The sequence below is a fragment of the Liolophura sinensis genome, chromosome 1, assembly GCF_032854445.1.
Source record: "Liolophura sinensis isolate JHLJ2023 chromosome 1, CUHK_Ljap_v2, whole genome shotgun sequence".
Classification (NCBI taxonomy): Eukaryota; Metazoa; Mollusca; class Polyplacophora; order Chitonida; family Chitonidae; genus Liolophura; species Liolophura sinensis.
Window position 1 is genome coordinate 51554195 of NC_088295.1, and position 121824 is coordinate 51676018.

At 39.5% G+C, this 121824-nt stretch overlaps 5 protein-coding genes across 6 annotated transcripts; 2 read left to right on the top strand and 3 right to left on the bottom strand.

The window, feature by feature from the left end:
• Positions 1-10804: 10804 nt before the first annotated feature.
• Positions 10805-40133, bottom strand: LOC135461964 (RNA-binding protein 33-like). The gene is made up of 16 exons (XM_064739273.1): positions 40032-40133; positions 35503-35618; positions 31460-31517; positions 30330-30508; positions 29698-29791; positions 28924-29016; positions 27485-27632; positions 26568-26657; positions 22252-22495; positions 21376-21577; positions 20823-21053; positions 16742-16892; positions 15495-16318; positions 14750-14875; positions 14190-14278; positions 10805-13335 (listed from the first exon to the last, which is right to left on the bottom strand). The coding sequence occupies exons 2-16, from the start codon at positions 35538-35540 to the stop codon at positions 13287-13289; spliced, it is 2616 nt and encodes an 871-aa protein (XP_064595343.1). The 5' UTR covers positions 35541-35618; positions 40032-40133; the 3' UTR covers positions 10805-13286.
• Positions 22893-26513, bottom strand: LOC135468446 (uncharacterized). The gene is made up of 3 exons (XM_064746714.1): positions 26152-26513; positions 25473-25644; positions 22893-22979 (listed from the first exon to the last, which is right to left on the bottom strand). The coding sequence occupies exons 1-3, from the start codon at positions 26482-26484 to the stop codon at positions 22930-22932; spliced, it is 555 nt and encodes a 184-aa protein (XP_064602784.1). The 5' UTR covers positions 26485-26513; the 3' UTR covers positions 22893-22929.
• A 323-nt stretch (positions 40134-40456) lies between the features above and the next one.
• Positions 40457-64543, top strand: LOC135472709 (USP6 N-terminal-like protein). 2 transcript variants are annotated; one of them, XM_064752349.1, is made up of 14 exons: positions 40457-40475; positions 41396-41440; positions 42243-42316; positions 46482-46567; positions 48396-48435; positions 53630-53710; positions 54457-54564; positions 54841-54950; positions 58108-58222; positions 59783-59837; positions 60005-60099; positions 60263-60328; positions 61714-61813; positions 62832-64543. In XM_064752349.1, the coding sequence occupies exons 2-14, from the start codon at positions 41437-41439 to the stop codon at positions 63839-63841; spliced, it is 1944 nt and encodes a 647-aa protein (XP_064608419.1). In that variant the 5' UTR covers positions 40457-40475; positions 41396-41436; the 3' UTR covers positions 63842-64543. The 2 variants fall into 2 exon arrangements, with proteins under 2 accessions (XP_064608419.1, XP_064608427.1); XM_064752357.1 differs by having other exon boundaries at positions 40460-40504.
• An 8876-nt stretch (positions 64544-73419) lies between these two features.
• On the bottom strand, positions 73420-91470 carry LOC135481751 (peroxisomal targeting signal 2 receptor-like). Its single transcript, XM_064761429.1, has 10 exons — positions 91212-91470; positions 88832-89007; positions 87426-87461; positions 85681-85758; positions 79192-79300; positions 78890-78999; positions 77728-77841; positions 76681-76736; positions 74670-74766; positions 73420-73661 (listed from the first exon to the last, which is right to left on the bottom strand). The coding sequence occupies exons 1-10, from the start codon at positions 91315-91317 to the stop codon at positions 73587-73589; spliced, it is 957 nt and encodes a 318-aa protein (XP_064617499.1). The 5' UTR covers positions 91318-91470; the 3' UTR covers positions 73420-73586.
• Positions 91471-91899: 429 nt separating this feature from the next.
• LOC135482344 (protein NPAT-like) lies at positions 91900-113505 on the top strand. The gene is made up of 8 exons (XM_064762275.1): positions 91900-92035; positions 95564-95734; positions 102555-103544; positions 106241-106364; positions 107028-107205; positions 107833-108042; positions 110785-110878; positions 111975-113505. Exons 1-8 carry the CDS (start codon positions 91987-91989, stop codon positions 113492-113494), a joined length of 3336 nt encoding a protein of 1111 aa, XP_064618345.1. The 5' UTR covers positions 91900-91986; the 3' UTR covers positions 113495-113505.
• Positions 113506-121824: the final 8319 nt, after the last annotated feature.

Here is a 121824-nt window from a genome sequence, read left to right on the forward strand (position 1 = left end):
GAGACCGGGAAACAGCTATGGAACTGTATGAAAATGGTGATGGCAGAGACAGGGAAACAGCTATGGAACTGTATGAAAATGGTGATGGCAGAGACAGGGAAACAACTATGGAACTGTATGAGAATGGTGATGGCAGAGACCGGGAAACAGCTATGGAACTGCATGAAAATGGTGATGGCAGAGACCAGGAAACAACTATAGAACTGTATGAGAACGGTGATGACTTTTTCTTTAGCCAAAGGGTCACACAGTTCACAATCTATCACATTTTACACTCTTTTGATACAGAAAAACATTAATTGCATGAGAACAAAATCGTCACAGTGAAAACCATGCTTGATACTTGATTGCTGTGTAATGAGAGGAGGAGGACCAGGTATCTGACACAGCTTCTGAATGCTGAACGAACGAGCGCCAGGTTAGAAGAGGCAACCTTATATGTAAGCGTTTGGATGTACATTGGTCTGTGCATTTGCAAAGGTCCAGGAATGAAAATTCACGTTTCTATTACTCTGAGTAAAGAGAGGTCAAAAACAAAGAGCTTCATGGCCAAAATATTTGTTTTAATAAACAGTAAATATCTTTTCAACACGTATCAACAAAACAATGCACACTCTCGTATTTTGGCATCAATTTTCATACAAACTACATTGTTTTCTTTTTCAATAAACCTATATCACAGATCAGATTTAACAATATACAGTAAAGATACAAGCTGTGATACATGTATACATCTCAACACTCCATATGGCAAACAAAGGTCCTTCCCTTCACTGGATACATATTCAGGAACCGAACACCACCACACATAGCACAACAGTTCCCTGCTCCACGGTACATAAAACAGGATGGTCAATGGCAATGCAACCTACAGGTGAACCCTTCATGGCATTATAAGACAACTCGGGGGACGTTTTCCTGAAAAAAAGACTAGAAAACCATACGCACGCCGAAGTCTCAATCTCAAAGTAATAACATTCAATAACATACTGAAGTTCACAAAGGACCTGTTACAGGTGTTATCACCAACTCAACGTAAATCCCTTTTCTGCTCAGATTCTGGCTTCAAACATCTTATTCATTTCCCAGATTCAACACAAAAACCATATTAATACGCTTGTAACTTGCTGGCAACCCATCATAACATTCGTGACCAATTCGGTGGCCCTATGAACTGTTTGCTCGCAGCACATAGCCTTGCTTCCACTGCCAAAACCACCATGGTTGCCACACAGTTCCTTTGCTACAAGAGAAATACACTGGTAGCAGGTACATGTACTTTCTATTCACACTGATGATACAAATACTTACTACTGTCATATCCCACACAAGCATTCCTTTGCAGCTTCATGCTTCAGCTTCAAACATGACATGAGCACCCAGAGCACCAACATTCTATTCACTTTGGCAGCCATAAATGTAGTGCCCACATGTACCTGTTCACATACTCTGACCATAATTACAAAAGTCTACATTCTTACGATCAACTAGAATACCAAGTACATTTACAACCCACACATACTTGCCAACGTGATGACTCCAATTGCTCACATCTATTCTCTTCCTGCATGTATTTTACTCATTCTTAGTTGACTTCGTCTTCACGCATTCTGGTGCCTGGTACATTTGCTCCTTCTGCTCACACCCAAGCAAGTAGAAAGCTATACATAATGAGGTCCTTGTTCACATCAGACACATTATTCTGTTCACACCGCCCACATCCAAGGAAAACACCCAGTTGTTTCCTTGTTGATCACACATGCTCAAATCTGACACATTCTGTTCCCACAGCTCACACCAACACACCCATGAACCTATACACAGTTGTGTCCTTATTGATAACACATGCTCACATCAGACACATTCTGTTCCCACGGCTCACACTCGTGAAACTATACACAGTTGTGTCCTTGTTGATCGCACATGCTTACATCAGGCAAAATTCTGTTCCCACTGACCACCCACACCCATGAACCTATGAACGATTGTGTCTTTGTTGACCACATATCCTCACATCAGACACATTCTGTTCCCACAGCTCACACCAACACACCCATGAATCTATACACAGTTGTGTCCTCACTGATAACACATGCTCACATCAGACACATTCTGTTCCCATGGCTCACACTCGTGAAACTATACACAGTTGTTTCCTTGTTGATCACACATGCTCAAATCTGACACATTCTGTTCCCACAGCTCACACCAACACACCCATGAACCTATACACAGTTGTGTCCTTATTGATAACACATGCTCACATCAGACACATTCTGTTCCCACGGCTCACACTCGTGAAACTATACACAGTTGTGTCCTTGTTGATCACACATGCTTACATCAGACAAAATTCTGTTCCCACTGACCACCCACACCCATGAACCTATGAACAATTGTGTCTTTGTTGACCACATATCCTCACATCAGACACATTCTGTTCCCACAGCTCACACCAACACACCCATGAATCTATACACAGTTGTGTCCTCACTGATAACACATGCTCACATCAGACACATTCTGTTCCCACGGCTCACATTCATGAAACTATACACAGTTGTGTCCTTGTTGATCACACATGCTTACATCAGGCACATTCTGTTCCCACGGCTCACACTCGTGAAACTATACACAGTTGTGTCCTTGTTGATCACATATCCTCACATCAGACAAAATTCTGTTCCCACTGACCACCCACACCCATGAACCTATACACAGCTGTGTCCTTGTTGATCAGATATGCTCACATCAGACACATTCTGTTCCCACAGCTCACACCAACACACCAATGAACTTATACACAGTTCTGCCCTTGTTGATCACATATACTTACATCAGACACATTCTGTTCCCACGGCTCACACTCGTGAAACTATACACAGTTGTGTCCTTGTTGATCACATATGCTCACATCAGACACATTCTGTTCCCACACCTTGCATCCACAAACTCATGAACCTATACACAGTTGTGTCCTTGTTGATCACATAAGCGCACATCAGACACATTCAGTTCCCACAGCTCACACCAACACATCCACAAACCTATACACAGTTGTGTCCTTGCTGATCACATATGCTCTCACACCAGACACATTCTGTTCCCACAGCTCACATCCAAGAACCTATACTTCAGCCCCCCTGACTAGTGACACACTCTACTTGCTCGATATGCACCATTGTATTTGTAAATCATCAGGTCTAGCTCTTAACACATTTTCCCACCAAATAAAACCAGAGATATGGTCATACTAATGACATATATGTTTCAGTATGCAGCACCAAAAGCACATCAACTTACAAAACATATTTAGCATACACGAGATTTGAACAGTCACCCTACTTCATCTTAACACAGCATAACAGAATCCCACTCCCTATGACATGTACGAATGGGACAATAACAAATACTTATGTCAAAAACCACCTGCTTGCAATAGTATGACATCTTGACCTCTGACTGATTACCAGTTCTATATACAGAGTCATTATATATACCATTTTCAATACTCCATACATAAAAGCACTTTTTGGGGGCAAAAACATTTCTTTTCCCGATCGGAAATTCCAGTTTTGAGTGAGTGAGTGAGTACTTGGGGTTTAACGTCACACTGAACAATTTTTCAGTCATATGACGACGAGTGAGACAGCTTTGTGTACATAACATGGCAGTAAATAAATAAGCAACTGGGTCCTTTGTGAACATCCAGATAAAACACAGGGCTCGACTTTAGCATGTGTCTCCTGGCCCCCCAAACTACAGGTGACTGACCCAGCTCTAAAGGATTGAAAATCAGCCCTCACTAACACTGTATTTGTAGAAGAACTGGGGGTGAGATGGCACTGTTCTTTTAAAAAATTCCTAAATATTCTGTACAATTAAGTTATCAAAAAATATTCACCACAATATGTTTGTCCCCTTCAACAAATTCAGCAGTTGATTGGTTGAGTTTTGAATGCGAATTACAGCTGTAAGCTTTAGTAGTTCTTTTCCTGCCTTGTCACCTAACCCAAAGCCACTGAAACTCGAGCCCTGTGCGTTACACTTATGAACAACACAAAACACACATAAAGAATCAGGGCACCCTTTCACACCAGAACTGTGGTGTGCTCCTTCACTTTCTTGGTAAATCTTTTCCCCATTGTATGCCGACAAAAACAACTTTAAGGCAAAAAGTGGATTTACTTTACAGTTCTGTGCTAAGGGTTCCCTGATATAAGGTATTAAAATGTAATTGTGGCATATGACTGGGGCAAGACTTACCTCTAAATAACAAACCAGTCAACTCAATCATTAACATCAACCAATCAATAAAGAACACAATAAAAATATTAGTTTCTTATCAAAACATGGCTGAATTGAATTTCTTACACTAAGCTTAAACTCAGCAAAATACTGCCTACCATATCAGGCACACATTATGGGATAGACGCACGTGAGTCACACATCTTCAAGACCACAGCGTCACTGGGGTAGATATTCCTATCTATACCTATTAATGCAATGGACTTTCTCACAACATGTTAACTTTAGCTTGCTATTAGTGGGGCTTGACAAAGTAAGGCTTTCCTACAACAAACACACCGACGCTAAAATGCCTTACACAATGTGCAGTTCACAGATGGTCCAGTAAGATGGAAACCAATAGCAGACACACATAATTATAAAATTTTGAATGCTGTCTTGTATTACAATCATTATCTTTGATGGCTTCTTGGTAACAGCTAATAGTAAATAACAAAGGCAACCGTCAGAACAAATCAAAAATGATCACCTGATGATCATTCTTCTAAATACTCATCTCTTTTCTCTTATGTGCAAAGCCACCTGCTTCCAATAGTATGACGTCCTGACCTCTGACTGATTACCAGTTCTATATACAGAGTCATTATATATACCATTTTCAATACTCCATACATAAAAGCACTTTTTGGGGGCAAAAACATTTCTTTTCACGATGGGAAATTCCAGTACTGAGTGAATGACCAGAACAAATCAAAAATGATCACCTGATGATCAATGTTCTAAATACTCATTTTCTTATCTCTTTTCTTAATCACACCAATGATAAATTCTGGGCATAATTTTTTACATTGAAAAGCTGAAAAAGGGTGTACATCGTTAATGCGTTTTCTGATTTGAAGAACATACATCTTAGTATACAGATATACAGACTATGCCCAAACAAAAATATTGCCTTACAAAGCGTATAAAGCTATAGGAGTTCTTACAGTTTGCAAATGATCTTTTATTCATATGGCCACACAATTTGCATTGCATGATCCAGGTAATACCAACAAGGCTTGATAACCTGTGCGCATTTTAAACTCAATACTGACCTGTGAAACTGAACTGCACACTAAAAATCCCTTTGCATCCATCAGAAGAACATAAGTACTCACCTTCTCACCTTTACAACACCTTTACAATTCCAACACATCCTAATGTTTAGTAAACACAAAACCAGCCCACATACTGGATACCTGAACACCGTTTGACCCACCTTGTCAAGTATCATTCACCACCACAATGTACTGTGTTCATATGAAGACTGCATCAGACCCATTGGCAAAAGTGCTTTAGTGGGTGAAAGGCTGAAGATTTACAGAATGGGAGGCCAAAATCGTATATACATATGTGACGATACTGGCATAAATAAAGATAAGATATTAGTTATCAGATCTATCGAGAGCAAGGTTAATATCATTTACACTCTTTCTATTTTATTTATTTATATGATTGGTATTTACAACATAATCAGGAATTTTCACTGACATGATAGCAGTCTGTTTCATAGGTGCAGGAAAGCAGAGCAAATTACTGACGAACTGATACGCACACCATCTTGTCTTCAACAACACACACCAATAACCATGGCGACATGATGCAACAGATGTTAAAAGTGTCTACCGTCTTCACAGGGCAACTGCCTGAACATACATGTAAAACAGAGAGCACTAAGTGCTACATAGCCACTCTACAACAGTACAGAATTCAGGGCCATCCTTTCCTATTGTATTGACTGCTGGACACATAGTAGTCTCCACTATCCCCCCCACCTTGCTGATCCCTCATGCTCACCTGGATGCTTCCTATCCATTCCTATTGTATTGACTGATGGACATGGTAGTCTCTTTTTGTGAAGATATGTTAAAGGTTTTGCACACAATCCAATATAGCCACAAAACTACATGACCTGCATGTATATGTAGAGGAATAACTTTAAAACCCTTACAGATAGTATATGGCAGAATTTTGCGCCTAATTTCAAGCAGCTGTGATTTGCAGTTTTGTAGAAAAATAACCAAAAAAAAAAAAAAAAAAAGAAAAAAAAAAGCATAATTTTAACACAGCAAGCAAGATCCACAGGCTTCCAGGTTTAAGCTTGGAAGCGTGATTACCTCTGTCATTGCGCTCATTCTGTTGAATCCGTAAAAAATATAAAGCATTTTTATAGGCAATTCTGTATGTTATGTACTTACCTTAGTCAGGTCTAACACTTCAAAACAGAGGAGTATGCAGTATTACCAGTATAAAGAACAGACACAGATCACAATCTCTCTTCTCAGCTCCGACATATCAAAGTTCAGCCAGAGCTCCTGTCTGTTCATGACCTTGTTACTCCAAGTAAAATATGTTAAGCTCCTGTGCTAGTTTAACTGGCATGGTCTCTTCTTTATGGTCTCTTCTTTGTAAAACCCTGAATGATCTGATCACTTCCATGAGGAAAATGGTTCTCACCTTTACAACGCCAACACATCCTAATGTTTAGTACACAGACCCCAGTTAGCCATCAGACTGCAGCAAAACCAGCATCAAATACACTAACATACTCCACACAGCGAAACTTTTGAAGTGAGAAGTCAAACACAGGTCCACCAAGCTTTTTTCAAACTTTTGCAGGGCAATGCTCAAAGCAAGAGAAACACTTACATGAACAAACAGCAAATCCTTGGACACTTTTTAATAAATAATGCGCTAACCTTACAATAAAGGACCTGGTACATGTAACTGTGTTATGTTGAGTCAGTGCCATACTTGGTAATGGGCAGAAAGTTTGCAAGTCATGGACCGACATTTACTGTGCTAACCTTACAATACAAGACCTGGTACATGTAACTGTGTTATGTTGAGTCAGTGCCATACTTGGTAATGGGCAGCAAGTATGCAAGTCATGGACCAACATTTACTGTGCTAACCTTACAATAAAGGACCTGGTACATGTAACTGTGTTATGTTGAGTCAGTGCCATTCTTGGTAATGGGCAGAAAGTATGCAAGTCATGAACCGACATTTACTGTGCTAACCTTACAATAAAGGACCTGGTACATGTAACTGTGTTATGTTGAGTCAGTGCCATACTTGGTAATGGGCAGAAAGTTTGCAAGTCATGGACCGACATTTACTGTGCTAACCTTACAATAAAGGACCTGGTACATGTAACTGTGTTATGTTGAGTCAGTGCCATTCTTGGTAATGGGCAGAAAGTATGCAAGTCATGGACCAACATTTACTGTGCTAACCTTACAATACAAGACCTGGTACATGTAACTGTGTTATGTTGAGTCAGTGCCATTCTTGGTAATGGGCAGAAAGTATGCAAGTCATGAACCGACATTTACTGTGCTAACCTTACAATACAAGACCTGGTACATGTAACTGTGTTATGTTGAGTCAGTGCCATTCTTGGTAATGGGCAGAAAGTATGCAAGTCATGGACCGACATTTACTGTGCTAACCTAACAATAAAGGACCTGGTACATGTAACTGTGTTATGTTGAGTCAGTGCCATTCTTGGTAATGGGCAGAAAGTATGCAAGTCATGGACCGACATTTACTGTGCTAACCTTACAATAAAGGACCTGGTACATGTAACTGTGTTATGTTGAGTCAGTGCCATTCTTGGTAATGGGCAGAAAGTATGCAAGTCATGGACCGACATTTACTGTGCTAACCTTACAATACAAGACCTGGTACATGTAACTGTGTTATGTTGAGTCAGTGCCATTCTTGGTAATGGGCAGAAAGTATGCAAGTCATGGACCGACACTTACTGTGCTAACCTAACAATAAAGGACCTGGTACATGTAACTGTGTTATGTTGAGTCAGTGCCATTCTTGGTAATGGGCAAAAAGTACGCAAGTCATGGACTGACATTTACTGTGCCATGTTACAACAGTGTGCACCTGTGAAGAATGATACCTCTGTTAAGTTGTGTAAACTTACTGATGAAAAAAAAATATGCAAAGCCTTGACATTAACTGTGCAATGCTACAGCACTGTACAGTTTTAATGCACGCACTACAGATCTGATATCGGCTGTATGTCGTGTCAGCGCTGTTCAGAAAGACTGGCAAGATGATGGCATCCAAAGCTGTCCAATGTCCAATTATTTTGTGACTAGCATACATCAGACTGTGTCAGAATGCACGCAACAACTTTAGGCCAACACTTTTCTAAACTTAGTCAGATAACAGTACTCAACTTAATTACTCATACACAACAGTCAACAACAATCAGTCCCTTCAAGGGCACTTCAGGAAAGGATATGCATATTTCTCTACCCTGAAAGGAAACATTTCTTCAAACCAATGAGAAACACATTTTTAGAACCAATATTTCTTCACACCAATGACCCAAACTTTCACCCAAAAAGTGCACTTTCAGAACAAATAAATGTCACAAATAGTACCTTTGAGGCTGAACATACATTTACATTCTGCTAGGATATTAACCTAGGCTACCTTCCAAACAAATCTCAAAACACCTTCCTAAGATCAAAAGAACTGTCAGAAAGTGCAACTTCAATAGTCTCGAGTTAAATTTTACGCAGTTCTTTACCCCAATAAAAAAAACTTTTCTTCCGCATGATAGGACACATATTCTATCACCCACTGGCAATCAGTGTATTCTGGAAATATTCAGGATAATCCAGCTATTGTACACTTTGTAACATTTTCTTCACACATGTAATTAAAATACCAAACAATTCATAAATAAATGTGAGCAATGAGCATCAATAAACCTGTCCAACACATAAAAGTTTATCAACAAGACATCAACAATACTACAAAATAAGTACAGATATTAAGCCCCTAGGCATATGCCACAATTCACAATAAACATAAATAGTAATGTTTAGCACCTTTGATGTTAACACCAAATGGAATCATGATAATATGGTGGTATTATACACCTTACAATAAACATCAAATGTGAAACGTGCTAGCTATATAATACTGCATGTAAAAGCTGACAAGTAGAAGCCAGTCTGCATTGCCTCAATAGAGGAAACTTTGTAAATCTCATAAAAACATAGAAAAAAACTTTATAAAACTGTAGATGAATGTAAATAACAAATATAAATAGAATTGTATATATTTAAAGAATAAATACACCTTTGTCTCTGTAGGATCAATAAGTACAAAAACCAGTATATTTCATAATAATGATAATCTTTAATAAAACATTCTGTGGTACAATAACAAAACCTAATCTTATGATGCTTTTTCAACACCAAAGAAATGAAATGTCCTTCTTTACCAAAAAGGAATTTGTTAACCTAAATACTTAAAAAGAGAAGCACCAGTATTCAAGAAAATAGCTGTTTTCATGAAGACCATTTGAATGTCAAACAAATGCTTCTAGTATAAAATGAATTAAAATGTTTTACTTGGTTAATTTCTTGTTCACTTCACATCAGAGGAATTCTTTAAGGCTAACCCTTAAGGCCAACACAGGAGGGTTATAAAATACATTGCAAACTGGCATGATATAGCTCACTTGGCTAAACTTGACTTTCCCGAATCAGTGACGGTACATTTGTATTAAAAACACACAATATACAAATTTTTCCAAGCGAATCTTTTCCCTTGACATGAACACAAATAACAATGCAGAAATCATTCCCAAAGCCCCCCCACCCACTTCCCTCCCCTCCCCCCCAAATTTACGATGTGCATATTTCACACTGTGAGATATGATCTTTTTTCAGTGAACACCACTAATGAGGCTGCTTGAAGGATTATCCCCACCCCCCCTCCAAAACATTCAACACAGAGATAGCATCATGGATAAAGATTACACCTTGACCCTAACAATATTTTGCAACTGTAAATCATGCTGTAACTGTCAATGGCAACGCTGATATGAGCTTTAAGATGATTTACTAAATATACATAGTATATACATAGTGTGATGTTTTAACCCACCCCTAATAGCACTCAATGCTTCTCCTACCTATGTTTTCAATGCACTGAACAGCTTCACTGTTATATAATGATTTTTGAAGGAGTGGATGAATAAATGCAGTTTAACTTCACATTAAATAATACAACATTTCAGTCTTATAATTTCATAGTTTATGTGCAAATCAAAGTGAAGCGACGATTGTGAAAATTGTACTTTTATTTAAATTTCCCTTGGCTTGGATTTGGCTTGGATTTGGCTTGCAGATTTTAAGCACACGATACAACAGAATGTTAATAACAAATGTGGCCTTAGATTTGCCCTGTCATTATATACAAGTAGTTTTGAGACAAGCTGGTCAGTTGAATTTCAAAATGTTGGAATGATACCTGGTAAATGACAAGTGCACTGATGTTGTTACAGAGTTTAAACTGCCGAACAGAAAGTACATGTAAGCATTTTACAGTCACAATGTTACAACATTAGCTGATGTTTGTTTATGGTATAATGGTCGTCCTCTTACAGTAGGTCCAATCTGCCACATTTAGCATATCTTAGTAAATAAATAACTGCAAGTCCATGTGTCCCAAAACATTTACATTAATCTGTTTTACAGTGGCACTGGATGGCACAATGATCAGAAATCTGAAAAGTCTGGCTGCAGTTCATCTTAAATAGATTAAGCGCAATACAAAATGACAAGTAAGAAAGAAGCCCTACCATGCCATAAAACGTCCACATCACGGCACAAACATCACTGTGATGTTGTAATATTGCAACTTAAAGAAAATCTTACTGGTGATTGTCCCTAAGACTATATAAAAGGCCAACGGACAGCCTTTTTCAAAACAAACTACTTGTTTTTGTTGTTGCAGCAAGTATGTCTCTGGGATGATGGTGTCACTCTGGTTGTGGATGGTATTCTTTTCCTTTTTCTTGTGACCTATGTTTTTCACATGTTACAGCTCAATCAAATACGCAGTGATCTGTCCTGTGATAAAACACTTACTTCCTAAATAGAATTGAAATGCAGGGAGTTGCTCTGCACAAGGGACACTTCTTGTTTTTAGCAACACCTATTCTATCCCTTGAACATTTAAAAGAAAACCCGAGAAATTTTCATAAGCTTTTCCTATCAGGTTCTCACTGCAAAAGTGGAATTAAAATGTGCGTGTTGAGGGACAGAAATTTTAATTGCTGTATTTCACCCGAAATTTAGCTTTTTCAGGTGACACATTTTGCTCGATTCTGATTGGTTCACACACATCAGATAGCCAGTTAGCTTTTTCAGGTGACACATTTTGCTCGATTCTGATTGGTTCACACACATCAGATAGCCAGATAGTTTTTTTGTTAATTCTGATTAATTTCTGATCACAAAAGCATTAGTGTTGGCATCAAAAGTATCGCTGTAGGCCTTTATGTACTTCTGAAGGCACATTATTACAGTTATCTTCAGGTGAAATACAATATAAGTTCTTAACACTTTATAAATTTTGTTTTCCCATTCATTTCTGCAATCAGCAATGAGAATTATCAGCTGATTTTAAGAGAAATATTTTCAAAATATCAAATGTTTGGCCAATATGGCGAAAACTAATTGTTTTACTAATAGGGGTCAGCTAGTTTTTGATGGAAAAGATTCTCTTCCCTGAGTTATAATGACACGTGGTGTAAGTTGAAAAAATTTCTCATAGCCTGAAGGTAATTTTTTTCACCTATTTCTTTCAGAATTCATTAGTCGCAAGAATTCTTATTTGAAATTCTGTGTAACATAAAGCAGCAGTAACAAAATCAGTGTGTCCCATCAATATACCCCATGGCAATGTCAAACAAAACTGGGTTTGTTGAAATCTATGAAAACCTGGGTCATCTTTTAGCTAAGAAGATTTAAAAATGGAGAAATAACTTTATTAGTTCTGAGCATAGCTCCGCCTGACTCCAAAAAAATATCTTACATCCATTACTAAGCAAATACCTCAAGCATCTCAACACTGAATTTGCCACAGAAAACATTTTTAAAAGTGTTTATCAGGACAACATCAAGCCCAGTGTTCAAAATCATGACAAAAATAAATTGATATGGAAAAGTTGATTTTTTGGTGAATAAATGAAACTTGACAACTATGAGAATATTCCTATGAGTAAAATGTGGAAAAAAATGCTGAAAGTTTTCGCTTCCCAGCCCCCCTCCCGTACCCCATCATCAATACCGTGAGTGCTTCGGTGTAACTCAAACAAAACACCAATACTGGTATGTGAGCATGATCCTAACTTCTACACACAAATGTTTTCACGTAGGTGACAGCGCATGGCAGGTTTACATCATACTCCCAGTCCTGCATACATGTCTACACAGTCCTGTATACATGTCTACACAGTCCTGTATACATGTCTACACACTCCTGGCTTGTCATCCTGAAACTGGCACTGTAGTACAGCATGTGCGTATGGCTGTGAAGGGGGACAACCAATAACTGACACATGAGCATAATGTGTAGACACCTTAATCTACTGGTACAGTTGTTCTCCATAAACACAACCTGCTACACACGAGCCATTCAAGTCAATTATGTCCTCAAGGCTGCACCTAGATTTCCATGGGTAATCCTGTAGCTTTAAGCTGTCTCTAGCAGTGATCCAATAGTTCTGCAATGTTTCCAGTTGTTCTGTGCAGTCACTGGTAGTTCTGTCCCTGAAACACTGTTGTTACTCAACAAACTGTGCCTGGATTTGCTTGTAACATGTCATCTAGCAGATGATGATGGTCTACAACTCCACCCTAGTCATGGACATGTCAATCATACAGATACAACTATGATACAATGTTGTACAACTATGATACAATGTTGCACAACTATGATACAATGTTGTACAGTAATGCTACTGGAACTACATGAAGCCCAGAACCTTGTAAGTGACATTCTTGGGAATGTCACCTAACAAAAGCCACTATGACTTTACAGCTTGGAAATGCCATACACTGCATACCAAAACAGAAGAATACCACCTGTATTGGAGAGGTGTTATACGACCCCTTTCACCAGTTGATCTCAGAAAACCCCTTTAGAGCCCCCCAGGCACAAATCAGGGCTCAGGACGGCAGTGTGGAGATTCTAATGGAGGACAAGTCCAACAGGTGCCTGTAAAAACAACGTAATAGTGCAATATGCTTGTTGTTGTTGTTCAGTTGTTAAGAAACAGCACAACAATGAAAATTTCACAAAGTTTAGCCTCTGAAAATGCACTTTAAGAAGAAAAATGAAGGCCTTAAAATTATACTTTTGATGCCAAGACTTAGAAACAAGAAAGTAATCAAACTTCACAGAAAAACTCTTAAAGCACTTAAAAGTGCCCTTATCAGCTAGATGAATCAATCAGAATCAAACAAAGGCTATCACTTGAAAAAAGTGAAACTTCAGGTGAAATACATTATTTTGACTAACTTACTATGTAAACTAAATTCGCCTTAATTTGAGCAGATATTCAAGAAAGTGATATAAATTCAACCAAAACTATGGCATGCGGGGCCCGATTCTGTCCTCCTTATTTTACTGCATAGACTATATGGGTTTGCTCCAGCTGGCACAGAGGGAGGACATTACCCATAATGCAGTGCTCAATCAAAATCCCAAACTTGTTATCTACATTTAGGCTTTATCAGAAAAATAATCTACATATATGTCAATAAAGATTTATGAGCAATAAATGAATGAAAACAAATTATCCATAAAATTTAAAATGGTAGGTGTAAAAGTGACAAATGGCCATATGCAAATTACGAGAATGAATCATTGACTACAGCAGGGGTCAAGATCTGAATATTGTAAAATTTACAATGCTGATTAACACATGGATTACCCAAATGCTGATTAACACATGGATTACCCAAATGCTGATTAACACATGGATTACCCAAATGCTGATTAACACATGGATTACCCAAATGCTGATTAACACATGGATTACCCAAGTGATATATCAGCAAACTGCTTACCTGTCATACTTCTGGGCAAACTTATGACCATGGCCAGGGTTTTGAAACTTAACTATAGCCTTGTTCTGGGACTGCAACAACTGGACATTCTAAAACAAAATAAAGACGTGATCAAAAGATTTAGAAGGTGTCCAGATTTCCTCAGACGATCAAGGTTGTTCAGTCAGTGTAACATGCATATATGTAATACTCATTTAAGTTCTCACAGGTTTCATATTAATAATACTATTAAGTAGTACATGCGGTCACTGTGAGTTCAAGTCCAGCTTATGCTAGCTTCCTCTTTGGGAATTTTTGCCAGTGATGCATGGATGGTTGAATGGTTTAACAACGGTTTCTCCATATCCCTGTCTGTAAACTGCTTGGCAGGTACTAAGCTGAATCCGCATTCTCCACACACAGTACACCTTCTAACACACTTCTACCTGTGATCTCAGTCAAAAACAGAAAGTACCACAAATATATCTACATTTCTGATTTCGATATTTTCTTAACATAACACACTTATTCAATCTTAAGCTTTATGGCTATTAAAAACATATTAAAACTATCAAACATACCTCCACAGGGCCGACTGTTCTGCAAAGCTGATAGAGTTTCTGCTGTGTGGTTGACTTGGACAAATTATCAATGGAGATAAACTGACTAGAGCCTCCTTTATTCACATTTGGCCCAACTACAACTCTCTGGAAATATGACAAAAAAAATGGGCAATGGACATAAACATCTCAGTTTTAAGTCAAAATGATACAAGGAAAAGGACAAACAGATGGGGAAACACAAAGTGTAACAGTGATGACAGTTTGTTGAGCTTTGCATAAACTGTTCAGGAGACACCATGTTAAAAAGCAAGAATGTTAAATCGTCTTAAGAACAGAGGGATGGGCCAAACACCGATATTACAATACACAGCCCAGAGGAAACCCACGACCATCCGCAGGATGCTGACAGACCTTCCCACGTACGACCAGAGAGGAAGCCAGCATGAGCTGGACTTGAGCTCACAGCAACCGCATTGGTGAGAGGCTCCTGGCTCATTACGCTGCGCTAGCGCGCTAACCAACTCAGATGTTTGCATTAAAGGCTGAATACAAGAACTTACACATGAAAGCTAATGCTGAAACCCATGGGACCAATCTCCTCTGCTTGATCTTACGAGTGAAACGCATAACCTCTGCTGTAAATGTACACGTACCAAGGTTCAACTTATTTGTTTCTGATGTCCTAATCATAAAAAATCATAATATCATGTTGCAAGAGTCACAGTTTGGATGTAGTCAGGAATGTCTAGAGTAACAAGCTTACCCGGTTTGCAGCTGTATCGGCTTGTGTGGTCTGACTCTCTCCCAGCACAATGTTGTTACCGCTCATACTTCTGGCCATTACTGTCCTCTCTCCTTGTCCACCGGATGTCTGCTGCTGGACACCATGTCCAGGTCCTCGCTGTACAGAATGACCCTGTCCTCGTGACACTGTCTGACCACGTCCCCTCAATGGCAGGTGACCTCCACGACTTTTTCCAAACTGACCTCTATTCATTTGACCTCGACCTCTTACAGGACCTTGCCCTTTCACAACATGACCTCGACTTGCTCTACCGTGGTCTTGTTCAGTTAAAGAGACAACATTCCGGTTTGCTTGGTTTTCAAACACTTGAGAACTTTGCTCCAATTTTACTTGACGAGCCTGAAGCTGACTTGGGGTGAGTTGTGTCTGGCCAACATTTCCTCCGCTCATTTGTCTGGTCACTGCACCTCTTCTCATTCCTCTCTGACCCCGCACAAAGCCACCCTGGCCCCTACTGTTCTGTCTAGAGAACCTGCCTTGGGTGCCAGGCTGATGCCCTGAGCGGTTTGGCTGAGTTCCCATCTGTCCTTGACCCTGTTGAAGAGGTTGTGACATCTGCCTGGGAACTTTAGACGGTGGCTCCTTTTGAAATGTCTGCACTGTGCCCATGCTGCCACCCTGACGCTTTGTGGCTATCATCTGGCCTGTTTTACTGGCAGCCATCTTCGTGGGGACAAATACCTTCTGTGGAGCTGGCTGCTGCAGGGCATCTGGTTCAGCATGGGCCTGTTTTTGTGGCGAGGAGTTATCACTACTTGCGTCCACGTCACTCAGAGTCATTCCTGGCCAAGAAGCCACAAAACGTAAAATCAGCCAAAAGGAATGACCAGCATCATATTTATACATATCTTTATACATATATAAACACATTGATCATAAACTTTGCTTCGCCCATCCATCACTCACAATCAGGGGAAAACATTAAGATATGCTAAAAACAAGCAAATCCATAGATCTTATACCCAATGCTAAATATGCAAACCATATGCAAGGATGCATACCTGAGAAGCCGCAAAATTAATCTGGAAACAAAATTTTATCAACATTTGAAGCAGTTATTGCATACCAACCAATGCGTGACAGACAGACAGACATACCCAAATTAATATCCTTCCATTTTATGAAGGCTTCAGACAATTAAGAAAGTTTAACACTTATCAGACTAAAACTTAAGTAAGGGCAAATTAGCAGGCAGTGTTAAGTACCCTGTTCTGCTAGTTTTTTCTGAAGCTCAAGGCGCCGTTGTTTAGCTTGCTGCAAGCGGCGGGCCTCTTTCCGTTTGATGATCTCTGCCCTCAGCCTCTTCTGTTCCTCTATCTTCTCATTAAGAAGTCTTGTCTCTTCATCCAGCGCTTCCTGAAAGCAAAATATCACTCTCTGATTAATGACATGAAATACACCTGTTTGAGCAGGCAACTAAAATCCAGTATACTACACAGCGAAGGTTGAACAACAAAAATCCAGTATACTGCACAGTGAAGGTTGAACAACTAAAATCCAGTACACTGCACAGTGAAGGCTGAACAACAAAAATGTTTTTCAAGCGAGAGGTGGAAATGAGAGGTGGTGAAGGCCAGAACATCAAGTAGGTTATCACTCCCAACTTTTATGAGAACAATATTTAAGGTACTGAACCTTTATTGTGCAAAATTCTATGTATTATTTATGTTTTGACGTTGTAATTTTGTGTATCTTAAGCTAAGCAACATATACAGTGTGAGGTTGTACGTGTACATGATGTGTTGTATGATGTTGTGTCTTAATCTTGTGTGATATCGGAATGTAACAGTTTACTAAACTTATACAGTGATGTCATCTCTCTGAGGCCAGATTGGAATGTCATGACAAAAAAAAAATTCCTTTCTCACATCACTGGCTGCATATAGATCCATATTAGTGTGTATCGCAGTTCACTGTACTGTCAGCTAATATAATATGAATGTGTAAGCGCAAAAAGACTACAAACGGCACTTCATTTCATTATCCTTTTTTTTTAGCAACCTGTTCCATCCCCTGACAAATCAACAGTGCAAAACTAGTTCACAAACAGTGATCTCATTCGAAACCTCATCCTCACTTGTGATCAATGAATTGAACATGCTCAAGGGAAAAGATACCAAAATCTAATCACAAAAGTAATATCTTAACCATGTGAAATATCACTTTTATGAGTGAAGTAAATCATAATTATACAAATAATAGTAACTTATACAGAAGGTCTAATACTTCCTCATCCCAACTGTCAGCTGTACACTACCACCATAGTAACATATACAGAAGGTCTAATACTGCCTCATCCCTATTGTCAGCTGTACACTACCACCATAGTAACTTATACAGAAGAACTAATACTTCCTCATCCCAACTGTCAGCTGTACACTACCACCATGGTAACTTATACAGAAGGTTTAATACTTCCTCATCCTAACTGTCAGCTGTACACTACCACCATAGTAACATATACAAAAGATCTAATACTTCCTCATCCCAATTATCAGCTGTACACTATCACCATGGTAACTTGTACAGGAGGTCTAATACTTCCTCATCCCAATTGTCAGCTGTACACTACCACCATAGTAACATATACAGAAGATCTAATACTTCCTCATCCCAATTGTCAGTTCTACACTACCACCATAGTATCTTATACAGAAGGTTTAATACTTCCTCATCCCAATCGTCAGCTATACACTACCACCATTGTAACATATACAGAAGGTCTAATACTTCCTCATCCCAACTGTCAGCTGTACACTACCACCATAGTAACATATACAGAAGGTTTAATACTTCCTCATCCCAATTGTCAGCTGTACACTACCACCACAGTAACTTATACAGAAGGTCTAATACTTCCTCATCCCAATTGTCAGCTGTACACTACCACCACAGTAACTTATACAGAAGATCTAATACTTCCCCATCCCAATTGTCAGCTGTACACTACCACCATTGTAACATATACAGAAGGTCTAATACTGCCTCATCCCAACTGTCAGCTGTACACTACCACCATAGTAACATATACAGAAGGTTTAATACTTCCTCATCCCAACTGTCAGCTGTACACTACCACCATAGTAACTTACACATAAGGTCTAATACTTCCTCATCCCAATTGTCAGCTGTACACTACCACCATAGTAACTTATACAGAAGGTCTAATACTTCCTCATCCCAATTGTCAGCTGTACACTACCACCATTGTAACATATACAGAAGGTCTAATACTGCCTCATCCCAATTGTCAGCTGTACACTACCACCACAGTAACTTATACATAAGGTCTAATACTTCCTCATCCCAACTGTCAGCTGTACACTACCACCATAGTAACATATACAGAAGGTTTAATACTTCCTCCTGTATATGTATAAGTTACCATGGTGGCAGTATTAGACCTTCTGCAGTATTAGACCTTATGTATAAGTTACTATGGTGGTAGTGTACAGCTGACAGTTGGGATGAGGAAGTATTAGACCTTCTGTATAAGTTACTATGGTGGTAGTGTACAGCTGACAATTGGGATGAGGAAGTATTAGACCTTATGTGTAAGTTACTATGGTGGTAGTGTACAGCTGACAATTGGGATAAGGTTTAATACTTCCTCATCCCAATTGTCAGCTGTACACTACCACCATAGTAACTTACACATAAGGTCTAATACTTCCTCATCCCAATTGTCAGCTGTACACTACCACCATAGTAACTTACACATAAGGTCTAATACTTCCTCATCCCAATTATCAGCTGTACACTACCACCATAGTAACTTATACATAAGGTCTAATACTTCCTCATCCCAATTGTCAGCTGTACACTACCACCATTGTAACATATACAGAAGGTTTAATACTTCCTCATCCCAATTGTCAGCTGTACACTACCACCACAGTAACTTATACATAAGGTCTAATACTTCCTCATCCCAATTATCAGCTGTACACTACCACCATGGTAACTTATACAGAAGGTTTAATACTTCCTCATCCCAACTGTCAGCTGTACACTACCACCATAGTAACTTATACATAAGGTCTAATACTTCCTCATCCCAATTATCAGCTGTACACTACCACCATGGTAACTTGTACAGAAGGTCTAATACTTACTCATCCCAATTGTCAGCTGTACACTACCATCATAGTAACTTATACAGAAGATCTAATCCTTCCTCTAAAAACCCAACCGATTACCAGAAATGACAGAATGTTTGTGAACATTTTTTTAACAACTTGATAACTTACAGACACACACTGGCCGATTTGTTTTGCTTTACATTTAGATACCAGTATACTTTAGACCGGTAAAGCAAAAAGATACAATACGTGAACAGAGAGCAACTGCCAGTCAAAATACTGCATCGGCGAATAAGAAAACTTTATATTTCTTGACGTCGCCATTTCGTCCGTCCATTTAAGTTACAGTGTTAGCACGTTTGGTACACGTGGGTAATAGTATGTGTCAATATCAATTGACAAGAACCATGTTCAGAAAGGATTTGACTACTTCCTGCATACATGTTTGTTTTATTATTAGTTTTACATGTATTATTGAATGTTTCATTACATTTGTAAAAAAACATGACAGGGTCGAGACATTTTTCGTGCTGAAATGAATGCATTTACTTTTAAATATAATTATAATTTTATTAGAAACTTTACGACATGATTTCCAGATGTTTCAAGCAATGAACACTGAATTAAATTACTCGTACAAGGAAGGAATTACAGAAAAGGTAGTATACTCGAGGAAATACGAAGAATTATCTGGGACAGTGCGAACCTCAGGGAGAATGTTTCTGCTATACACTGCCATGTCTGTAATCCACCTAGTCATGAAGTACTGGTACGTCTACCATAGGTAACAAAGGCATGGATTATTGGTTAAAAGTACCTGTTTTTACAAAGCAACTAATGGGAAGCTAGTGTTTCTAGCTGAAAATAATATCGCGGTACACATATATAAAGAAGCACAGGTATATGTGAACATGCTCGCGGCCCATTCTGACAGGGAGGCTGAATCTCCTGATATATCGAGTGTATGTGCAGCATTTTAATAGGATAGGATTATATTATTACTGGAAAAATGTACATTCTGTCACCAAAGGGATTATTTCATTCTAAAATTGCGCTTTAATGGGTAATTTTTAGAGCAAATACATTATCATACTTCCTCATGCTCATAAAGACCCCAAAAATTAACTACACAAATAAGACAACCATAAAAAATTAAATTATCACTGTTCGCAATACAGGTCATAAGTTGGCTCGCTCAGCTCACCTCTGGCTCTTTGGGCTGTATGACCGGGGCAGGATGCTCAGATGGTGGTGGTTGTTGTTGTTGTATTTGAATGTCAGTCTGTTTTTGCTTACTGGGAAGCTGAAGACGATCTTTCACATTCTTGCGTTCTGTTTTCCGTGACACTTTTGGAGGAGAGGAACCAGTGATCACCTCCCCCAGACAGGCGTTTCTGGAGGAGCGGCATTTACCAAGGTAATATTGTTGTTGTTGTTATTGGTTTGACCTTGAGGCACAACTCCAGGTCGACTTCTTCTCTGCAAAGGCTGTACCATTTGACCTCTGGGAAACCTACACAAATAAGTATTTGTATCTTTTGAACAGTTATGGATAGAAGGTAAGGCAACAACAGTAAAGGGATCAATCAGTTCATAGGGGCTCCAACAGTCTAAAAGAAGTTACAGCGATAAGACGACTGCAAACAAATCATAAAATTACCTCATTTCAACACTCCATCCTGTGGCGATAAAAACACACAGATAAGTTGAGGATTACATGTCAGATGCAATGCTTGAAGTGGACAATGAGAACATACCCTTTGCCTCTGTTCTGCATTTGGGCCTGCTGGAACTGGCTGACCATGCTGACTGTGGCTGCCGCTGTTGGTTGTTGTTGTTGTGAGAATGGGCGTGGGGCCTGTAAACTGAGCTGAATGCCCCTGTGAGGAGCCAGGAGAACTGGAGAATGTCTGACGGGGTGGTGGTAGTAGCCCAAACTGGATGGGCTGGATCACGCTGCTGCAAGAAACATTACATGGTCAATTTACAATCACAAAGTAAAGCTGAATAAATTCATTTATTGGATTGGTGTTAATAATGTACCCAAGAATATTTCACTTATATGGCAATGGCCAGCATTATGGTGGAAGGAAACGAACAGAGCTCTGGTGAAACCCACTACCATCTACACATTGCTAGCAGATCTTCCCAAGTATGACCAGTGAGGAAGCCAGCATGCACTGAACTTGAACTCACTCAAGTCACTTTGCTGCACTAGCATGAAGAAACTGTTATTTAAACCGAAAAAGATTAAAGCTCTGTACAATTACTGTGGGCATTATGATAACATGACAAGCACACCTCCACTAGGTGAACATTAAGCATATAGAGTTAAATGAAATCAAAGTACAGTTTTTGCCAGGATGCTTTGACAAGAACTGATTACAGACAGAAAGAGAGACAACTCATTCGTTGTATCCCAAGACAGATACATGTGCGTCATGGAGCCAAAAAACAAAACAAAATACAAGTTGTGTAGTAGCTAATAGGTACCGTATTAGCCTGATGTTGTTGCTGCTGCTGCTGCTGTCGCTGTGGGGAATGAAAACGGTTGTTGTTGGCTTGGTAGGGCAGTCCCTGTGAATGGCTGCCAGAAAGGCCAGGCTGGTTGGGTTAAGCCTGAGGCTACTTGCCCCTGGCGATATGCCTGGCTTGCAGGAGGAGCCAAAGAATGGCTGATTATCAGAGGGCCGGCTGGCTTGGGTGGTGAGTCATAAACTCCTGTCTTGGAGCCATTCAGGTGGCTTTGGTCAGGACGAAGCTGATGGTGAGGTCTGCCCAGGGGGAGACTACTCATACCCCGTTGAGGGGAGTTACTCAGCAACGGCTGCATTGGGCCTGGTGCCAGCCCACGTGATGGCAGGGCATGGGCCTGATCTGTCAACGGGAGGGGAGGGGGAAAAAACCATCTAACTATACAATATATGTTTCAGTTCATTTATAGAGATACAAATGTCAGCTCCTGCATTTCACTAAAGTCAGTAAACATACATTTTCAGAAGCACATTGTGCCTTAAAATGCCATTTTTCAAACCAACACAGGTCTTTCTGATAATAAATTCATAAAACAAACCTCTTTAATGGTCCTATAAAGTAGATGAATTATGTACGTTTTATGTGAAATACAGTATTTGATCCTCTTCTATTTAGTTATGAACAGGACAATTTTATTGCTTTCATCTGAAAACTTATTTTTATTGTGATCTTTCATCTTAACTTATTGCACAAACAAGTCTTACCATATTGTTGGGCTATAGGGGCGGTGTTGAGGTAGAGCCTGGCTGGGAGAGGCCAATGTGGGGCCTCTGGAGTTATACCCATGGGTAAAGACCCTGTTGCTCATGGTATGAATGTGGAGGTCCTGAAAATATAAAACCTTCTGACTTCTTATGTCAACCCAGTTAGTACAAAACCTTCCCATACCCTTCCTATGAATGCTTCAATAATGACTTAATGATAAATATCAACTCACCCGTTCTTTCACTTAACGTTGTGCATCTATCTGCTGATAATTTATATTCTAGCAGATCTTAAAATGTGAGGGGATTTATCAGTCTCATTGGCTACAAATCACCATTATACTGGCCTTTAAATGTGAGGGGATTTACCAATCTCATTGGCTACAAATCACATTATACTGGCCTTAAAATGTGAGGGGATTTACCAATCTCATTGGCTACAAATCACATTATACTGGCCTTAAAATGTGAGGGGATTTACCAATCTCATTGGCTACAAATCACATTATACTGGCCTTAAAATGTGAGGGGATTTACCAATCTCATTGGCTACAAATCACATTATACTGGCCTTAAAATGTGAGGGGATTTATCAGTCTCATTGGCTACAAATCACATTATACTGGCCTTAAAATGTGAGGGGATTTATCAATCTCATTGGCTACAAATCACATTATACTGGCCTGAAAATGTGAGGGGATTTATCAATCTCATTGGCTACAACTCATATTATACTGGCTTTAAAATGTGAATGGATTTACCAATCTCATTGGCTACAAATCACATTATACTTGCCTGAAAATGTGACGGGATTTATCAATCTCACTGGCTACAAATCACATTATCCAGGCCTTAAAATGTGAGGGGATTTATCAATCTCACTGGCTACAAATCACATTATACTGGCCTTAAAATGTGAGGGGATTTATCAATCTCATTGGCTACAAATCACATTATACTGGCCTTAAAATGTGAGGGGATTTACCAATCTCATTGGCTACAAATCACATTATACTGGCCTTAAAATGTGAGGGGATTTATCAGTCTCATTGGCTACAAATCACATTATACTGGCCTTAAAATGTGAGGGGATTTATCAATCTCATTGGCTACAAATCACATTATACTGGCCTGAAAATGTGAGGGGATTTATCAATCTCATTGGCTACAACTCATATTATACTGGCTTTAAAATGTGAATGGATTTACCAATCTCATTGGCTACAAATCACATTATACTTGCCTGAAAATGTGACGGGATTTATCAATCTCACTGGCTACAAATCACATTATCCAGGCCTTAAAATGTGAGGGGATTTATCAATCTCACTGGCTACAAATCACATTATCCAGGCCTTAAAATGTGAGGGGATTTATCAATCTCACTGGCTACAAATCACATTATCCAGGCCTTAAAATGTGAGGGGATTTATCAATCTCACTGGCTACAAATCACATTATCCAGGCCTTAAAATGTGAGGGGATTTATCAATCTCACTGGCTACAAATCATATTATTATGGCCTGAAAATGTGAGGGAATTTATCAATCTCACTGGCTACAACTCACATTATACTGGCCTTAAAATATGAGGGGATTTATCAATCTCACTGGCTACAAATCACATTATCCAGGCCTTAAAATGTGAGGGGATTTATCAATCTCATTGGCTATAAATCACATTATACTGGCCTTGAAATGTGAGGGAATTTATCAATATCATTGGCTACAAATCACATTATACTTGCCTGAAAATGTGACGGGATTTATCAGTCTCATTGGCTACAAATCACATTATCCAGGCCTTAAAATGTGAGGGGATTTATCAATCTCACTGGCTACAAATCACATTATCCAGGCCTTAAAATGTGAGGGGATTTATCAATCTCACTGGCTACAAATCACATTATACTGGCCTTAAAATGTGAGGGGATTTACCAATCTCACTGGCTACAAATCACATTATCCAGGCCTTAAAATGTGAGGGGATTTACCAATCTCACTGGCTACAAATCATATTATTCTGGCCTGAAAATGTGAGGGAATTTATCAATCTCACTGGCTACAAATCACATTATCCAGGCCTTAAAATGTGAGGGGATTTATCAATCTCACTGGCTACAAATCACATTATCCAGGCCTTAAAATGTGAGGGGATTTATCAATCTCACTGGCTACAAATCATATTATTCTGGCCTGAAAATGTGAGGGAATTTATCAATCTCACTGGCTACAACTCACATTATACTGGCCTTAAAATGTGAGGGGATTTACCAATCTCACTGGCTACAAATCACATTATACTGGCCTTAAAATATGAGGGGATTTATCAATATCATTGGCTACAAATCACATTATTTTAGTGTTGGAAATTATATCTACTTGACGTATTTGCTGACGATGACTGCAATTTAATTTGAAACACTGAGTCATCTCTTATACTATATTGTACTACAAATATAGTAAACTACATATATAGTTTAAGTGTACTATAAGTGTCTTTGTGAAAAATTATTTCACTGCACATAACTACATGTAGTCTCTAACAAGCAAGACATTCCCATTAGGCTTCAAACAAGTGAAAGTGTAGGGTAGATACATGTATATGGTTCTGACCTGAACTAAAGGCCTGCTGCTGTGGCATGCCCCGGGGATGGCTAGGTGCTGAATGAGAGCCCATAGCAAACAGAGGGACATGACCTCTGTGGGGATCATGCCCCATATGATGTTCATGACCTCTAATGGTTTCAGGTCCACGGTGTGGTTCAGGAAAGGCTAACAGAGCAGGCTGAAAAAAGCACACATATCAGAAAAAGTTAAGTACATTAATACTGAGGGCCAAATCATACTTTCAAAGAAACCTAATGATACATACAAAAGCTCGGTGTAAAATATTATCATTTAAACAAATATGAATCCTTATATTCTTCTTCACAACAACTCTTGCCCCTAAATAAGCACGTATAAGATGGTTCCACCATATCCAGGCTTGGCACTGAATTTCATGCCCTTTATGTGAAGTTACAGTTCCATCCCTCACTCATGTCCATAACTGTAATTATTTAACCCATATTCTATGCATATTAAATTTATTTATTTATTTGAATGGTGTTTTACGTCGTACTCAAGAATATTTCACTTATACGACGGCGGCCAGCATTATGGTGGGAGGAAACTGGGCAGACCCCGGGGGAAACCCACAACCATCCGCAGGTTGCTGCCAGACTGCTATGCATATTAAAAGCCATTTCACGGTTGATGTTTTGTCAAAAGAGAAATGCGGCTGATGTCTTACCTGTGGCTGTCCGTTGTAGGTAGGCTGTTCCCTGACTGGGTATTGTGCCTGGTGGACAGGAGCAGGAAAACTGGGTGGGTTAGGCACCTGGGGCAGCTGAGGAGCTGAGTGTCTCTGCCGGGATGGGTGGTGACTCCAGGTTACTGTGGTGTCAGGAGCAGCCGTGGAGGCGGACGGACCCCGGAAATGTGGGTTGATGAGAATCTTCCGTGGCCGAGCCTGTGAAGACAAGCTGTCCACAAAGGGGGGGTTTTGCGGGCCACTCATTAAGAGTGGCTTCTGCTTAGTTGGATGGTGAGGGGAAAACTCCGCCCTATGGCTAGCCTGCATCATATGAGGGTTTGGATATCGTGATGGCTGGTGACTGTACCCCGCTGGGCCAACTCATTGGACGTCTCTGCTGAGCTGACTCCTACCTCCACGTTGAAAGCCTCCTCGCTGCTTTTTCTTACGCCCATCTTTTGTCAAAAACTCATCAATAGTAGCTTGCTGTTCCTCACTTATCTCTGTAAAAAATATTAATACCATAAAACAACTTGTTGATATCTGAAATTACACGAATTACGACAATGTTTCTTAATATAATTCTGGCTGAAAGTGAAAACAAAAATGCTATGAGGGGCAGTGATCATTTTTCCTACCAATCATGAGATCCAGCGTATGCTTGCTGTTCTGAATGTAATCACATGCACAGAAATGTGGTGAATTCTGATGAAATATGGAAAAAAAAAAAAAATTCAAAAGCGGATAGCAGAATTCAAAAAGAAACTGTTCTAAGACAAGACTCATCCTAAAGTGGAAAACAAAAAAAAGATACCTGACCTGCACAATAATGTAAATGAATTAAAGCAGCCATATACAGGTACATCAGCACCAAAGATTATTGATGAGAATGGTACGCAACATGAAAATATTGGGAAATTTTCTGTCTTTAAGAGAGCCTGAGGTTTAGTTGCACGTAATCAAACTTTGTGGGTAACTCTAGTAAAGTGACTCTCTCAGTCTCTCTTGTCTGCTGTAGCTGAGGTCATGCAACACAAATCCAGGCTGTCTGCTGCTACTAGTTTTGTCTCTTTTGCCTGTTGTAGCTGAGGTCATGCAAGACAAATCCAGGCTGCCTGCTGCTACCAGTTTTGTTCCCCTCAGTCAGCTTTCCTTCAAACATCCTACCTACTGCACATACTAACACACTGGGGGTACTCTTTCAGCCTCGCAAGGCATTTGAAACACAAACATAACAAGGACCAAACCCAACAGAACCGTAACACATTATTTATAATAAGGTAAAAACAGTAGTTTTAATGTAACACTAGAATAATGAGATTTACAGCACCTAAAGTATCAGGGATATCCGTCCTGGACTTGGACTGACTTAAGGAGACAATAGCTGCTCTCTCAGACTTGAAGCGTGCTCTACCTCCCTCCCCGTCACTCTCGCTCTCACTGCTGGAGCCCTCACCCTCATCCGCACCCACATCACCCTGTCAAAATACATACAACTCAGTGCAGAAACAAACAAACAAACAGCATAAAGAATAATTGTAAGAAGTAATCAAGATTACTGTATATCCTGTAAATTTTAGTATGTAAAATTGCACTTTCACAGTACACAAAGGATACTTTTGATGCCAATACAAACATTCTCTGATGAAAAAAAAAAAAAAAAAACAATCAACCTTCATGAAAACTGATGAATCAATCAGATTCGAGCATAATGTTTCATTTGAAAAAAGCTAGGTCAAATACAATCATTTATTTATTTGATTGATGTTTTACACGCTACGCACTTATACTGTGGTGAGGAAAGAGGCCGGAGGAAACCCATCACCAAGGTGAAATACAGTAATTTTATCAAATTGACAGCTCATTTTCCAGTTGTCACAGTTATCATGAACTGTAGATACTTGACAGTGACATTTTAATCTCATTTTAAAGGCACGTAGAAGTTCACGGTTTATGTTTCTGGAACTACCATGATTTATACCATGACCTTGATGGAAATGTGGAAAATTGCAAAAATTAAAAATTAGTTAAAATCAGATTTTAGTATGCATAAAACAATTAGTGTAAACAAAGTAACCACCGAGTATATTATGCTGTACTTTCTACATATTTCACTTCATAAGAGGGAAACAACTTCAGCCTCAAATTTTGACTGTCAAATATATTAATATAAATCTTAATGAGGTACATTTTACATGGTAACCCAGTAATATGCCATATCAAACACATCAAAAACTCAGCTATAAAAAGGTAGAAGAAATCCAGAGCTTTATATATCAGCTCTCACAGGGCTTCACATGTTTCTCAAACAACCACCCGATCTCATTTATTTGATTGATGCTTCATGCCGCTCTCAAGAACCATCTGCAGGCTGCTGGCAGACTGTCCCACGTACGATCATAGAGGAAGCCTGCTTGAACCGAGCTTGAACTCAAAGCGATCTCAAATAACATGTGAGTATAAATACACGTAATATAAAAAGTTTGAATGTAGAGCCGTGGCTCAGTCGGTTAGCGCGCTAGCGCAGCGTAATGACCCAGGAGCCTCTCACCAATGCGGTCGCTGTGAGTTCAAGTCCAACTCATGCTGGCTTCCTCTCCGGACGTAAGTGGGAAGGTCTGCCAGCAACCTGCAGATGGTCGTGGGTTTCACCCGGGCTGTGCCTGGTTTCCACCCACCATAATGGTGGCCGCCGTCGTATAAGTGAAATATTCTTGAGTACGGTGTAAAACACCAATCAAATAAATAAATAAATTGAATGTAGCGTACATCTGTGGTATCCAGGCCGGGTTGTGTGTCAGCTGTAGAATCTAGCTCAGATCCCCCATCAAATTCCCCTTCCCTGTAATCAACGTCTTCTTCCTACAAAAACACAATAAAAAAAAACTGTTAGCTGCAACATGTGTCACCTGTAACGGCATGAAACTCCTAACGTAACATGTATACTTTTACCTGCAGAATACTGACTGGCACAGAAACAAATGTTTTCATAGCAGTACTGTGATGACTGAGAAAACATAGGACCTACATGTACTAAAATCTGGTTTTATGCTTCACTCAAGATTACTGAAATGAACAGCCTTGAGGGACGCAAAACTGCAGTCGGCAATAAAATTCACAATGTAGTGCAGGCAATGTCAGCTGGATTTGAACCTATAACTTGAGGGACATGTATAATACTCACTTAAGCTTTTTTTAAATCATAAACTTTTTGTTCTAACATGCTGTATAAGTATTGCAATTCATGTTATTTTTAGGGGTCCACCCTAGTCTCCTAGCAGGACAGCTATTGAAATTGTTTGAATTATTCTTGTCATTACTTTTCTTTGTCAAGTGGTTCAATTACAATATCTCCAAAAACTGGTAAAGGTAGAACAACCAAACTTAAAGAGTTTTAATAAAGAACATCTAATTTAGTCGCATGGACCCCAGCAACGTTGTTGGTTACAGCTTTAAGATTAGTTGAGCTTCATCATTTCATAAGTAAAAAAAATAAAGCCATAATCTTGGCCTAAACATCTGAATATTTCTGAAGCTACCCACCAGTTGGTCACCTTCCTCCTGGGTGTCATTCAGGAGACTGGAGTCTACTTCAGGCTCTATGACCAGTACATCCTCACCAAGCTCCTGGGAGACACTAAACATCAGAATACAGCTATATCATCATACAAGTACAAACAGTGTAGTCTCACCAAACTTCTTCCTCCGAGCAAACTGTGCTAGAATTATGAAAGACTACAGGCAACATTGCTACAGTGGACACATGATTCTACTAATATTTATTTATTTATTTGAATGGTGTTTTACGCCGTACTCAAGGATTTTTCACTTATACAAGGCGGCCATTACGGTGGGAGGAAACCGGGCTCCACTAATGTGTTCACATCCATCTTAAATTTAGGTTTTTTCTTATCCTAGTTCATGCTAATGTGAATTAACCAAGAACAAGCATGGGTTGTTCCAGCTGATATCATACACTGGCCACTGGTCATTAACAGTGGATGAAAATACCAAAGCTCAGACATCTTAAGAGTATTTTTCACGAATTTAAAACTGAACAATCACAGGTTTTTCTCTTCTTCTGCATTGTGATATGATATTTTTGTTAAGTTTAATAGTAAACAAGCGTTGCAATTTTTTTTTCTACATAATAGGTATTTTTACTTCAAACTTACTCAGCAAATTCATAATCAACCGTCTCTGGAACTCCAAATGTTGTGTTTCCTGCATCACTTGTGGACATATCAGCATTGGCAGAGTCACACATGTCACTGGTGTTAACCTGTTTATCAGTGGCCTCATCATCACTTCCTAACAAAGCATCCTCGTCTAATTCTTCCTCAGTCTCCTCCTTCTGACAACATCAGGTGTTCAAATTTGTCAAACAATTGCAGCAAAACAATTCATTCAAAACTTCAATACTTTTATCGACCTATTTTCAAGGTTTTAGACTGACACATATTTGAGAAAACAGATTCCCCCAAAATGGAGATGGCCTGCATGTAACTCGTTGGGATAAGTATATTCATGACACTGGAGCTCTAGCCTCACTTGTACATGTATATATACCACACATCCATAGAAGTTCATGAGATGTTTGCGAATTTAATTGACTTGCATCACATAGTAGGTCAGACAGACGGACAAACAAGGCTACACTGAATTATCTCCCTTGAGGTCACTAATTTAAATGGTGCATTTTTAAGAATAGGCTGTGGTCAGGTGGGACCTCTGATAATGGCTAATGGTGAGTGAGTGCTTGATGTTTAACGTTGTACTTATCAATTTTTCAGTCATATGACGAAGAATGGTGAGTTTCAAAATTAAAGCAACCTAAGCTAGTTGAAGACCTAGCTCCAAGACAGATTTTAATTTTGTAAACTGACCTGGAAAGTCCAGGCTAAATATTATAAAAACATAAACATTATTTATTTTTTAAAAATTTTAAGCCATTCAGAGATTTGGAATCCCTGACGATGGGCATTATCAGACTCAACTACTGATAACAACACGTAACCATAGGAATTTTTGGACATTTCATGAAATTCTGTACTTAAATGGTTAACTGTGCAGTTTTTAAGTTCAGCCCTATCACACACTGCCTTGGCACCAGCAAATCCAGCATTGTCTATACCCATGTCACCTGTCAGATTTTCAGATTAAGATTTTCCGTTTCTGAAAGAAAATTGGCTATAAATACCCTTGCAGCCGCAACAACAATGCAAATCAGTCATTTAGCACGCCAGAAATCATCATCAAGAAAACTGTTATATTCTCACGGTAATCAACAAGCCAATCGTCTTACCTTTGAGTGAGGGAATGCATTAATTCCAGATAAATCATCTTGTAAGAGGTCATCATCACTGTAAATTTAAGAACTGTTGATAAAGTATACATGACTCACATGGCGTCAATGTGGTTATTACTTGAATATACATATAAATCTGAGATGTGTCGTTCTTCCCGCCTTAGGTTCCAATACACAAAACTATCTGTACTGTTCCATTCACTGACCTGGAACTTAGACTTCTTAACATGTGCAAACCATTGCCAACATGCTACAGCTGCATTCAACAAAACAAGGCTTTCTTTAAACATGGTGATTGACTGATTGATGCAAACATCTCCAAATTATCTTTAGCCTATCAGGGACACCTCAAAATAGCTGACAAGACAACAAAGTGGACCTGGACCTGTCAAAAAAACCCCTGTAAACGCAGCGCTCGCATGTGGAGAACTTAATGAAAGTAAAACGCTGCTGTCATAGAACGCTATATAGCCACAGCGTTAAAAATGCATAAAGCAGGGCACTTTGTAAATAATGATCGAATTGTCAGGGAAATTACGTAAGCTCAAGTTTAGGTCATAATAAAGATAGGTGTATGGATTTCATGGAAATTTGTGCAAAGGAGTCGTGTGGACAAAATCACCTCAGTAGACCTCTAGATATCACCAGTGAGTCACTTTGCAATACTGGTGTAAACAGCACGAGGATTATGCCCGTACTGACAAGGTGTTCCGCGTGCCAGCACAGTGCAATGACATAGGAGGCTCTTACCAATGCAGTCACTGGCAGTTCAATTCTATGCTAGCTTCCTCTCCAGCTGTAAGCGGGAAGGTCTGCAGCAACCTGCGGATGGTCATGGGTTCCCTCTGGGTTCTGCCCGGTTTCCTGCCACCATAATTCTGGTCATCTTATAAGTGAAATATCCTTGAGTACAGCGTAAAACACCAATCAAATAAACAACAAAAAAATAAATTACAGTAGGCCAGATCCAATACTGACTTATTTGCATTGCTGCCTAACTGGAATGTCATGCTGAAGACACCAGAAACGACGCCCCACTTAGTTACATTACACTGCCAGCGGGCCGAAGGCTACTTGGTCAATCCATCAGATACCATGGAATGTTGAAGTCTTGGGTAGGAATCGATTCAAGTATAAACCCCATATACTGTTTATGAGGCAGATGCTTTATCTAAATCGCCACTACAAGCAGTTGCTAACTAAGTTGCAAAGGGCATAATGACGCTACATGCGGCGTAAGAACTCACTGGAAAAAAATAAAATACAATAAAAAAAACAAACAAAGAGAAAAAAAAACCAAACAAACAGGAAATATTTTTGCTCGTTACAATGAGAGTCTCGAAAATCTGCTTACGCCAATGTATTTGCCAGCAAGCTGTGCAGCCATGATTCTCACAGTCAAAATGGCAAAAGCATGCCTAATTTTGCTGACACGGCTTGAGTAAATGGACTCAAGCCGTGTTGCTCCCCTCACCTTCAGTGTCCTAAGACGGACTGCCATCACAGATGTCAGTCACTGTCCCGATTTGTACCCAAGCATCTTTTCAACACATAATGCTAATCAGTAAACATCTGCGTTCAGCAAACTTTATGGTCAGTCTAGCAGAATTAGGTAAATCTGGCTGCCTCATTAAATCCAAGTATTGACCTTCATAACCTTGTTTTAAGCACAGAGCCTTGTCCATTAAACACATGCAATGCAATGTTGTTGTATTTAAGACTTACTGATTCTTTGCTATAAAACAAAACACAGTATACAGTGCAAAGTTCTTTGTATGACTATAAAAAGCTGGCACATGTATCGGTTTTATATAGGGAGCAGGCAGCTGTTCAAAATCAATAACTGAATCTACTAGCCTGCGTCAATTTATTCACGTGTGTATCTCCGTCAGCCAAGCAATCATGATGAATCATTTAGCTCTCAAACTTTGTAGTAACAGCCTCTAAACAGACATTTTTTATTTTAAATCTACATGATCACAAAACCCCTAAGAGTTCCCAGTTTTATGGTGGCATCATCCATTATGTTCTTCCCAGTTGGAGGCTCCCACTTGAGCCCCTTGTTTTGGAGCCAGAAATGTACTGTTTGGGAAATCTCATATTAAGCAAGCAACCTGCGGGTGGTTGTGGGTTTAAGTGAAATATTCTTGAGTACGGCATAAAACACCAATCAAATAAATAAATTATATCAAGCAAACAGGGTGGTCAGGTGTTGGGACAATTTTTCTCTCACCAAAAGTTTGTCAGGGATCATGTAATTGGCATGATTTGATGAGCTGTGAGTGACAGACGCCAACCCAATAATGCCAAGGGAACTTCGGCCAAAGAAATTTTACACTGGGAGGGGAAGGGGGGGGGGGGGGGGGGGGGGGGGGGTATGATTATGGTGTATATGCACTCCCTGGTATTTCATTTGCACTTGCTGACTGCCAAATAATGGTAGTGTGTTTTACTTGTTTTGTAGATTAGCTATAGAAGTACTGTTTGTATTGCATGCCTCGTGGTGAAAAAGAGAGTGAGCGAGTGCTTGGGGTTTAACGTTGTACTTAACAATTTTTCAGTCATATGACGACGAAGGAATCCTTGGAGTGCATGTACTGTGCCTCCTTGTTGCAAGAGGGATTTCCACTGCTCTTTTATTAGTGCTGCTTCACTGAGATGCCTTACTGAAGGCAAGTAAGGTTCCCTGCCCAAGCCATTATACTGGTACGGGTCAACCAGTCGTTGCACTATCCATTTCATACTGAATGCCATGTGAGGAAGTTACAACTTCCTCTTTCAAGGTCTTAGGTGTGAATCAATGCAGGGTTGACCCTGGATCTACCGCTCCCGAAATGGGTGCTCTACCAACTGTGCTATCAAGGCTGATGTAAAAAAGAGAAGATGTGTGCCAAAACATTAAAACTTGTACATACTGTATTAGCTAAATGTTTCAAGTCGTTTTGGTAAAGGTACTGTCACAATTGAGCAGTCTTAATATGTGTCAAAGTCAGATAAATGTATGAAAGTACTGCATACAACACGTCCTGGATCTGTGACTGTACATCAGTGCTTGTATCACACAAAACTTGTCAAAGTACCCTTCCACAAAACTTGTCAAAGTGCCCCTCCACAAAGGTTTATTCCACTAAAGCCTATGACCCCCGATATGCTTCAATTATCGCCGCATGCGGTTACTGAGTAGGGGGAGTACGTCTACAATGGGCGGAGATTGATAGACATAACTACTGTGCCATATTTGTCTACAACGTGCAAAACTTAAACAAATTTCAGTGTGTCATTCATTAATATTTTTTCGTGCATATGGAATAAAGGATACCTCTGTCATTGCTGATGCCACGTTGAATCTGTTAGGAGCGTAACTGTTAGAAAACCTAATTATATATTCTGGTCAAGTCTCGGAATAAGAAAAGTGTTCAATCAATTTACTGACAGAATTTCGATCACCACCTACCTCAGCAGGGTTAAATGGATTATCCCTATTTCCCTTGTTTTTGCTAAGCTGTTACAGTTACTAATACCCAGATTAACGGAAGGTGTGAAACCGTAGGCGTTAGTGGAATACGCCTCCACAAAACTTGTCAAAGTACCCTCCACGCAATTTGTCAAAGTGCCCCTCCACACAATTTGTCAAAGTACCCTCCACACAATTTGTCAAAAGTGCCCCTCCACACAATTTGTCAAAGTACCCGCCACGCAATTTGTCAAAGTGCCCCTCCACACAATTTGTCAAAGTGCCCCTCCACACAATTTGTCAAAGTGTCCTTCCACAAAACTTGCTTAGTGGTACAATGCCTATTCCAAAACCCACTTTTGTCTTATTTCAGGAAGATATATACTTGTAAAAAAGTGTCTTCTATGATTTTTGCACTTAGCTACAGTTTTCGGAGAAGTAAATAAGGCTAGCATGTTTTGGAACCAGATAAGCGGGTTGCTATCTGTAGATTGCAAATATTTCCCGATTCTCAAGACTCTTATGTAATAGCTATGATCAAATGGAATGTGGAAGACTGAATAAAAATTTAGATTCAAGTACTCACCTATCCCAGGAAACCTCCGTGGGGCGTTTTCTTGACATACTGGAGGAGATTATCTGAGATTGCTTAAGAAAGTCGTCCTATAAATCAGCTTTCAGCTTGCTGCTTAACCACATCTTCTGGAAAACAAAGAAGATTAACAATTCATAGAGACAACAATATATGATCTAAATACATAAGACTTATAGTACAACAACCGGGTAAACAAATAAACACAAACAAAAACTGCAAGGGGGAGCTACATTGTGGAATATGATGTCTGGTGAATTTGGATTTACATTCATTATTGTCAATTTTGCTTGTATTATTGAGCAGAAATACATCTGGAGATAAAAATACGAAAACTAGAAATGCTCAGGAGCACATGTGTATATCTAAGTTTAACCATTAGTGCTTCCTGGAATTACTATATTTTATACAACATACGCAAAGCTTGTTTTGTGTCAAAGCCAGGGTAATTAAGTTGAATATTTAACACGCTTTGCATGTTCTAGTCCATGCAACTGTCTTACAAGATAATTAAAAAAAAAAACTAGTGTGTCGTCCTGATTTATTCTGTGTATTCCATATGTTCTGAAATTATTACAAATATGCTGTGTAAAATAGACAGAACATAATCCAGTACAGATTTATGCATTTTCTAACAAATGTCACATCAAGATGGAGTGCTTAATCCAATTTAGTGTCACTTCATCCATAATTATCAACTCAAATTTGTGAAATATTAAAGAAAATGAACATGCTTAAAATCAGTATTCTTTCCTCTTTGTAATGCCCAAAATTCGCTGAATGAACCATTCTGCTAAAGTTACCACTCGCTCGATGATGCATTTCTGCCCATGTATAAGGTAGGCTACATGTATAAAGGTAATACTATCAATTTCACGTTTTCTCAGGACAAATAGCAACATCTTTGCAACTTTCTCTTTAGGTTCAGAAAAGCACACTATATCCATGTACCTGCTATAGAAATTTCTCATTGATTTACGTGTAATCTCATAGTCTAGTGTGATATGAGAGTAAACCAGTCATTTTCCCAGTTCCAGGTCAGGCATCTTCATCCTATCAGAATCACCCTGACAACTTTGCACTGCTGAGCCGTGCTGACTTTTCTTTCTCATTAACTATGCATTTTGAGATGTCATAAGATATACGTATGACATACATGTATGGTAGTGGCTGCAACTGCTCCGAATATTACTGAACTAATGAATGTATGATCATCGCAAATGATACCCGATTCAAAGCTAGAAGTTTGTCCCAGCACCTTTTAATTTGGTTTAGCCTTGACTTTTACAGCACTCCATGTGATGCAGAAACACTAGGGATGCCCACTGCCTAATTTTTACCCCACATTACTGCTTTAACTCACTAAGACAAACAATATTTCACACTGGCTAGCCTGAAAAATACACTGGCCACAGCCCCATATTATCACTAGCACCAGTCAACTTCCGTTTAGAATACTGTGTGCACCAAAGACAAAAGACACAAGCTACAGTAGTAAATATGACATGGAATTTCAACTGTGAAGGTGACAACACGGTGGCCTATTCAGGTGAGCGAGTGGTGATATTTTGTAACCTAGCTAGTGACAGCAGTGCTGTGGAGAAAATATAATTGGTTGGTTGGTTCATTAACCCTTGGAGCATTTGCGGCTAGTAGGCTAAATATGTAAATACATGTAAAGAGTTAATCTTTTTCTGCCAAGATAGTTTACCTCTTTAAGCTACTGCTTGATTCGGAACTAGCTGTTTGGTTTGAAACTTTGAAATATGAGAACTTAGCTCATTTAATTTAATGGAGCAAATTCTGATTAAACCTGAAGGATGTCATCAAGTTTATTACAATATCTGCTGTAAGTACTAGCCCGCAAATTCAGACTACTGAGAGACCAGATTATCTACAGTACAGGTAGACAACAGCTTCTCTGGCACGCTGCACTGGTGTTTGTCGGCAAAGTAGGCTAGCAGTGCAGGTTACATGGAACTGGGTGATAAATGAACGTGAACAAATCAGTTATCGATATCAAAATCATTGACAAAGGACAAAGCAATGGTGTGCCCTAGCTCTGAAAAGCTCTACATTTGCTCATACTCCAGCTGAGCGATGAATCTGTATATTAACTTTTCTTGGGGCAGGGACAGAGTTCTGCCGCCTCGAACCTTTAGCACTTAGATTTGTGTCTCCTGCAAAAGTACAGACCTGCAGACATGTGCGCGCTACATTTTCGACGGTCTCATCTTTATTTCTTAGCAGCCTTGAAGTTCGCCCAATGTTACAATTAAACCAACTAATTAAACCTAATGGTGACCAAGTACGTTATGCAGCTTCGTACTTACACACATAGCATTTGCAAAGGGCTTCATAACCAGCATAATTGAAGGGAAGGATAGTTTCATATGCGCCGTGTATATGGTAGCCATTTCATAACTGAGAAGTCAGCAGAGAGGGAGACTTTAATAAATATGGATGGATATTTACCTTTGGGATGATCAACATCTGGGGATTTTAACAGTCAAGTGTCCTATGACCCTAGGCATTGTAAAGGAGTGGCTAAGTCAAGTGTCTTAGGTCCCTAAGCATTGTAAAGGAGTGGCTGGACAGGCAGTGTAGGTAAGTAATCTACTGCTTTCCAAAATTGTTCAATTTGTCATACCAGGCTGAAGGGGACTGATCCATGACTAAGCAAGGCCCTAAGAGCCTTGCCATCCAGGGCTAGGCATGACGAGAGGCAACACTGTTTACAATCACCATGGCCATCATGGTGGATAGGTTCCATTTTAACATGGGTTGATGATTTTTGAGATGAGATGGCTGCTAAAGGATAACATAAATGAATGATTACGGCTTAATATCACCTCAGCTAAAGGATAAAGGTGAGGCCGCCCAAACTGTAATGCACATATTTTGCAGGCGTGTACTTTCGCAAGAGACATAAGATAAGGGTGTAAGGTTCGAGGTAGTAGAACTCTGCCACTACTTCCAGGGGTTCATAGGCGTCGACCTTGACTACTGATAAACGGTAGTTAAGAGGTTAAATGGCAGTTAAGAGATTCAAAATACTGATTACAGAGTTTAAAACACTCAAAAGTATGCTATAAGCTAGAGAAAAACTGAACATGTATAATATAAATAATTATTATATAAATAAATGACTGCATTGCATCAAGTGCAACATCCTGTGCATTTCAACCACCTGCTTCAGCCCGCTTCGGGGACCGGTAGATCCAGGATCAATCCTTGATCGAGTCACACCTAAGACTTTAAAAGAGGAAGTTGCAACTTCCTCGCTTGGCGTTCAGCATGAAGGGGATAGTGCAACGACTGGTTGACCCGTATCAGTATAATGGCTCTGGCGGGGCGGCTTACTTGCCTTCGGTAAGTCGTCTCAGTGAAGCAGCACTAAATAAAAGAGCGGTGGAAATCCGTCCTGCAACAAGGAGGCACATTACACATACATGCACCCTAATGATTCCTTCGTCGTCATATGACTGAAAAATTGTTGAGTACGACGTTAAACCCCAAGCACTCACTTACTCACTCACCTGCTTCAGCCTGTACATGGCAGACAGATGCATCGCACATATTTTGCATTGCAATTTAGTTATATAACTGGCTCTATCAGTGCTCAAGATGATAAACTTATCCTAGAATGTCCATGTGTAAAAGGTTTTTTTTATGAACTGTTTCCTCTGTTGTCAAGTTCACTTTTCATACCATGTGTGTGCACAAACTCCACAGAGGTGTGGACATGTGCCTTTATCTGGGATTATGAAACAAGACATTTCATTTGTCATATACTTTTCAATGAGCCAATCACAGGTCACATTAAATAGTAGTCTATGCTCCCCGAAGCAAGCATTCTTTTTCATGTCAGTTACTGACATCGATGGTGAGTCATTTTTTTGTCTAAACTGGCATAAACGTCAGACAAATTTTCTTGTAATTAAAATGAATACAGCTCCCAACTGAAAGCATACTGTACTTGCCAACATGTAAAATTATCGTTCTCCTGGATGATCGAGAATTTATGAATATGGTGATCGGGAATATGATCAAGATTATGATGATCAAGAATATGATGATTGAGAACTTATGTTTACATGGTTTGAGATTGACAGGCGATCGACTGGTTAGAATTGATGTATGGAATATTTTCAGTTTGATATTTCAGAATCTGAAAAACATAGAAATTAATATTACTTTGTCTTATTAATTCTACAGGGTAGTTAGAAATTACACTATTACAGTATGACACTATTACAGGGCAGCTAGATCTGAAAAAAAAACTCAAAACGACCTTGAAAAAAACTCAGTATTTCTGATAGGGTAGTTAACATTTCGACGTCTATGAACCCCTGTTCTCCAACAACGAAACAAGGTAGAAATTCAGAGCTAGGATATCCAGTACATTCCACAAGTTCATATGTTGTTGTTGCAATTTGCGCCTTTCGTCAGGCGAGATCGCCACATATTCTCTCACTTTAAACGAAAAGGATATGACTTACAGTCATTCCGTCTGACTTTACCTTTATTTTAAACATCTGTTTTCTCATCCTACGCCAGCATTACCTTCATACATGAAAATAGTAATAGGTTATTGTGGTGGACCATACTTTACATGTCTCCTCTAGCTCCTTGGGGTATACCAAATCCAGGATTGTCGAGGGTGGGTTTGGAAGGTGGGGGGGGGGTCGAAAACGGACTTCATTTTATTATGCACCTGCAGCCTCCCGACTTCCTAGCAATAATCACCATTACATGTAGGTTTCTTACTCTAATCTTGAAAAACAATGAAATAATGCTTTGTGAGGCACAATGTGGAAGTACACAGCGATTACATGTAGTGCGACCTTCCCTTTGCAAAGTACCAACTTCCATTATCCAAAAAATACGAAACGGTGGCTTAGTCACTGCCTTTCAGCGTAAGTCACGTGACTATCCGAGATGTCCATCGAAAAATTTAAGTGAAGGTATGTGACCGCTGTCATTCCAACTTTTAGTAAGCTGTTTATCTTTTCATTGTTTCAGATACCGAATTATAAAGTTAAATAGCTGAGTAATGGTATCTATGAATGAAACATATCGATGTTGCTATGTTTGGGTGCCGAAAACAGGGTTGGAAAACTGGTGCGATCGTCTGTCAGTGTTACTGTTAGTGTTACTGTCAGTGATAACTGACTTCCGGAACAACATTTTAGGCTCTGTCACCTGAGATCCAGTGTTTGTGTGAGCCTGACAATCAGTTAGCTCCAGTAGTTAACAAACCATTGAATTTCGATGATGTAATAGTGCACTTAATGCTGTGGTCAAAGACATAGTTTAAAACAAATACGCTTGTATGAAAAGGCTTAAAGTAGACAATGACGCAAAGTTTCACTGACTTACCCCACCCGTCTTTTTTTACTTTTGCACCCATTTATTTTTCCCAAAAGATAATCTGAATTATAGATTATATCCAGATGATTATTAGCACCAACACTTTGTGCTCATTATCATTGAATAGTTTATAAAACAATATGAACAAGTTATTACTTAATCGCATAGGGTATCCACTTACCAGTATTCTCTGTTGTACATGTAGGCCTATATATATATAAATATATATCAAACTACACTCAGATATGAGGGACTCAAGAGGTCCAGTAAATGAATTACCAGTCATGCATGAAGAAAGCATGTTTTTAATAATTGTATTGTTTGCTTTTTTCCTAGTTATTATATATTTTGCTATGCATGAAAAGAAGAGTTGAATAATAAAATATTCCTCATCTTATTATATTATAAACAATTTAACTACTAATTAGCATGTGGTAGTACTTTCTTTCCACTTGCTTAGTTAATCAGTCCGTGCAACTGCTCTCTCGGTACAGATTGTCATTCTGTATTTCAGAGGAATGGAATGGATACCAAGTGTTCAGTCTTCAAATCATCATGAGTAAGTGTTCTTTGCTTATTTATTTGTTTATTCTATATTGATGCCAATAATCAAAACTTTTCACCAATATGATTGCTGTCAGTTTAATGACTGGACCAGGAGGAAACTGTTGTGCCGGAAACAAACCACCAATCGTATTGAAAAGTTACTGATGCTATATATGACCCGTACGGGTTTGCAGAGAAGTGATTTTAACAATTGTAAGGTTGCACAAATGCACAGTCGTAGTTTCATGCAGTTTGGTATTAAGTAAAACCTAGTGATTTATATATATGCATATATATATATATAGAGAGAGAGTAACATTAGGATAGTATTAGCCAGTAAGACTTCCGTAGTCTATTTTTTAAATGGCTCAAGGCGTAAATGTACCCCATAAGCAAATAGCTGTGTGAAATGCTCATGCATAGGAATTTTTCATAGATAAACAAAACCATGTGGCTAACCTAGAAAGCAACTTGGTATAGCCCTCTGTAGTCACACACAGTGCAGCAAATACAGTGCATTTTGTGCGAATCATTTATGACACGTAAAACATTACGGAAACTTGAGTATGGTTTCGAGTTGGAAACAGAGAAAAGTATATATAAAAAAACTAGAAGTAAGCTGTCCCCAGGCTGTTGCCAAAATCTGTAATGTCATAGCATTGACAAATGTCCATATACATGCCTTTATTTGTCATCTTGTAATGGTCCTTGGAGTGATTCACACCTAAGTTCACCTAACTTTTGAAATGCAAAGGTAAATGTGTATATATGTATATATATACGAAGCCGAGTTTTGTTTGTTTGTCCCTCTGTAGAAGAACTGGAAGAGCGCCATGAAATTGCCCGGATCAACAAAGAACGAGAGGAGATTGTGTCAAAATATGACAAAGTAAGTGATGCCTACTGTGAACTGTCTAGACCACTTTTGAATGAAACATAGAATATCATAATTCTTTGCAGAATTAGGCAGCGGTGAGGTGACACCACAGATATACAGTCAGACTGGTATAGATGTCATTTAGAAAGTGGATTTAAGTAACAGTATTATTCATTATTAGGGATTACACTTTCTGAATATAGCATAGATTCTGGAGATGAAAATTTGCTGAGACCACTGATTGTTTTGAACCAGCAACCTCAGAGTCAGGCACCAAAACTGATGCAATACATGTCAACCATCTAGACCACTCTACCAGTCTATAAGTCAACTACCTCCTATTTTCGGGAGACCTGTTAGCCAAGTGGTCTAGACAGTTCACATGTGTTGCTAGCAGTTTGGTGCCCGATTCTGAGGTCAGTTTTCAGCACTATAATCTGTGCTACATTTAGAAAGTGTAATCCCAAATAACAATAAGAACAATAACGTCATACTTTCAACCTCTGGGTAAAATGAACAGTCCTAATTTGAATGATTTAATACACAATAGATACTGTACTTATTATGTGCCCGCAGTCATGTGTGGATGAGGAAAACCTTTAAGTAGGAAGTAGTTGTATTTTACATATGGATAGTTCACTAAAATCATTTGGTTCCACAGAGAGTGGATGCTTAGGGCAGTTAGTCTCTGAATAAAAATGCCTCGTAAATACAGGTTTGACTGTATATACGGTAGTTTGCTGAGGGAGATTCAGATCTTAAATCATGCAGATTGGGAGATGTGTTCATTTTTTTGTTTTTTTATTTAATTTTATTTTTTTTTTACTCTAGTTTATGGAATGACCAGTTTGAGTCATTTTAATGTTGAAAGATATCTCAAAAGTTTGGTTCAGTACATGCAGTTTAGGGTGTGTGGTAAACTGTCCATCCAAAAATTGGCCTGCTGTTGTGACTTCTTCATCGTCAAGACAATTCTGTTGGAGGAAAGGCCAACTTGGAGGATGCTGAACTGGTCCTGCTATTGCACTAATAAAGTTTATCGATGATATCATTTCCGAAAAAGGATTCATGTCAAAACAAAGATGTTAAAAATTGTACTTGTTACTACATTGCTTTGAGCTTATCATTGAGAGATTAGAGCAAGGAAACAGGACTGGTTGGCCAAGTGTCATTACACTGTGACTGGATGTGGTATTCTGTGTGGTGTCTTTGACATCATGCTTCAGTGACAGCAACAAAATCGCTATTATCTGCAAAAACTCTTTGAAAATAGAAAAAGAAATGCAGATTTATTTTTGGAGCTTTTTTTTTGAAAATTTACTTATCAATTTCATGCGTATCCAATTATAAAAGTTATGAAAAAATTTATGAGTGAGTTTAATTATGTTCTAGATTTAAATGCCATCAGTTTTATCCCAAAAGTGTGTGTAGCCTTTATAGGCAGTTTAGTCTTTGAGGTGTAGCAGAAACTTTGTCCAGAAACTTTGCAGCAGAGGAAAGCTATATAAAACGAATCTGTGCAAATCTTGTGATTTGTACCCATTCCTGGTTATGTGAACGTGTCATGGTACGTGTAAGTTGAATAACGAATAAAACTGAAAGCTCATCCTTATAATTATTACATCTAAACTTAGTTTAATGCTATACATAGTTGCATGTATAGTAACTATGTTAAGTTTTTTTTAACATAACATTTTTTACATAGTAGGGTTATAAAGTGAAAGAAAGTTAAAATACAAAGTAAGGATCATCATAAGGACAACTGAAAACTAGGCGTAAAAAATACTTTCATTTATTTTTTCAGGGTTTTTTTGAGAGTGTTGAAAGGCATTCAAATATTTGAAAACTGTGGTGTGCTTTTGTGAATTATACTGACGGTAGTGAGAAACTCTGACGTTGCATCACCTTTTCTCCTGATGTTCACTGAAAAGAAGGAATTTTTGGGAACTTTATTTCAGTAATCTTTCACTCATGGGTACAAAGAATTACTAAGTGTTGTGATAAGAGTGGGATAATTTTCCTGTAATGTCAGAGTTCATAACCTCTGAAAGTATGGTCCATTAAGCCCACCTTAGAATTCAAATGTTTGAGCGCCTTTAACTCTGTTCACAAAAATCTAAAAAAAAATTATGAAAGTATACATAGTTTGAAGTGGTCTATGTATTGATACCTTCTTTAATTTGTAGAGGTCTTTTCATGTAAAGAATTGTAGTTAAGAGTTTTGCAGAGATGCATTATTCGGTATGTAATACCGAACATGTAGTAAGTATGTAGTAAAAACTACATGTGGATGAACTCAGTGAAAAGTTAAGGAATGGAGGAAAAGCATGTCTGACTCAATAATACACAACAAAATTGTGCTCAATACAAATAGTCCTAGAAATAAATATACTGTTCAAAACTGAGATGAAATGACAACATAGTCTATATGTCTATATTGTATGATGTGCACAGTACACACTTGTTTAATAGTATCAACAAAAACATCCATTCTACACACATAAAAGAAAGGTTTTTCAAAATCTAGTCAGCATTGCATTGCACATCAAGAGTGTTTGTTAGTCATGTATATGGTGATGCATTAAAGCTTTTCAAATTTCCCATTCCTGCTGTACACTTTGGCAAAAACATGTATGATATTTTCTTAATAATGTTGTTGCTGTATGTTTTCTTGCAGTATTGGAATGCAGGGCAAAAATGAGGGAGAGACATTATATGGTAGTTCTTTCAACCAAGAACAGTGATGCATTCTGTGTGAAGCTTAGTAAAGGTTTATATCATGTGGGCATAGCTAACTAGTGCATCACTCTCTAGTCTTGATAGGTCCCTTGTGACAGCAGAAAAGTGTTCTTAGTTTTAGCTGTGTGTTGCAATGGCAGGGAAGTGTTTTTCTTTGAATTGTGTATTGTGGTGGCAGGCAAGTGTCCTCTGTTTGAGCTGTGTATATTTTGTAGTAGGGAAGTGTCCTGACTTTGAGCTATGCATTGCAGTGACAGGGAAGTGTCCTGACTTTGAGCTATGCATTGCAGTGACAGGGAAGTGTCCTGACTTTGAGCTGTGCATTGCAGTGATAGGGAAGTGTTCTTAGTTTGAGCTGTGCATTGCATTGACAGGGAAGTGTTCTTAGTTTGAGCTGCTCATTGCTGTGACACGGAAATGTTCATAGTTTGAGCTGTGTATTTCTTTGGCAGGGAAGTGTTCTTAGTTTGAGCTGGGTATTATGATTCAATTTGGGCAGTTCTGTTGTAATGGTAGGGATTGTTCTTAGTTTGAGCTGTGTATTGTGATAGCAGGGAATTGTCCTGAGTTTTAGCTGTGTATTGTGATAGCAGGGAATTGTCCTGAATTTAGCTGTGTATTGTGATAGCAGGGAATTGTCCTGAGTTTTAGCTGTGTATTGTGATAGCAGGGAACTGTCCTGAGTTTTAGCTGTGTATTGTGATAGCAGGGAACTGTCCTGAGTTTTAGCTGTGTATTGTGATAGCAGGGAACTGTCCTGTGTTTTAGCTGTGTATTGTGATAGCAGGGAATTGTCCTGAGTTTTAGCTGTGTATTGTGATAGCAGGGAACTGTCCTGAGTTTCAGCTGTGTATTGTGATAGCCAGGAAGTGTCCTGAGTTTTAGCTGTGTATTGCCATGACAGGGAAGTGTTTTTAGTTTGAGCTGTGTATTTCTGTGGCAGGGAAGTGTTCTTAGTTTGAGGTTTGCCTTGTTTTGGTAGGCATATGTTCTTGGTTTGAGTCGTGTATTATGATGGTAGAGAAGTGTTCTTTTACATGTAGTTGCAGTCTTGTATTGGGAAAGTCCTGAATTTGACCAGTAAAATATTACATTTTGACCAAGATTGAAATCTATTACTCCTTCTATTGAAGGGGCATGAATGAACATTGAAATTATTAAATAACCTGTCCAAATCAGATTAAATTTGTGTAACACTACAAATGTCGTGTCTGATGTCAAATTTGCTTTTAGGTACGTTCTTAGTTTGGGTCATGTAATGTGATGGCAGGGAGTCTTGATTGAAACCAGGGTACCATGTAGTATATCAGATAAAGTTTGTTTGTTGTACATGTGTATTTGTGGATGGGGCAGTAATAAATTTGCACTTGTATATGTACTGGCATGGCACATACATGTACATGTACTACAGATACATATACATGTGTTTCCTCTGCAGGGTCGTGAGGAAGGCGCTCAGATTGACCCCTGGGAGGACCCTGAGTTTGAGGTCTACCATGTGACTGACAGATATGGCTTCATCCAGTAAGTATCTCAGACAATTTGACCACCTTCTTATGAGGGAAAACTTACTTGTGCAGATATCAAATGAATAGGTAAATTTAAGGTGAGCCATGGATATTACAAGAGCAGAGTGGTGTCCCTTTGTGATAGTTTCAACTATAATTTTTTTTTTCACACCATTTTCAGAAGGTTATTATTTATAATACCATCAGGTTTGCTATTGTAATTATTGCATGTTTATCCGACAACCACGTGCAAGTATTTATTTATTTGTTTATTTGATTGGTGTTTTACGCCATACTCAAGAATATTTCACTTATACGTTGGCGGCAACCATTATGGTGGAAGGAAACCAAGCAGAGCATGAGGGAAACCCACAACCATCCACAGGTTGGTGGAAGGCCTTCCCACTTTTGACCGGAGAGGAAATCAACATGAGCTGAACTTGAACTCACAACCACATTGGTGAGAGGCTCCTGAGTCATTGCGCTGTGCTGGCATGCTAACTTTCTCGACCACAGAGGCCCCCCCCCCCCCCCATGTAGATGTATGTTGTTGTATCTAGTTCACTTCGTAGAAGCTCAGATATATTATCTTCAGTTTCAAATGATAGTTTAGTCAGCCTATGATGTTGTAAAGTGAGGAAGTCCCATCACTAAGGAAGTCAGTCGTGGCAACACAGTAATTATCACACCGACCAATAGTTTAAATGATAACACTGGCTTAAAAGATTAAAAAACATGAAAAAATGTAAGGCTATCTGTTGATTGTATTTGTGGTTTTTACATTTATTATTATATTTTTGTGAGCGAGTACATGTAACTGTTAACTATTAAACACAGGTACATTTGGAATATATATACTGTCATATATGACTCATGCTGGCTTATATGTGTACATGGGAAGGTCTGCCTACAACTTGCGGATGGTCATGGCTTTCACCTGAGTTTCCCCTGGTTTCCTTCCACCATAATGCGTACTCCCATCATATAAGCGTAATATTCTTGAGTACAGCGTAAAACATGAATCAGATAAAAAATGTCATATATGTTGCGCAGCTGTATGGTGACATTTGGTTGGATCTTGAGCTTTTCAGTACCTGAAGATATTAAACATGCATTGTAGATGTATAGCCCTCAGTAGTTTACCGTTTTCATCTAACTCTTCATGTCAAATGCCGCATGTCAGCTAACAGCCCCATGTAAGTTGCGTACATGCATGTACAACCAAACTAATGATGTATTTACGTGTAGCACTCTGTAATAACTGTAATAACTCTGCCTTATTACTGTATCTTTTTCTGTAAGACCACAGATCTGATTTTATGCTCACTGTACGGTGACTAAGAAAGAAGTACATGCACGGCTTTTCTTAGTTCTCCGTTTTTAGATCCTTGTAATTTCATTACAGAAAAAAATTAAAACTTGTTACTATAGGGACTATAAGTCATGGGCACGGTTGTCTTTTCATTTAAGGTAGCATGAACTTTAGTCTTTATTGCTGGCCAATATTCATAATGTTAGGTTTGACATTAAGCACTACTTTTCATCTTTGTTTTGACAGTTTAAAGTTGAAAAAAAACGCCAGTGGTCACTCACAAACTTACTTGAGTAAAGAGTTGCTAAGCTTATATGAGTCTCCTGATCTTGGACCAGAGCAGTAGTACATGACCTAAAGTTTCGCGCATGACTGGCTTTTTATTTTTGCATGATTCTGAGAATTCTTTTGTTCTTAAAAAGGTATCTTTCAGAGATTGTTTGGATGGTAGGATGATATCCTGTATGGATACCTGTATGGATACCGGCAAAAGTTATATTTGTCTCACATGTAACTGTTCATTTATTCACAGTGACAAACTTCCAAGGAGAAATCCAGCCGCAGAGCAAAAGGTACATGTACATCATTGTGTATCATATTTATCAGATTTAAGAGTTATTTAAACTGTCGTATTGCTTTTGTAACAATAATAATTAATCTTGACTCGTATTTGAAGTGTGGAATATTTTTGGTTTCTGTATTTTGTATTGTATCGACCAGTTTGGTTAGTCAAGGAAATAAATTTTGACAGATGTATACAACAAAGGCTTTTATAGTACATGTGTGGCATCTACTTATAAGTTTTTGTTCCGCATGATAAGTGTTAGGAAAACTCATGAATAGCTTTTGTCCAGTTTGTTTATACCAGGGTTGGAATGATCATATTTACTTGCCATTCTCTGACATCAGCAGTGTTTACATACACATCACTACCCAGAATTGTCAGAAATCATTTTATTGTCTTAATGTTACGGTTCGTGTGGCTTTAATAATTGACTGTTGCACTGAATTTCAAACCACAAAGTTTGTCATGAACATGAAGGTTATTACTGGTGCACATGTACTTATCTCACTTCCGGCAAGATGTACATCTCATGCTAGTTTTGGACGGCAGTTGTCTCCAGGGGAACATTTATATTCCCGTATCTTGTAGCCTTCTACCATATTCATCTGTTGACTGGGTTACCTCCCTTTGTTCAGCTGTGAAAATAGTGACGACGTGGAAGCATTTCGCCTGTATGTCACTTGTCTTGGTTGAATTAATAATGATTCTTTTGCAGGATAAATTAGTTACACATTTCACAGGGTATGGACATATGGTGTCAGTATCCCAAATATGAGGGTTCCTGATACCACGTATTTTTTCCCCCATATCCTACCAGTGTACTGTTTAAATAATAATAATAATAATGCATCTCTCTACACATGCAGAATCACACCTGTCACCTGCATACCTCTGCACCCATCCAAGTGTAACCCTATCTATCTATTTTTAGTTTGTTTGTATGAAGTAAGGAAAGGTATTGTGAAAGGTGGAAGAAGTGTCGGTGTTGGTGTCTGGTTAAGCGTTTTTCTTTTTTAGCTCCTGTACAATGGGGTCTCATACATGGCTTGAGGATAATTTTTTTAACTCAGTAGTATAGGGTATGGTGAGTAAATGTGCATACCTGGATGGAAGGTATGATCTTTGTTTTTAGTTTGTGTATAATGAGCACTCGTACAAAGATTGAAGGTTAAGGTTTGTTTTAGTTCTTGTATAATGAGCACTCATACAAAGATTGAAGGTTAAGCTTTTTTTTTTTAGCTCTCTAGTGTGAGGAATGGTGTATAAATGTGCATACTCAAATGGAAGATTAAGTTGTTTTTTTTTTAGCTCCTGTATATTCGGCTCTCATACATGGATTGAAGGTCAAGCTTTTTTTTTAGCTCCTGTATAATGGGCTCTCATACGTGGATTGAAGATCAAGCTTTTTTTAGCTCCTTTATAATGGGCTCTCATACATGGATTAAAGGTCAAGCATTTTTTTAGCTCCTGTATATTGGGCTCTCATACATGGATGGAAGGTCAAGCTTTTTTTTTGCCCCTGTATAATGGGCCCTCATACATGGATTGAAGGTCAAACTTTTTTTTAGCTCCTGTATATTGGGCTCTCATACATGGATTGAAGATCAAGCTTTTTTTTAGCTTCAATATACAGTGAATAGAAAATAATGTTTTTGTTTTTATTATGCCAGTTCAAGGAAGTTGGGAGGGAGAGGGTGGGGGGAAGGGTGGTTATACTGGAATCACCCTGACTTTCTGTAGACATGATTTTTGTCCATGCATCTCCTTCCAAACTGCTGGGCTGATTTTGATGAAACTTACCATAACATCTTGCCTATCAGGTTAACTTGTGCCTGCTTAAGTTTAATGCCAATTGGGTTATTATTTTCATAGCTCCATTTAGGACTTTACGTTAAGGTGCTTTTGATGTATTCAGATTTTGTCCATGCAACTCTTCTTAAAGTACTAAACCTATTTACATGAAACTTACACCATACATCTTCCCTGTCAATAAAACTTTTGTGTGCCTAAATTTAATTACAGTTGGGGAATTATTTCATATTTACTCCCACTCAGGAACAAATAATGGATTTTCATACTCCCCCCAACCATTCACAGGGTTGTAATTGCCACCCATTGTTCATGGATTGCCAAACGCAGTTTGCTATTTGCATATCAAAGACCACTGCCAACAATGATGCCTTTTACCACTTTACTGTCTTTACTGTGCAATCTTTATGCATACAATAAACAGTCATATCTGTGACAGTATAATAAGTTTGGCTTTTCTTGTTGATTTAATGGCAACATCTTAGCACTGTCTAATTAGAGCATAATATCTGTGTATGACAGTGTCATTCTACTTTTATTTGGTTTAGAACTCAGTATTTGAATGCGTAACCCTATTCGGTTTTACTGACTGCTCAATCGGGCAAGCAACATGTACCCCTGTTCTCTGAATGGCTTGTTTAACATTAATTTGATGGTGTCACACATTTAAACATTTATAGTTATAACCCTTAACCCTTTTGATATTACTTTAACAGATGGCAATCAGAGATGCTATATCTCATGTCAGACTCATTTTTTGTATATGAAAAAAATGCTCATCCGATCACATAGGTAAATGGAACGGATGAGTCGAAACAGGATGTTTACTGACAAAAATCAGTGGATCAGTGTTGGTAGTGGCAAAGTTGACTTAAAGTTTGCACTGCTTGACATAGTGTTGTGTAGATAGGATGATATATGATATGAGGTGATATGAGATCCCAGTAACAGAATAACATTTACAGTGGGTGGCAATGTATGTTAAGGGACTTTATAATGCACTATCTCTATGCCTCTTTATTTTGTGAGACACATTAGTTTATTATTATCACATATAATGAATTACCTAGTGGCTGACAAATTTTTTTTTTGTTTTTCCTGGAATGGGTGACGGAAGTGGGAAAAATAGAAAGGAAATGCTTGCATTTATGATTGTATATAAAGTTTTTGTGTATAAAGTTGGAAGTGTATAATTCCAAATGAACATAGCATGTGAATCATTCCAGTATTGTGTTCAGAAGTTCTGGGAGTTCTGCCACTTGTGACAGCAGATTTCAGTAGGACTTGAGTTTTGCAATCAATTTATTTATTTATTTGATTGGTGTTTTATGCCGTACTCAAGAATATTTCACTTATATGATGGCGGCCAGCATTATGGTGGGTGAAAACCGGGCACAGCCCTGGGGGAAACCCACGACCATCCGCAGGTTGCTGGAAGGCCTTCCCACGTACAGCAGAGAGGAAGCCAGCATGAGTTGGACTTGAACTCACAGCGACCGCATTGGTGAGAGACTCCTGGGTCATTAAGCTACGATAGCGCGCTAACCAACTGAGCCACAATAAAACAGGAAATAGTTGACTTGAGCTGGAGTATGTAAAATTACTTGGAATTAAGAATGGTTGTCTGAATTTGGAAGCCATTGTTTTGTTAGCTAATTTCAATTCTAAGATGTTCTTATATAACTACTCCTGACTTGTAGGTGGCATAAGGTCATTTTTTGTTGTTCTGCAATGTTGTGCTTTATTTTCATACCCAAAGATTTTGTTATTTATGTTATTTTAAATATTTTTTTGTTTTATTTTTGTATTTGTTTATTTCCGCAATAATCTGCCAGTTTACACCCAGTGTATGTATAAGGAAATTATTCTGATGCTCTCATTTATGTGTGGTGTAGAGCTGGTTCCAATGTCTTTAATCCTTCCCCAGTGTATTTTTCTCCTCATCCATGGATCTATGGGCAGTGAGATTTATTTTGGTCAATAAATATCACCTGTACAATATAAAAATAATACAACAGAACAAATATATGGATTAGAATGTGTATTTATTCAGTGTATGACGTTTCACTATAAGTACTAATATCGTTATGAAGCATAATGATCAATCGATGACAGCAATAGGTACTTGAAGAGAGGGCAAAGTTGTTTAATCAACATATGAACAATAGAAGAAACATACAACAGATTGATAAGATGGACAAGAGAGTGTTACCTTTTTTTTAATAAGCAAGTGAACAATAGATGAAACATGCAACAGACGAAACATACATCAGATAAGCAATAGACATGGACAACAGTGCAAAGTCATGAGTCAGGATAGCTGATAGTCCGGGGCCTGTCTGCTGGGACCAGGTCACTGTAGGTAATAACATTATGGCCTTGAAATAAGCAAGCTATTCTTCAGTATTTTCATAACTCAGAGCATTAATCATGCTGGGATTTAGCCAATCTTGGGTACATTACCTGGTTGTGTGAATTGACCCCCAGACTTCAGAGACAGTGTAGTGCATTCATTCACAAAGAATTGAGGATGTTATGTGGTCTGCCATGTTATAAGATATGAAAGTGTAGAAGAGTCCTGTAAGTAAAGACAATCAGATCCAACAGAAGGTATCATGCTACTCCATAATGTGAGCTACATGTACATATGTATATTGTTCATGCAATTCAGAGCACTTTATCTCTGCATATTAAAATCTGGAGGTAAAGTGTAATGAATTCGTAGTTACCATGAATGTCAGTGTACTCTCTGAAATTGCAAATCAGGCGCACCTATGTAATATTCATGCCTTGATATGATGATCAGGTAGGACAAGGCCAAACATATTTGAGATTTGTTGATGGCTCCCCCTCCCCCCCCCCCCACCCTGGAGAACAAAATGATACTGCTGATTTCTTACTTTTTTTTCTATGCACATGTATATTAGGTTATGATATTGGCATTATTTTATGTTTTTTTTTTTAATGGCTTTTGTTGAGGTAGGTATTCACACTGGCATGCCAGCATTTATAATTACGTAGGTGTATTTTTATGTGTTATGAATATTGAAATTCCCATGTCTCAATCAGACCCCGATTTTTTTTTCTTTTGTCTTTGTTTGGCCTGATAGCGTGCTGTATAAGTGCTTAATACTGACCATGCAGGCATGACTTGTGATCACGTCTGGCACAGCTGGAAGGCTAGGCTGGTAACACTAATCCTCAGATAGTTCATCTGTTGCCTCTGCCCTCACTTAAAGTCAGATTATAGTCATGTATACATTACCAGTACACTTGGAATGGGCGTGTGTATATACATGTAGAAAACAAACACTTTCTCTTAGTGCCGTGTAGATTTTATGTAAACCTTGCTGAGAATGAGGACTAAACAAACTTATTTCTTGGTTGATAAGACCAAACAGGTGGAGGCAGAGCGTACACAGAAATGGCTGAAGATGATCAAAACTTGGGACAAGTATTACGGTGGAGAGAAGGTAAGAGTCTCCTCTGTACATCCTCTATTCTTAAACAGTCTGTCGATGTGAGAAAACAAAGCTGTACACAATCAAATTTCTGTGATCAACTGTTAGCAATGCTGGTATTGCTGAATGGTCATAGTTATGATGACTTCATATAACATATGATGCAATCAGTTAATAATTAAATATAAGATACAAGCAGATAAATGAGTTAGGACTTTACTGTAGTTGTAACATTATTCATGGAAAACATTTATACTTGCCATGTTATGTTTAGTGTGATTTTTTATTATTCTTAATTATGTGTTAATATATGTTTATTTGAGCAATTGAGTTTTTTTTTTTAATTTGAACTTCCTTGTACCTTATCCTCGATTCACACCTCCATATGGCACCCCTTTATGACACCCCTTAGGTCATTTGAACTCTGACAACTGCAATATCTATGCTGTAGTTAAGGTTTAACAAAGTGTTGATTTACTGTAATGACACTGTCACAGCTAGTTGTTTTGGGCACACGATGCATTTAGGGACCAGTTTAGCCATGGGGTGTGGTCGTGGAGGTGTGTAAGCATGATTTGCTGAATCTGTTAAAATTAGAAGTTAAGAAATGCAGAGTGTACTCTGGGGATGTTTGTGGATGGGGTGTACAGCTCATTATTCTCAAAGTGTATGATGTATGTACACATTTAGGATGAGACGCGTCACGAGTTGTATTATTGTTCATTTTATTGTACTATTTGTGTAAATATTGGTTGCAGTTACAACGGCGTGTGTACAAAGGCATCCCAGACCGACTCCGAGGGGACGTCTGGTGTCGTTTGCTCAATGTGTACAAGATAAAGGCGGAACAACCCAGGGTGTATCAGGTACAAATGCATGCATACCCAGGAACTATCTCTTGGTGTGTTCTTCACTTTGATCGTTTGATTGATTGCCAAGCTCAGAGTAATACTCACATTTACAGTATCTGAAAAAATGTGAGGGTATTTTTTTCGCTGTTTACAGGGCTCAAATAACTATAGTTTTAAATAAACATTTGGAACTGTACATGAAAGATTGTTATGATAGTGATGATATGTATAATAGATTCCACTTGTGGGTTTGAAAATAACCTCTTTGATTTTGATTCAATTTCCTTGCAGCAAATGAAAGACAGGGCACGGAATAAGTCACCTGATATTAGACAAATAGACCTTGATGTCAACAGAACATATCGTAACCACATTATGTTCCGGGACAGATACGGTGTCAAGTAAGTCCATTGCATCTTGCTAAAATACGTGCGTTTTTCTTTCTCATTACCATGTAATTTCATTTGTTAGTGCCTACCAATGCCTGCAGGGTTAAATTTGCACTTTTCAGAGCTGTTTTTTTTTTGTTTTTTTAAAGAACTACTTATTCTGTGAAACTAGGACATGGCTTCATTTTGACACATATTCATATTTGTAAAGTCAAGGTTTTGAGTTTGGGAGCAGTATGCTTCCATCAAGTTTTATTTATTTATTTATTTGATTGCTGTTTTACGCAGCACTCGAATATTTCACTTATACAACGGCGGCCAGCATTATGGTGGGTGGAAACCGGGCATAGCCCGGGGGAAACCCACGACCATCCGCAGGTTGCTGACAGACCTTCCCACTTACGGCCGGAGAGGAAGCCAGCATGAGCTGGACTTGAACTCACAGTGACCGCATTGGTGAGAGACTCCTGGGTCATTACGCTGCGCTAGCGCGCTAACCAACTGAGCCACGGAGGCCCCCCATCAAGTTTTAATTTCATCTGCTAAAAACTCAAACTGGTTAGGGGTATGTACATGTATTGCAAAAGCAATACCTTTAACATGCTTGTTAAAGTAGTTTTTCAAGAGTTTTAATGTGTTCTTAGATTTCACCTGATTCTGAGATTTATATTCACCTTAGAAAGGTGTTTTTAGGTTTGTTTGAAAGGAAGGATTATACTCTACCTGCACCTTTGGGGATGAAATTTTGGGTCACTTACATGTACCTTGTGTCCTCTTAATGCACAGAAATCATGGCCGTAAGAGCTTACTTATTTTTCATGAAAAAGCACAGGGCATCAGGGCCATGTTTTAGAAGTTTGTATGAAAAGTTAAAGGAAAAGACCTCCAAAAATCCAAATAGATCTGAAATAAATCACTTTAAATAATAAATCACAAAGTAGATCACTTTAAACTATACATAAATGTGCTTTCATTTATTTTTTTTAGATTTTTGTGAAAAGAGATAAAGGCAATCAAACATGTGAATTCCAAGGTGGACTTAATGGGCTGTACTAATTAGGAACTCTGATGACACAGAAAGTTTTTTTTTTTTACTCTAATCACGACACTGAATGTTGGGATAACTCTTTTTATCCATGAGTGAGAGATTACTGAAATAATGTTACCAAAAATTCCTGCCTTCTGGTCAACATCGGGAAAAAAAAATGCGATGTGATGTCAGAGTTCCTAAATACCATCAGTATGGCTCATGCAGCCCACCATAGTTTTCATATACTTGAATGTCTTTCAACACTCTCAAAAAAATCATAAATGAAGGTATTTCTACAGATAGTTTTCATTTGTCTGTGAGATGAACCTTACTTCATATTTTAGCTTTCTTTTACTTAAGCTTTTTATTGATAAACCATCATATTTTTGTTTAAAGGATTAGTGTCCAGATTTAGCTACTGGTCCTATTTAGAAAGATTATAACCTGTTTAAACAGTATGTTATGGAGAGGGCTTTTAAGAATTCTAATGTTGACTTTAAATCTACCAAAAGCAATTGATGTACTGCTGTGGTCGATCTCCAGCTGGTTGCTCTGTACGGCTCAGCGGATGATGTCTTAGATGGCAACGCCAAGTTTAGCTAATCTAAATAACCTGGGAATTCTTATCACAACGATGTCATTTTCAAGATAGATTCTAGCTACACAGAAGCAAATATACTGCCTTATCAATTTGAGCCCATAGTGGACGACGTTGAAGTTCTGATTTATGACACTAAACTGAATCTTTGGCAGACTTCAGATTCCCATTTTTCAGACATTGAATTTGATCTTTGTCCAGATATTTCTGACCACACCAGCAATACAGACTGGTAAGCTATAGGTTTATCCCTGTGTTACTCTATACATATTGTATGTTTATCTTAATATTTACGTACTATTCTTTCCCTCTGTCCTCTTCCCAATGAAAATCAATCTCTGCCCTGAAAAATTCTAAATTCATGCCTATATGCGATGATAACTACTTGTACATCATCTTGTCAGAATTGCGAAAATTTATTTGTTTATATATTCGATTGGTGTTTTACGCCGTACTCAAGAATATTTCACTTATACGACGGCAGTCAGCATTATGGTGGGTGGAAACCGGGCAGAGCCCGGAGGAAACCCACGACCATCCCCAGGTTGCTGAGAGACCTTCCCACGTACGGCCAGAGAGGAAGCCAGCATGAGCTGGACTTAAACTCACAGCGACCGCATTGGTGAGAGACTCCTGGGTCATTACGCTGCGCTAGCGTGCTAACCAACTAAGCCACGGAGGCCCCCGAATTGCAAAAAGCCTATCCCTACAATATAAACACATGCGCATTGATGATGTGGACGTTAGCATTAGTGTACAGAGATTTACTATCTGTCAGTTTTCGGTTCAGTTAATAATATTTTATAACTCCTGTGTGCAGGTGGCGTTGTGCATTCAACTCTATTCCTCTCATAGATTTCAGCTGTAAAATGGCTAGAGCATCACATGGTTATGTTTGGTGGGTACAAAATCTTTCCCCATTGTGGTGTAAATCCATGCCTTCTCAAAGGCCAAATCAGGAAAGTCCGGAAACGTGAAAAAGTCCATTAATTTAAAATCCATGGCCCTTTGACGACCTGCCTTTACAACTGTATGCAGAATAGTGAGTAAATTTGATATGGCTGTTGTCACTCTTGTAGCTTTTTTTTTCTAACCCTGATTTAAATGATGAAGCTCTGACACTTCTGTGACATAATTCAGCGGAGACTATGGGGTGTTGGGGGAAAAAAAATCCATAAAACGTGTGCTATATTATTCCGATTTAATGTAACCTTTTTCAATATTTTTTACACTCAATTTAACAATAGATACAGGGGTAGCTAATTATGAATAAACACTAATCTGGACACTAATCCTTTAATTTACTTGTTAATTATAATAAAGCTTGTTTAGTTTGGACAGCCAAGATTTTGGGAGCCCAAACATTTCCCAGAACCCAAGTGACTCTAGATATGGCCCTGCGCATGTAAATATCTCCCACCCATGTAAATATCTCCCACACATAGCTACACAATAGCTGTTAGATTTCATGGACACAGAATTCTGAGCGATTATTATTAACATTATTAAAGTAATGGTATACTGGCCATGTACATTTGCAGACAGCAGGCCTTGTTCAGTGTTCTGGCTGCCTACTCCATGTATAACACCGAGGTGGGCTACTGTCAGGGGATGAGCCAGATAGCTGCTCTGCTCCTCATGTACCTGAATGAAGAGGTAAGATCTACTAACTTTAGCTCCAAGCTTTGCCTATAGCTGTCTTCACAGTAAGGTTATGTTTGGAAATCATCTTGTTATATTAATTTATAAATAAGATATACTTGGAAACCCCGTGTTTAAAATGTTTCATTTTGGGCCTAAAATAATGGTAGTGGCACAAGTGCATGATCTAAGTTAGATAAGTAAAGTTAGGATCGTGTGGATAATACAGAAAGTTTTAAGGCATACATGCTGCATGGAAATTTCAAGTACAAAATTCAAAAAATACAAAAAAGGCCCTTTTTGTTATTATACGTTAATTAGAGGGTGACATTACAATCAGAAGCTATGTGTTGTTGTTTGTTTTTGTTGATTTTTAGAAGCTTTTTAATCTGCCCCTATTAAGGTCAGATCATCACATCATTGCTGTCTTGGTGTTTTCAGGCTTTTCGGAGGACTATTTATTTATTTATTTTGCAAATGTCTCAAATTAAGAATAACATTTTCTTTATACACTTGTTATATTACGGTAAATGACCTGAAGTTTCACACGTGAGTCGTTGTTTACTTTTGCGCGATCTGAGTTGGTAGCCAGATTTGGAAACATTTAGAAATTTTGAGTCTTGTGATTATAAGTGGCTTGTATCTATCTACATGTAGATAAAAGCAATCTGTATGACTAAAATTTCATCAGAGGGGACTTGATTAAATATTAAGTAAATTAAGTATTCATGTTTACGAAATGTGGGTGGAAGTTGACAGTGTTTCAAATTACACCAGAATGAACAAGTAATGTTTAGGTGCAGCTGTGCAAAGGCAGGTGTGTAGGTGTCGCTGATTGCTAATGTGGATTCACTGTGTGCTAAATTCTGCTACAGCTTTGTATACAGAGAGCCCTGCAGGTTAAAAATGGATATTTAACACGACACTCCACATGCGTAAAGGTATTGGGTAGCCACACTTAATCTGCACAGAGTTTTCTCCCAAATTCCTATTTATCACAAAATAATGATAATAAAACGATCAACCTGTTGAGAAGTGCACGTACTAAAATTATTATTAAAATAATAATTATTATAAATTAAAATAAATATTTATTAAAATTGGGGAAAACATGAACTGTTGATGGTAGGAGCATAGACTAACTGCTGAGTGAAGTGTGAGCTTGTTTATTACATTTCTGTCCGGCCGTACGTGGGTCTGGCAGCAACCTGCGGATGGTCGTGGGTTTCCCCCGGGCTGTGCCCGGTTTCCACCCACCATAATGCTGGCCACCATCGTGTAAGTGAAATATTCTTGAGTACGGCGTAAAACACCCATCAAAATAAATAAATAAATAAAATTACATTTCTGAACTCTCAGTATAATCCCCTGACCACCCCTGATTCTCTCCTGCTGCCCTCTGTCAGTATCAACTCAGTGAATCCTGGGATGTACTTTCTGAGTCCCAGGGTGAAACTTTAGGACATTTACGGTAACAAATAACCAAAAGAAAATGTAATAAACAATTTAGTAAATCTCAAAACTTGTCACTATTGATCGATTAAGGGCCATTCAGATGTATTCCGTTAATTCCAGGATGCCTTTTGGGGATTGTCACAGTTGTTGTCCAATCGAAAACATGCAATGCACGGTGAGTTGCTGTTTGTATTATAGAGTCATCAATGTGAAAATGAAATTACTGTATGGTCAAAATACAATTAAATGAGGTTATTGTTTCCTTGTTTCACATGGGCCCTTAGTAGTGTAATATGTATATCTGTCCTGGGTGATTTTAATGACGTAAGGTTTTTGTTCTAGGGTTCTTCATACCAGGTTTTCCCAAGCTGCTGAGATTTCAAGAGCACCATGAGAACATTCTCAAGAGCATGCTACCTCGAGTTTTAAAACACTTGGTAAGTAACACAGAAACATGCACCATCATGAAAGCCTCAATTCTATCTGTGAATGGTATTTTGTACATACTTTATATCTTCCTCCTGTACATGACTGAAATTTTAATGAACTGTGTATGACTGCCATGTGGATTTGCATGAATGTCTCTTTTTGTGATTGCAGGATAAGAATGATGTCTACACTGGTATTTACTCAATAAAATGGTTTCTTCAGTGCTTTTTAGACAGGGTAAGTACTGGTGATAGTCAGGTTGCACTTAGTAGAATGTGCAAGCTGTAATTCCTGTGTTACCAAAGCGAAAAGATATCTTCAACAGTACAAGTTTTATATGATAAAATAACAATTTTCATTTGCCCATGTAGTAGGAAATATTCGCTGTTGTGGCATTTAATCACAGGGCCGTTTTGGGGCCTCCGTGGCTGACCTGAAAAGCGTGTCAGCCGTGGAAGCTCACAGGCTTTTCTATAATGTAATGTAGCCTGATGTTTCAATGTAACACGTGCTGAGTGTTTATGTAAAAAATGTGAGCTTCATGTCATTCAAGATGAATTTCACTTTATCCTTATTTGTCCTGCATATATGAACCGTAAAATAAAATGTATCAAGCCATATTACTTGTGGAAACCATTCGTCTTTAAGTTAGTACAGTTATCCAGTAACGATGTATCGGTATTATTGAAATTTAGGAAATATTTATTTGCAGTAGGTAAATTCAGAAAAATTGTTACCTCCTCCAGCATTTAATTCTCATATTATCTCGATCATGTGGTGTTTCTGTCAAAGTCAAAACTACTGCCTTTCTGCCATTGTATTAATACATGTTACATGTTAATTATTAATAATTTATTATCCTCTGATCTGTATGCTTACGGAAAGAATAATGGGAGAAAACAGGAAAAAAAAAAAAAAAAAAAATGGAGCGGAATGTAAGGGATTTGAACCCTAGACTGGCAGGTATCATGTACAATGGGCCAAGTACTGAAGACTAGCATAGAGAATAGGCAGCTTTGATCTTCTGCTGATAGCCGAGGACAAAAGACAGAAAGAATACATTGTTGCATAGCTGGTGCCAGAGAGCAAAAGACTCACAGTGGTATTAAATCACAGGGCCGTTTTGGGGACCTCCATGGTTGAGATGATTAGCATGCAAGCGCGGTGCATTGACCCAGGAGCCTCTCACCAATGTGGTCACTGTGAGTCCAGATAATGGTGGCTTCCTCTCTGGCCTTTTGTGTGAAAGTCTGCTAACAACCTGTGAATGGTTGTGTGTTTTCCCGGGCTGTGTCTGGTTTACTCCCACCATAATGCTGGCCGTTGTTGTATAAGAGAAATATTCTTGAGTACGGTGTAAAACACCAATCAGATAAATAAATAAATCACAGGGTTGTTTAGGGGGTGTTGCCTGAAATTCATTGGATATATTAGACAACTGATCCACAACTCTAGATAAAAAATCACAGTTTGTTAGTTAAATGCCAAAAGCCAGACTTAGAGAGCTTCCCTTCATCATCTGAATTGATTATTGTAATAGCAGTGTGCATATACTTGTTTTGTTTGTGGAAGGCGAGAGACATGGATATCAGCATTCTTTTTTCCTTTATATGTTTTCGCAGACACCATTTACGCTTACTTTACGGTTGTGGGATATCTACATGCTGGAAGGAGAAAAACTTCTTGTTGGTATGGCATATAATGTCATCAAGATTCACAAACGTAAGTACAGCCAAATATTTAAATGTTGTCTTTCTTTCTCCAACTGTATATTGGCCACGGGCGTGTAGGTGAAATATTCTTGAGTATGGCATAAAACACTGATCAAGTGAGGAAAAAATAACCTTCCTCAAGTGAGATATTTCTATCCTGTCACCATTGAAGTCGAAATACACTAGCATTCCACTAGTTAAAGGAATACAGAATCGAATCTCATTGGTTGGCGTGAGTTCGGCATGTCCAGACTATGCCTAGCCCCAGCTGAATTTTAGGGTCATATATGGCAGATTTGTCTAACCATGACCAAGGCTGCTGGGTTTAACCCAGGACAATTCTGTGTCCATTATCAGCCAATGAGAGTTGATTTTGTATCCTATAGAGGTCATGTGATTGAATCCATGATCCTTCCACCAATGAGGTCATGAGATTGAATCCATGAACCTTCCACCAATGAGGTCATGTGATTGAATCCATGATCCTTCCACCAGTGAGGTCATGTGATTGAATCGATGATCCTTCCACCAATGAGGTCATGTGCTTGAATCCGTGATCCTTCCACCAATGAGGTTGTGCTTGAATCTGTGATCCTTCCACCAACGAGGTCATGTGCTTGAATCCATGATCCTTCCACCAATGAGGGAACAAGCTGAAACACACACTATTAAACCACACTATTGAGGTCCTACGTGCTAAATTGCTCATTTGTATCAGCTACATGTATGTTAGATTGAGGTCTCATCACCTGGAACTCGTTAACCTCCAACAAGTGTTGTCCCAATTGAGGGCAGATGTTTTGATCCTGACAGCTGTGTTTTGTTCATTTATTTTATGACTGTTTTGCAGAGCACAAAAAATACTTAACTTTAGATTTACAACAAATATTAACTAGGCTTGGGAAAAGTTAACAAAATGTTAAGTAGAGCTTGACCCACCAATCAGATTTAAGTAGAATGAATGAATGAATGAATATGGTTTAACGCCGGTTTAAGTAGATAAGTTAGCTATTGTTGTATGTTTTCAGGGAGGATCCTTAAGCTGCCAATGGAGGACTTGTTAACCTTCTTCCAAGCTGACTTGGAGAAGAACTTCCACCTGGATGACGATTCTGTGGTAGAGCAACTGCAGATTGCAATGGAGGAATTGAGGAAAGCCAAGCTTGACCTCCCTCCTCCTCCAACCGTCAATGAACTTCCAACTCTGCCATTTGGCCTTGAAATCCAACCTAGTATTCAACAGATTATTGGACGCCGGAATTCTGAATCCATTGATGAACACTTTCGCCGCAACCCTCGAATGTCTGGAAAACAAGGTTACCGTAAAAAGAGGGGTCAACCGGGGACGCCTGGGGTGGAGACGCGCTCAATTCAGTCCAGTCGAAATTCAGAGTACTCTATCGATGAAAAGTCTTCAGAGTACGACACAGCTGCTAATTCTCGCGTCTCTCTGGGGACAGCTCAGAGCTCACGAACTTCTTTTGCTGATGCGTCGGACGTACCTAGCACAAGTACTACAATGAGTCGTCAACGCAGCCCACGGGATGAAAACGACGTAGACACGTTTGACCAGGTGACTTTACACGCAGCTCCGTCTACACACCAGTCGCCCACGCAGAGCACCAATGTGTTCAATCACAATGATAACTCCCCTGACAAGACCTCTAACCCAGCCTCTGAGGTTTCGGAGTATGATAATGTGAATGGGTCATATGGTGGCAGCCCAGAGCATTACAATGAGCAGACAACAGCCTACAAGGTCATGTCCACCAGTCGATCCGATGGTTATATTGCGTACCAGCAGAATGATGTGAGGGGTGCTGCAAATGGCCAGTACCATATGGTGAAACAATCAAGCAGCATGCCATTCCAGGACGGTGTTACCCACAGCCTGAAGGGCCGCAGGAAAGTGTCCCGTGTGACCGCCAAGGCTCAGATCATTGGCCATCAGAATGGACACTCTGTCGACCAGTATGACTCGAGAGGGCGGAGACCAGTGCACAAGAAATCAGATATACCAGCGACAGCTTTTCTCTAAGCAGCTGGCCCAGAAGAGAAATTTGTTACTCTACTGTTAGTGGCTACCTTAAAGCATGTGCGTATTTAACCAGGCTCGTCCCTTCCTCATGAGTAGTAGAAGTCTCTATATGTTATTGATAGTGTTAAATTGCAAACCTTCCTGCTGAACCTGATGGTGATGGGATCCTCAGAGCTCACAATGTGGGTGCCTGTAGAAGTAAGCTTTATCAGAAACCTGACTGCAACCTGCAGTACAGTTTGTACATCAACCTGTGCTAACAGGATCTTTGATTGATCGTCTCTGTACAGCTATTAGTAAATGATTATATTACCAGTATGTTGTAATGTACATACATTTATTGTTTATCCTTAATTCAAGCCAACGCCCTCAGATCTGCATAAAATAATTGAAAGCGACGTTAAAACTTTCACTCACTCACTCACTCATAAAATAATTGTACATGTACACATTGGAGTAACATGTACTTCCTGTACAGAGAACTGTAAGTCGATAGTTTAAGTGCTCTCTCTTTTTTTTGTGATTCCAAAATTATACGGTGCATGTAAATTACAGTGTAGCATTATCTATAATTTCGTGAAATTTTTCACCCAATTACCTCGATTTACCGGGGTGAAAAGTAAATGAAATTTTATGATTTACTTCAAATCACATATATCACTTATAACTTCACATAATTTTGCACCAGCTGATAACAGTTTTTTTTCTGCCATTCGTTCAGCAGGATGTTTAGTTGGTGAAAAATTCCGTGAAATCATAGGTGATTTGCTCTATACTACTTTTATTTGGCTCTGGTTTTATTGCTTTAATTAACACACATTTGTACATTATGAAGTGGTTTTGGATTATTGGCTGGTCAGTCTCAGTGGAGATCTTTTTCTCTTCACATACCAATCTACTGCCCTCATTTTGTTCACTGTGTGGATAATTAGCCAGAAGGCAGAAGGGCGTATTAATAGTGTCAGAATATACCTGAAAATGTATTTCTGTTTGGAGGTGGTTAACCGTACTCCATTATGAAACAATATTTATGGGTACGTGTGTTTCAGAACACCATCCCTCGATTCAGGCAATGTACTATTCAGACAATGTGAATAAAACTGCAGAACTGCAGAATTTCAGATACTATATAAGCTGCAAAACACTTTTGCACATTTCAGACACTATGTAAGCTGCAAAACACCGGCACACATTTCAGACACTATGTAAGCTGCAAAACACCAGCACACATTTCAGACACTATGTAAGCTGCAAAACACCAGCACACATTTCAGACACCATGTAAGCTGCAAAACACCAGCACACATTTCAGACACTATGTAAGCTGCAGAACACCGGCACACATTTCAGACACTGTGTAAGCTACAGAACACTGGCACACATTCATACACTGTAAGCCTTAGAACACCAGCACGCATTTCAGACACTATGTAAGCCTCGACACTGGCACACATTTCAGACACTGTGTGAGCTGCAAAACACTGGCACACATTTCAGACACTATGTAAGCCTCAGAACACCAGCACGCATTTCAGACACACTGTAAACCTCAGAACACTGGCACACATTTCAGACACTATGTAAGCCTCAGAACACCAGCACGCATTTCAAACACTATGTAAGCTTTAGATCACCATCCCACAATTCAGACAATGTACTATTCAGACAGTATGAATAAAACTCCAGAACACCATCACACATTTCAGACACTATGTAAGCTGCAGAACACCGACACACATTTCAGACACTGTGTAAGCCTCAAAACACCGGCACACATTTCAGACACTATGTAAGCTGCAAAACACCAGCACACATTTCAGACACTATGTAAGCTGCAGAACACCATCGCATTTAGTTCAAAACAATGTGAGCTATAGTTTTGGGCTGTGTGAAATGCCCTCATGATGTGTGTACAGTGATGGAGAAAGGTGTGAAGATGAGACAGGGATAACTCAGTATGCAGTAGAGATAGAGCTACATGGACACGGGGATAACTCAGTATGCAGTGGAGATAGAGCTACATGTAAGTGTAGTCTGCGTGTAGTCTGTGCTCTTACAGTGTGCATACCGTAGTGCTAAATTACCTTGTACCGGTATATGTTGAATCTACATATTTTGTATATAACTGTATGTATACATGTATATCCTACCCTGTTGTGAAAATATTGAAAACACACCTTGTTTATGTTATGTACCATAAGTTATACATCTGTGTAACTTTGCCCAGTGTGCAGAGCGGATCATTCAAAGGAGGTAAAATGAACATATTAAATGAACACTGATGCAAGCAAGTTCAAATTTGACAGTTTTTCTTTTTTTTTTTTTTTGCTGCACCAAAAGCATGCCAAGTATGTGTTTATGACAATCTTGTCAAATTTTTCATCTTGATCATGACCATTGTGAGGTTGAAGATGACTGGACAGAATTTCATAGAAAGCTGAACAAGAGCGCACACAGGACAACAGGGTGAATGAGAAGGTCTTTCCTTGAAGTACACCATGTGTGTTGTATTCTGACCAATAAACGATGGACAGGAATTCTGTAATATATGTCACATTTATGTATATATATATATACACATATATCTAGCACCTTCAGGTTGTGATTGACCCATCTGACACCAGGTCATTGTTCACTTTATTCATCTACCATTTGATATGTGAAATCTTAGAATATCTCATTACAAACAAAATTTGCATGTACTTGTACTCTGTCTGTCTGAAGTCTGGGTTAAATGTTACACGCTGTGATGTTCACACAGGCCAGAGAAAACCGACCACTGGGGATAATCACTTATAAGCTCTGATTGATATAAATCTGAGTGTCTTTTTGTCTCAAAGCCCATTTCTTTGGGTTCATATGTTACCTCTCCACAAACATCCATCAGTTCTGTTTCTTGTATCATTTTTTCCTGACCATAGTTTTAATCCAGTTATATGAATACCTACAAATAATTTTGAACATGTATGAAATGTCTTACATCAAAATATTGTTGATAAGGTTTTAGATTTTTTCTTTTCTTTTTTTTTTTTTTTTTTTTGGCATCTTCCTGATTATCTCCCCTGACCCATTGTTGCCATATTATCTCCCTGACCACATATTTTGCATGAGATTCCGTCATTTTAAGATATTATTGTTGATTTAAGTAGCACATTATATTAATTGCATGATAACACTGCCAGTAAACATCGTATGTTTTAACTGAGGGACAATAGCCTGGTTGTAGTTGTCAAGGTTGTGAATGACACAAATCAATACGCAGTTTTCGAGTTACGTCATTACGACAACAGAGTGACGTCCTATTGCAAAATGACGTCGCCACTTTATGGCACGGTAGGGCTAACTGCCTATCTTATAACATGGCACTGATCGTGTTTAGATCAAAGTGCCGGGATAACATCATTATTTTTGCAATACTGGGAACCCAAATCCATCCAAGAACATGATTCAGAAGATCAGTCTAATCCTTTTTAATTAGTACTCTATATTCTATATACCACCCCATGTTAAAATTACCAGACTGGCCCTACTGTGCCATAAAGCGACGACATTATGTCACAAAGGGACGTCACTCTGTTGTCATAACGTCATATCTCAAACCTGCGTATTGTGGTGTTTTGTTCTTTAGGCAGGGGATCTTAACAATGGAGGTTCATGGCTGTATTCAAGCTTATTAGTGAGTAGATGTTAAGTTATGGATACTTGTAGTCTGGAACAGCTTTAACATGTGTAGTCTTAGAAAGATCATGGATATTTACAGGATGTTTCATGCAGTCTGGTGGGTGGTAGATGGTTTCTGTACCAGTACCCCTAGGTTGAAGACCAAAGGGAAGTAACCTTCATTGAATTGTTGCAGTACTCTGCCTACAACATTGAATTGACTCTGTCGTCTTTCACCACATTTACATGTAAATAGGCAATATGGAATGTGCCTAAAGGTATTAAACAATCAAGTATATGGAGCTCTGTGTATAAAGTATCAAATCAGGATGGTTTACAATGTATTGATGCTGATCTAACACACGACAGAATTCCACCAAGCTTTGACCCAGTGAATAGGTTGGAAAATACCAGATCAAGTAGTTATTGCATCGGATAGCAGACTAATATGCAGTTTTCGAGTTACGTCATTACGACAACAGAGTGACGTCCTATTGCAAAATGACGTCGCCACTTTACGGCATGGTAGGGCTAACTGCCTATCTTATAACATGGCACTGATCGTGTTTAGATCAAAGTACCGGGATAACATCATTAGTTTTGCAATATTGGGAACCCAAATCGATCCAAGAACATGATTCAGAAGATCAGTCTAATCCTTTTTAATTAGTACTCCATATTCTATATACGACCCCATGTTAAAATTACCAGATTGGCCCTACTGTGCCGTAAAGCGACGATGTTATATAACAAAGGGACGTCACTCTGTTGTCGTAACGTCATATCTCGAAACCTGCGTATTACACATGTAATATTCAGAATCCTAATTGATAGCAGTACAACACTTAGATATGTAGTACAGCATACATGTACATCAGTCTTGTTCAGCTCTAGTCGCTTCATGTGAAGCTATCATGACACTGAACATCAGACGAGAACAAAAGTGGTAAGCAAGCAGAAAATTGCCATTATAAATCCTGTTAGTATTTGGTGTGGCACTGCTATGTATACATCTTAAACTCTTCATGAAACCTGGGAGCAGGTAGATGAACAAGGATGTTATGGAATCAAGTGAATGGTTAGAAATTCTGTAATTATAGAATTGTCAATCATTTTCTGCAGATGTCAGTACTCAATACCGGTACTTTAACAGACAAATCCAGTGAAATAAGGCGTTCTGTCATAGATTAGGTAGCACACAGAAAATCTACCATGCATGAACGTTATTTGTCTGAAGTGCTTTACTTGTTATGTGTCCTGAGTGCAAGCCTTGAATTTTTTTGTTCTTGAACTTTACAATATGATGTCATTACTTTAGATATTATTATGCAAATATCTCTGCATCATATATGCAAGCTCATATTCCTAGAGCATTCTATAAAGCTTTAAATTGTTGGATTCAATCAGGAGGGGTTTGTAATATTTGAATTGAGTACTGTTGTGAGTGATTACTGTGTACATATATTCAAACTTTGCATTTTAGTTTTGTACGCTGAAACAAATCCTCGTTAACAAGCCTGACATTGGTCATGAGGACTTTCAAGATTTACATGAATATGCCAAGCAGATTTGATGACTTCATTATTATTTGGCTGTCTCAGGCCTCAGAACTGCACGATAGTTTTTCTGAACACCTGGTGGACATGATGTTTTAGTAATTCCAGTGTGTAGGCCATCCAGAGGAAAAATATGTATAGTTTAATTCCAATTTCTAGTGGACCATTTCATAGCTCATGTTATGCATTTTCAGAACAGATAAACCAACTATACCTAAACTATCAGGATTGTGTTAATGGCAACAATACATTATAAATTTTGTCTCCTACCTTTAATCATTGTACTAATGTGTGGTAAATGCGTCTTTGATTTTGAAATTCGAGCTCATCTATAATATCAGATCCAACTTCTAGCTTTTGTTTAAGGATAACAGTATTTCTTTGCGAGTGGAACACGGATATGTACAGAGGAGAACTACAGATTTTTCACTTTTTTAATTCTGGCATATTTGAATAGATTTATGCCACTGTCTGTATTTTTTCATGGTCATATTTGTCATGTTGTTAAACAGATGTCCAATATTGGTGTATCTCTTTTTTTTTAAAAGTGCCTCATGTTGTAGTTGCCAATTAGTTGATGCTGGTGTCTTAGGTTTTTCTGTGCTTTGTTTCCCCACACATCATCAGCATTTGCTTATCTACATGTGCTGATATTTTTATGCCCATTGAAACTGTGCTTATATATGTAAATATAATCTAATCCATATTTACCCTACTTGTATAGATGTAATTCTATCGTTATAACTTATCATGCAAAATATGTCTCCTGTTGGCAATAATCATGGCTGTTCATGAAAGCTGTTAGCACCACTTTCCCAGTTGCTTGATGTTTCTTATGATTTGGTGCATGGCTTCAAGTATGCATGGGGGAAAAACACCAAGGCTATAATTATAGTTGTTTATAGAAATGATATTCATCAATTTAGAATAATGCCCCTGTTTATTGTCAAACGGGGTTTCAGTTAAAAGAAGCTGCTGTAAAGATGAAAACATTAGGCAGTCATTAGGTTAATGACAAAATTTCAGTGCAAGTTCAGTGCTTGGAATTAATGAGCAGTCATGTTCTTAATATACCATTAAATATGGAAAAGTAGTGACAATTACCATGAAGGGTTTCAGTCTGCTCAACAAAGTGCTAACTACAATCAATCATCTTTTGATTGCATCATGTTTTCATCTTCCACTCCAGGTCTTTATATTTGTTTTTTTTTTTTTCAAAAATAAAATGTTTTTAAACTTAATCATTTTTTTTTGCCTTCTTACCTTACTGTAAGACCAGAAACTTTTGAAGTGCTACATCTGTCCCTGGAGAAACTAGGTGGAATACAAACACAATAGGAAGGAAATCCTATGGAACCGAGCTCACACCATGGTTCAAAGGATTTACCATGAATGACACTTTTTAACCCCTATAACTGAAGAGTGCTCAAAAACAAAATCCTCAGAAGTTGCTGTAAAATTTGCCTGATGTGGCATGATAGTATGTATGTGAAAACTGAGCAGCTGTGAGTTTGTAAGTTTGTACACTAAAGTTTCTGAACGTATACAGGCATACAGATCATTTGTACCTAGGACTTTACTTCAGTAGGACTATTTTTACCTATAGTAACAAAATAGTTATATCACAGAACTCACCTACCAGTTTTGACATACTGCAGTGTTTCTGCAATTATCGCAACATGGTATAAATACCAACTGTAACAAATGAACCTACCAGAAATTTACCCTGTTATACTGGTAATTTGTGATATTAAATCTGTAGCTTTTTCCTGGTCATAATATTTATTTATTTATTTGATTGGTGTTTTACGCCGTACTCAAGAATATTTCACTTATACGACGGCGGCCAGCATTATGGTGGGAGGAAACCGGGCAGAGCCCGGGGGAAACCCACGACCATCCGCAGGTTGCTGGCAGACCTTCCCACTTACGACCAGAGAGGACTGGTCATAATAGATAGTTTCTCTATGTGTGTATATGTATATATGTATGCTTGGGGTTTAACATCATAGTCAACAATTTTTCAGTCATATGATGAGTCATTGGGTGTGCATACATATACTGTGGTTTCTTATGACAGCGCGAGTCCATGCCGTTACTGAAGTATCATGCTGAAGACACCAGGCATGAAAGCCCACCCAGTTGACACTGTGCCAACCAGTTTCTTTGCTCTAACCTCTGAATGCCATGCGAGGCAGCAGCAGGTATCATTTTTAAAGTGTTTGGTATGACCCAAGCCCGGGTTTGATCCCAGGTCCCAAGACTTCGTGGCAGACACCCTAAGCATTATGCCACCGCAGTGGTCAAGCAGTTTCTTTATAAAATACACACATATAACAGCGTGCATGAATCACACGCATTAAGTCTATACACACAAATCAAGTACACAAATACAAGAGCAGCAGCTCTAACATCCCAGGTAGATCATGCCTAAGGCTTCAGAAGTGGCAACCTTTGACCCCTTTGGACCTAAGATGAAGCCTGCTCTGATTGGCTACAGTGTCCTCAGCATGGCATTCCAATATGGCCATACCAAACTAACTCAAGGAGACAGCATGATATTACAACCTGAAATAATGTCCAAAATTGACTTTCAAAGTCATACGAACAAACACACCAATGTATGATCATAGTATATCCATCCATTACACACATGTAGAAGAAAATGTAATCAGACAAAGGAAGGAGATGGGTTACCTTCAACCATTTAGTTTAAAGTAAGAGTAAATACTTAGATGTTATTTCAATTCATTTGAAGTTTATTGGCAGTTCAGTTTATGTTAATGACCATTATACTGAAATGAACCACACAGTTAATTTGGGCTTCAGGTTGACAATAATTAAGGAGACAGCATTCATTGTAAAAACAGAGTAAAAAAAATGTAATGAATTATCTCAATGTCAAGAGGGTGCCTCCGTGGCTCAGTTGGTTAGCGCGCTAGCGCAGCGTAATGACCCAGGAGCCTCTCACCAATGCGGTTGCAGTGAGTTCAAATCCAGCTCATGCTGGCTTCCTCTCCATAAGTGAGAAGGTCTGCCAGCAACCTGCGGATGGTCGTGGTTAGAGCCCGATTTCCGCCCACCATAATGCTGGCCGCCATTGTATACATGAAATATTCTTGAGTACGGCGTAAAACACCAATCAGATAAATAAAAAAAATCTTAATGACAAGATTTGACACACTCGTACATGTCATACTTCCATGGCTTTTCACCACACCACATACAGACCATTCATTTTGTGTTCTCACAAATAAACAACATAAATAAGCGATCTCATAAACTGGTGGAACCCAGAGTAGACCTATCCAGTCTTGCTTTATATGAACACCCCTTTGACTAGTTATAACTGACACTTTAGGCAATGAATCCAGAGCATGTTCCGTACAACAGTTGTACACATAAGCACTCACAACAGGTAACTCGTAAAACTTCCGCAGGTAACAAAATGGTTCAAATCTGTGAACTATTTAATCCTTTCCTTGTTTACATCACAATTATCGGTATACATGTATGTGTGCTCACAAAAAACATATCAAGTGCACAAACACATCACAGGCACAAACAACTTGTTCTACAGTGACTAGGACGTTCCGTGTAGCTGGTCCTTGAGTCCCCCATTGCTTTTTTTAGTACTTATAACCAAAAGATATTAAGTAACATCACTTTTATGGGTAGTGCACCATTTTGTAGTCTTGAAACTATCCTTTGGACATCTTGTATGTACATAAAATGTAAACATTAATTCATACTTAGAATTAGCTCAACAAAGTACATATATAATAAACACATCAAACAAAGTAAAGTACATGTTACATACATGTTGGACAGCAGGCTCCAACAGTGATAATGTGTACAGTTGTTGTAATATATGTATAATATACTAAAAAGGCAATCAACGCTTAATTAGATTGGTGTTTTAATGCCATCCTCAAGCATTTTTCAGTAATGCTGATTCCTCAACCTTTTTGGCATATACATTTCCGCACAATTTATGCACCTTTATAATTGGTTTTGGAGACAAAACAACATTGGCTTGGCTGATAATTTTAACAATGTACACAATATAATACTCTACGAATATGCTTGAATAAAGACCTTGCCAACCTGCAAAAAGGTTGAAGAATTCAAACAGTAGTCAAGTTTTATAAGTGGAGTAAAGAGGAGTAACTGGGATGAACCATGACCATTTGGTAAGTTACTCATGAACTTCATCGTGATTATCAGTTGAAAACCAAACATCTTTTGAACGTGAAACTGCACGAACAGCACCATGAACAGCACCACAAACAGCACCACGAACAGCACCAATAATACTCCTGACTGCTTATTGTCACTAAGGCTATAATAACCATCAAAGTGAGAATGACACTTAATACAAAGTTTGATGTACTGATCAAAATCAAACTGAACGCTTCACATGAGGTTGATCACTTAGTTTCTTTGAGTTAATGCCTCCATTTGTGTCTCCACGTGCATGAGAGAGCACAATGGGACTCTGATTACACAAGGTAGGATTTGTGCTGCATCTATGGAGGTTCCTTGGGAAGACAACTTGGGACAGAGTACACCCGCACTAACTCATCCCATCCACAATCAGCCAGCTGAAACACAGAACAAGGCTAGCTTGTACAGTAGCCAATATTTCCATTTAGTGGCTATACCCTTAACACTGTCAGAAAGAGAATATTAAAATTCAGCATCTCAAGAGGTGAAATGCAAATGTTTACCTGCACTCTCAGTTAAACTGGATGGAAAGCACAGCCGAAGATTCCTTGATGGTGGAGGAAACCATCAGCCTGTCATGTCAAGTGCCAGGTCACTGACTAACTTTCTCATATGTAACATACAGATTTTTATCTGCAGAATAAGCACCAAGATGTGTGGAGGCCAAGTGATCGCCAATTACTTCATGACTTGATGTCATCAACACACTCAGAGCATGCTGATGACTTGATGTCATCAACACACTGAGAAAATGTTGATGACTTGATGTCACTAACATACTGAGAGCATGTTGTTGACATCAACACACTGAGAGAATGTTGATGACTTGATGTCATTAACACACTGAGAGCATGTTGATGACTTGATGTGATCAACACACTGTGAGCATGTTGATGACTTGATGTCACCAACACACTGAGAGCATGTTGACGACTTGATGTCAGCAACACACTGAGAGCATGTTGACGACTTGATGTCACCAACACACTGAGAGCATGTTGATGACTTGATGTCACCAACACACTGAGAGCATGTTGAAGACTTGATGTCAGCAACACAATGACAGCACGTTGATGACTAGATGTCATCAGCAAACTGAGAGCATGTTGATGACATCAACAAACTGAGAGCATGTTGATGACATCAACACACTGAGAGCATTAGAGGGAGGCAGGGTACTGTTATGAATTCCTCAGGCTGAACCTACACCTTGTGTTTCATTTCACCACGTCAAACGAGTTCTACATCAATGAGAGATCGCCAACTTTCCTGAACAAAAATAGTTTGGTGGAGACCAAAAAGAAACTGCTTTCCTTGTTTCTCAGGATTTTCTTCTATTTGGCCCTATCAATGCCTAATTTTGTGGACTTGCAAAACTGACAAACCTGGCCGCTGGTGTGTAAGTTGAAGTCCAGGCCGTAGACGAACTCTGAGTGGTGTTCCAGGTTATCTGTGCACTGCTTAGATGACGTGTCCCAAATTCTGAACATAATGAAATCAGACGTAAGGTGAAATTAAAACGTGTACATGATAAGCGAGCATTCTGGAAGAACTGCCAATTCACGCATCTCGTAACACTTGGCAATGTGCAAGTGCGCAGGGTTACAACCTCCATTAACAAATACAAGCAAAAGCAACAAACCTTAATATATACCCAAGTTTCACAAATAGTGAACATTTTAACAAGCTAATTAATATTTATTTATTTGATTAGTGATTTACACCATACTCAAGAATATTTCACTTATATGACGGCAACCAGCATTATGGCAGAAACTGGGCAGAGCCCGGAGGAAGCCCTCGACCATCCACAGGTTGTTATAGACCTCCTCATGTACGGCTGGAAAGGAAGCTAGCATGAGCTGGACTTAAACTCACAGCGAATGCACTCGAACTAAATGGTCATTTGGGAAAACATTATGAAATCTTGTTACGAAATATAGCGTTCAGTTACATCAGTCAGAATGTCCAGATCACGGGCACCTGAATGCACTTAATTAGTCCTATATGTTCAACACCATTTGCCTGGATCAAAGATCTATTTCATACTGCTCACCTTACCTCTCAGAAATATCTGTACTCTTCCATTCACTAACCTGGCGTTTTGGAGAGTGCTATCCTCAACATGTCAAGATTATACGCTACAAAAACATTTGCTTCCATTCATATGAACTACGCTACAAAAACATGTTTCCATTCATATGAACTACGCTACAAAAACATGTTTCCATTCATATGAACTACGCTACAAAAACATGTTTCCATTCATATGAATTACGCTACAAAAACATGTTTCCATTCATATGAACTACGCTACAAAAACATGTTTCCATTCATATGAATTACGCTACAAAAACATGTTTCCATTCATATGAACTACGCTACAAAAACATGTTTCCATTCATATGAATTACGCTACAAAAACATGTTTCCATTCATATGAACTACGCTACAAAAACATGTTTCCATTCATATGAATTACGCTACAAAAACATGTTTCCATTCATATGAACTACACTACAAAAACATGTTTCCATTCATATGAACTACGCTACAAAAACATGTTTCCATTCATATGAACTGTGCTACAAAAACATGTTTCCATTCATATAAACTAGTTAATCATGAATATCGATAAAGAAAATGAAAATGAAATTAGGATCATCTTTTGTTTCACATTAGAGTTAATTAGCGTTCTTAATGTTCATTATTAAAACTAATCTTAAAATGAATGTGTATTAGTAAATGGAAGAGTACAAATTTGTATTTCTGATTTATTTATTTATTTATTTATTTATCTGATTGGCATTTTACCCCATACTCAAGAATATTTCACTTACACCACGGCGGCCAGCATTATGGTGGGAGGAAAGCGGGCAGAGCCTAGAGGAAATCCACGACCATCCGCATGTTGCTGGCAGATGTATTTCTGAACACTAAGCTCAAAAGTTAAATCAACGGAAAGTATGATCCAACGCCGTTGGTGGTATAATGAGATCAGCGCTTCAGTGAGGACCTTTATACTATGTGCGATAAGGCATAAGGTGTGCCACATAATCCGGCGTTTCTGGCATTTCACTACAAAATAAGTGTCATGCAGATATGATGATCTGAACACGGAATGTCTGGTAACCAGTAGTGATGTGTTAAAATATGGGCTGATCAATGCATTGCTAAATACTACTGAAGGTTAAGGGTGTTACAACGGGTAAGAGTGTTACAACAGGGATGGGGGTTGGGTGGGGGTTGGGGTGGGGTGTGTTGCATTACACTATAGTAATGTTTGACTGTATAGAACATAAGCAAAGTTGCTCTTTTGTGATAAAGATATTTTGATACTGACATTGGGTCCTACTCCCCATTTTGTATAAAAAAAGATGTTTGTTGGCAGTTTACCTCACAGTGAAGTCGTACGACGTAGAAGCCAATACAGAGCCAACGTGGGGGGATGTCTGAAAGTGCATACAGTAAACTCACTTCAAACAAAATGAAGATTTATCACCCTCCAGTTACAGATATGTCCAGTTACAGATATGTCCAGTTACAGATATGTCCAGCATCAGAAAACATGAGCAAAAAATGAACAGGGAATCTGGAAAGTGTGAGCTGCAAAATCTCTCAGTTTAAGAAGTTTCCCTTGCTTACTGTAGGAAAAGTTGAACACACAAAATATATAAACAGTGTGGGACAGACGGACGGATGGACGGACGGACGGACAGACGGACGACCGTCATTCTAAAACTTATGGACGGATAATTATTGAACAAATAAAACAACTTTTTAAAATGTGATGTCTTTCTGATAATCATATGCAAATACTCTTCATACGGTCTAATTCTACCTCTCCTGTACACTGATTCGCTTTGATATGCTAAGAATCAATGAATGCATGAGCGAATAGTGTCGAACACCACAATGGCAGTATTTCAGCCATATTAAGGCGAAAACATGCCAGAACCAGGAAACAATTCTCTTTGAACATGAGACTGATCTCATATAAAAAAAAACAGAAACAGATCTTTTCAAGATCGAACTTGCTATAACAATTAGAAAACTGCATTAAACATAGTTCTCACTCATCAACCTTAAAAATATCATGAAATATACTTCTTAAACAACAACATTAAAATATCTTTTGTAGCATGAATTGTTGATCAATCAATTTTAGGCATACCACTGGTCAAAAGTGACAATACACTGCCAAAAATGGCATAGCATGATAGGTTGGCCATGTGATGGTTTTACTTGCCTGCCAGACCTACCCTCACTGCAAAGGTTTTGTCTGACCTACCCTTGCTCTCCTCACTGTGAAGGTTTTGCCTGACCTACCCTTACTCTCCTCACTGTGAAAGTTTTGTCTGACCTATCCTCGTTCTCCTCACTGTGAAGGTTTTGTCCGACCCACCCTCGCTCTATTCACTGTGAAGGTTTTGTCTAACCTACCTTCAATCTCCTGACTGCCATGTGGTGACCAGTCAACTCACACAGACACCTATCCCCTCTCCGAATGTCCCACCCTCTGATAACAGCATCCACACTGCCCGTAAATAATACATTCTGAAACAAACATTTGCAATATGCATAACACTAGTCCCATTCCCATTACACACATAAACACACAATTAAGTGTCAGAGGAAGAGTCAAACTGTCCTCAAGATTCAAAGATTTAATCATTTAGCCCGCATAACAATCACTACCCCCAATCAGGATAAATAATGATGATTTGGGGAATTTGCTTTTGTTTCCTTTTATTGTTTTTTTTTTCTTAAACTACAGTACAGCACAATCTTCAACTCCCATCCTACTCTGCTGACCGATCAGCATACGTGCGGACAGACGTTGGGCACAAGATGGTATCATCCTCATCGTATGTTGGCTGGAACCTTCCCATACCAGGGGCCTCCGTGGCTCAGTTGGTTAGCACACTAGCGCAGCGTAATGACCCTGGAGCCTCTCACCAATGCGGTTGCTGTGAGTTTGAGTCCAGCTCATGCTGGCTTCCTCTCCTGCCATAAGTGAGAAGGTCTGGCAGCAGCCTGAGGATGGTGGTGGGTTTCCCCTGGGCTGTGCCCGGTTTCCGCCCACCATAATGCTGGCTGTCGTCGTATAAGTGAAATATTCTTGAGTACGCCGAAAACACCAATCAAATAAATAAATAAACCTTCGCATACCATATCTCAACTTCTGCATAGGGTGGCTAAACTCTAAGCCCAAGATATCATACAACTGCTGCACATTGTGGTTCTGTGCTCTTCCAAGGTTTTGTTTTATATAGGTTCCCCAATTACAACATAAACATAACAAGCACCAAAACAACAGTATAATGCAGAAAAAAGCTGCTATGTATGTGCCAGGATGTTGAGAAGAAAAGTTTCTTTCTTTTGTAACACTGTCACCAGCTTCTGACCTAATTTTATTGACACTCCATTTGACTAAAATATCCATCCCACTAGACTGCATTTCATTTCAGTTAAAACTGGTGCGAACTGAACATTAACTTATTTTTTATCTTGAAAATTTTATTTTTTTTATCATTTCTGTTTAGTACACATGGAACGCAAGAACTGTTTGATTGCCAAGAGATACACATGCATATTTTCTCACCTGATCATATTTGGCCCAATCACAGGTCAAGATTTCAGCAGAGTGGGCAGGGATTATCATTCGGGCAGCCTCTGGGTTCCTCAAATCCCACACCCTTAGAGTCTGGTCACCTAAACACAAAAGATATGAAGACAACGTTCACATACTGTTGTACTACATGTATGTGAGGGTGGTACACAGAAAAGTACACCAGACTATGATCATGGTACATATTCCGGTATGCAAGGAGACAAGACAGCACAGAACACCCGATCAACATGGTCTACAGTGTGTACATTTACAGATGAATTTGATCAGAGTACCTGACACAGAGGCCACACATCCTGGTATGTGAGGAGACCAGACAGCAGAGTACACCAAACCATCATGTCCTGTGCATGTACTCAGTGGATTTTCTTTGTGGATGTCCCACTGTAAAATATACAAACACTCAATGATATCTGACACACAACAAAGAATGGTTCATTTCCTGTGCTTGTCCTCAAAGCCCCCAAAACTCCTGCAAACAACATGCATTTCCTCTTATCAATCATGCACGGTATGGTCATCTTTTTACATTTGCCCTAGGGGCTTCCGTGGCTCAGTTGGTTAGCGCGCTAGCAGCGTGGGAAGGTCTGCCAGCAACCTGCAGATGGTCGTGGGTTTCCCCCGGGCTCTGACCAGTTTCCTCCCACCATAATGCTGGCCGCCATTGTATACATGAAATATTCTTGAGTACGGCGTAAAACACCAATCAAATAAATAAATAAATACATTTGCCCTAACACGCAGACAAGAGTTTGGGCTTTCGGCTTTGACCACATTGGAGGCCTAATGGTTCGAGCATTCACCTGAAAGGACGCAGTACTTCGCGGTATGCCCTGATATAATAAGACTTAGCAAATGTACACATTTCTCGCCAGAAGACTGAAAAAATTGCTGAGTACTAGGTAAGAACGCAAGCTTACGTAGCCTAATTTCTCAACCTTTTTGCATAAAAATGAGCAACTTTTAATGCAATTTATGGACACGTCAATTGATTTTTGAGATACAACTACATTGGCTGGATTGACCTGTTTCATGGTTTCACAAAAAGTACAATTGTATCATTCAACACAGAGTAATGCCTTCAGAATATGCTTAAATAAACACCTTACAAACACGTGAAAAGTTTGAAGAATTACAGTACATACTCTAGGCTCTTTGTGTACAGAATGAGAACATACAGACTCATGAAGATCTGTACTGATACAGGCTGAATAGGCGGAGGTCGAAGTAGTATGCATTTCTCTTCCCTTGCTTCAGCTCAGACTGATATCAGTGCAAGCTGCATCACTAGCTACATGCAGGCTGAATAGGCAGAGGTTGAAGTTGTATGCATTTCTCTTCCCTTCCTTCAGTCCAGACTGATATCAGTGCAAGCTGCATCACTGGCTACATACAGGCTGAATAGGCAGAGGTTGAAGTGGTATGCATTTCTCTTCCCTTCCTTCAGTTCAGACTGATATCAGTGCAAGCTGCATCACTGGCTACATGCAGGCTGAATAGGCAGAGGTCGAAGTTGTATGCATTTCTCTTCCCTTGCTTCAGTTCAGACTGATATCAGTGCAAGCTGCATCACTGGCTACATGCAGGCTGAATAGGCAGAGGTCGAAGTGGTAAGCATTTCTCTTCCCTTGCTTCAGTTCAGACTGATATCAGTGCAAGCTGCATCACTGGCTACATGCAGGCTGAATAGGCACGGGTTGAAGTTGTATGCATTTCTCTTCCCTTGCTTCAGTTCAGATTGATATCAGTGCAAGCTGCATCACTAGCTACATGCAGGCTGAATAGGCAGAGGTTGAAGTTGTATGCATTTCTCTTCCCTTGCTTCAGTTCAGACTGATATCAGTGCAAGCTGCATCACTGGCTACATGCAGGCTGAATAGGCAGAGGTTGAAGTTGTATGCATTTCTCTTCCCTTGCTTCAGTTCAGACCGATATCAGTGCAAGCTGCATCACTGGCTACATGCAGGCTGAATAGGCAGAGGTCGAAGTGGTAAGCATTTCTCTTCCCTTGCTTCAGTTCAGATTGATATCAGTGCAAGCTGCATCACTAGCTACATGCAGGCTGAATAGGCAGAGGTTGAAGTTGTATGCATTTCTCTTCCCTTGCTTCAGTTCAGACTGATATCAGTGCAAGCTGCATCACTGGCTACATGCAGGCTGAATAGGCAGAGGTTGAAGTTGTATGCATTTCTCTTCCCTTGCTTCAGTTCAGACCGATATCAGTGCAAGCTGCATCACTGGCTACATGCAGGCTGAATAGGCAGAGGTCGAAGTGGTATGCATTTCTCTTCCCTTGCTTCAGTTCAGACCGATATCAGTGCAAGCTGCATCACTAGCTACATGCAGGCTGAATAGGCAGAGGTTGAAGTTGTATGCATTTCTCTTCCCTTGCTTCAGTTCAGACTGATATCAGTGCAAGCTGCATCACTAGCTACATGCAGGCTGAATAGGCACAGGTTGAAGTTGTATGCATTTCTCTTCCCTTGCTTCAGTTCAGACTGATATCAGTGCAAGCTGCATCACTAGCTACATGCAGGCTGAATAGGCACAGGTTGAAGTGGTATGCATTTCTCTTCCCTTGCTTCAGCTCAGACTGATATCAGTGCAAGCTGCATCACTGGCTACATACAGGCTGAATAGGCAGAGGTCGAAGTGGTATGCATTTCTCTTCCCTTCCTTCAGTTCAGACCGATATCAGTGCAAGCTGCATCACTAGCTACATGCAGGCTGAATAGGCAGAGGTTGAAGTGGTATGCATTTCTCTTCCCTTGCTTCAGTTCAGACCGATATCAGTGCAAGCTGCATCACTGGCTACATGCAGGCTGAATAGGCAGAGGTCGAAGTGGTATGCATTTCTCTTCCCTTGCTTCAGTTCAGACCGATATCAGTGCAAGCTGCATTACTGGCTACATGCAGGCTGAATAAGCAGAGGTCGAAGTGGTAAGCATTTCTCTTCCCTTGCTTCAGTTCAGACTGATATCAGTGCAAGCTGCATCACTGGCTACATGCAGGCTGAATAGGCAGAGGTTGAAGTTGTATGCATTTCTCTTCCCTTGCTTCAGTTCAGATTGATATCAGTGCAAGCTGCATCACTAGCTACATGCAGGCTGAATAGGCAGAGGTTGAAGTTGTATGCATTTCTCTTCCCTTGCTTCAGTTCAGACTGATATCAGTGCAAGCTGCATCACTGGCTACATGCAGGCTGAATAGGCAGAGGTTGAAGTTGTATGCATTTCTCTTCCCTTGCTTCAGTTCAGACTGATATCAGTGCAAGCTGCATCACTGGCTACATGCAGGCTGAATAGGCAGAGGTCGAAGTGGTATGCATTTCTCTTCCCTTGCTTCAGTTCAGACCGATATCAGTGCAAGCTGCATCACTAGCTACATGCAGGCTGAATAGGCAGAGGTCGAAGTGGTATGCATTTCTCTTCCCTTCCTTCAGTTCAGACTGATATCAGTGCAAGCTGCATCACTGGCTACATGCAGGCTGAATAGGCAGAGGTCGAAGTGGTATGCATTTCTCTTCCCTTGCTTCAGTTCAGACTGATATCAGTGCAAGCTGCATCACTAGCTACATGCAGGCTGAATAGGCACAGGTTGAAGTGGTATGCATTTTCCCCTGCTTCAGCTCAGACTGATATCAGTGCAAGCTGCATCACTGGCTACATGCAGGCTGAATAGGCAGAGGTTGAAGTGGTATGCATTTCTCTTCCCTTGCTTCAGTTCAGACCCATATCAGTGCAAGCTGCATCACTAGCTACATGCAGGCTGAATAGGCAGAGGTCGAAGTTGTATTCATTTCTCTTCCCTTGCTTCAGCTCAGACTGATATCAGTGCAAGCTGCATCACTAGCTACATGCAGGCTGAATAGGCAGAGGTTGAAGTTGTATGCATTTCTCTTCCCTTGCTTCAGTTCAGACCGATATCAGTGCAAGCTGCATCACTAGCTACATGCAGGCTGAATAGGCAGAGGTCGAAGTGGTATGCATTTCTCCTCCCTTCCTTCAGTTCAGAGTGATATCAGTGCAAGCTGCATCACTGGCTACATGCACGCTGAATAGGCAGAGGTTGAAGTTGTATGCATTTCTCTTCCCTTGCTTCAGTTCAGACTGATATCAGTGCAAGCTGCATCACTAGCTACATGCAGGCTGAATAGGCACAGGTTGAAGTTGTATGCATTTCTCTTCCCTTCCTTCAGTTCAGACTGATATCAGTGCAAGCTGCATCACTGGCTACATACAGGCTGAATAGGCAGAGGTCGAAGTGGTATGCATTTCTCTTCCCTTGCTTCAGTTCAGACTGATATCAGTGCAAGCTGCATCACTGGCTACATGCAGGCTGAATAGGCAGAGGTCGAAGTGGTATGCATTTCTCTTCCCTTGCTTCAGTTCAGACTGATATCAGTGCAAGCTGCATCACTGGCTACATGCAGGCTGAATAGGCAGAGGTCGAAGTGGTATGCATTTCTCTTCCCTTGCTTCAGTTCAGACTGATATCAGTGCAAGCTGCATTACTGGCTACATGCAGGCTGAATAAGCAGAGGTCGAAGTGGTAAGCATTTCTCTTCCCTTGCTTCAGTTCAGACTGATATCAGTGCAAGCTGCATCACTGGCTACATGCAGGCTGAATAGGCAGAGGTTGAAGTTGTATGCATTTCTCTTCCCTTGCTTCAGTTCAGATTGATATCAGTGCAAGCTGCATCACTAGCTACATGCAGGCTGAATAGGCAGAGGTTGAAGTTGTATGCATTTCTCTTCCCTTGCTTCAGTTCAGACTGATATCAGTGCAAGCTGCATCACTGGCTACATGCAGGCTGAATAGGCAGAGGTCGAAGTTGTATGCATTTCTGTTCCCTTGCTTCAGTTCAGACCGATATCAGTGCAAGCTGCATCACTGGCTACATACAGGCTGAATAGGCAGAGGTCGAAGTGGTATGCATTTCTCTTCCCTTGCTTCAGTTCAGACCGATATCAGTGCAAGCTGCATCACTAGCTACATGCAGGCTGAATAGGCAGAGGTTGAAGTTGTATGCATTTCTCTTCCCTTGCTTCAGTTCAGACTGATATCAGTGCAAGCTGCATCACTAGCTACATGCAGGCTGAATAGGCACAGGTTGAAGTTGTATGCATTTCTCTTCCCTTCCTTCAGTTCAGACTGATATCAGTGCAAGCTGCATCACTAGCTACATGCAGGCTGAATAGGCACAGGTTGAAGTGGTATGCATTTCTCTTCCCCTGCTTCAGCTCAGACTGATATCAGTGCAAGCTGCATCACTAGCTACATGCAGGCTGAATAGGCACAGGTTGAAGTGGTATGCATTTCTCTTCCCTTGCTTCAGTTCAGACCGATATCAGTGCAAGCTGCATCACTAGCTACATGCAGGCTGAATAGGCAGAGGTCGAAGTTGTATGCATTTCTCTTCCCTTGCTTCAGCTCAGACTGATATCAGTGCAAGCTGCATCACTAGCTACATGCAGGCTGAATAGGCAGAGGTTGAAGTTGTATGCATTTCTCTTCCCTTGCTTCAGTTCAGGCCGATATCAGTGCAAGCTGCATCACTAGCTACATGCAGGCTGAATAGGCAGAGGTCGAAGTGGTATGCATTTCTCTTCCCTTCCTTCAGTTCAGACTGATATCAGTGCAAGCTGCATCACTAGCTACATGCAGGCTGAATAGGCAGAGGTTGAAGTTGTATGCATTTCTCTTCCCTTGCTTCAGTTCAGACTGATATCAATGCAAGCTGCATCACTAGCTACATGCAGGCTGAATAGGCAGAGGTTGAAGTTGTATGCATTTCTCTTCCCTTGCTTCAGTTCAGACTGATATCAGTGCAAGCTGCATCACTAGCTACATGCAGGCTGAATAGGCAGAGGTCGAAGTGGTATGCATTTCTCTTCCCTTGCTTCAGTTCAAACTGATATCAGTGCAAGCTGCATCACTAGCTACATGCAGGCTGAATAGGCAGAGGTTGAAGTTGTATGCATTTCTCTTCCCTTCCTTCAGTTCAGACTGATATCAGTGCAAGCTGCATCACTAGCTACATGCAGGCTGAATAGGCACAGGTTGAAGTTGTATGCATTTCTCTTCCCTTGCTTCAGTTCAGATTGATATCAGTGCAAGCTGCATCACTGGCTACATGCAGGCTGAATAGGCAGAGGTCAAAGTGGTAAGCATTTCTCTTCCCTTGCTTCAGTTCAGACTGATATCAGTGCAAGCTGCATCACTGGCTTTAAACAGACTGATTAGGCAGTGGAGGTTGAAGTGGACTGCATTCCCCCTCTCTTGCTTCAGTTCAGCCTGATATCAGCACAACTCGCCCATTGTGTCAGTTGGTCCACCTACAGTACTGCAGCAATGCAGTTCTGAGAAAATTACAACAGGCTTTGCGAAAAAAATGTCTGCAGATTTAACAATTTTAGAGGCACGTTAATATTTCATATGTATATTTAAATCGTGTGTTGTACTTGTTGTATTTCATAAAGTATCTGTCTTGTTTTCAAATGTATATGTGTGTATACCTTATTAATATTCATGACCATAAGAAACCAGGAAACCTTATCACACATTGTTGACTAACTGTGTTGAAGCTACATGTAAATAAACACACGAAAAATTGTGGCATTTTATAACTCTTTTATCACTCTATTAATTTTCAGAATCACAAGCCTCTGGACTAGAACAAAGGCTCCCATATGATGAACCTGTATTGTAGTGTATTATACCCACATGTATGACCAGTAGAGGGGAAATATAGGATATCTCACCAGTTTAATAGTTCTGTCCCATGATGCTGATATTATGAAATGTTCATTTCGTGTCTGACTCCAATGAACACTATACACCTGTCAATCAAACATGTACATTTGTTGGCAAAAATGTCTTATATGTTAACATAATACAAAGCCTTTCTATATGAAATTTCGGTATTTAAACAAGCAAAACAGTACTGCACTTACCAGTAAAAAACAACAAAAAGAGTCAACAAAATGAACGAGACTAGATCTAATCAAACCCAGATATTAAAGGAATACAGAATCAATGCTGACTGGCTGACGGTGAAGATTCATTTCAGACAACGCATAGTCTGGACTGGTGGGTCCAAACCAGCCAATCAGTGACGATTCTGTATCCAGTAAACTCTAAGGAAATCAATCTACAATATTCCATAAGCAAAATAGTATGTGGATTTCTGTTCATTTTCAGATGACTACAAGGCTAAATAATTACGAGAAAATTATAACAGGAACATCAAAGGGGAAAAAGAAATCTGGAAGTCTGCATATATTCTAATGTCATTTTGGTTGCTCTGCATAATAATATGCAGGGCTCAGACCTCAGCTTCATACAAGTGTCTAGATATTAGTTGGACTTTGTCTTAACTTACAAACAGTTTACTGCCCTGAAGTTGTGACTTACCTCAGGAATGAAAATTTTAATACTTTAAAGGAGAAGAAAACTTAAAAACATGAAACTATAGGCTGAAAAGAGCACAATTTTTTCTATCTGGTGGTGCCTGCTGCATAATTTTGTCATTTTACCTCGCCATACACGTAAAGCCTAAAAATGGCAAAGCTGGCATAAATCGCCGAGTCCATCCAAGTTATCACTATGGATGTTTAACACCCTGTAATTTATGCTGGGGGTGTGTTGGCTCTCAGCCAGTTGGAGTCACTGAAACTGCCTGCTTGTTCGTGTAAACTCGGAACCTATGTCCAACATTCTGGTTTCCAGATCGTCAAGCGCAAAACGAACTGTACTGTTCACTACCTTCTGGTAAGAAGATTTCTACTGGAAATGTACGAACTGCACTTCGGCGGTTTCTAATGCTAATTCTCCTCCTAACACAGAAGACTTCAGGACAAGTTCTTAGGCAAAATGGAGTCGTTCACAGCGGATTTTGGCGCTAACTTTATTTATAATTTGTCAACTTGAGGTACATATTAGAATTTTTTATGGCATGCACCTGCAAGGAAAAGCATACTCTTTTCAATGAAATTTGATTGATATTTAAATTTTCTTCTCCTTTAATAGGGCTGTCTCAAACTTTCATGACAATTTTGTCCAGGAATATTAACACCACAAGACAGCTTTATAATACTGAGGAATTCAGTTGCCCTGCACACATATTAATGTATTCACTGGTTTCATATTTAAACCTCTGCTCAAGAATGTTTCACTTTATGTAATGGTGATTAGGTTTATGAGGGAGGATACCAAGAAAAATTTGTTGAGAACCCATTTAATTATTTATTTATTTATTTGATTGGTGTTTTACCCCGTACTCAAGAATATTTCACTTATACGACAGTCAGCATTATGGTGGGTGAAAACCAGCATGATCTTGGACTTGAACTCACAGCGACAGAACCCATTTGCCACCTTTCCAAGAACTTCATTTCCTAACACACTGTTAACCTCTGCCCCCTAAACAGATCAGTTTAGGAACTCCTAGTAAATGTCCATTACCTGACCATCACTCCCATACCAGGGCCATTTATAATCTGATTACCTCTCTCGTGTGATCCTTTAGAACCTTCAGTGGGGCCTGTAAGAAGATGTCAGTGAATCAGCACTGCAAAATAACACTGGCAAATTCTACCAGAAACAAAAGTTAGAGAACATCAAAAATGTCACCCCAGCAAACGAGCATGAAAACATTTAAGTGATTAAACAATCAAACATTTTTTTTTGTGGAAGGAGCAAAGCAATCAGAATTTGGGTAGGCTCTAAATGATCAAGCTTAACTTCATCTGACATGGGACAAATTTCCCTGGTGTGACAGGACCATGGGCATTCGAATCTAGTCCGTAACCCCTACACAGGCTATCATCAGCCTCCTACATGTATACATAAAGTAATGGAACAAAACGACTTTTGACCGCCATCAAGCTACGTCCTCGAAATTCAGGAAATAAGGTCTTCAACCTCCACCCTTTCCACTTGTTTCCCTACCTGGAGCGATCATCTGCTCAAATCCATCATTAGTATTTCCAAATGAATTATATTTTGTCCCAGTTGCACATATATGTGCTATCTGAGCCTAGTAGACATGCATTGTCTCAGTCACCATCTTACTTTGCTATATATATATATATATATATATATATATATATATATATATATATATATCCCAGATGACGTAAACTGTAAATATGACCGAGCTACCACCCAAGGACTGAAAGGTCACACATGCCTTATATGGGATGTGACCTTGGTTGACAGGCTCTGGTAAGATATAGACTAGGAACTTCACTTATTGGTTATCTCCCTTGTAAAGGGAGTTTCTAGTCTAAGCTGGGATTAAGACAGACTATCTTAATCCCAGGTCTAAGCAAGACACAACAGACATCTAGTGGGCTCAGATAACACATATTAGTGTCACTGCCAAGGACTAGATTCTGGGGCCAGTGGACGGAACTTGGAAGCTCTGGGTTTCCAGTACTCTCTTCTACCCCTTACACTAAAGGGAAATCCCCAACCGGCAACCCCCGCTACACATGGTGTTGCAAGCAGGGTTGCTGGGGTAGCTTTGACTCTCCTTCCATGGGAAGTCACAAAGCTGTTACTAAAGAAAGGAGTTGAATGTAACAGAGTGGTATTTAAGTGCAATTTACGTTCAGGCTGAGGGAAATTAACTTTAATCTCAAAACCCAGAGATTGCTGGCTCAATTCTCCAACTAGTACACCTAATTGTTTGGCAACAAATCAAATTTGTTTTTGGAACAAATAGAATCTGATGAGGTTAAAGCATGGACAATTTCAACACAATACATAGTACTGTTGGAAATCTAGTGACTATGTCAACTGGGTGGTTTATGACAGTTTGTTTATCAGAATGGACAGAATTTCAGAGCACTTGTCCCGTATTAGGAAAGATGCCGTTATTTCCCCCTGGCCACAAGAGTAAAATCTCACCGCTGGCTGCATGGCATCCCAGACTTGTAGTGAGCCATCACCACTTCCTGTCACCAACACGTTTTCATTGTCTTCACTCCACGTCACATCAAACAGACCACTGTTCCAGTCCAACACTCTGATTGGCTGAATTCCATGGCCTGGGGTGAAATCTAGCACAAATAGTCTGCCACTTCCTACAAACCACAAAACCTACAGATCAGTGATCATGTGGAGGTGCTCTATTTTTCAGCACTCATCAGAATAAATGACTTTTACCGCATCAGAATATTATTACACTAAACTAATCAATAAGTATACAAGTCAGCACTCAAGCTGCCTTTTATCCAAAAAGACTCCCTTACACACAAAACAACCTTTCCTGGTCTTTGGTGGTCATTGTCATATGGTTGTTTTCCTACTTACAATGTAAGTGAAATATGAATGTATGTGAAATATGAATATATGTGAAATATGAACGTATGTTCAGTATGAATGTATGTGAAGTATGAATATATATATATATGGGTACATATACTGCATCTCCTTGTTTCAAGGTGAATCCATGCCACTAAAGTGCTGCCGTTGCTGATGTACCATGCCGAAGACACCAGGCATGACACCCCAGCCAGTAACATTTTACTGACACTTGACCAACCAGTCCCGTTTCGCCATTTGACATGAGCTTGTCTGATCCACATATATGAGCTCATCTGACCCTTATATATGAACCTGTATAATGTATTTGAATTTATTTATTTATTTATTTGTTTGATTGGTGTTATACACCATACTCAAGAATATTTCACTTATACGACGGTGGCCATCATTTTGTTATTTATTTATTTATTTGATTGGTGTTTTACGCCGTACTCAAGAATATTTCACTTATACGACGGCGGCCAGCATTATGGTGGGTGGAAACCGGGCAGAGCCCGGGGGAAACCCACGCCATCATTTTGGTCGGAGGAAACCGGGCACAGTCTGGGGGAAACCCACAACCATCCGCCGGTTGCTGGAGGCCTTCCCAAGTATAGCCAAAGAGGAAACCATCATAATCTTGACTTGAACTCACAGCGACCACATTGGTGAGAGGCTCCTGGGTCATTACGCTGCAATAGCGAGCTAACCAACTGAGACACAGAGGCGCCCAGCAGCTTGTATAAGCTTGTTTACTGGTGAAGAGTTTTATACATTCAGCGCTTTCACATGATACCAGTCTTACAGATTCAGTGCTTTCATTGATCAAGAGTCTATTTATAGATTCAGCACTTTCATTGGTCAAGAGTCTTATAGACTCAGCACTTTCAGTGGACACGATTGTTATAGTTTCAGTGCTTTCATTGGTCAAGAGTCTATTTATAGACTCAGCACTTTCACTGGTCAAGAGTCTTATAGACTCAGCACTTTCAGTGGACACGATTCTTATAGTTTCAGTGCTTTCATTGGTCAAGAGTCTATTTATAGACTCAGCACTTTCACTGGTCAAGAGTCTTATAGATTCAGCACTTTCAGTGGACACGATTCTTATAGATTCAGCACTTTCATTGGTTAAGAGTCTATATATAGATTCAGTGCTTTCATTGGTCAAGAGTCTTACAGACTCAGCACTTTCAGTGAACACGATTCTTACAGATTCCGCGCTTTCATTGGTTAAGAGTCTATGTATAGATTCAGTGCTTTCATTGATCAAGAGTCTACTTGTACAAGCAGCACTTTTACTGGTCAAGAGTCTTATACATTCAACACATTCATTGTCTGAGCGAGTGGAATATCTTAAAAATAAGCAATCCTCAGTCCGGATTGTCAAGACTGGCTATCCACCATCCCTTCCACAAGACGCTAATATTTGTGATGACCGAATGACTTCAGTTTTTTTCACCTTTATACTAAGCTTTGTAAAACTCATCTTTAAAGCTAGGTTGTTGATTCTTTCGGGGTTTTATAGCACTTTTCATCAGACTACAGCGTAGTTGGAGGTGTGGGTTTTGTTCAGGTCAAGGTTACATTATGTCCATATGTACTTTGATCCAGCCCACCTCGTTTTGTTAGCTCTTCATCCAGTATAAGTAGGAGAGCTACGTAGAGTATTATATACACTTTTGTATCCTACATTACTACTAGCTTAATGAACCAGGCCTCGTTAACATACAATGTCAAATTCATTAGCTATGCGGTATTACCACTACCTTGAATATCACTAGACCGACATACACTGGTCGCAGAAATCAGAGAATTGGACAGGGATTATGGACAGCCATCTCATATCGCTGAGGACAACAAACTGAGGACTGAGGTATGCATTGTAAGTCAATGCTTTCAAGTCCACATTAACATCGCCCCTCAGAGGTACATTTATACTACGTGCATTTCCCAGTTGAAATACAGATTTATGTTTCACCTGCTATTCCATAATGTTGTGATGTAGCACAGGCCAATCTCTGAGCATAAAATGGCGAGAATTGAACAGAGTATCCATGCCGAGCTTGAGTTTGAAAAGTAAACATGACGTACGAGAACGAGCAAGGATTCAGGGAATCCTCAGTCCTGTAGCCTATAAATTGGACAACGGCAAGGTACACACATAACTGTGTTATCTGCGTAGCGCAGATCGGACATGGCGGTCATTTGACAGTAACTGTATGGTGTGTTTGATAACATTCACGTGATACTATAACTGATCATGATTCCCATTTAAGACGCCTGACTACCATACACGTGTGCAGGGACAGGGGAGATAACTAAGCACAAGAGATGTGAACACATAACACTGTGGGTCATCGAAAACTGACCACAGAATTCATTGGTGAGACACCGTAATTATCTTGTCATGTACGGGTATGTATGTTACTGTTAAGCACTAGTTAAAAACTTATGTTTAGTTCGTACTTGCTATTGTTTTTTTGGTATGTATAATTATGGAAGTTTTATGTGACGAAACAGCGGCTAAGAAAATAGCCTCATTAAGGTGATGTCGTAAAAGCGGAAACTGCGACAATGCTTCCCGCCAAAACTTGTCAAATTGGACGATTTTGATGAACACTCTCTGCCGTAAAGCGGAGCGACCTGAAATTGATAACAGAAAGTGTGGATAGTGAAAGTCGTCTGGTTATTTAACATTACATACCGATATGTTTTGAGTACACTTGGTGAAAAGTCTCTTAACCGGTCATGAAATGGAACCGGTGTACTTTCTGCCATCAGAGATTGCTCGTATGGTACTAGGTATGTATATATTCTCTTCTGCTCAAACGTCAAAATACAGTAACTGAGTAAGAAACCAGTAAGTGTTGTTTTTTCGCGGGCGTAAAACGAGAACTCTTCACAAATTTCAGCCTGATCTTGTGATCTTACCATGGCATAGTCCATCCAGATGGACTCATTGTGCTATTTTAAAATTCTGACATTTGTCTTGATACTGAGTCTATCTCTCAACAAACATGGCGCGGGTTTAAATCTCTCATCTCCTTTCCACTCATGGCAATCTATATCACCCCCTCTGCTCATTTGTATGTAATTCGTTGGATTTTCCTACTACATGCAACGTTGAACATCAACGTGTCTAAAGTCAGATGCGCACTTAAGAACTGCATCAGGACTCGTGTCACGAACTCCACCTTGGATGACACCAATTCAAAGTAGGGGGTTATCACAGGTGTTCAGGCCACAAATTCATTAACGCAGAAGACACCAAGCTGATGCTGATTGCCTTACCCCTCTGCTTTGTTTGTGTATGGTTCCTTCCAAGACGCCCTCAAGCAGGTGTTGACAGCGAACAAGAAACTAGAGTGAAACGTTATTTTGTGTCAAATAAATAGGTGTAAGTTTAAAGTAAGTATAATAGAAAAGAAATAATGACACTTTATCTAGTCATTGATGTTGATTTTAGACCGATAAATGTGAAAGAGTCATCATTTCTTAACATTACATGGAATCTCTAATATTGTCCTCTTAATTGTTTATCATCACCGATGAAACTGATTAACTTGGTGCGTTGTCGTCACTTTGGCTGCTAGAACTTTGGTGATACCTAGTCCATCCAGATGAACTCAGTGGGCTGTTTTAAAAATCTGACATTCATCGCAACACTGAGTCCACCGCCAACTCTCAAGCAAATCACCACACATCTGCGAACTCCAACTCAATGGAGCCGATCTTGATGAGGTGTGCACTCAGTTTTGCAAATCGTCAAAAAAGCCTGACTGAAAATATACAGAACACAAAGATTATATAGCAGCGAAACATGCTAAATCCTTAATAATCTCATTATCTTGAAAGATGGTGGCATGAACTAGGAAGTAGAGCATGCAGAATTCTCCTCTTGAAGACGTAAGCTAACACACCAAACATGTCTTATGTTTCCCTCTCTGGCACCTTAAATACCCCTGGCACCTTTAATATTGGCTGAGACCAATTCTAATCATCGGAGGGGTAATGAATGTTCACCGTGAACTACCTTCTATTTTTACTTAGAGCCTGTTGGCCGAGTGGTCAAGACAGTTGACACATGTTGTTGGCAACTTGGTGCCTGACTCTGAGGACGCTGGTTCGAAACCTGCGGTGGTCTCTGCCAATTCTGAGCATATATTCAGAAAGTGTAATCCCTAATGACGATAATACTGTTACTTAATCCACTTTCTAAATGACATTTATATCTGTCTGATCTCTGTTTTAGTGACATAAAATAAAGGTTAATTGAAACTTTTTGTATTGGTGTTTTTATTTGAAGTGATTTTAATTAAGAGTTAAAAATATGTCTGCCACATTGTTGTCGCGATTTTGTACGCATGAAATTTGTACATGTAAACATGAGTGTGTGTACACATTAGATTCACTGGGGGTAGGCAGGTCTGGCATTGAAATTTTGTAGAAATCTATTATATTTCCATTGCTGTCTGCATATTTTCAGTGTTTTTAATTCAACCCAAAAGGCATAAAAAAAGAACTGCTGTAAGACTGAACTTCATTGAGATCAGTGGAGTTCAGAAATGTGCTAAAGGAGGCGTTTTAAAATTTCAGGAAACAGTTGATTACTATTTAAACCTCCACCGCCTGTCCAGTTTACATTGCTTAGGGTCCTAGGCCGCCAGACAGGTAAAATCCTGAGCTGTCGATCATTCCAAAGATAAATTTACATCCGTATTTCATCAAGCTCAACCTGTCCTCTGATTCCAAGAACCCCAAATGACTGCCGTCTTCTGTCTGCCATGATTGTGAATATGGTGGTTATCCTGGTTCCTGGGCCTCACCACTGGAAACAGTGGGAATATGTGGCCCAGAAACTCAGTTATTCAACAATGTTAAATGTACTACCTCCATATTTTATATTTTTGACATTCATTTGGGTGGTAGACAGTTACCCACTGGCACGTAACGTTACCCACTTCTCTGAACATGAAGCTTTTTGACCGATAAAGCCTGCCTCAGTTGCTGTAATCAACCTGATACTGTCCCTAATGTATAAACTGCTTGGTGTCAGCCAGAAAATATCTCACCCAACTTCCAAATTACATTATCAATCACCTGTTCCAACAAAATCAGCTGTTTCGTTTTTTGGAATTTTAAACAAAAAAGTTTGAAATCATCCAGTTTGAGGAAAATTCCCATGCCTGCACTTGTCAGCTAACATCATTAACACACACAACAATAAAATAATAAATAAACAACCTGACCACACTTACAAAAAGATTATGCAAAAACTGATGAAAATTTCTGCAAACATGTAAATATAATATTGATTTGCTACATACATACTTCACCCCCTGCATTGCATTTGGAAGTCTGGTCATTTTCATAGGCTTGCACATTTATTGATAACTGAATGCATATATTGGCGGAGGGTGGGGGGAGGAAAGGTTGTTAATAACTGTGCTTTGCTCAGTTTTCCTGCCTAATGACATGTAAAAGTAAAAGTTTAAAGTAGGCATAATAGAATAGAAAAGAGTCATTGTGACTCTTTATACCTGTCGTTGTTATTCATTTTAGGTAGGTAAATGTGGGAGAGTTGAATTTTAAAATCCGGATGCATCTTCTAAAATCTTTTAAAATTTCAACTTTTATATTTTTCTACTAATATGATAACTTCATGTGTATTAGCAAAATATGCAAAATAATATTATTGAACGAAGACAACAGCAATAATGGCTTTAAGAGACACATTGTTGCAAGGTGAGTACTCAAATATTTCTGGCTGACAGGATGCAGGTTATATATTAGGGACAGTATCAGGTTGATTACAGCGACTGAGGCAGGCTTTATCAGCCAAAGTTTTACATTCAGGGAAGCATGTGTCACCGGGTAAATGTCAACCAACTGAATGAATGTCAAAAATATAAAATATGGAAGAAGTACATTAAATCTTCTTGAATTAGGGTGAACAGGACTTCACCATTACAATCCAGATAATCTGCTTGGTAAAATGGCAAAATAAACCTGACCACCGTCAGGTATTCAATTAGCTCTGTGGGGCTAGCCACACCCTCAGGTAGCACAATTCTACAGCTAACCTTAACAGACTAGTGATATGACAGATCGCAGTGAAGCACTTGCAGTGCGCCTTAAAAATTATGCTCTGACTGTTCCAACAAGTAATCTTAGTAAACCCACATTTGGTTTGGTCGTTGGCCTACCTTGTTAGAAAGAAAATTGTCGATAAACATCAAAAATCTGAAATGACATTTTTCTGCGCTGCCATGTTTTGCCTCATTTTCACATGGATACATCTACTCAAGGAAATACACGTTTTTGTTCCAGGCTATCTGAAGCGGGAGAACTGTGCAAAGGCCTATAAAGCCTTGCTGAAAGAGTCTAGCCATTTGGGAGAATATTCAGCCTTGTTGAAACAGGGTAGAGAATATCCAACCACAGTTGCTGGGAAAACTTTGACAGAAATGCTGCAGGAATATGGCCACATCAAGCTGAGAGGTAATGATGTGCTGCAGTAACCATGACACTGGACAAAATTCTATTAATCTAGATACACATATTTTTATACATGTAATTCAAATTGGCACACATTTTATACCCCATATACATGGAGTGAAGGAATATATTATGCCTTTAACTTGTCGGTTCGTCCCGAGTTTGATTAGACTTGGCATCACACCTTGCCTTCACCCGTCTTGTTGTTTGTCTGACTGTCCATTTTGAATTTGATTTGTACACAGTATCATAACAGAGATTCATAGGAGTCTGAAATTCAAAAATCAAGGTTTTTTTAAATTGAGTTAAAAAATTATTTTTTTACAAACAAAGGCAAATACCATGATGTCTTGTGTAATTGTCTATAGATTTCTACAAATATTCACTTCAGAGTTTCACCAATTGATTTTAAGAAGAACAGAAGTCTGACTTTTTCTGATGGTATGCAGATTGCATTTACAGGTTGTCGAAGAATAAAAAAGAATTGAAAAGTAAACCTTGAATCAAAAAAATGCTAACAATACCCTGTATGGGTCAATATTTGGTAAGGTCGCACATTCGTGTCATTGTGTTTTAAGTCATTAACTGTCAACTGTATATTACTCCCGGGTGTTTCTTTTTGCATAACTAAAACAAGACAACTACTGAGAGCAAACCAATAGTAATAGTTCGTTCATTTTTTAACATATTTATATATTTTCGCACGCTTTTAGTCACGGGGCTAGGTTAAAATGGATAGCGTATCTTAACTCCACATAACCAATAAGTATGAAGAAAGCACTATTTCTGTGATATATTTATTATATATTAATTCAAAATATTACTTGAATTCGTAATTATTACCAACAAAAATGTTTGTTGGTCCCACCGTCCGCTGTCATCTACGTTGCGCTACAAAAGCCCACCAAAGACTGGCTCAGGAGAGTCACATGTGTGACCACAAAGTTCATAAGAGTGCAACAAGGCGCCATATTTGGGCTCAGCAGACCCATGTAGAGGTAAGTTTTGTTATCATGTTCTGGTCAAATGATTCAGTTCCAGTATTGTACGTTATCTTTGTCATGTACGAACATTTGATACCCATAGTAAATATAGCTTGGCTCACTAATTCAAACATTACTCTTTTGATTTCAACTGCCCTTTTGCCTCCCAGATTACCGTGCCGCGCGTCAATATATTGAATAGGCCTGAAGTAAGTGTTGAACTATATTCCACGTCACACCTTTACGTAGATGACACTCTTGATCACCCAGATGACTATATTTGCTGTAAACATGCAAATCCTTTGATATCTGTATTTTTTTGTTTTTTTAGGGATCCCGTTCTCCCGAATGGGATCCCTATTGTAATCATTCTGTTTTTTCTTCTTATTATTATTATTTTTTTTTTTTTCACCGACTTTGTTCGCAAGGAAACTTTTTCACCGTTCAACATACAGGTCCCAGATTTTGCACACATATTTTAGCGGTGAATATCTCGGGACAAATTCTCCATTTTTTTGCTATGTCACGTGGTTCGGACGCCATATTGGATTTTGTGTAAAACTTTTAAAAATCTTCTTCTCAAGAACCACTGAACCGATCGTTTTCAAATTTGACATGCAGCAAGTAGGTTACGAGTTCTTTAAAGTTCGCGAAAATGGTTCACTTCCGGTCAAAACTCTGGAAGCTCGCCATTGGTCGAAATTGTGACGTCACAAAAAGTTCTCAAAGTTTAATTGTTCTCAACGTATTCTGATGTTTCTTGAGGTGCTAATTCCGAATCTGCTTGTATTTTTTGCATATCTGTGTAAGTTTTTGAGATATAAGCAAAAACCTCAAAAAAGTTACGTAATTTCAATGACCTGTAACTCGAGAACTATGGCAGCTAGAAATGTGCAACCTGCACGAAATTGTAGCCCAAGACATGCTCTTTGGAGCATTCTTCAACGGATTTGAGCTCCGATCAATAGTTTTTTCGCTAGAAGCATTTAAATGACAACACCTTTTTTTGTTTAGAAAAAGATGGGAATCCTATTGCTTTAACATGGAGTTAGATGGGGACTGGACTGGGTATGTAGTATTTGACCTGATGCCTTCAGCTACACTGTCCGTGATCTCCCGAAACGGTTGTAGGATGACATTGATTCCAGTTCACAGTACTCCATTACTCTATTAGATGGCATAGAGATCTAACTACAACAGCAAACGCCCTGGACCTGTAAAAGTTAGCTTTGTTTTGCGCAGACCTCGTCCTCTTTACTATACGTTAAACAGGCCAGGGTGATTGACAGATATGGACATGTGCCGTGGTCCAAGTGCTGACTTTCTAACGATGGCCGAGCTATCAGTAGAGCAGTGAGTCTGTGCATGGCAGGTCGTGGATTGAGATGTCAATGTACAAACTTGTTGTTACACTGGTCGTGTTTTTGCATTATTTCTTACAAATAGCGGGCTAAATCTGCCAAGGAACGACCGTTTTTCACTGGGCATAGCGTAGCATCATTAAGGTCGCCGATCTATTCGACTGAATGTAAATGACCGGCCGACTGCCTCAGTGACAAAAGGTGTAAGGTCGCATGGAAACTTTGAAAAATGGAAACTTATGTGGAACATGTGTCCTTCGAACACAGAACATGAAGGGGAAAACGTCATCGATCCGATCCGGGATCCCGGCCTAGGATCTGCTATTCGCAGATCCATTCTAGTTTTTTGTTGAAATAGTTGGTTTTATTACACTCTTTTTATGTGCTATGGTGCTCAATATTGTCAATGTATGGAAGCTGAATAAATCTCTAGGCAAACCATTGTAGATATTTCTGGTGACATTTCCTGTAAAGAACACATTTTATACCCAGTAATGCATTCACTGATGAATGTAACTGCGAAGGCAATGTAATTGAAGAATTTGATGAAATATTAAAACCCTGACATAGCGTGATTCAATCTAACTTTCACTGATTAGGTTACCACTTTAATTTAGGTGACTCATTAGGTACAAGTGTGGTTGTTATTCGGAGCACTCGAGTTTCCCGAACCTGCGAACCTGACCATTGTCAAATGCGTGAAAAATACTTGAATACAGCATTATACCCCAAAAGAATACATAAATAAATAAATAAAGAAATAAACATTCACCTGATGAATGCAATGTTTATTTTCAGGGATGGCACTCTCCGGTGCAGAAAGAGCTAAGCGCTACAAAGAAAAAAAAGCCAATCAAGTGAAACCTTTCTCCAGAAAGATAGAAAGAGAGAGTTGGCGTAGTCGTTATGTAAATGTGACAGGTTGTGCTAAGAGGGACTAGCAAATCACTAGGAGAAGATGGAGAAGAAAACAAAAAACATTTAGAGCATCTAGAAAAGTTTTAGTTAATGAAGAACAGCTCCAGACTCCTAACTTTGGATGCATTTCCACAGAGATGCACTAACGTCCAGCATAGGTCATTGCAGCTGAAGAGGTCAAGGGCATATCGTGACATAACTCAACGGAAACATAAATTCACAAATGAGAAGAGGAAAACTGAGTACTGCAGGAAAAGGTACATCAGAGAACAATTAAGGCATTCCTGAATGTGCAGTTCTCCATTTTCCAGAACAGTCAAACAGCTAAGGGGTATTGACGGACGGTTTCCTTGCAATGTCTGTAGGACACTTTTTCACATTGTTTTCATTGTACACCTGAAAGAGAAGTGTAAATCCATTGACAGGCTAAGGGGAAAACAAACTATCTCAAATTTAATCCATGGCTCTATTCTCAGGAAATATCGAATGCTAGAACGTCCTCGCCGTGCCTTGTCTATTTTCCCAAAGGAAAAACTTCTGGTTGAATTTACAAGGAAGCGATGCCATAAGTAAGGCAAATAAGGGAGCTGTTTCTTCTTTCCTTGAGCGTTACGACAAGCAATTGATGCCAGGGCAGAGAGACACAATTAGGCAAAAGAAAATAAAAAAACAGAAATGGTTCTGTCTGACAACATGCACTTTCTACATGCCAAGTTTTTATATGAGAACCCTCAAGTAAAGCTTGCATATTCATCTTTCTGTTCTCTGCGGCCTTACTGGCTGATCACCCCTGAAGTTAACAGAAAGGAACACGTGCCTTTGTATGAATCTCTGTTATGATACTGTGTACAACAACCAGAAGTGCATGTACGGAGAATGTATCTTGTGTGAGGACAAACAGCTCCGAAGGATTGATCAAAGCATGGTTAACACCGAAGTTACTTATCACCAGTGGGTAACTAAATTCGAGGAAAGGTCAAGAGTTACATCCCATGGTGAGGAAAAGTTTTGGGTCAAAGTTGAAGGAGTCGATCAGCATCAGATTGTCAGAGCTGTACGCGAAATTTGAAGAAGAATCGAACCCACAGGTAACGAGGACATCGCATAATCAAGCTACATTGCACACGGGGATAGTTTACACATCTAAAAGGTGGGGGGACTCATTTGGATAGCGCGAGTCTCTCACCAATGCGGTAGCAGTGAGTTCATGTCCAGCTCATGCTGGCTTCCTCTCTGGCCGTATAATGGCCGTGGGTTTCCCCCGGGCTCTGCCCAGTTTCCTCTCACCATAATGCTGGCCGCCATCGTATAAGTGAAATATTCTTGAGTACGGCGTAAAACACCAATCAGATAAATAAAGGATAAAGGACAAGAATTATTGGAAAGCCGCATTGCAAAGAACTGAATATCTGAACACTCGCAAAATTGATCTGTTAAATTTAAGAGAAAGCCTGTGATTCTAGAATGTATTCTGTTATTGTAGTAGATTATTCTGTTAAATATAACACACACATTCTATTATTACAACATGGAGATTCTATTAGACTAACACGATATTGTGTTCTGATAACAATACATTCTAGCATCACTCAGATAGTCTTTCTATTAAATTTAACAGATTTGTGTTTTGAGTGAACTATTCGTTACAAGGCTGTTGGTGTGGGTTTCTAACCAATAAATGTACTTGAAAGTGTGACCCTGCGCCTTCTGTTGATTTTTATACGAAAAGCCATCCACATCACACCCTGTCATCTCTGTCACAACCTATCATCTGCTGACATCTTGTATTAAATATTTATACTTTGGCACTTAAATTTTATAAAGTCAAATTACCTGCAGGATAAACAGTTGGTTGGCTGTAACATGCCTTTAAAATGTGAAGGCCTGTCATAAGGAAGATGAAGATGAAGCAAACCACTTCAACATAAGTTGGGTTGCGTCAGCTTCGGGACGGGTAGATCCAGGATCAATCCTTGATCGAGTCACACCTAAGACTTTAAAAGAGGAAGTTGTAACTTCCTCGCTTGGCGTTCAGCATGAAGGGGATAGTGCAACGACTGGTTGACCTGCATCAGTATAATGGCTCGGGCGGGTTGTCTCAGTGAAGCAGCACTAAATAAAAGAGTGGTGGAAATCCGTCCTGCAACAAGGAGGCACATTACACGTACATGCACCCTAAGGATTCCTTTGTCGTCATATGACTGAAAAATTGTTGAGTACGACATTAAACCCCAAGCACTCACTTACTCAACATAAGTTGGCATAAAAACAATTAATTTTCACAGTGAGTTGTGTTTTTCAGCAGAATGGCACAGGTTAATACAAACAGTTAGCCATTCAACTCAAGACTTTGAAAAATAAGGTTATAAATCCTGACAACCAAACCAAATATTGACCCATATATACATATCGGTTGCAGGTGGTTTTCAGTGAAATAATTAAAAAACCTTTCTGTAGTTATTTCTCTATTTATTTAAATATGCCCTACATTAACTTTGAGTAAAATTGAACCTTGTTGCTCACCTCCCTTGTTGCACTGTTGTCCAGTACCTGGACCCTGGTATCTCCCCTGTTGTAACAACCTACATGTCAGTGGGGTCAAATTCCTGCTGAGTTGTTAAGATGCTCTACCAAGTCCTTAGTTTACTCCTGTGTCTGCATTACCTGAGTGAAGAACTATTTTTGCTGAGATATTACCTTTCATGTCCTCTTAAACAAGGTAAATGTATGGCTTCTAATTTCAATACACCAACATGAAGAGTGGCAGCTACGATTCACAGGCTGCCTTGTGTAATAAACTGAATGATTTTTGTCACGGGCAAAGATTCTGTTTTTGGTATCCAAATTGAGTACTGGTAAAGTTATATTTCTGTTGTTAAAATTGATTTTTTGACTGAAAATATTCTGTTTCCAACCACAGAGATGAGTCTTAAACTCAGTTTTACAAACTGAATTCTTGAGTGGTTAATCCGAGTTCTGGTATGCCGTTTCCTTGTCTGTCTGTCTGTACCTGTCCCCACAGTTTTTTCGGGTGATTTCAGTGCAAGTCTTGACGAAATGCAGATGCCACTTATCTCCTCGATGTCATGAAATGCCACTCTTTTTTCAGCAGCTTGTTTTCAGGCAAACTCACAGCAACTGTGACCTTCTGGACCATGCTTATTTCAATAGACACTATCCAACCAAGCAGACACTTTACCGCTCTTATAATAGTACCTCAGTGACCACCTTAATGGATGATCTGCAAAACTGATCATATCTTCGGCACATCAGGCTTTTGTTTAAGTACCTGGAGTTAGACATTTTATTAATTTTTTTTTTTTTTTTTTTTGGCAGAGCGTCAGTATTGTACAGCTTCAAGCTTTTTTCATCTCTGGCTGTCTCATATCCAAATTTCACCCTATTTTCCCAATCTCTTCCATGTTAATGCTGTTAGAATTATATTTAAAATAGTATTGCTAACTTTTCTGATTCATGCATATTAGGCACAGTTACCGCCTTTTTGTCTTTTTACCTTGTTTTTTTGCAAGTCATGCATGTTTTCATGTTTTGTTTGCGCAGAGACAAGAACACTGAAATGTGGCCAACCGGCAACTGCCCTGTGGAAGCAGTTTGATGAGCTTGTGAAGGTTATTAAGCAGCAGGTTAGCCCTAAGCAACTCCAGCAGCCCCACTCTAAGCAAGGTCGTCCCCGGCTTTCTGACAGGATTTTATGCACAGGCAGATCAAGTGACCCATTGCCAGAAGTCGTGTCGACGAGGATTAGCTCTGATGTGGAGGAAAGACGTAGTGCCAGCAGCTCTGCAGAAGGCTTCCAGTCTGTTGCATCGCCAGTTACTACATGCCCATCTCTGGTATGTCATACAGGCACTCCTGCTTCAATGACAGCTTGCAGTTCTGTTCAGACCACTGCTATGTGCACAGGAGTACAGGAGCTTGTTACAAGACCAACTGGGACTGCAGTGTATTCCACACCTCCTAAGAGTTGTCAGAAAATCACATACACATCGCAGTTGACAGTAGCCAAGAGCCATCAATCTGAGGTAGCCAGTGATAGTACATATTTATTGTCAGAAGATTGTGGATATCCAGTGTGTCCTGGAAGTTGTGGCTTTGATCAGCTGCAAGCTAATACTGAGGATCTCTCAGACTCTGATACAGGGGCGATAACCAAGGCACCCAACTCTGTGCAAGCTGGTGGTAGTATATTTGGTGAAAACTTGGAATTTAATGCTACTGAGAAGACGGACAATGTTCCTGATTCGTGCACTGTAAAACCTCAAGAGTCATCTTCTGAGCCGCAAATGGCACCATCTGAGGCCCAAAGAGAAGAAGTGAGAATGGTGATGGTCGAAGATGAAACAGAAAAAGAACTCCAAACTCCCATGTCAGTGTGTCAGCCTGTTAGTCAATGTGAAAATGCCATAGATTCTTTTGAACAAGCCAAAGCCTTGAACAGTCCATCTGTGGGAGGTAACCAAGTGTCAGCTGCTTGGCATGGCATGTCCCGACTCTCGGAATCGGCTTTCAGTAGCATAGGCCACACGTCAGGTGAGTCTAATCTCAAGTGTTAGGTGTTAACCTTAAGGCATTAACTCTTAACAGCGTTCGAACGATCCTGGTCACCAGAATATCCATTTCTTAAGGTACTTAAGTTAAAAGGATTCAGAATCTATGCTGATTTGTAGACAGTGGAAGTAGGATTTCATAGATCAAAGCCTGTTGCCTTGGTCACACTTGAATAAATGTACAATCTATCATGTACCCAATATTTCGCTTGACGTAGGCATAGATAACATTTCCTGGGTTAAAGCCTGCAAACTTGGTCATGCTTCAGTGTGCCTTAGCTAAAATTCAGCCTATTCTTCCACACCAGCCATTCAGCAACGGTGCTGTGTCAATCCCTTTCCAAAACAAGTGTGTTTTAAGCTGTGTTGCCTGTTCATTGTTGTCTATGATGACCAATCAGTAGCATTCTTTGTGTGGAAGTTTGGGGGAGGACGATTCAGGAGGAGTTTTTGTGTGGTCCTGCAAGATGTTTTACGGTAAATAGCCCAAAGTTTCTTCTGCTGGTTACTTCCTCACAGTTTGGGGGGTGATAAGCCCCTTCCTCGTGCCCCGAAAAAAACTCAGCAAAAAAAACCCCCATTTGCACCATTAATTTGCGTGGAGGTTCAGGTTGCTAATCTGCACCATATGGGGTCAATAGTCAGTGACATAGAGAGGCTTAAAGAATTCCAGACAACATCTTTTTTTTATCCATGAATTAAAATCAATGAAGTATCAAGTGACAGCTTTTACGAACCTGTGAATTCCGAAATTGTCTCAAAGCATGGTCCTGTCAAACGACTGCGTCGCTGTCTGTCAGAGTTTACCATCTACACTGTGTCGGTGAATGCATTTTATAAAGAACAGTGTTCATAGCCCCATAAGTGTTACAAATCAGCACACACCTGTAATTCAGCGATAAAGACCTGATAAGTATATGTTGTTAAGCTCCCATAAAATACAGGGGAAAGTCTGGCAATCCTCACGCATGTAGTGTTTTGTCACCTCATTTCAGAAGAGTTGTATTTTCTGCCATTTCATTTCGGAACCGTCAGTTATACACTTCACATACTGGAGGGCAAGGTTCCCAAAACTAACACATGTTCAGACTTTGTTCTCTCGTTGCTGTGACTGATTGCAGTGTATGTACATTAGTAAATTTGTATTGGACAGGTAAAGGTAGATGTCGTGAAATCTTCAAGCCTCTTTGTCACTGACTTTAACACTGTGTGGTGCAGATTAGGAGCCAGAATGTCCGTGAAGCTTCTTAATGTAAAAGACTTGTTTTTGATATTTTTTTTGGGGGGGGGGGGGGGGGGGGGATGGGGGAGGAGACAGTGGGGATGTGTTGGATGTTTGTGTGAAGAGGCCTATTCCTCATGTCATCTTGCTGCTAACTCAGGATTCTGCAGGCCTCTGTGGCTCATTTGGTTAGCGCGGAAGCACAGCGTGATGACCCAGCAGTCTCTCACTAATGCGGTTGCTGTGAGTTCGAGTCTAGCTCATGCTGGCTTCCTCTCCGGCCGTACATGGGAAGGTCTGTCAGCAACCTGCGGATGGTTGTTGGTTTTCCGCGGGCTGTGCCCGGTTTCCACCCACCATAATGCTGACGGCCGTCCTATAAGTGAAATATTCTCAAGTACGGCGTAACACCAATCAAATAAATAAATAAATAAATCAAGTAGCTGGCAGAAGAAACTGTGGGGCATTTACCGTTATATACATCTCACGGGACCAACGAAAAAAAAACATTTTCTGTCTAACCGACCCAACTTTCAAGAACAACAGCTTGTTATCCGCAACAAAGGACTTGTTAATGATGGTCGTTAATTGTAACCCTCCCTCCTAATGACACAACATGAAGATTGGCATTGCGGCTGTGTCCTGCTCATGTTTTACAGTTCTGTCATTATATATAGCACATTATTTGTGGTTCTTATAGCGTTTTGAGGGGCCTCCGTGGCTCAGTTGGTTAGCGCGCTATCGCAGCGTTAAGACCCAGGAGCCTCTCACCGATGTGGTCGCTGTGAGTTCAAGTCCAGCTCATGCTGGCTTCCTCTCCGGCCGTACGTGGGAATCAAATAAATAATTAAATATAGCGTTTTGGGAGACTTAATGCACATACCTGGTTTGTATGCTAAGGACTTGAGTAAAACAACTGAATTAGATATGCGGTTCCAAGAAAACAGGCTACATGTATTCATTTCACCTCTGCTATAAGAAATTTGTTCAAAAATATTTAATGAAACATACATGGGATCACTTGTGGATCCTCTAGGCCGTGTTACATTATGGTCAGATTGGAACAGCAGAGAAGACTTTGGACCTACTTTCTCAGGACATAAGTTCATATTCACAGAAGTTCACAGCCTCTAAAACTGTATGCTGAGCAAAACCATAACCATTAATCTGTGTGGTTGTTAGAACATGTTGTGAAGATGTGGCCTGGTCAGTGGTAATTTTACATTGTTCGTCAGTTAAAAGGGTTTCAGAGTAAGAAGTTTGGGAGTTTTGGGGTATTTTTCTGTTATTTGTACATCATAATGACGTACACAAAGTAGTAAAACTAACAGCTTTGAGAAATGCATGCCAAAACCACTCAGTTGGACCAACCTCTGGTAGGGCTTCTAATTATCATTAGCGTTATAAGCTAATCTATAATGTTTGTCCTTGGTACTGATTTTCTGCCTGAATTGTAGGTATAGGAGCTACAACACCTGTTAAACAGACTTCATTGAGTGAACATGTCCATGTTACACCAAGCAAGAGCTGCTCTTTCCTGACCACAAACAGCACCAAAGGAAAATCACCTAGGAGGAAAAGGTACTTGTAGCTCAGAATTGTCCCACAAATACAATACAAATACGGAAAATATGCATAATACAGAGGGGTAGTTAACAGGTATAAAGGTACCCCCAAAATGAAATTTTTTTAACAAAAATTAGGGGGGGAATTATTTTCTTTATTTGGCATAGAAACATAATCTTTGTTTTATAGTTCCCAAATGTTTGGGGTCAGGGATTATTTGACTTATTTTATGGTTGAAATAATTCTTTTGAGACTGTAATATGTTTTATGGAGACAGATTGAGAAATATGCTTGGCAGTTTGCTGTTTTTTTGGCAGTTTGTTGTTTTTTTTGTGATACTGCTGATTATTTACTTATGATCGACAGCTAGGAGGGAATAATATAAACAAATTAGGAATGAAATTTATATTCACGTGTTTTGTTTACATATGTTTTAGATTTATTGATTGAGAAAATTCTAAATTCAAATCCACACAAGTCAGATGTGGACGATGTTAATGCATCAAGGCTGCTCATTTAATCGGTAATTTGAGACCAAGAAAGAGGGGAGAGGATTACATACCATCCTTCAATTACTCTTGTTCTTTCTTAGGAAAGTCAAAAAAAAAAAAAAAAAATTGGCGTCTAGGCATTCCCCAGGCTGTGAGCTACATGTATGTGTTGTTGTTGTGTGCCCAGGTTTGCTCCCAAGAGACGATCCTCTGGAGCTGCAGGAATCGGTGGCATTGTAACAAGTGGACTGCCAGGGACTGGCACGGGAAATGTCCCCAGGAGTGTCGAGGGATCAGGGGCACATAAATTAGGGCACAGCGAAGAGTCACTTATCAGTCATCATGAAGACAGTATGGATATTCCAGTATGTGTAAGACACCCTGTAGAATTGATGATGTTAAAAAGCTCATACCCCAAGTATTGGCGTCCAATAATAGCTAAAACAATGTAAGGTAAATGTTTAGGTTGATATCTTAAAAGTGCAGCACGTATGGAGCTCACGTTTTGAATGCATGTAAAGCAAAATAATACTAGAGAGATGTGTCATTGTTGATGCCCCGTGGCATTTTTGTAACAATAAGGTAGAAAATTCAGGACTTAGTCTGTTGTCATGGTCATGTATTGGAATGAGTGACAAGGTAAATGTTGAGAGTGCTGTCAAAAGAAATGCATTTATAGACCTGGGATTTTGCACACAAGTAAAACAAAATAACACAGTGAGGATGTTACGTTGATGATGCCTCATGCATATTCATTACCGGTATGTATTGAGCTCAAGTTTTGCATACATGTACCGCAGAATAATACAGAGAATATCGTGATTACTGTAAATTTTGTCTCTTTTTGCATAGGAATCTATGTGAAGGTAAATGTTAAAGTACTTTATGTAGTGATTTAAGTATTCATATAAGTATACAGGTGTACTCTTTTTGTTTAGTATTTTCTGATGTTCTCTGTTTCTGTTTTTCTTTTTTTTTTTTCAATTTGGTAGAGTCTGGTAGAGCAATTGTTGGAAAACACAGAACTTCAGAAAAAGTTGGCAGAAAACATCAATAAAGGTCGTCATCTTTCCTGTGATCCAGCTGAGCAGAAGCCAGAGGGGCAGCCCCAACAGAGAGTGCCCCCTGTGACCCCCAGCAAACCACCCCCCACCCCCAGGAACACCTCTATGCAATCATTGGAGGACATACTTGATATACACGTAAGCTAATCACGTTCAACAGTTTATTTTACTGTTTTACTTCTGCGCTGGTCATAGTTTGAAAGAGCAAATGAAAGAATAAAATTCATGTTGTGTGAAAAGTTTATAGAAACATCATCAGAAGGAATGAAAACATTTGAATTGACAAGATTTCTATCATTAGGACAGGATACCCCTGTTTTAAAGCAGAATTGCGCTTTTTACTTGGCTTGGGATCCCTTGAAGTTTGATTTCAGCTTTCTTACGTGCACCTGGGAAACTCTAGAAGTGCTGATGTAGAAATTCACAGGCACAGTGCATATATATATAATTATAAAGTTGTAGAGCTAACAAATCTTGATTCTTGTATTTTACTGTAAAATAAATCTCTGTACAGGTAAATCTTTTCTTTACATACAAAGCTGGGTGAAGGAAGTTTAGTGTGTATAAATTGTTTTACATGCACCCCTATCAACTGCAGTTTTGCATACTTAAGATTAATGGCAATCCGGTAAGTCTTTTCATAATTACCCTCATTTAGAACTTTTAATTAAACATATAGTCAGCCACTAAAGCTGAAGTAATTAATAAAGTAGTGTTCCAGAAATGTTCCAAGAATATCTTTAAAACTCTTCACTGCTTATCAACAAAGTAAGTAGCAAACAATCCTCAGTACCTAGCCACTCATTTGGTGACGCCATTTTGTCATGTTACAGCTATCTAGAGCGATGTCACAAAACCTAGGAGCTCTCCTGTACCATCGGTATTAAACAATGTGAAAATGGGAAAATACAAACAAAAACACTTGATACTCAACCAAAGAGTATCAGCTCTGTTCTGTGTTCAAAGTGCCTGTGTTACTTTTAGCTTGGCGCTCGGTGAGGGCGATGTTCGTGCACACAAGCATCATATTTTAGCGGTTCTGCTCGTCCTTGTCTGCATGTGTGCAAGCATTTGGCCTAGCTGGCTGTACCTACTTCAGGGAATTTACCGAACATAGGCACGGGCAGCCGTTCTGAGCTCCCTGCTCATAAATGTATGATTCAAAATGCATCAGTTCAACGCGAACCACGAAATCCAGTTTATGGTATCAATAACTGATTGACCAAGTTCATAAGGGCTTCTACAGTATGGCTACTCAGAGTGAATTTTCCGTCAGTGCCATACCCTCAATGCTGAATTTTAAAAAGAATTTTTTTTACATATTTTTCTGTGATAACTTCTATGTATATAGATATATCTATGTATATATAGTGACAGACTGTATGCTCACTCTAAAAGCTTATGCTTAATTAAGATTGGGTAATTATTTTTGTAATTACTGCCGTTTAGGTACTTGGTGCCCTAATGGATTTTCATGTACACAGATTTTGTCCATGCAACTCCTGCTAAAGCATTGCACCAATTTCCCTGAAACTTTGTATGTATCTGTTATATATCATCTAAACATCTACAGGCTTAATAGTGACAACAGTTTGATTATTATTTTTAATTTCATTTATTCATGGAAATGTGTAAGATGGAAGGGGTCAAGTTAAATGTCTTTATCTTTTCGGCATCAGGAGTTTTTTTAGTACTTTAATGCTCCCAAGTGTTGTGAATGCTGTAAATGCACGATCGGTCAGTCAATCCAAAGCATGGTATTTGACTATTTGTTACTCTGGTGAAGAGTTGTTTCTCTCTCTGTTGGCATATCACAGCTTTAAGATTTGGCTTTTAAGTTGAGTGTAAAAGACTAAAAGGTTAAATTGGAAAATGTATTAATCAGAAGACTAAATAGGCCTGCACTGAACTACCTCCCTTGAGATCACTTTCCTGTTGGGGTCAGGTGGGACCTCATGAAATGGCTGATGGCAAGTTTCAGAGTTAAAGCGGCACGAGCTAGTTGAAGATCTGGCATTAAGACAGATGTTAATTTTGTAAACTTATCTGGAAAGTCCAGTATAAACTTTATGTGTCTTTTAATCCATTCTGACATAATTTTAAAATCCTGGCTCTAATTAAATACAATAACTGTTTTGGCGAACTGCTGAAAAGCTGAAAACCATGAATGTCAAGTCTTAAGACCAGTATCTGCAACTCCCAAAGGATGATATCTAAAAAGAATTTGGCATTACGTCATATTTGCTGCCATGTAACGAGGGAGATAGTTCAGAGCAGTCCTATTGGCCAGTAAGAATACCAAGGATATATCTGAAATATTGAATATTATGAAGTATCCATGACACAAACAAAAACCGGCCCCTGATAGCACAGTGTGTAGAGCGTCCGCTTAGGGAGCGGTACATCCAGGGTCAATCCCTGGGTTGAGTCACACCCAAGACCTTAAAAGAGGAAGTTTTAATTTCCTCACTTGGTGTTCAGCATGAAGGGGATAGTGTAACGACTGGTTGACCCGTATCAGTATAATGGCTCGAGCAGGGCGCCTTACTTGCCTTCGTTAAGGCATCTCAGTGAAGCAGCACTAGATAATAGAGCAGTGGAAATCCATCCTGCAACAAGGAGGCACATTACATGCACTCTAAGGATTCCTTCGTTGTCATATGACTGAAAAATTGTTAAATACGACGTTACACCCCAAGCACTCACTCACTCCATGACACAAACAAGCCTCTGCATGTACGTTTTACATTGTAGTCGTGAAATAACACAGGAGAATTTGGTTGTTTTCTTTTTATGTTGCGCAGAAGCTGGGTGCAGATAAACTATTAAGGTACGATTGTGTATGTCTAACCGTAAGTCATGGGTGTTTTCTGTTCATAGGAAGCACAGATGTCTGATGTGGAGATGAATGGAATCATTGACATGACACGGTCTGACCCAGCATTTGATGCCCTCTTTCAGTTATTTGATAATGGTTAGTGCTTCCTGTCTCTCCATCAGTGTTACATACTTTTCATGTAGGAATAGTTATACCAAACTTGATGAGAATGTACAAAAATTTTGGCATTGCTGACTATAAGCATGGTAATTTCTAGCTCTCTTAGTCTGTGCCTGGTAGTGCTACAATATTTCTTGATATTAGCTGTCAGCTTACAAAACCTGATATGATATAGAGCAAAGCTCTGAAGTGGGAAGACATTCACAGTCTTACCAGATGTGTAGGTAGGTAATATGTATCCTGTGCAGCACCAGTGACCACAGGTCTGTGGCCAGCTTCATTAAAAGCTGAAACTATGTGAAGAAGGTGGTTTGTGTATTTGATGGACCTACTTTGGAGTAAAATAAGTCAAGACAGTCATGAGCTAAGATTATTAGATGCTCATGAATAGAATTATTCAGTTAAAAGACAAAGCCTTTGCTAATCTTCAGATAGAATGGCATCTGCAGAGTTTATTGCAATAGAATGATGGATACACAGTAGTGTATGTGTAGTGATACCTTAAAGTATTTTTAAAGTAAAAGAAAGATAAAATACGAAGTAAGGTTCATCACAAAGACAGCTGAAAACTATGTCTAAAAGTACTTTCATTTATTTTTTTCAGATTTTTTTTTAGAGTGTTGAAAGGCATTAAAATATTTGAAAACTATGGTGGGTTTTATGAGCCGTATGGACGGTAGCGAGGAACTCTGACATCACATCCTTTTTTTAGCCTGATGTTCACCAGAAGGAAGGAAGTTTTGGTAATTTTATTTCAGTAATCTTTCACTCATGGGTAAAAGGAATTATTTCCAACATTCAGTGTCGTGATCAGAGTTGGAAAAACTTCCTGTGACGTCAACAGTTCCTAACCTCTGATAGTATGGTCCATTAAGCCCACCTTAGAATTCAAATGTTTGAGCGCCTTCAACTGTCTTAGCAAAAATCTAAAAAAATAAATGAAGGTATATTTATGCATAGTTCTAAGTGGTCTACTTTGTGATGCCTATTTTGATTTTTAGAGATCTTTTCCTTTAATTGAGGTTGAAGTCATTGATAGTGATCTGCATGTTTGAATGTGTTGTGTTGACAGGGAATGAACAAGATGACAAGGGGGCTGGGGACCCGACTCTTTCCTTCTCCTCTCAGATCAGGATGGCCTTAGAAACAGACGAAGACCAGCAGCAGATAGAAACAGACATGGCCACGGCTACTCTGCTGCAACTGTCTGAACGACCTTCCACATCCAATTGTGAGACAGCCCACAGTAATAGCAGAGTAGAGTCTTGCCAAAGAGTGCTGGACTGTGGTCAGTTTGGTGATGATGGCGAGCCTGTCCAGAAGCAGATGGGAAGTGGCCAAGAAATGGACACTGAAGGAGCCAAAGGAAATGGTCTGAGTGTGAACAGTGATACAAAAGTGTGTGAACAACAGAGTATGAGTGGCTGCCATGCCAACCAAGCTAGCAGCAGCCATGTTGGAGTGGGTATCGTTGAAAATAATTTTCCAGCAGTTTCTGGGTCATGTGAGAGTTATGAGAAAGTTGTTGAGATAGTTACCACTGTCCAACATGAGGATGCCTCCTGTAATGACCAAGTGCACAGAGCAGAGAGGAGAAATACTGGTCAGAACACAGGGGACAGCAAAGCTAGTGTTTGTACTGCCAGCACAAACCATAGTCCGGCTGGTAAATCCCCAGGTGGGGCCAGGTCTGTCAGTCAGAGTGTGACGACGAAGACTGATCTGCTGTCAGATATCAGGCCCTGCTCGAACAGGGCTTGGGTTGATGCGTCCAGGCTTGAATTTCATGTAACATCAGAGAGCACATCCTCTCCTGCTCAGAGTTATCACTCATCTGTGCTAGGTCACAGTAGCAATAATGATGCACCCATAAGTTCTACAAGGGCAACAAAACACCCGCGGAAAGGGAAAAGGCCCCAGAACTCTGCAAAGGTCCAGATAAAAACATCTTGCGAACCAGTGGTTGTGGTTCTGGCCGAAAACAGTGGAGGAAGCAACACTGTAAATGATATGGATCAAGGAACCAAAATGTCAGATTATCACAAAGACACATACAGGAGTTCCCAAGTATTAACAGCAGATGGGAAAGCCAATGTAATGCAGAAGAAGAACAAAGTTCATTCATCGACAGACGGAAGCAATAAGTCCAAAATTCCTTCCCAAGAGAAAGTGAACGTGTTAAATACTTCTGAGTATGTTCCACTTGGTGATAACTTTGCACATGACAGCTCATCTGACCTTGATGATGGTCATCGTTGTAAAGTGTCCAGTGATCCAATGCTATCCTCTACACCAAAGTGTTCTTCTCACAAACTAGGCCTCAGGAAATCTGATGGCTGTCCAGGTCCAGCTAGCGGAGCCCAGGGCTCACCAATGTCCAAGTCAACCAGCTCATTTGAACTCGCTGCAGAGAGTTTTGCTGCTGGATCAGAGCAGAACACATCTGGCAGCTTAGCGACAGCCAGGAAGGGGGATCTCACACAGTCTAGTTCCACTGTATCACCAGGTAAACATGACTTGCATTATGCCAGTACCATTTTCCTACAGGCAATCAGAAATCTGGGGGCTGCTTTACTGTTAGATATTCTTTAGCCTCTGAAATCTCTCTCCTACTTGCATCTACATGTAGGTGTAACAGAACTGCATGTTTGAATGAATGCTATGAAAGCTTAGCATAGTCTGTTGATTCAGCAATGTAACTAGTACACAAAACCTGACCAGTGGGGAATTTTGACGGGGACTAAAGCATTGTTCAACATTTTATAGCTTGGCATTGTAAACCTACAGGCCATGGAATTTGGGTGGTTGACGTAACCAAAATTACGATTACGGGTTTAAAGTTTTGAATAACCTTTCGGTACATTTCACCACGATTCTAAAACAGCCCAATTGTTCGCCCAAATTGATTACGTGAACACGTGGCTAATAAAGTCGGCCACAGTATTTCTCTGCAGATTTTTTCCTTTTATTTACTGTATCTTTGGCAAAGCCTATTAATTTGCGTATGGAGTTGGTTGTATTGCAGTACAGTCCACCATCATACATGTCCAGCGGAATCCTTGGATAGTACAATGGCTATATGGGAGGCCACAGCATGATCAGTATAAATCAGGGAACCACTATAAACCGTATTTGTTTTACACTCTGAGAATCACACGGCTTTCAAGGCCAGAGCAGCAATTGCTATATTCCTGAGTATTTTCAGTTTTCTTTTGATGATAAATAATTACTTGTATAGTTAGTTACTTTTAGTGTGTGTAATATCCAACTGGCTTATGGAGCCCTGACCATCATTGTCTGATAAATTTGGTTTCGTCCACAGGGTGAAATGATATAGCCATTGACACAAAGGAATGTCAAAGATGACCAGCTCATGGAAAAATTGCTAACTATTGAAAGTTTAAATTCATTTCAAATTGAATGTCAGTTTACTCTGCCGACCGCTAGCTCATCGGCACTACACCTGACTGACGAATGTCTAGCAAGTGTTGTGTACATAACAAAGGAGACATGTAGCGTGCATGCTCACGTGCGTGAAAATGTGGCGGAAAGTCAAATTGTACTTTCTTAGGCTAGCGGAAAGTTTTAATATTTTGTTTTAACATGGGAACCTTCTCAGGAGTTACCTATATGCCGTTGCAAAATTAATAGGTAGTTTGTAGACTGGACTTAACGGCACAAATGACAAGAGGCAGTGCATATGCATTGACCTGATTAATAAATAGAGCACGAACTTCAACGAAATTTGGTCAGATCAGAAAGCTGGTGACTGCATTTAGTGCATAATGGCATTGAGTTCAAGTTCAGTAGAGCACTTTGTGGCATCACGGCACCAGATGACAGCTTCATTCATTTGTATTAGCTCTTGTTTTTTGCCAATGGACAAGTATTAAAACAACCTGGGAAGAGGTAGCTTTAACAACTGACAGGCTGTCGCGAGATCATACGCTGAGAATGGCCGGCAGCCTTGTATGGGTAACTCTTATATACTCGTTGAGCACGACACAGTTCAAGTGCTGCATTTGTTTGCACATTCCGGGGGGACAGATCAGCATAACCAATTTTTATCGGTCGGCACAATTACACTCCATGTAACGGGCACGCGGACAGTCGTTTCGTTCGCGTCAAATTTCGTGACCTGCCTTACTTGCAGTTGTGATGACTGAAATGTTCTGTTTTCTCAGATTTAACTATTAGACAATACTCTCATATTAATGAAGCATGGCCAGCTATGGTCATTTCGGTTAAAAGTGGGAAAGCACCTGTATGTATTGATATCCTGGATCACTGTACATTCTGACACTTAATGGTAATTTTTCATACTGACTAATGAGGCGTTTCAGAGAATAGCTCGTAACTGCATGTAGATGTATTTCTTAAGTTGTGAGTTTAGGCTGGGGAACAGTTCACTTGTATGCTGGGTCTGTTGTTGGATTATGCAAAGATGACATACATGTATAAACTTCATACAGCTGGGACAGAAAGTTCTTTTCTGTGTTCAACCAGGCCATATCTGTTGTATTAAGAAAATAAAAATGTTGGTGTCCTAAAAGGAGGGAAGACAGTATTTTTCACAATAAATGAGCTGAACATCCATCATTTGACTACTAAAAGTAAAGGCATATATGTCTAATATAGAGCAAACTCTGTATTGATGTTTTGTGGTGATAATTTTTCCACTGTTCCTGTTCACAGGTCTTTCAGCATTGCTGCAAATAGCGTCCATGCTGCCAGAGAGAGAAACTGTGAGCCAGGGGCAAGTTGTCACCACCACTGTGCAAACGTCTCAAGGTCAGGTGTCTGGAGAATTCATCATTACTCAAATCCATGAGCTGGCGGAGGGGTCACTGGGTGCTGAGGACCAGTGTTTACTTCCTCCTGGCAGTGTGAGGGAAGAGAATGAACAGAGTTCACTCCTGTCCTCCCCGATTGGGACTGCACAGGCACTGGTATCCTCAACTAGCAACGCCCAGGGTGTCAATTGTACAGTCTCAGAAGAAATAGTGGAAAAAGTACATCAGGCCAAAGACAAGACTGCAGAGACTGCCTGTCAAAGGAGGACCAGTACAGCTGCCATTCCTTTTGCAAAGAACAGCCAAGAAACACTCATTTCTAACAAACTGACAACAGACAGCGAAGAGTTGTCAGAAGAAAACCGTCACAAACCATCTGCTGAGGATCAACATTCTTGTGCCTCAAGTCCTACTGGAAGGAAGGATGGCAACAAAAACTCTGCATCTAAATGTAGTGTGAAAAAAGCATCAGCAACAAAGCAGAATAAGTCAAGTGCTGGAAAACAAGATGCAGGCTGTAGCTCCGTGTCAAAGGCATTGCCGAGACGAAGCTCAAGGCTGGCAGACAAGTCCTCATCAGTCTCTCCAGAAAACAGTGCCAGCACTCCTGTGAAACATTTGGATGTCTCTTCACCATACTTTGTCAGTCCATCAACAGCAATGTGTGAGCAGCACACAAATTCATGTGTTGACTCTGCTTCTGAAAGGAACAGGGAAAACATGGCAGCTTCTTTCACCCCAGAGAAAGTGTCTACCACAAACGCAGGGAGGAAGCTCCCAAACTTAGACTTGGATGCTAATGGCGACAAGATTGTCACCCCAGCGAAAGTGTCTACCACAAACGCAGGGAGGAAGCTACCAAGCTTAGACTTGGATGCTCCTGGTGATAAGACTATTGCTCCAAAGAAAGTGTCTACCACAAACGCAGGGAGGAATCTCCCAAACTTAGACTTGAATACTCCAAGTGACAAGACTATCACCTCAGAGAAGGTATCTACCTCAAGTGCAGGGAGGAATCTCCCAAGCTTAGATTTGAATACTCCTAGTGAGACTAACTGTATTGTAGGGTTCCATTAAGAAGACACTGAAAATCCCCATGAAAACAACAACCACGAAAGAGAATTAGCCCTGTTCAGGCCATTCCTGTGGAATGGTTGAACACAAGTGGGCTCAACACAAGTTCCAAACAGAAAAGTGGAAGGCAACAAGGAAAGTGCATTTACAAGTGGCACCAACTTGCCCAATACCTTCACCACTCGTGCTGAAGCCTGTTGGATCTTTAGTCTGGTCTGGAATTTCTGCATTTCCAAGGCTTCAGTTCACACAAGTAGCTAAAGTGTAGTGCCTCTGACGGACAACAGACTGCTACAAGGCACACAGCCATTGGCAAAATTAAGCGTACCATCATCAAGTATGACGACGAGTCATCAAGAAGATGTTAGGCCTGTTTTGCCATGTAGGAGTCAGCTGTAGAAATGGAGGACGCAAGGGTCAGTGGCGAGCCGAAATATACAGGCACTGAAAACTGCCACTGCTGCACCTGCTAGGGGAGTACTAGATCTGTGTACTAAGCCGTCCACCAGTGAGGCCATGGAGAAATGTAAGGCAGCATTGTCTGCAAAGCTTAAGGGGAAGAAGCAGCCCAATGCAGAAGTGTCTGGTGTGGAACTAAAGCAAAAGCCAGCATGGGTGGGGATGCTCACTCTGACCTCACCACCATTGATTGGACACAGTTTAATGAGGACAAGCAGACGAGACTCACCAGCAAAGTCATGCCAGAGAATAAGAGGAGGAGGAAAAAGAGAGGTGTTAGGGAATGTGAGCAGGCTATTACACAGGGTATGGCACCCTTAATAATGACAGGGCTCAGATCTTATTTTCGTATTGTGGTCAATCTCCTTTTCTCAGACAGATTGTGCAAATTTGTTGCTGGGAGGCACTGTGGAAATTTTATCTTGTCTCCCACTTGGGCCCATTTTTTGAAAGAGTTCTTTAAAGATTAGTGTCCAGGTTTTGTTACTGGTCCTAATTATAATGATTATAACTTGTTTGAACAGCATATTAACAGGAGGGTTCGTGAAAAACGTTATAATGAAACAATAGTTGTGCTGCCCTAGCGGCCCCACGCTACCACTTAGCGGATGATGTCAAGATGGCCAACCCAAGGCTGTTCATTATTTATTTGATTGGTGTTTTACGCTGCTCTCAAGAATATTTCACTTATACGATGGCAGCCAATGTTAAAGCGAAAGCTGAAAAATTTGTCTATACTTATTACACGTCATTATCTGCACATTAAACTCCGAAGTGTTTCATGTATCCTGTAAAGGGATACAGAATCCATGCTGATTTGGCTAACAGTGGAGATAAGATTTTCTGTGTTAAACCCTATAACCTTGGTCAAACTTCATTGAATCTGCCATCTTGGGTTAGGCAAAGCCTGGACCTGCGTATATCTCACACCAGCCAATTTGTCAGTGCTGGCATAGTTAGAACCTAGCATTGCCTTTGGTAGAAGTGTTGCTGTTTGTTTGTGTTGTGGTATACACTATTGTAACAATCAAGTAGTTGCTAGCTGAAACAAGCGAACGTTTTGTCGTTCCAGTAGAAATATATTTAAACTGCATTCAGCTTTCTCTGTTTGCAGGGAGCAGAGGCAAAGAAATCCAAAATGGTGAGTATATGATCGTATTGTAAACTTCATAAGAAATAAAAATCAAAAAAGATACTCTACCTGTATCCTGTAGGGCTTTTTATTCTTGGCTCTTGGGCATTGCTCAAGTACTAAGCCCAAAAGTGGACATTTTGTTTTAGAGGCAGGGCTTCCTGCAGGATAAAAATTTGGGCTCCCCGTATATGTTGAGATAACGTTCAGTTGGTTTTAATAAGGACTTTCTCCTGTCTGTTAAGGGCAATATTACATATTATATCACATAATAAAGGCCTTTCAAAAACAATTCCACACTAAAACAGACAAACAAACAATTATTTTGGATATAATTAAGGTTTGCTTGCCTGGATGTGACACAACAGCATTTGGAACATTTTTTCCCACCATGCATCAGCCATTTTTCAAACATTTGAAATAGTGTTACAGATCAAAGAAAATGTAAGGTGCTGTGGAGACTAGCTATTGTTTGATTGATGCCTAGATCTGTACCATAGAAAATTTCACCCAAAGACAAAGAAAACACTAAAATGAAAATACATGTATTTTAATTGAAAGATCATTGAACACTATAAATCAAAATAGTTTGAATGAGTAAAATCCTTTCAGAACATTAGACTCTTTTGTGATCTGTTGGGCATCAGTGATGTTACATTCATATTTTTTGCTTGAAATAGTTTGTTTCAATATTCATTTCAGTGAATGCATTCATAACTCTATATATTTTGAATGATGGAATCTAGTGCGTTTAAAATAAATTGCAAAAAGCTCAAATGACGTCACTAGTCCCTATATGCTCAGAAAAGGCCACCATATTATCCAAAGTTTTAAGTGCATGTTATTAGGTTGAAAAAAATTCTGAAAAAAAGTAAAACAACTTTCCTAGTTCACACAATACAGTTTTTGTAGAGAAAAGATGGGTATGAAATCTATTTTTTGATTTATATTTGATAACTGCTTCGTTTTCTTGTGTTTTAGGATGTTGATTTGTCTGAACTGGAGATAGAGAAGTTGTTGAGCTTTGTTCACAAGACATAAGGGGAGGTTCATATTTATCAGTGTTCCCTCTGTGACTCCTTTATCTCAGCTAGCGACGTGTTTCTGGTGGAACAGACTTCACGTGGTTGAGACAGACGGTGCATACATACTTATTGATGCACTTACAGACGTACTTCTAGTGATATGGATAGACTTCAAGTGGTACAGACAGACTTCACGTGATTGAGACAGATGGTGCATACATACTTATTGATGGCACTGATACACTTCAGATGGTACAGATACACTTGGTGTTACAGACATACTTCTGGTGATATGGATAGACTTCAAGTGGTACAGACATGCTTGAGGTGTTCAGGAGCTGATAGTTCCATACTGGGCTTTCAAACCGAGTGCTCACTCAGTTGTGATATCTTATTTTAGTCTTTCAAGTAATTTTTTGCATTGATTGATTGATTGATTGATTGGTGTTTTACGCCGTACTCAAGAATATTTCACTCATACGACGGCGGCCAGCATTATGGTGGGCGGAAAACGGGCAGAGCCCGGGGGAAACCCACGACCATCCGCAGGTTGCTGACAGACCTTCCCACATACCGCCGGAGAGGAAGCCAGCATGAGCTGGACTTGAACTCACATCGACCGCATTGGTGAGAGACTCCTGGGTCATTACGCTGCGCTAGCGCGCTAACCAACTGAGCCACGGAGGCCCCTTTTTTTTTTTTTTTGCATTGAAGATCTCAACACAATAATCACAGATTGTGTGTGGGTCCTCACTGGCTAGGTCTGGTCTTAATGCAGAGACTAGGCATGTGATCTATTAAGTTGCGTTCAAATCCAGCTCTGGTAACTTTGGGCTGTGGTATTTCAGCAGGAAATCTGTCATGGCAGGAGCTAAGTTTTGGCATTGGTCAAGGGCTAGTTGTCTGCCGAGGATAGCTTTAGTCAGCTAGGGTCCAGTGTAGCCTTAGTGTGTACATATATGTGTGAGGGCAGTCACATCTTTGACAGCATGTATTAACAGGTCATTTGTTCTGTTTGGAGTTAAAATGTTTTGAACGGTAACCAGTGCATTTTGCGAATGAATGCTTCATCATAATTATGTTAATGTTTTCAAAAAAGAAAACATTGGAGAAGTTTGCCGGTTTATGTTTGACGTACCAGGGAACAGTGTTGATTACACCGTCCACAACTACTGTACGTGGGAAGGTTTGCCAGCAACCTGCAGATGGGCTCTGCCCGCTTTCCTCCCACCATAATGCTGGTCGCCGTCACATAAGTGAAATATTCTTGAGTGCGGCGTAAAACACCAATCAAACAAACAAACCATCCACAACTAGTGACAGCATGCATAAGTGCTGATACAAGAGCAGATTTCTTTATACAGAGCATGGCCATACATGTGTGTGGGAAGGTCTTCCAGCAACCTGTGGATGGTCATGGGTTTCACCCGGGCTCTGCCCGGTTTCCTCCCACCATAATGCTGGGTGCCGTCATATAAGTGAAATATACTTAAGTACGGCAGGTCATTGGGCCTATATGTGCGATAGACAGGCTGAAAATCCAATGAAGAACGTCCTGTCTGTGTGGCACAATGGAGCTGTGACTCCTTACAAGTGCATTTATTCTTGTTACTGTTAATATGCATTTAAAGTTCTGGTGAAACAAAAATAATTGTTGGGCGACTTTTGCATAATCATGCGCATAGTGAAGATATTTTTTATAGTATCCAGAGCAAAATGTTTCATCCTTTTTTTTTGAGGTGTGCTTTGTGCAATAGTTCATTTTGCATAGCGATGTACAGCTCTGTGTAAAAGAGTTTGCCTGAAACAGGATAGATATTAACAACTTTTGATTTAGTGTGTTTCACATTGAAATGAAAATACAGTAAATGTATGGTTATACAGCATTGAAGAGAGCATCCCCAATGCATCATGAAAGTTATAGTTTTTAATTATACAGAAATGTTGCTATTATTTTCTTTTTCTTAGTACAGAATGAAAGTGTTCTAATGTTGAGTTGAATCATTCTGAATTCAAGCCATTTCATCCCTCATTGCAAAGTGCAGGTTTGCTTTGGGAGAAAGCAGAAGAGAGATTTCTATAGAATAGGCAACATTTCTCGCCTGAAGAAATTTCAGTGTTTTGTGGCTGGAAATTACATTGCAAGAGAACAGGGTCAGTTTCACCTGAACCCAAGTTGCTGCAGAAGAGGTATCTCATTAAATTGCAACTGTATTTGATTGGTGGTTTACACCGTACTCCTATTTCAAGAATGTTTCACTTATAAGACAGCGGCTAGCTTTATTGTGGGACGAGACTGGGCAAGCCTCTGGTCATCCACAGGTTGCTGCAGACCTTCCCAAGCCAGCATCTGGACTCACATTGATGCGCCCACATTGATAAGTGGCGTTCACAGGGCCATTTAGTTGGTCCCGGAGTTTCGTACACATTGTGCTTGCT

Coding starts and splice junctions, on each gene's coding strand:
- LOC135472709 (XM_064752349.1), top strand. Junction 53,711..54,456: donor AGTATTACGGTGGAGAGAAG/GTAAGAGTCTCC, acceptor TATTGGTTGCAG/TTACAACGGCGTGTGTACAA. Junction 60,100..60,262: donor CTCGAGTTTTAAAACACTTG/GTAAGTAACACA, acceptor TTGTGATTGCAG/GATAAGAATGATGTCTACAC.
- LOC135481751 (XM_064761429.1), bottom strand. CDS start 91,317: ATGTTTACTTTTCAAACTCAAGCTCGGCATGGATACTCTGTTCAATTC. Junction 85,759..87,425: donor TAAAGGATCACACGAGAGAG/GTAATCAGATTA, acceptor TTTGATTGACAG/GTGTATAGTGTTCATTGGAG. Junction 73,662..74,669: donor ACTTACACACCAGCGGCCAG/GTTTGTCAGTTT, acceptor TCTGTGTTTCAG/CTGGCTGATTGTGGATGGGA.
- LOC135461964 (XM_064739273.1), bottom strand. CDS start 35,540: ATGTCAAGAAAACGCCCCACGGAGGTTTCCTGGGATAG. Junction 30,509..31,459: donor ATGCATTCCCTCACTCAAAG/GTAAGACGATTG, acceptor TGATGTTGTCAG/AAGGAGGAGACTGAGGAAGA. Junction 16,319..16,741: donor GAAAAAACTAGCAGAACAGG/GTACTTAACACT, acceptor CTTCTTGGCCAG/GAATGACTCTGAGTGACGTG.
- LOC135468446 (XM_064746714.1), bottom strand. CDS start 26,484: ATGATGCAGGCTAGCCATAGGGCGGAGTTTTCCCCTCACCATCCAACT. Junction 25,645..26,151: donor CCTACAACGGACAGCCACAG/GTAAGACATCAG, acceptor TGCTTTTTTCAG/CCTGCTCTGTTAGCCTTTCC. Junction 22,980..25,472: donor GCAGCAGGCCTTTAGTTCAG/GTCAGAACCATA, acceptor TTATATTTTCAG/GACCTCCACATTCATACCAT.
- LOC135482344 (XM_064762275.1), top strand. CDS start 91,987: ATGGAACCGGTGTACTTTCTGCCATCAGAGATTGCTCGTATGGTACTA. Junction 108,043..110,784: donor AGGACATACTTGATATACAC/GTAAGCTAATCA, acceptor TTCTGTTCATAG/GAAGCACAGATGTCTGATGT. Junction 110,879..111,974: donor CTTTCAGTTATTTGATAATG/GTTAGTGCTTCC, acceptor TTGTGTTGACAG/GGAATGAACAAGATGACAAG.